This window comes from Macaca nemestrina, chromosome 9 (assembly GCF_043159975.1).
Source record: "Macaca nemestrina isolate mMacNem1 chromosome 9, mMacNem.hap1, whole genome shotgun sequence".
NCBI lineage: Eukaryota > Metazoa > Chordata > Mammalia > Primates > Cercopithecidae > Macaca > Macaca nemestrina.
In genome coordinates, this window is record NC_092133.1 from 80,220,462 (window position 1) to 80,326,771 (window position 106,310).

Below are 106,310 nucleotides of genomic sequence, written 5' to 3' on the forward strand. Positions count from 1 at the left end.
CTGGTTTTAAGGCAAGCTTGGAAGAGGTCTTTGGGATAGGTTAAATGTGCCTATGTGATATGCTTTGGCTGTGTCCGCACCCAAATCTCATCTTGAATTGTAACTCCCACAATTCCCATGTGTTGTGGGAGGAACCCAGTGGGAGGTGATTGAAATCATGGGGGTGGGTCTTTCTCATGCTCTTCCTCATGATAGCAAATAAGTCTCACAAGAACTGATGGTTTTATAAAGAGGAGTTTCCCTGCACAAGCTCTCCTTTCTTGTCTGCCACCATGTAAGATGTGCCTTTCACCTTCCACCATAACTGTGAGGCCTCCTTAGCCACATGGAACTGTGACTCCATTAAACCTCTTTTCTTTTGTAAATTTCTCAGTCTCAGGTATGTCTTTTTTTTTTTTTTTTTTTTTTCCTTGAGATGGAGTTTTGCTCTTGTTGCCCAGGCTGGAGTGCGGTGGTGCAATCTCAGCTCACTGCAACTTCCACCTCCTGAGTTGAAGCAGTTCTTCTGCCTCAGCCTCCTGAATAGCCAGGATTAGCCTGGCTAATTTTGTATTTATAGTAGAGACAGGGTTTCACCTTGTTGGTCAGGCTGGTCTCAAACTCCTGACCTCAGGTGGTCCACCTGCCTCAGCCTCCCAAAGTGCTGGGATTACAGGCATGAGCCACCGTGCATGGCCAGTCTCAGGTATGTCTTTATCAGCACCATGGAAATGGACTAATACACTATGCCTGCATTAAGCCTGCTACACAACTAAGTCATATGCGATTGAATCAGGTGTGTTCAGCCCCTACCAGAGGTATGGAGTCATCCCTGCACCCTGAAGCTACCTACCATTCTAAGGTAGGTCATGCAAGAGCAACAAGGGATTATGGTACACAAACATGTGTAGAGGGAGATATGCTTGTCAAGATAAAAAAACCAAGGCCATGGTTATAGGAGTGAAAAGTGAAAATTCAGGTGACTATGAATCTTCAAGCAATTTTGTGCATCTTGAAAGCCTTGCCTCTGTCAATAGAAAGTCAAATGTTATTGTTGGTTTTGAACATGTTTTGCAGAGCAGAAAACGCAAAAGTAAGATTACCTAAGAGAAAATCTGTGCCCTGGAACCTGATAGGCTTCCAATTGCACTGCAGCTCATAGGCCAGACCGGCCGGAGTCAGGATGATTTAACTCCTGCAGTGCCTCTGGGCTGGGCCTGAGTGCTTCCAGAGGAAGTCTACTCAGAGATTCAGCTGGAGGAAAAGGAAGGGAGAGGAGGTGTGGAAATGCATTTGAGGTGAAGCTTTAGTTTTCATATATTTAACCACAAATTTCCCCTCCACGGGCAGGAGAAAGAACCCCATCTGCTTCCATAATGGATATATCAATACCAATCACTGCTCATTGGTGAGCGCCATGGTTACTTTAACTGCTCCCGGACCCCACCGCTTTCTCTTTTTTTGTTGGGAGTAGTAGGAGGAATAGGGTGTCACTTGGTCACTCATGCTGGAATACAATGGTGGGATCATGGTTCACTGCAGCCTCGACCTCCTGGGTTTAAGCGATTCTCCCACTTCAGCTTCTCAAATAGCTGGGACTACAGGCCTGTGCCACCATGCCTGGCTAATTTTTTGTTTTCTTTGAAGAGATGGGGTTTTGTCATGTTGCCCAGGCTCATTCTGATCTCCTGGGCTCAAGCAATTCTCCTACCTTGGCCTCTCAAAGTGCTGAGATTACAGGAATGAGCCACTGTGCCTGGCCTGACCTCACCGCTTTCCCCAAAATTCCTCACTGAGATGACCCTATGAAACCTTGAAAGGAATGTTGGCTTCTGAATATGCCTTAGAGACCACTTTATTCAGTGGTTGCCAATTTTTTACAGGAGAGTAACAGAATTTAGAAAAATTGATTGCTACTGCATATTTATTTCTTGTTAGGGCACTGGTAGGTAATGATGCCTATCCAATAATGTTAGCTTAAGAAGTGTTGATCTAATCCAACCCCCTCACCATAGAAGAAACATCTGAGTTCCGCTCTGAGGGAGAGGTTTACCTGAAGGTCTCCAGGATAGCCGATAAGAGGCAGAGGCAAGATGGGGATGGAGGGCCTCTTGTTCTTTGGTTTCAGTGTGGCTTCCACCACACTAAATGCATCAGTGTGCTGACTTTCTAAATTGTTTACGTATTGTAATTGCTTTAATTGTTCTCTTCCCTTTATCTCTTTTGATAACACCAAAGATTATGGGTCTTATTCCGTCCAAGCTGACCTCACTTGAGATGCTGTTATCCTAGAAGGGAAATGGAAGTAGCTAGCCGCTCCCTTTTTAGTTGTTGATACTTCCAGATGTTTTCAGTGATGAACGTTTTTTCAAGAGAAAGTCTTAAAACAGGGCATAGTATCTTCCTCTCCATCAGGAAAATGCCAACAGCTCACAGAATCTTTCTTAGCCTCTCTGACATTTACTAAAGAACACTGCTGATCATTCACATGGTTTGGATATGATGAGGGGCCTCACACACTATGTAGTACCATGTTTCCCAAAATGGGTGGCACTTATCAGTGGTACGTGAGATGATATTAAATAGTATAAAGATCATAACTTTTATTTTAACAGGTGTAAGTAGGTATTTATTTAAATGTAATAGAATGATAAAAGTATAATGAGCACAACAAACCCAGGATATTTTATTGCTTAGAATGGAGCTAAGTAAAAATGCAAGTTGAGGTAAAGAAAAATATTCGATAAATAATAGTATAAGTGGCACCGAGATTTGGAAAAAATTATAACAGTGATGCCTAATATCACACACAACTGTAGTTTGGGAAACACTTCTCAAAGGCCACATGTAACACGTGCAAATTGAGCAGTTGTAACACTCCACAACACTGGAGAGCACCACGGAACCCCCTGTTAGTTTCCAAGCGTAAATGAGTTTTTCATTTCCAGCCCTCATTTCTGTGAAGTTGGGGGAGACTTAACCTTGGCCCTTCCCAAACAGTAAGCCTGAGCCAGCAGTTTCCCAGGTGGCTTCAAGATTCTCTTCTCAGTCTCCGTGCAGGACCAGCTGTGGCCTTCATGCTGCTGCCCTCCCCCCGCAGAGTCCCCTTCAGTTGTGGGCTGCAGGTCAGAGGAGTGGGGAGTGGGCTTCCTTGTGGCCTCCGGTGTTGCTCTGAGGGGGATATCTACACTCCCTTATTCAGTCCTGTCTGCTGCAGGTGTCACCACTCAGTCCTGCCTGCCTTGTGACTCAGGTGCTGCCCAGTCTAATCTTCCAGAGCCGGTGATCGTGTACGGGTGCAGCTGCTTCCCTGCCTACCTCCAGTCAGTGTATACACATACACAATCACACCTCCAGTGAGTGTTCACACACATGGACACACACATGTGCACACTCCCTCACACCTCTGGTAGAAGTTTTTTTGCTTTGGATCTTTTCCAGGATAATTCACTTTGCTGGACCACGCGTGGCTCTGGGCATGTCTTTGCCCTCCTAGCCAGCTGCACCTGTTGACTGTCTTTCTCCTCTCCTCATGTCTTGTGGGTACCAGATGCATCCGTGGGGGCTCCTGCTCAGCACAAATCCCTCTACTCACACAGTCTCCCCTAATGAGTGTGCGGGGTGGAGGCAGCAGAGGCTCACTTTCACACTCCCCACAGATTTTCTGTCTCTCCATCCTCTTCCCTTCCTTCTACCCTGGCTCCTCATTCTTGGTGACCTCTCCAGTCTCATGGAGATCAATGACAAACAGGACAGAAATGGTCTCTGCCTCATTGATTGAGCTTACATTTCAGTCGGGATTAGAAATATGAAAGGAGAATAGACACATAATAAATACAAATAGCTGGACATGGTGGCATGTACCTTCAGTCTCAGCTACTCAGGAAACTAGGGCAGGAGAATCACTTGAGCCTAGGAGTTCAAGTCCAGCCTGGGCAACATAGCAAGACCCCATCTCAAATAAATAAGTGAATGAAGAAAACAAAGGTTTTATGAAAGAAGGGTGAGAAGCTAAGATAAATAATTCTGTGATGAGCATCTCTTGCCTCAAGTTTTGTTCAATCTCCAGATTATTTCAGATTATAGATTCTTAAAAGTAGAATTGTCAGAAAAAAAGATGTGATCATTTTCTGGCTTCTGGATACATATTTTCAGATTCTTAAAGTGAAGATAATCTAGAGAAATATGGGATGCTTTGGGGGTATGCCCCTAATATTTTGAGATTGGAATTAAAGAAGGAAATAATCACTTATATATAAGTACATATTAAAGACAACATTATATATCACAAACCAGTCAGGAGACAGAATCCAGAGAGTAATTTGAACAGGGAAAGTTTAATATAAAGAATTATTAACTATATAAGTTGATTCACTGTATTTTCTTATTTTCTGTATTCTTGATGCTCCAGCACTTGTAGCCTTGATCCTGGAAGGACTGCCCCTCCCAGGGCTAGCTAATTCCTAGAGATGGCCAGTGACTCCTCTGTGAGGATACCGTTGACATACAAACCACCAATCCAGAGCTGCATTGCCAACCATCTCCTCAATCAACCAAGCCAATATTACCCATGGCCTAAAAATCACCCTAGAGGCCAGGTGCGGTGGCTCATGCCTGTAATCCCAGCATTTTGGGAGGCCGAGGCAGGTGGAACCCATGTCCCCTCCACAGGCCCTGGTGGACCAGTAAGAGTTCAAGCTAAGTAGGTACCATTCTAAGCACTGTACAGTTATTGGCTAACTTCACACATAGGACAATGCTGTGAGAAAACAGTATGGTCACCACCATTTTACGATGGAGAAACACTGAGACAGAGAGAGAATAAGCAACTTGCCTAAAATCACAGGGATTCTCAGCAGTGGAGCTGATATGTAAACCCAAGCAGCCTGCCTCCCATACCGGCTTGCTCACTCTCATGGCATGGAAAGGTGTCCACCTGCTGAGCTCTTGACCTGCTTTCACTGATTGTAGCACAAAACCACAAGCAAGATCCAACTGCAAAGAACTGTGACTCAGTTCTGGTAAAATCCCTCCTCCTACCCATGAAAGGCAGGCCAGAGAGTCATAGCCAGGAAAAGGATATATGTAAGACCAAGAGAAATGCGGGTAAGGGTGTGGGATAGCCTGTGAGCACTGGCCCTGAGGGGGTTCCTCAGGCAGGAGGGACACCTGCCTGCGCCTGCTTACGCCCACTGAGGCTGCCTGCCCTGTGAAACTGAGGCCAAGCAAGGTGTGCATCTCTACTAGGGTATTCCAAATAGAAACATCCTATGTGACAATGACTTTTTCCCTGTATAGTATTTATTACTAACTCTGAATCATTTTCTTATATGATTTGCCAGTAAACTCTGAAATGTCTTATTTTCTGATGGAGACACTGTTTTCTCTCCCTCTCTCCCTCACACACACCAGTTAAACTAGGTAATTCCTAGTGCCTGCCCACGCCTTCCTGCAAGTGCTTCCTCCACCTAGAACTGCACTTAAACTACTGTAACTGTGTGTCAGTGTCCTCTCTAGTATTGAAAGTCATGCTCAAATGCTACCTACCCAGCCAGGTGTGGTGGCTCACACCTGTGCTGGCTCACCTCAGCACTTTGGGAGGCTGAAGTGGGACCAGCACTTGAGGCCAGAATTGGAGACCAGCCTCTCCAATATGGCTAAACTCCATCTGTACTAAAAATAGAAAACATTTAGCCAGGAGCGGTGGCGCATGCCTGTAATCCCTGATACTCAGGTGGCCGAGACGCGAGAATTGCTTGAACCAGGAGGCGGAGGTTGCAGTGAGCTGAGATTGCACCACTGCACTCCAGCCTGGGCAACAGAGTGAGACTCTGTCTCAAAAAAATAAATAAATAAATAAATAAGTGCCACCTACCTTAGAAAGCTTCCTTAATGTCTCCAGGAAAAGTAACCATAATCTTTCCCCACTGTAAACTAAGAGCTTTCTACTTTCGCTCCTTTCTGATTCCTTTATCTTGCATCTCACTTTCCTGTTCCCCTTGAGGATGGAGTGCCTTGCATTGCCTTCCACTTCCATAGTGGATAGATCAATAATCAATACTAATCAAAAGATATTTGTTAAGTTTACTTTGATACATTTCATCCCCAGTGATGGCTGATGTTAGAAATTAGATTGTGATTATCATTCATGATGTCTGCTGACCGGAGGAAGATTAAAAAGAATCAAGACAGTAGAAAGTGCAAATGGTGATGAATATTTGATTCAAAACAGGCAAAAAAAAAAAAAATTATGCACCCCACTTCTTATACAAGGAAACATTGTAAATTTACATCAAGCAAGGATCCTACCGGGGAGAAGTAAGATCCTGAAGTTATCTTCACCTTACTACTGCAAATTCTGTAGTCCACAACCTTAATTCTTCTTCTGGTATAATATGTAGACATTCATTGCTCAAATTTTTAAAATATCTCAGCAGGGCAAATTATTATTTTAATATTCTTTCTCTAACCCTGCCACCCTCAAGTGATATTGGTGAATGCTTTAAAATATGTAAAGATATTCAATGTCTCAATTGTCCTCTGGGAATTTTAACTGTTGTTTTCATGTACATTAATAATTTTTCGGTGTAATTTTTCCCAAGAGAATGTATCAAAAGAAAGTATGCATAGATTTACATATGTAATGGCTAATAAACCTCCCAAGAAGAAAATAGACTTCCATCCAGGTGGAAACAATATCACTTTAAATCAAAGCTTCACGATTATCAAAGTATTTTTACAAAGTTAGAGAAGAATGCTAGGCTACAAATCCAAAGCAATCAGAAAATATCAATGGCAGTTTTGACAAGCGGCTACTCACTTGACAGTTGTGAACACACTGCAGTCTCTATGATGCCCTATCTGCCATTTTGTGTGCCCAGAATGTGTATACCCTCCTTATTTGAAAGCAATGCCAAGAGAGTTGGGTGATATCCCCCTATGTCCCATCATGAATGCCAAAGCAGCAGACATTTCCTCTCCCAATTCCCTGGCTACTTAGGTGTAAGCATGTGATGATGAACCTTGAAGAAGTAATAAAAAGGCCTGGAGAGAGACAAAAATTATTAGGATTCACTAATGTCTAGAGTCCCACAAAAATTTATAGGAAAGACAGCATCTCAAGTTGAGATAACAGTACCATGCATGTTTTTTTAAGTCCCTATCTGGTAGAAAAAAATGTAGGCTGGGCACAGTGGCTCACAGCACTTTGGGAGGCCAAGGCAGGAGGATCACTTGAGGCTAGGAATTCGAGACCAGCCTACACAATACAGGGAAACCTTGACTCCATTTTTAAAAATAAATGTAAAAAATATATATATATATGTGTGTGTGTGTGTGTGTGTGTGTGTGTGTGTATATATATATATAAAATATCTACAAGCAACTTAATGTGATATCTGAGATTGCTTCAAAATAACTCCAGCAAAAAAAAATTAATGTTTCAGTGGGGGATAAATTAAATAAGATTGGCAGAATTCTAACAAGGAATCTGAGAATGGATATGATCTGGTTTGGATGTTTGTCCCTCCAAATCTCATGTTGAAATGTGATTCTCATTATTGCAGGAGGGGGCTTAACAGAAGGGGTTTGGGTTATGGGGGTGGACCCTCATGAATGGTTTGGTGCTCCCCCAACAATAATGAGTGAGTTCTCGCCCTATTAGTTACCTTGAGACCTGCTTGTTAAAAAGGGCCTGGTACCTCCTCCTCACTCTCTTGCTCCCTTTCTCGTCATGTGACATTCCAGCTCCCCTTCCCCTCCACCGAGACTGAAAGCTTCCTCTCCAACATGGCTAAACTCCATCTGTACTAAAAATAGAAAACATTTAGCCAGGAGTGGTGGCGCATGCCTGTAATCCCTGATACTCAGGCGGCCAAGACGCGAGAATTGCTTGAACCAGGAGGCGGAGGTTGCAGTGAGCTGAGATTGCACCACTGCACTCCAGCCTGGGCAACAGCCTGCTCACCAGAAGCTGAGCAGATGTGGGTACCGTGCTTGTACAGCCTGTAGAACCATGAGTCAAATAAACTTCTTTTCCTTAGAAATTACCCAGTCTTGGGTATTCTTTTATAGCAATGCAGAATGGACTAACACAGGATACATGGAGTTTCATTTTATTCTGCTTTTGTATATGTTTAAACATTTTCATAAGAAGCTAAAACTCTTAACAGTTCAAGAGGGCCAGGCACAGTGGCTCGTGCCTGTAATACCAGCAATTTGTGAAGCCGAGGTTGGCAGATCACTTGAAGTCAGGAGTTTGAGACCAGCCTGGGCAATATGGTGAAACCCCGTCTCTTCTAAAAATACAAAAATCAGCGGGGCATGGTGGTGCCCACCTGTAGTTCCCATTACTTGGGAGACTGAGGCAGGAGGATGGCTTGGGCCCAGGAGGCAGAGGTTGTAGTGAGCCAAGAGCATGCTATTGCACTAAAGCCTGGGTGACAGGAGTGAGGGAGTGAAACCCTGTCTCAAAAAAAAAAAAAAAAAAAAATGCCAAGAGCACAGCAGTGAGCGACCCACGGCAGTGGTATGTTTGGAGGCAGTGGTGCCCCTGGGAGTACTGGAGAAGGAAGCAACTTCTGCCTGCATCTGCCCATGGCTGTACCCAGTTTCCCCTCAGTTGTTGCCCATTTTCTGAGCTGGATTTTCTAGTCTTTACAGAGATTCAGTGAAGTACCCATTATCCTTACATTTTTGTTTTCTAAGTTCCTATAATTTGCAACCAAGAAACTGAATGGCAAAACCTAAGCAAAATAAAATCTCTAGAAGACTTCCAGGTTGTCTCCTCTGCTGAGTGTAACTAGTCAACATAAAACTGGGCCAAATAGTACCAAAAGCAATCTACAGATTCAAAGCAATCCCTATCAAAATACCAATGTCATTGTTCACATATATTTTTTGTTTTTTAAATCCTAAAATTTGTATGGAACCAAAAAGAGCCCAAATAGCCAAGGTAATCCTAGGCAAAAAGAACAAAACTGGGGGCATCACACTACCTGACTTAAAATATACTATAAGGCTATAGTAACTAGAACGGCATGGTATTGGTATAAAAATAGACACATAGACCAATGGAACAGAATAGAGAACTCTGAAACACATCCACATATTTACAGCCAAATGATATTCAACAAAGCTGTCAAGAACATCTGTCAAGAATGTGTCAGTGGGGAGATGACACACTCTTCAATAAATGGTTCTGGGAAAACTGAATAACCATATGCAGCATAAAACTGGACTGGTATCTCTCACCATATACAAAAATCAACTCAAGATGGATTAAAGACTTAAACATAAGACCTGAAACTGCTAGAAGAAAGCATAGGGAAACTTCTCAGGACATTGGTCTAGGCAAAGATTGTATGGCTAAGACCTCAAAAGCATGGCAACAAAGACAAAAATCAACAAATGGGACTATATTAAACCACAAGCTCCTGTACAGCAAATGAAACAATCCATGAAAAGACAACTTGTTAAATGGGAAAAAAAAATATTTGCAAACTACTCATCTGAGAGGAAACTAATAGCCAGAATATACAAGGCACTCAAACAATAGTAATTTTTTTTAAAATCCCAATAAAAACGGGAGGAGGACATGAATAGACATTTCTCAAAAGACATACAAATGGCCAACAGGTATATGAAAAAACGCTCAACATAACTAATCATCAGGGAAATGCAAATCAGAACCACAATGAGATATCATCTTATCCCAGTTAGAATGACTATTATTAAAAAGACAAAAATAACACATGTTGACAAAGATGTGGGGAAAAGGAGCTCATATTCTATTAGCGGGAATGTAGATTAGTACAACCTCCATAGAAAACAGTAAGATTTCTCAAAAAAACTAAAAATAGAACTATCATATGATCCTGCAATCCCATGGCTGGGTATTTATCCAAAGAAAAAGAAATATATTAAAGGGATACCTGCAGTCCCATGGCTATTGCAGCACTATTCACAATAGCAAATGAATGGAATCAACCTAAGTGTCCATCAACAGATGAATGGATAAAGAAAATGTGGTATGTATACACAGTGGAATGCTCTTCATCCATAAAAAAGAATGAAATAACATCATTTGCAAAATGACTGGAGGTCATTATGTTAAGTGAAACCAGGCACAGAAAGACAAATACCCCATGTTCTCAGTCATATGTGAGAGCTAAAAAATGTTGAGGTAAAGAGTGGAATTGTAGACACCAAATGCTGGGAAGTGTGCGTGGATGGGAAGAGGGGATGAAGAGAGGTTGGTTAATGGGTATAAGAACACAGTTACATAGAAGGAATAAGTTATAATGTTTGACAACAGAGTTAGGTGACCACAGTTAACAGTAATGTATTGTATATTTCAAAATAGCTAGAAAAGAGGTCTTGAAATGTACACAACACAGAAATGATAAATACTCAGGTGATGTATATTACCCAAATATTCTGACTTGATCCTTACACATTCTATGCATGTAACATAATATCACATGTACCCCATAAATATGTACAAATAAAATGTATCAAAAAATAAAAATAAATAAATGCTTTTAAATTTAAAATACTGGGACAGGTTTGGCCAATAAGTTTTAGAAGTACGCTGTTCTCCCCTCCTAAGCCGCTGCCTTTGGTACTTAATTCACACGAATTACCTTCTTGTTATTCCTGTTTATGGCCTCAGAATTTCTCAAACCGCTCTCCAGGCAGTGACTGCCTAACACAGCTGACCAGAAGCTTAAAAGATATTTGCCATTCCCAGCCTAGGCAAAGCAAAACAAACAGGAAAATCTGCTACCACCCCTAAAAGATAATGTTAGGGTTTTTTTCTGTGTGTTTGTTCATTCGTTTGTTTGTTTGTTTGTTTTGAGACAGAGTCTCACTGTCGCCCAGGCTGGAGTGCAGTGGCACAGTCTCGGCTCACTGCAACCTCTGCTTCCCAGATTCAAGCAATTCTCCTTCCTCAGCCTCTTGCCACCATGCTTGGCTAAGTTTTATATTTTTAGAAGAGAAAAGGTTTCGGCCGGGCGCGGTGGCTCACGCCTGTAATCCCAGCACTTTGGGAGGCCAAGATGGGCGGATCACGAGGTCAGGAGATCGAGACCATCCTGGCTAACACGGTGAAAACCCGTCTCTACTAAAAAATACAAAAACCTAGCCGGGCGAGGTGGCGGGCGTCTGTAGTCCCAGCTACTCGGGAGGCTGAGGCAGGAGAATGGCGTAAACCCAGGAGGCGGAGCTTGCAGTGAGCTGAGATCCGGCCACTGCACTCCAGTCTGGGCAACAAAGCGAGATTCTGTCTCGACAAAAAAAAAAAAAAAAAAAGAAGACACGAGGTTTCACCATGTTGGCCAGGCTGGTCTTGAACTCCTGACCTCAAGTGATCCACCTTGGCCTCCCAAAGTGCTGGGATTACAGGCATGAGCCACCACACCCAGCCTAGATAATGTATTTTTAAGCTGATTATAAATGAGTTCATGATTATTGTGTCCGCCCTCTCCTCTCTCCAAGTTGTAAAGGTATAAATGACATACACATTGTATTTGGTATGAGTTAATATCAGGAACTCCTCAAAAGAAAACTTCACTGTAAGGGAATATTTCTGGACCTGAAGGCTTTAGAATCCCTCTTGTTCATTCTTATCTCTGTCAGCTAAGTTGTTTGCCACAACCACAAACCACCCCACACACACACACTCGTTTCATAGTGGAATTTTTTAAGTGCTGCCAAGAAATGAAGGCGATGTGAACCAGCATTTCCCAGCACTAGTGGAGCTGCTAAACACTATACTGCAAAGTATCGCTTCTAAAACTTTCTCACTGTAGGTGTATAGGAGAGTAAATAGGATCAAGGCTTACTTCCCCCACCAGATCACCCACACAGACGGTAGAGTTCAGAGAAGCTGCCACAATAGAAAATTCTTCATGATTTATTTCAAATTGATCAAAATGTTCCATCCTATTTTATAAAACTCATATTTGTTTAAATACAAAAACAGTTACTTTTCCTCAAAAATTGATATTTCAAGAAGAAACATTAGCTTCACCTTTGTCCCACTTGGCCCTGGGATCTCCACACCCCGATTGGAGAACAAAGGAGAAACAAACTGGGCTCAGGGTTCAGGTCTACTAGTAGAGCTGTTGACCTTGACAGTAACCTTGGATCTGTCAGTTCTGCTCGCTGCACCTCACTGGGATGTAACAGGATGGAATGAGGGGCTTTGTGGGACATTGTTTTCCTGGAACTAGCAACCAAAGTCCATGGCTAAGATCCAAAGAGAACAAGTGCCCTTGTTCAAAACTCACCAGCAGTAACCAATCCAAGGTTTGCTGAGAGGGGTCATTTCAGCTAGAACTGCACTTCCATAGTCACCAACACCCCCTCTCATATGCCCAGGAGAGGGAGGAAGAACAAGGTCTCCAAATGGGGAAAGGAGCAAAAGAATGTTTATGGTAAGAGACATACTTTTCCTTAGCCAACCTGGAAGAGAGGGAGGCCCCAGGAGAGTTCCCCACAAAGCCTGCAAGGTGAAGGAACCCACAAAGAGGAGATTTGCATCACTGACCTTGGTGTCTTCCTGAACACTGGGACTGCTAGTAGAATAAAAAGGCAGAAGAAGGTTCTGGGAATGGCCTCTACAGTCTGAACCCCAAGAGATACAGGGAGTAGACTTGGCCGTCTATCCACAAACCCCAGGTTTAGGCTATGGAGACTGGGTGAGCTTAGAGCTTTCAGGGATGTTGGATAAAACTGGAAGCCACAGACTTTAGGTTAGCTCAAGGGGCAGGAAAGTCAGACAAGCACCCTCCCAGAGGCACTGCTAGACATCAGTGAGCCTGTTGGACACTGCCCATCCCCTCTGAGTCAGAGAACAACAGGCAAAACCAATGGTGGTGACCAGTGTCAAGGTGAGAAATGAGCTCCAGTATTAGGGAAGCAAGCAGAGGAACAGGGTGGGAGAAAGACAAGTGAACGCCGTCTCTTCCCCACTTGCTCCTCCAGACCCCTTGAGCAGGGCTCTCAATCTTAGATCACATTAGAGTCACCTGGAGGCTTAAACCCCAGAATCTCTGGCAGGAGGGCCCAACTGTCAGGACTTCTAAAGCTCTGCAGATGTTACCAATATGCCCCCAAGACTAAGAGGAGGAAACTAGAACTGATCATGAGGCTGGAGTTTTCAAATGCATGGCAGTGAGTCACAAAACTGGAATGAGATTGTTTCACCACTAAAAGTGACTGGAAACATAACATTGGTTAGAAATCTGGAGACACTCTTAGCACAGACAAACTGTAGCCGTGTTTGGGAAAACAAAATGGTTTTATGTTTATATTCCCAAAGAGCCAGAAATCTTCAATTACATTAGTTATACATGAAATGGGGGTAAAAAACATCTAACTCATATGGTTATTTTGAGATGTAAGAGGTATGTGGAAGTTTCCTTAGGGCAGGGATTCTTTCTGTTTTGTTCAGTCCTAAAGTTCTTCCCTAGCACCTGGTGGGCTCTCAAAGGTACTGCTTGGATAATAGTCATGGGCAAGTACTAATCAAACATAAGCTTATGTTAGAGATGCTTCTACAGCCCTGCAAATTAGTCAGCTCTTCTTCATTCAAGTTCCCCAGAAGTGGAACCTGAGTCAAGGACATGGTGTTATGCCAGGCCCCTGCTAACTCCACTAGGAGCAGCACCAGGTTCGAGAGGCTGAGGAGAAAATCAAAAGCCAGCAAAAAGAGACACAGGGTTTATTGAGAGGAACTTACACACAGGGCAGCCCAGAGGCTGCAGGCTGGATGGGAGAGTGGCTGCTGCCTGTGGAAAGTGAGCAGTTTATACAGAATTTTCGCTTAACACTCTTCCCCCTAACAACCTCCACCTGGCAACACTCATGTAACCAAAAATGAAGGGCCTCAATCCCCTGTATGGTCCCCGTTCCTCAGGATGGGATGGGCCAGCAGCTCAGATGTTCCTCATAGATAAGGAATGAACGGCCGGGTTGGCCATGCTTGGAACTCCCAGCACACATTCAGCGTGTCTGCCATTCTCAGGATATACTTAAGCTATCCCTCTCAGATGCATCTACCATACACATGTGTCTACCATACACGTGGGTCAGGTGGTTTATTTGAGATGTGATCCCAGGAAGCCAGAGAGAGACAAAAGAGAGGAGTGAGATAGGGAAGGAGGGAGAACCAGTGGAGGGTGCTTGATTGAGCTGGTGACTCATGAGAGATTAGGTTCAGTCCTGTTAGGGGATCCAGGCAGAAATGCAGCTTAGAATCATTGGTCCAGGGGCTGGGCGTGGTGGCTGACTTCTATATTCCCAGCACTTTCAGAGGCTGAGGCAGGCAGATTGCTTGAGTCCAGGAGTTGAAGACCAGCCTGGGCAACATGAACATGAAGAAACTCTGTCTCTACAAAAATTGGCCAGGCGTGGTAGCACACACCTGTAGTCCCAGCTACTCAGGAGGGTGAGGTGGGAGGATCACTTGAGCCTGGGAGGTGGAGGTGAGCCAAAATTGTACCACAGCACTCCAGCCTGGATGACACTGCAAGACCCTGTCTCAAAAAAAAAAAAAAAAAAATCATTGGTCCAAGGCTGAGAGAGTGAGGGCTGGGGCTAGGGCCTTTATCCATGGACACCTGTCCCAGTGGTTGTTGATTACGGTGGAGGCCTCAACTCCCTGACACTTCCAGGCTAGAGCATATGGGCTGAGTGAGCTCCTTGCACATTGGATAAATACTTAAGGCAGAAAGAGCTGAGATCCATGAGTGCTTGTGGTGGGAGGTGGTCTGCCTGAAAGCTGCCACCACACTACAGCCAAAAGCAGAAGAGGACTGAGAGCATGTAGCAGGGGACACCAACAGCATCTGCTCTCTGAATAATCAAGCGTTAACAGGTGTTAACTATTTATGACGTTCCATGCATGCCTCAGGAGACAGGCATGATATCTAATCACAGAACAATTTTCTAATTTAAAAAGGGATTTGATTCTCTTCTCTGTCTAGACAGAAAATAAGCTAGGAAAATGACTCAGACCCTGGATGTTTAAACAGAACATTTTGTGTGCACCTTAAGTTAAGATACGTAGTCTCTAGTGTGGAAAGTCAGATTAATACACACTACTTTGCTTGGAAACTAATTAAATTTTTCTATCTGCCTCCTTGGCCTCTATCAATTAACTGTAATTTAAACTTTACCTGGATCTTTCCGTAGAGGAAATAAAATACACAACCAAAGTTCTGGAAAGCAAACACAGCATTCTTAGGGGGAAACTTGTAAGGTATCAGATAAAAGCTGAGAATATAGTAGTTTGGACTTCAACTGATTTCAGACTGTATAATTCAAGGAGAAGGCCTGGGAGGTACAAAAAAACTTAACAAATATGCTGACCCACATTATCTATTTCAAGGGCATGTTAAGGCCACTAATTTCCCAAAATAAAGAACATCAAGCAAAGAAACAGATTAAACCATGGGGCAAAGGAAACTCTCCTACATAATATTGCTCCCTAGGCTTTTTCTTGTATGGGTTCTAAATGCTTCTGCAGGCTAAACAAAGAGCTAGTAGAAGAAATGATCCAAATGAGAGAGGCACAAAACTGTCTTTGAAAGTGAATAGGACTTTGTCCAGCCCATTATAGCCTATGGGAGCTCATGTGGTGAGATTAGCAGAAATGACTCATTTTTCATTGGGTCATGCCCCTACAGGCCCTTTAAGTGTTTTTTGGAATCCCCAGGTATATCTCAGGTGTATTTATGAACATGTCAGCTTCATCTGAGTGCTGCTATTGTTTCTCTGTTCCCCGCCAGATGTTGCCAGGATGTGGCCCTCTCATACTACAACTGAAACCTGGAATCCCCAAGATGTCAACACTGCACAGGAGTCTCCCTCCCTTCATCTTATGCTCTGTTGCAGAAGTGTCAAAGTCATATGACTGATGCCCTCATGTCTTAGAGAAACAGCCTTACCAGGTTTTATCTGCTGCACACCTCTTCTCCAAGGGACACTCAATTATTGTATGAAATCCAAAGAGTAAAGAATTGGACACAGTCAAGGCAAAGTGGCTCATGCCTGTGTCCCAACACTTTGGGAGGCCAAGGCAGGAGGATCGCTTGAGGCCAAGAGTTCAAGATTAGCTTAGGCAATATAGTGAGACCCTGTTTCTACAGAAAAATTGGCCATGTGTGGTGGTGCACGCCCGTAGTCCCAACTACTCAGGAGGCTGAGGCAGAAGGCTCACTTGAGCCCAGGAATTTGAGGCTGCAGTGAGCTATGATCACACCACTGCACTCCAGCCTAGGTGACAGAGTGAGACTCTGCTCTGAAATAACAATAATAATAAAATTTTTAGAAATAAAATAACTTTTAGAAAGATTCAGACACAATGGAGTGGCAAACGCTTCAAAGCCCTCCCAGTCACATCCTCTTGGCTCTGGCTGATTGAAGACTTCTTTGTTGTCATCTTTCAGAAGGAAACTTCCTTTGGCTTTCTTTTTCAGGAGGCATCTTAGACCCTCCAGCTTTGCCCCAGTGGTCCTAAACCCCAGTCCAGAACCCCTTTTATGACGATAAATGTGGTTGTTTTATTTTCTTTTTCTTTTTTTTTTTTTTGGAGACGGAGTCTCGCTCTGTCGCCCAGGCTGGAGTGCAGTGGCCGGATCTCAGCTCACTGCAAGCTCCGCCTCCCGGGTCTACGCCATTCTCCTGCCTCAGCCTCCCGAGTAGCTGGGACTACAGGCGCCCGCCACCTCGCCCGGCTAGTTTTTTGTATTTTTTAGTAGAGACGGGGTTTCACTGTGTTAGCCAGGATGGTCTCGATCTCCTGACCTCGTGATCCGCCTGTCTCAGCCTCCCAAAGTGCTGGGATTACAGGCTTGAGCCACCGCGCCTGGCCTGTTTTATTTTCTTTACTCAATTTTCAATGCTTGTTCTTCTTAATGAGCATTTTCACTACCTAATTGCTTAATTAGATTACAATAAACTTAGAGGATCATGTTAAAATGAAGATTCTGCTTAAGTAGATCTGGGATGGTCCCATGATTCTGCCTTCTTTACAAGCCCACAGGAGATACAGATGCTTCTCGTCTTGAACTGACCCTTGGGAAGCAAAGTTTAAGGGATTTTCAGACAAATATGACATGATTCCGGTTTGACTAGGAAAATGAATGCATCCCTACAGAGGGAGCAGTAGCAGGGAGCATATGTCTGCGAATGAATACCTATTCTTGAAAATGCGCAGAATGTGGCCCATGACCGCACTCACGTAAGCACACCCTACAGCAGAGGTTTTCACACCTGAGTGTGCATCAGAATCACCTGGAAGGCTTATTAAACACAGATTGTGGGCCCCACCCCTAGAGCTTCCATTTTAGTAAGCCTGGGTTGGAGTCCAAGAATCTGCCTTTCTAACAAGTTCCCAGGTGATGCAAATGCTACTGGCCCATGGACCATCTTGAGAGCCACTGCTCTAGCAACACTGAAACCAGTAAAACCTCCACTATAAGAAATGACGGTGGCTGGGCCCGGTGGCTGTCTCACTGTGTTACCCAGGCTAGTCTCAAACTCCTGGGCTCTAATGATCCTACCACATCCGCCACCTAAGTAGCTAGGACTACAACTGCATGCCACCACACTCTGCTGTTCTTTCTTTTTTTGCCCTTCTTTTCCTTCTTTCCTTCTCTAATTTCAAGTATTTGATATGATTGAATTTTATCTTCCTAGTGTATCCATTATACTTCTTTAAAAATTTTCTAGCTCTGGCCAGGCGCAGTGGCTCACGCCTGTAATCCCAGCACTTTGGGAGGTTGAGGCGGGTGGATCACGAGGTCAGGAGATCGAGACCATCCTGGCTAACACGGTGAAACCCCGTCTCTACTAAAAATGCGAAAAAAAAAAAATTAGCCGGCGTGGCGGCGGGTGCCTGTAGTCCCAGCTACTTGGGAGGCTGAGGCAGGAGAATGGCGTGAACCCTGGAGGAGGAGCTTGCAGTGAGCTGAGATCACGCCACTGCACTCCAGCCTGGGCGATAGATTGAGACTCAGTCTCAAAAAAAAAAAAAAAATTTTCTAGCTCTAAAGTATATTGTATATACATTCTTAACTAATCTAAATCTATTCTCAAATAACATCATAACTCTTCACTTGAAGGGCAGGCACCTGATAACAAGCACCTGGTCCCAATTTCACTCCAGCCCCTTGTGACATTGCATTCATTCATTTTAATTATCTATATGCTAATCATCACCCAATACTTTGTTACTATTATTACTTCAAACAGTTCTCTTTTAGATCAATTAGGAATAAGAAAATAAATTATTTTATTTTACCTTTAGTTAGTCCTTTACCAACACTCTTCCATTCTTTATATAGATCCAAGTTTCTCACCTATATCATTTTCCTTCTGCCTGAAAACTTCTTGTAACATTTCTTGCAAGGAATATCTGGTGGTAAAATTTCTTTTCAGTTTTTATTGAACTGAGAAATTATTTCTCCTTCGTTTTAGAAGAATAATTTTACTGAATATAAAATTCTAGGGGCAGTGTGAAGAAGAGGCGAGAATGACCACTGGACCGACCAAAGCCTGCTGCACCCTGCCCCAGCGCCTACGTCCCACTGCCGTCTCCGCCGCTATGCCCAAGAGAAAGGCTGAAGGGGATGCTAAAGGAGATAAAGCCAAGGTGAAGGACAAACCACAGAGAAGATGCATGAGGTTGTCTGCCAAACCTGCTCCTCCAAAGCCAGAGCCCAAGCCCAAAAATGTCCCTGCAAAGAAGGTAGAGAAGTTACCCAAAGGGAAAAAGAGAGCCAGGTGTGGTGGCTTACGCCTGTAATTCCAGCACTTTGGGAGGCTGAGGCCAGTGGATCACTTGAAGTCAGGAGTTCAAGACCAGCCTGGCCAACATGATGAAACTCTACCTCTACTGAAAATACAGATTAGTAGGGCGCAGTGGCTTATGTCTGTAATCCCAGCTACTGAGAGGCTGAGGCAGGAGAATCGCTTGAACCTGGGAGGCAGAGGTTGCAGTTAGCCGAGATGGCACCACTGCACTCCAGCCTGGGTGACAGAGCAAGACTCTGTCTCAAATTTTAAGAAAAGAAAAAGAAAAAAGAAAAGAAAAGCTGATGCTGGTAAGGAGGGGAATAACCCAGTAGAAAATAGGGATGCCAAAACAGACTAGGCACAGAAAGCTGAAGGTGCTGGAGATGCCAAGTGAAGTGTGTGCATTTCTTATAACTGTGTCCTTCTGGTGACTGTACAGTTTGAAATACTATTTTTATCAAGTTTTATAAAAATGCAGAATTTTGTTTTACTTTTTTTTTAAGCTATGTTGTTAGCACACAGAACACTTCATTGTTGTTTTTGGGGGAAGAGGCATATGTCACTCATAGAATGTCTCCAAAGCTGGATTGATGTGGGGAAAACACCTTTCCCTTCTAGTTTTGAGAGACTTTCTCTTGGCTCCCAGGAGGAAGGATTCCCTGACTTTGACACACATGGCCATCCTGGCACAAAAGTCTTGTGGGAGGGAAAAACAAATTCATTTTTATATGCTCTTCTCCCTTTCCACCTTTCAGCATAGACTTAACTCCCTGAAGCTCAGATATCTGTTGGGACCTGAACCCCAACAATTGTTACCAGTGTTTTAGGCAATCTGGACTTCCCAGTGATACCAGTGAGATGGCACCCCACAAAAGAGCAATGGTTCCCTTTCTAGATTGTGGATCTTCAGATCACTTCTGACATTTTCATTTCACTTCCTGAAAGTCCGGGTTGGCTCATGAAAAGTTGTTAAACAACATGCTATATGTAACATGTCAACCCTCACTCTAAACTTCCCCGGTTCAAAGCATCAGATGAAGACTTCATTGGGTTTTATAGTGGTTTTTTGATGTTTGGTAGTCCATTGAATAAGGGAGTTTCAACGTTGTCATATACTGTTGACAACTGTCTGCCTGTGTCCTGCCTGAAATATCATGATTGTTTGTGGAAAGTATCTTTAATAAAGCTGGATACAGTCTGGCTTGGAAAAAAATAAAAATAAAATTCTAGGTTAGTGAGTTTTTTCAATCAACATTTCAAATATTTCATTCCATTCTCTTCTCACTTGCATGATTTCTAATTAGAAGTTTGATGGCTGGGTGCAGTGGCCTCATCTGTAATCCCAGCACTTTGGGAGGCTGAGGTGGGCCGATCATGAAGTCAGGAGCTCGAGACCAGCCTGGCCAACATAGTGAAACCCCATCTCTACTAAAAATACAAAAATTAGCCAGGCATGGTGGTGGGCGCCTGTAATCTCGGCTATTTAGGAGGCAGAGGCAGGAGAATCACTTGATTCTCTATATTAAGGCTTTTGATTAAAAAGAAAAAATAAGTGTATAAGGCGTTTCAAAACCAAAGATTCTCCAAGCAACTGAAGCATCTTCCTCAGAATTTCTATTGGGAAACAGGACTAGGAACATGACAACCCAGGAGGTTGGGTGTGGTATTTCTTCCCAGAACATCCACAACCTTCCTCTAGGAGAGCCTGATTTCATTCCTAGCTCTCTACCCCAAAGACAACTTTTTAACTATAATGATTACATTTGAAGAGATCTGGTTCCAGGCACAATGAGATATGGCTCCTGACACATTGAAATAATAAGACATCACTGTGTTCCCCTTTATTTCAAAGATGGAATATTTACAATAAATATATAGCCATAATCTAGGAAGTATCAGTGTTAGGCAAACATTCTTGAATTTGAAAATTGAGACCAGGCACAGTGGCTCACACCTGTAATTCCAACACTTTGGGAAACTGAGGCAGGAGGATCACCTGAGACCTTGAGATCAAGACCAGCCTGGGCAACATAGTGAGACCCCATCTCTCCAAATAAAACCTTTTAATTCGCTGGGCATTGTGGTGTTCACATGTAGTCCCAGCTACTCATAAGTCTGAGGCAGAAGAATAACTTCAGCCTCAGAGTTTGGGGGTGCAGTGAGCTATGACTGTTTCACTGCACCCTGGTCTGAGTGACAGAGCAAGGCCCTGTATCTAAAATAATAATAATAATAATAATAATAATAATATAATAATGATGTTTTAATTGGATGTCTTCACTCAGTTTCCCATAGCCTCAATATTAATATTATTATATCGAACATGTTCACTTCCTTGTCTGTGGGTACATTTTTCAAATCTGTAAATGATCCCATCATCCATGTCCCAAACTTATGTTAAAAGTGTCTTACTCAAATATTAAACAAGTCTAGAAACCAGAGAAATACAAATTAAAAGAAGAATGGTGTATTTTTTACCCACGCTACATTCACAAAATAAGAAACTCCAGCAGAGGAGAGGGCACAGTGGAGCAGGAGCCAGGTACCAGATGGCCTGGATTTGAATCAACTCCATAGCTGACCACTGTGTCACCTTAGGAAAGTCACTTGGCCACTCATCTCTACGCTTTGGTGTTCTCACTTGAAAATGGGAATAATAGTAGCACCTGTGAATGTTGTAAAGATGAAATGAAAGAATCCATGAAAAGCTTAGGACAGTATCCAGCAGAGAGTGAAAACTAAATAAGTTTTAATTTTTGCCAACTCCAGTGTTATTGTGCATATCTGAAATACTCCAATGTGTCAGTTCCATACATGCCCAGCCTGTAACCAATTCACACTTCAAAACTTTTGGCTGAAATTTCCTAGTACTTCACACCCCTTTTGGCTTCTCCATCCCCATTGTCTCTTTAATCTTTTAAGAGTCTATAAGACTTTTGACCCAGAGATCGAGGCCATCCTGGCCAACATGGTGAAACCCGTCTCTATTAAAAATACAAAAATTAGCCGGGCGTGGGGGCACGTGCCTGTAGTCGCAGCTACTCGGGAGGCTGAGGCAGGAGAATCGCTTGAACCCGGGAGGCTGAAGTTGTAGTGAGCCGAGATCGTGCCACTGCACTCCAGCCTGGTGACAGAGCAAGACTCCGTATCAAAAAAAAAAAAGAAAAAAAAAAGACTTTTGACCCATTTTATGACTTCCAATTTCCATTTGTTTCTCTATATGGAACTCCACCTCTGGCTTGGGTTTCACAACAGAATTTCATCTTCACTAAGTCTGGTTTTCAGCAAATCCCTGGAAAGAACTCACAGTGCCCTTCCACCTCTTCCCACATGAGTAGACCCATTCCACCGGACCCTGCTCTGGCTTTTTGGATTCCCCATCTATCACAGGGCACACACACCTCAAAACTGGGGTTCCCTGTGCATGAAGCCACAGGGATTCTTGGCCAATAGAGTAAAGTAAAAGCAAGTTTATTAAGAAAGTAAAGAAATAAAAGGGTGGCTACTCCACAGGCAGAGCAGCCTGAGGGCTGCTGGTTGGTTATTTTTATTGTTATTTCTTGATCATATGCTAAACAGGGGGTGGATTATTCATGAGTCTTCTAGGAAAGAAGTAGGGAATTCCCAGAACTGAGGGCTTATCTCCATTTCAAACCATAAAGGGTCACTTCTGGATGTTGCCATGGCACTTGTAAATCGTCATGGTGCTGGTCGGAATTTCCTTTAGTATGCTAATATATCATAATTCATGTAAAATGAGCAGTGAGGACAACAAGAGGTCACTTTTGTTGCCATGTTGATTTTGGCTGGCCTTTTTTTTTTTTTTGAGACAGGGTCTCGCTCTGTCTCCCAGGCTGGAGTGCAGTAGTGCAATCTTCGTTCACTGCAACCTCTGCCTCCTGGGTTCAAGCGATTCTCCCACCTCAGCCTCCCAAGTAGCTAGGACTATAGGCACATGCCACCAGGCCTGGCTAACTTTTGTATTTTTTGGTAGACAAAGGGTTTCACCATGTTGGCCAGGCTGGTCTTGAACTCCTGACCTCAAGCCATCTGCCCACCTCAGCCTCCCAAAGTACTGGGATTACAGGCATGAGCCACCATGTCTGGACTTGGCTGGCTTCTTTATCACCTACTGTTTTATCAGTGGGGTCTCTGTGACCCATATCTGGCGAGACCAGTCCCACCAAACTCCTAGCTCACATTCACGAAGCAAACCTTAATTGGTGACATCATAATCAGTAAACTCTTTAAAAGACAAAATAAGATATATATATATATAAATATATATAAAAGGAGCTTAAATGTTCATCCTCTATGACTCAGTAACCTTGCTTTCGAAATATATCTTAAGAATAACACGAAATACAGGTGAAAAAATGCAGCAGACATTTTTCAATATGGCTTTATTTATGATAGTGATGAATTAGAAGCAAACTAAATGTTCTACAGTGGAGGAGTCCTTAATTAACTAATGGCACATCCATTCCATGGAATATTATACAGTCATAAAAAGAACATTTATGAAGACTACATGGCAACTCAGAATAATACTCATGAGTCAGTGAAACAGCCAAGGATGCAACTGTATATTCCATACATTTGTAATTATGTAAAAATATGGATGCATATAGAAAGAAACCAGGAAATAAAAAGGATAGTAACTGTGTTAATGGGATTAGAAGTGGTTTTCTTTCCTGTTTTTTTTAACATTCTGTAATATTATTACATTGTTTTCACAGTAAAAAGATGTCCATTATAAATGTAAATAAACAGTTACAAGCCCAAATTCAGCCTCCAGAATCTCTTGTACTTTTAGCTCAAATGAATTATACTCCAGGCTTAATTTCTCATGCTCAAATGATGTTGTAGAGGCAAATATTTTTTTCTTTCCAGACAGAATAAAGGAAGTAATTTTGTTTACTAAGGAAAATATGACCTCCATATTGAATAATGTTATACAAAGATAACACTCTTGCTCCTGCATGAGCAGGGCATGTGTTTTGAATAGTTTTTCCCTCATGGGGATAGATTGGAGCTGAGCTATCTTCTCCTTTCACTTTGCTCTCTGTTCCGCTAATAATGAGGCATTTGTAAGGCTGGGGTCTCGGGGGCACTTGGGAGCCTGATCAAGCAAAGCAAATTGACCCATCTACTGAGCACACTGAGACCTTCTCCAAATGCTCAATCCAAACAAGCTAAATTGAGGTATAACGGCATTGAGATAAAACACTTGTAGGTGATTCTGTGCCAACCAGGTGAAGCGCATTCTTTGACAACATAATGACAAATTATGTAGAATACTACCAGACAACATTGTGCATGGTTTAATATAAAGCACTTAGATAAACAAGGGGAATTATCTAGGCTAATGATAAAGAATAAATACTGTACTTACTGCTATGGTTTGAATGTCCCCTCCAAAACTCATGTTGAAATTTAATTGCTATTGTGATTGTATAAAGAAGTGAGACCATTAAGAGCTGATTAGGCAATGTGGGTAGAGCCTTCACGAATGGATTAATAACTGGAGTATGTTTATCTCGAGAGTATGTTGATATCAAAGCCTCTTGCTCTCTAGCCCTTTTACAGCACCAAGCTGCATGCTGTCTGCATGATAGTGAGTTCTCACACGATCTGGTCTTTTAAAAGTGTGTCGCACTTCCCCCCTCACTCTTTCTTGCTCCCACTTTGCCATGTGACATGCAAGCTCCCGTTTCACCTTCCACCATGAGTAAAAGCTTCCTGAGGCCTCACCAAAAGACATGCTTCCTGTACAGCCTGCAGAACTGTGAGCCAATTTAACCTCTTTTTGTTATAAATTACCCAGTGTCAGGTATTCCTTCACAGTAACACAAGTACAGACTAACGTAAATCATAACTTCAATCTAATCATGAGAAAACTTCAGACAAACCCAAATTGAAGGACATGCTACAACATATCTGACCAGTACTTTTCAAACATTTCAAGGTGAAGAAAGCCATAAAAAGGCTGAAAAACTGTCACAGATTAGAGAATAGTAAGGAGACCTGACAACTAAATTCAATCTGCTATTCTGGATTGGATACTGCAAGAGAAAAAGAATCTTAGTGGAAAAACTGGTGAGGATCTGAATAAAGTCTGTAGTTTAGTTATTAGGTATTTAGGTATTATACCAATGTTAATTTCTTTGTTTTGTTCATTATAATGTGGTTATGTATAATGTTGAGATTAGAGGAAACTGGGTAGATAGTATATCAATAGGGATTCTATACATTTTTGCATCTCTAACGTAAGTCTAAGTCTAAAGTTATTTCAAATTAAGACATTTTTAAAAATTAGTGTCCCTAGTACCTATAGAATCAAATCCAATTTCCTTAGCGTAACATATAATATCTTCATGATCTGATCTACTTGTCCAATGCATCTTCTATCCCTTACTCACAACAATTGCAATGTTTTAGCTATGTTAAACTTCTTACCTTGTGTCTTAGTCTGTTTCTGCTGTTATAACAAAATACATTATATTGGGTGATTTATGAACAACAGGAATTTAGTACTCACAATTCTGGGGGCTGGGAAATCCAAGATCATGACACCAGCATACCCAGTGTCTGGTGAGGGCCAGATCTCTGCCTCAAAGATGGCACCTTGTTGCTGTGTCCTCGAAGGGTGAAAGGTGGAAAGCAGCTCCCTTCAACCTCTTTTGTAAGGGTACTAATCCCATTCATAAGGGCTGAGCCCTCATAACTTAATCACTTCCCAAAATGTGCCAGCTTTCAATACTATCACATTAGGTATTAGGTTCCAACATATTAATCTGGGGGGGGACACTAACATTCAGACCATAGAACCTTATATCACTTTTTTAATAAGCACACACACACACACACACACACACACACACACACAGCCCAAACACAATTGCCTAATTTTGTTATTAATAGACATATGATGATATGCTAATTGTCCTGATTTGATCATAACACATAGTATAATTTATAGAAATATAATGCTATCCCCCATAAGTGTGTACAATTATTATATGACAATTAGAAATAATAATTGGAAAAAGGAAAAGGAAAAAAAAAAAAAAGGATAAAGGGGCTGGGTGCAATGGCTCATGCCTGTAATCCCAGCACTTTGGGAGGCTGAGGCGGGTGGATCATCTGAAGTCAGGAGTTTGAGACCAACATGGTGAAACCCCATCTCTACTGAAAATACAAAAATTAGCTGGGCATGGTGGCAGGTGCCTGTAATCCCAGCTACTCAGGAGGCTGACGCACGAGGATCGCTTGAACACAGGAGGTGAAAGTTGCAGTGAGCCAAGATCACACCACTGCACTCCAGCCTGGGGGATAGAGCAAGACTCTGTCTCCAAAAAAATTAAAAATTAAAAAATGAAAGAAAGATTGCCCACCTCCCAAAAAAAAACCTTCAAAAAATAGACATAGGACTAAAATCCAAGTTTCCTGATTCTGAAATCGCTGGTCTTAATAGAATCAATATAATCCCTGTCCACTCATTGGGATCCCAAGTTATGACGTTTGACATGTCATAGCTAAGTCAAGGTAGTCAACTCAATTATACCATCAGCTTAACTGAATCTTTTAGCAGAAAATAACACCCTATAATGGTATATGTCACAAATGGAAATGAAGGACTCTGAGCTCATTCATCTCAAATGCAAATACTACGATCAAGTCCCATAAAGTCAAAGATGGGCACATTTACACACATTTACAAACTACATAGTTCTGCTTGCATTGGTCCCATTACAATCCTGTCTAAATCCTGAAGTAAAAATCAATACCATAGTGAAGAAATTACTTGTGCATATGAAAGAGGCTGGTCCAACTCCTTAATTGCAACAGGGATTTGATTCTTTTACTAGTAGTTAGGAAAGGTTGCATTAATATTCAGTAGTTAAAATGTGCCATTCTAAATTTTTCGTAATTTCCCATGAGAGAATAAAGTTTTTCAAAAATATTCCCAGTAGGTGAATGACTTTAATAACATGGCATCTGTGAAGATGGCAAATAAAATAACTCATAGACTTATAATTTGGCAAACAGTTGAAATAGCTTTTCTTTACAGACAAGTGTTAGCCTTGTTCATTTGAGATTGATTGAGATTGGTTATTGCACATAAGTATGTTGACAATTCTTTGAATTCTATTGAGTTTTGGGTTCCCAAGTTCTTTCCTGAAACTTGTATAAGCTAATACTTTAGAAGAGACAGCAGGAAAAAAAAAAAAAGAGAGAGAGAGTACAGACAGATGGACCCAGAGGTGACTGAAAGTTCTGAAATACAAGTAATGAATGTTAAGGGAAATTCTCTATTTCTCAGTCTCCTGAGCTCTCTCTCCTCTATTTCTTGCTTGTAGAAGTAAAGGGTGACCTCTATTTATTTATTTTTTAAGAAATAGCAAGTTGAAGTAGCAAAAAAGGAAACTTCTTACTCCAGCAAGGAAAAGAGCCACTAGAAGCCACAGGAACAGACAAGCAATCATAGCAAGACAGATCGGACTGCAATCCCATCGCAGGCTTTTCTTCACAGGGTGCTGGAGAGCACCATGGAGCACTCTGCAATTCACAGACAGGAACAGATTAGAAACTGCCAGGAGAGACAGAGTCACAGCAACTACACACCGACTAGTGATGAGCTCTCCTCAAGAAATTCTTATCACTCAGGTAAACAACCCTTTTCCTTGAAAGTGCCACATCTGAGGATTCTAACCTCTTGAAGTGGGAGCTACTTTTCTGTCTCCCAAAGTCGAGAGGAAGATTTGCAGATTTGGATGGGTGTGGCTGGCAGTTCCCAGGCAGGCAAACATTCAAACAAACAAACAAAACAGAAATTGTGGGAGATGGACCAGGAGAAGGTTTAGTTCTCAGCCCCTCTCTCAGGAAGAGCACAGGAGAGTACCTGAAAAACACAACTGCCCTGAAGGCAGTAAAATGAATTTATGGATACATGTTTGTTGGGGGAATATAAAGATAGTTAAATGAGAGAAAGAGAGATAAACAGGGATTAGCCTACATTAACAGAATAAGTTCTAGAAGTATATATCCATTGTATTAACAGTGCTTATCTCTGACCACTGAAATGATGGGTTGTTTTGTTTTGTTTTTGCTTCTGTAGCACATTTTTAATTCATACAAGTCTTTAGGATAATCTTGGTCACTCACCGGGAGCCCCAGCTATGGGCAGCATCCTTTCTAGGAAAAAGATTAAACCAAATGATGAGATGCTTCCTCTGGCCCTACAATTTTGTAACAAAAAAACCGAAGTGGGAACAACAACAACAAAAAATCCAGCAGGATCTGGGCACTGTCCTAAAAAGAAGAATAAACTTCTAGTGCATATTTCTATAGAAATACTGATTTTATTTGACAATTGTCACCCAAATATTTTCATATGGCCTTTATTATTTTAATTTTTTTTAATTTCTAAAATATGTTGTACTTTTTTTACAGACAGGGTCTCATTTTGTTGCCCAGGTCTCACTCTGTTGCCCACTACTGTTGCTACAGTAGTGTGATCTTGGCTCACTGTAACCTCAAACTCCTGGGCTCAAGAGATCCTCCGATGTCAGCCCCAAGTGACTGGGAATACAGACATGTGCCACCATGCTCAGCTATGTTAAACTTTCTTTTTTTAATGAGACTACAACAAAAAAATGAATTGCTTTACCATAAGGTAAATTGCTTTACCTTACATTAATGGCACTCCAAATAAGGAAGAAAAACTTAACCCAAAAATTCTCACCACTATCCCCACACATCTACAAAGGAACAAGCTGGTTTTTCTCCCAGTTTTTATGTTACAAATATTTGCTATGCTACATCTGAAATTAACTGAAGTCTACCCTTCAGTTGATTCAGTTCAGTCCTAAACTGTTATAAAACAACAATTGTATTAGCACTGCTTTACTGACCTCAAACTACATAAAATTATAATTAAATACCATGATCTCCTGCAGAAACTGCAAGATAAAGAATTGATTTCTGGCAAATTGATGCAGAGATCTGATTCATCCCATATTAGTTCATTCTCACACTGCTATGAAGAAATACCCAAGACTGGGTAATTTATAAAGGAAAGAGGCTTAATTGACTCACAGTTCCACATGGCTGGGGAGGCTTCAGGAAACTTACAATCATGGCAGAAGGGGAAGCAAACAAGTCTTTCTTCACAAGGTGGCAGGGGAGAGAAGTGCTGAGCAAAGGAGGAAAGCCTCTTATAAAACCATCAGATCATCAGATCACAAGGTCAGGAGTTCGAGGCCAGCCTGGCCGATATGGTGAAACCCTGTCTCTGCTAAAAATAAAAAATTAGCCAGGCCTAGTGGTGGGTGCCTGTAGTCCCAGCTACTCAGAAGGCTGAGGCAGAAGAATCGCTTGAACCCAGGAGGCGGAGATTGCAGTGAGCTGAGATCATGCCACTGCACTCCAGCCTGGGCAACAGAGCAAGACTCCACCTCAGAAAGAAAAAAAAAAAAAAAAACACAGGCCAGGCACGGTGGTTCACACCTGTAATCCCAGCACTTTGGGAGGCCGAGGTGGTGGGTCACCAGATATCAGGAGTTTGAGACCAGCCTGACCAACATGGAGAAAACCCATCTCTACTAATAACAAAAAATTAGCCAGGTGTGGTAGAGCATGCCTGTAATCCCAGCTACTCCAGGGGCTGAGGCAGAAGAATCCCTTGAAACTGGAAGGTGGAGGTTGCAGTGAGCTGAGATCACACCATTGCACTCCAGCCTGGGCAACAAGAGCAAAACTCCATCTCAAAAAACAAAACAAAACAAAAAAAACCCATCAGATCCCTCGAGAACTCACTCACTATCAGAACAGCATGGGGGTAACTGCCCCCATGATTCAATTACCTCCCTCCCACGACATGTGGGGATTATGGGAACCACAATTCAAGATGAAATTTGGGTGGCAACACAGACAAACTACATCACATCCCAAACAGTTTTTGTCATCAGCCCTTCAGAGCAAAAGCCCAGCTCTACTTCTCAGTGGCCCTGGCTCAGGGGCACTCACAACCTGGCAGGAGGAAGCAAATGCTGCTTCCCCACTATCTTAATAATGCAGATGTTGTGGTTAGTGTGCAAGCTGTATGGCTCCCATCTACTCTAAGCTTGGTAGTTCTGAAATATATGATGACTTCTTTCCTTGAAAATAGCCTCCAAGGAGGCTAGATATGTCAAGTGGATACTAATTAATCTGTTACCTTTGAACAAACTCCTTCCTTTTTCTGGAAGGGCCACACAAGAGAATGTTAAGATCTCTTTTAACTCCAACTATCACTGACCTCAACCTTAGAGCCTTTGCCCAGTATAAATCTTCAACCTTCAAATTTATATTCATTTATAAAGCAAGAACCAAGAATAAGTAGTAAATGGATAATGAATGAATGAACATAAGTGCTACTACATAAAGGGATTTGGATCTAAATATTATTCTACTTTCTCTCAAGTACAAGGCTCAAGAATCCCAACAAGCTAAATATTCAAGTGTTCTCAGAGAATCTGCTGAGCCAAGTCCATGGTGATATGAATGCTGTCTCCATGTGTTGCTGTTAAAATGCTTATTATAAAGGCTGAAACAGAGAAAATTTTCTTATTAAATAGATATGATAATATAAATAGCTGCAATAGATAAGCCCCTCACACCCTGTACAACATACCAAGAGAGGCATCTAGAATGTATAGCAGGAGGCAAAGCCACGATGGCAGGCTCAGATTTCTTCCCCAGATCTAATTTTAAAAACTTCAGTGCAAGCTCACTCTAAGAAGAACTTGTATTAAGCACAGACTCATTTATTTTCTGCTGATGAACACAGCCATGTGAACAGCTGATAAAGTCATCTCTCTCTCTCTCTGCAAAAGGGTGCCAAGAATGTAGTTATGAGTTTCAGCTCCAAATTTTAAAACCACCCTATTTACTAATGCAATTATAGGTTTGTTGCCATTGCACTAGGCTAAATATATAGGTGACTTGATTCTATATTTGCTAATTGTCTTACTTAGCAGGCCTGGCAAGGAAATGCACTCCACCTATCAGAAAATATGTTCTGTGTAACAGCCACACAGGAAATGAATGCGATGGGAGGTGATATGAGTATTTCTGGAAAAGTGTCAAAAATCCTTAACAAAAAAAGTTGTCAGAATGAGCATGCTGATTGTGCGTTTTGAAATCTGGGTGAGCAAAGGCTGGCAGCAGAGTTTTCAGCTGCCTTCCGCTGAGGCTTTACAGGGAAAGCTGCCCCATGGCCCACTGACAATGTGCTGGGGCCATTTCCAAGGAATTTCTTATTGAATCTCTGTTTCACTCAATCTCAAAGCCTTAAAGAGAGTCACATAGGATAATTCTATTACAATTATTTAATGTAGCCTAATTCTTTATAATATTTTAATACTAATTCTATTATTATAATATTATGTTGTAATTCTTTAGCCCTGCAGCTTGTTTTTAAAGCCATTAAACCTATAAATAGGGCAAGATACACGATTTGAAGGGCTCAGCACAAAATGAAAATGTCTAAAAAAATTACAAATTTCAAGGCAGCAAAAACAGAGCATTAAATCAAGCACAGAGTTCTCCTAAGCAGAGGGCTCCAGGTGACTGCTCAGGTTGCATTCCCATGAAGACATGCCTCACCTCTAGAAATGTTATACACCTTTCCCCACAGTCAGTGCCACACTGTGTATACAGGCTGCACTTCTCTCCATGTATCCACTGCAATTTCTCTGATCAACTTCCTGCACATAGACAACGGGGTGTGTGTGTGTGTGTGTGTGTGAAGAATCCTGGGGAATATATTTTGAAAAGTAAAGCAGAGGCTGGGCACAGTGGCTCACGCCTGTAATCCCAACACTCTGGGAGGCCGAGGAGGGCAGATCACTTGAGGTCAGAAGTTCGAGACCAGCCTGGACAACATAGTGAAACCCCGTCTCTACTAAAAATACAAAAATTAGCGGGGCATGGTGGTGCGTGCCTGTAATCCCAGCTACTCGTGAGGCTGAGTCAGGAGAATTGCTTGAACCCAGGAGACAGAGGTTGCAGTGAGCCGAGATCATGCCATTGCACTCCAGCTTAGGGAATGAGAACAAAACTGCGTCTCAAAAAAAAAAAAAGGGAAAGAGAAGCAAAGAACACTGCCTCTGATTTACTCTGTGTCATTGAGCTCACTACCAGGTCTGTTTAGGCCTTGGACTCATGGTCCAAAGCACAAGATGCTCACCTTTTGTCTCTGTTGTAAATTATTTTTTAAACATAAAACATTGCCTTAAGCCTAATAATATTAAATGTTCAGACTCATAATACAAAACAGGAATATTGAACGGAGAACTGTCAGCATTTTACTTAGAGATATAATAAGGCTACAGGAGGGTTAGGCATGAAATATAGAATATGAACTGCTAGAATAGGCATACTTCCATTGATATTAATAATTAGCATTCAGCATTTAATCAGGAAAGATCGAGACATAATTTGTTTAAATTAATACTACAGCAAAATAGATTCAAAATCACTATAAATAATTTAAGGTTTTTCATTATTAATATTTTCTTTTCTTTAAAGCCTGAATTATCCAAAGATATTAAAAATGATCCCATGTTAATGGACCTGGTTTTAATGACCTATTCAAGTGCCGCATCTGCAGAACATTGCTTAGGGAAATTTTTGAAGAGTAAATAAATACAAAGAAGAAAAAGCTTAAGAGAAAGAATGAAAAGCAAATGGACATTCAATTATTTCTAGGCAAAGTTCATTTTTAGCCCAATTTGTGACTTTAACATGCACAGTTAGCGCCACTAAGAGAAAGAATGAAAAGCAAATGGATATTCAATTATTTCTAGGCAAAGTTCATTTTTAGCCCAATTTGTGACTTTAACATGCACAGTTAGCGCCACCTATAGAAACAATAAAAAATTCTGCTACTATGAATAGGCTTTTTCTGCAACAATTGAACTAGATCAAATGTCATGAAGAAATGAGTCAGCAGTATAGTAAAAAACAAAACAAAACAAAACAAAAAAACTCTGGTCTTTGTTCAATAAACAAAAGGAACGTACTCTAATGAGCCCCAGCACTGAGCCACAAAAGATTTATTGAAAATGGAAAACATAGTTTATTATTAAGGCCCCTTCTAAGTCTTATCCCAGACTATTTATTGTAAGAGAAAACCAAGAGAAACCAGCATAATAGCAATTTTACCAGAGAGGGAAAGACTACCGAGCCTTTTATTTTAACTAACGTACAACACTGCTTGTACTTTTCTTCTTTAACTTGTTTATTTATATTTCAAAACATTTTGGGGGTACTTACTTTCTGCCAGGTAATTTAAAATACTCCATCCTCCAGGAACATCTGACCTAATTGGAAAAAATAGTATCCCACATCAGAAGTATGAAGTGCCATAAGACTCACGGCATAGATGAAAGGTATGTTGTATAAAAGAGAGAGAAGGTACTTCTAGCAGGGCAGATCAGAGAAAGTTACATGGAGAAGTTGTACATGAGCTAGACCTAGAAGGAAGAATTTGATTGGGAAATGAAGAGATTGAGAGAGAAGGGAAAAGTGGGATGACAAAATCTGTGTATGAAGAACAGCAAACAGTTCAGAAAGCAAGTGCAGAAAGAGACATTTGGAAGATTACCCTGGAGTCAAAGCAATTAAATAGTAAGCACTTGCAGAGAGTTTGCCACAAGCCAGACACCATTCTGCACATGTACTATAGATTCCCCCGTGTCATCCTCAGAATAGCCATTAATCACCAGGTACAATATTTCATGTCTATGTTGTACAGATAAGAAACAGAAGCACTATGAAGTTAGGTAACTTGCCCAACATCACATGGCTAGTAAGGTTTGAGCCACACTCCTAGTCACCACCCACTCTTGTCTCTTGATAATACAGAGTTCGAACTTAATTTTCTCCAAGATGAAGAAAAGTGGAAGAGTTGCTCATTTTTTCAACATAAACAAATGCTTCTATGAAAAAGTAAATAAATATTCATAACATAAAAGATAAAGCAAAAATAAGGGGGCAAATACAGTTTCACTTCCCAGAGACAAACTGTCAATGTTTTATTCTGATTTATTCCAATATATTCTAAAACCATCTAAATACATTCTAAGTATTAAAGTAATGGATCTACACGGTAACAAGCTAAAGAATAAAAGAAAGTTTAGACCGGGCAGGGCACGGTGGCCCACGTCTGTAATCCCAGCACTTTGTGAGGCCAAGGCGGGCAGATCACTTGAGGTCAGGAGTTCGAGACCAGCCTGACCAACATGGTGAAACCCTCTCTCTACTAAAGATACACAATTAGCCAGGTGTGGTGGCACATGCCTGTAATACCAGCTACTCGGGAGGCTGAGGCAGGAGAATAGCTTGAACCCAGAAGGCAGAGGTTGCAGTGAGCCGAGATCCTGCCACTTCACTCCAGCCTGGGCAACAAGAGCGAAACTCTATCTCAAAAAAAAAAAAAAAAGAAAAGAAAAGAAGAAAAAGTTTACACTGGAAAGAAACACAGACTACCTCACCCTCCCTGCTTTCCCTCCCTCCCTTACCATGTCTCCCACCTTCCTTGACTCAGAGACAGCCTGCTTCTGATCTAACAATTGGTGGCAATATCTATTGAATGCACATTTTCTGTTCCCATTCCCCTAATGTTTGCAATTACAATACTGTTTTTAATTTTACTACTGGCTACCTTAATAGTTTTAAGTAATGTAGTAGTCCTCTACTTGTTCAACTTTAGTGGGTTCATTTTTCCCTTCACAAAATGAGAATATTGATGCTCATTCCCTCCCTCTCAACTCTCCTCCCTTGACCTTCTGCAACTTCACTTTCATTTCACAGTACTAAGGTTGTTAACGATTATATTCTCAGCTATAACTACAACCAAGCTTTCCATTCTTTCTACTTAGGTTGACTTTAAGAGCTAAAAACCAATAAGCAGAACTTACATTAATATGACTCTAAATATTTTTTTACTGCAAAGCCAAATATAATGCTAAGATTATATTTCCCTTTTTACAAGTTCAGTGCCAATTCGTGGGCCACAGAAGGGAGCGTGACCCCTGCATCAAGGTGAAATGGGTTATCTTACACTCTACCAATTGTGTTAAAATCATTGCATATTTCATTTTGCTTCAGTTTGGGTTACAGTGACTTGTGGTCTCACATGACTTTTAATTTGGGGGAGGTTTCAAATGGCCTTTTTTGATCCTCCTGTACTGTTATTTCCAGATAAACTGTGCTCCATGCTAAATCCATGACTCTTGCCTGGATTTCCCCTCACTGCCCTCTTAGATTGGATCCACTGTGCCCTCTTGCCCTCTTGGACTGGGTTCATCCTCTTTTTGGAATTCCTTCCTAATTTTTCTAGAGCATATCATCAAGGCACTTCCTAAGGATGATGCTAAAGATAAGCCACTTGATTCCATGAATGCCTGAAAATGTCCTAATCTATTCAGTTTTCCAAGAAGAAAACAGAAAGCACTGTAAGCGTTTAAACTTGGGGAGTTAAATGGAGCAAATTAGTTGCATAAATAATGGAAGAAATGAGAACCAAACAAGGGTGAAAGGCAACACAGGCATTACAGACAGTGGACATTCACAGCCTTCCTTAGGCCTGAGGGACAAAGCAGGTGGCAATATTAGCAGATCCCAGACATGGCCAGGTCACCTAGAAGAAACTAGAGCCACAAAGAAGACACAGACACTGTCAGATTCCACTAGAGGCATGGGGATAGGAGACTCATACCCTGATTTCTTCATTCCTCCTGTATTTCATTGATTGAACCTGACCAGAAGCCAGTAAAACAGAGGCCTAGGAAATGCAGCCCACATGACCAGTCCCCTGCAATGCAGAGCACAGGAAGGGGGAAGAATCATCCCAGAGAAAACAGGCTCTGAAAGGAAGAGTTTTTCTCCTCCTACTCACACACTCAACACAGAATGCTTCTGTGACCAGATGTGCGGAGGGTTTTCTTCCCACACCAAATGTCCAGCAGACACTGTAGGAGAGAAAACATATTTTTTTCTTTCTCTTTTAGATTCTTAGCTGAGACACTCTCCTGAAAGTATAGAAATCAGATTAACAAAAGAAAAACATGTAGAAGTGTATTAACACATGCTGTGCTCATCACACAGGAGAGGCCTCCGTTCAAGAGTATTTTTCTCACAAGGCAGTGGCTTGGGGCCAGGCTTGAATAGCATTTTAACAAATATACATAAATCTATATAGTGAATAGACATAGTAGACAGCAGTTCCAGTCTTTTAAAAAGCATTCAAATGTGGGCAAATAGTAAAACCTGTTCCCAGGTTCCCCTGGTGCCTGTGCCTCCTTCTCTGGGTTAATAAGCAAGTATTGTCTTCAGTAAGGAAAGATTTATCCACTGGGCAAATAGAGGATGGAACAGAGTGTTCCAATGCCTTTGCAGTGTCTTTAACTTAATAATACCCAATATTTGGGGGAGAAATGTTTTAGTTTCCTTCAGACCCATTTTGAAACGTTACTTTCAGAAAGTTTTACATATTAAAAATCTAAGTTGGTAGCTCTGGAGAGATTTGAGTTAGAGGTTTTGAGACAAGGGATTGGCAAATACGGAAAAAACATGGAACCAGAGAAAAGAACAAGTTTGGGTACATTGTCCCATACCCTATCGAAATAATCTTTTAGTCCTGAGAACAGTCAATTCAGTTGAAAAGCTGTGTCTCATTCCAGGAGGTGATGTTGTAGGTGGGTTTTCATCATATTAGTGTTTTTTGTTTTGTTTTGTTTTGTTTTTTTGAGACAGAGTCTAGCTCTGTAGCCCAGGCTGGAGTGCAGTGGCGGGATCTCAGCTCACTGCAAGCTCCACCTCCCGGGTTCACACCATTCTCCTGCCTCAGCCTCCCGAGTAGCTGGGACTACAGGCGCCCGCCACCTCGCCCAGCTAGTTTTTTGTATTTTTAGTAGAGACGGGGTTTCACCGTGTTAGCCAGGATGGTCTCGATCTCCTGACCTCGTGATCCACCCATCTCGGCCTCCCAAAGTGCTGGGATTACAGGCTTGAGCCACTGCACCCGGCCATCATCATATTAGTTTTCTATGTGGTATAGGCAAACAAGCATTTAGAAAGCTGTACTTCTATAGAAGCAAAAGAAAAACAAAGGTTAGTGTCTGAAGCAGTCTACAAACTAATCTGATTCTGGAGGGCACTCAGCTGAGAAGATTTTTAGATTTGTGTTCGGAGTATCTTGTTGGAATGGAAGTAAACAAAGGTAATCTGACAAATTTTCTTGGATTGTAGTTTGTATGAGATATTTTAGTGAACTTTCCGTCTAAGAATAAATTATTATGTCATTTCTCCGAAGTTTATATCAAGTTGTCTAACTTTAGCTTACATGGCTTTAGGAAAGACATATTTTAAATTTCTAGTGATTTTTAAGACAGAAGAGTGGGAAAAAAATTAGAAATGCTAGTTTAGAAAGTTGTAGCCAAATATTGGAGAAAACTGAAAGTTCAGGATTTAGTCTAGATAATTAAACTCAAAAATGACAGGGCTAAAATCTAATGACAGATGTACTGTAGTTTTCTTTTGCGTTACAATTTTTTTACAGTTACCCCCATTTTTACTAAATATATTTATAATAAGACTAATTTAATTGTAAAACAAGTTGTGGTCTTATTCTACTTGGCCTGATTATTTGTATAAAGTGGAGCAAGAGTAGTAGTTAGCTATACAGGCTCTTTTTAAATCTGTTTTCCTGAAGCTTATCATAAGGAATATCAGATTAGACGTTTAAAAGCCCCTCCAGGATAGGAAGCTACACCATGAATTCACCATTTGATTTTACCTGTAGTACCTAGGTTAATTGTTTTGAGGTCCCCAAAATATTCTGGGGCTCCTTGGCCTGTCAGAAAGTGACATTTTTACTCACCCCAAAGCTAGAAAGGGAATCTTGGAAACAAGGTCTTAGGACAGTTCTTCCAAGAGCTTGAATGGCTCTTTAAAGTTGGCCTTAATTCCTTAAAGCAGTATGGTTATACTTGAAAATACGACATCCCAGTCAAAACCTTGGTAATGTAACCTGTGTTTCCAATAGTTCTGCAATGAAAAAAGCAAACAGTTATTGAACTTATGCAAATAACTATATTGTCATAAAACAAAAATATTCACAGATAATTTCTAAATTCTGGAGAGATCAGGTACAAAGAAAGGTAAATATTCTAAGTTTGTTCAAAAAGTATAATTTACCCAAATTTATAACTTTTTAAAATAGTTATAAATAGCTTTAAAAAATAAAAATAAGTGTTCTTGACTTTGGAAAACAAACCATAAAAGGAATCAACAATGATTTACACTAAAAAGAAGTCCCTAAACAAAATCATTTTGGTCTTTTGTTGGTTAAGTCCCATGTAATTAACTCTTGTTTCGCTCCACAATGGGTTAGTAATCTTTATGAACCCATTAGTTTCTTTCTGAAAGTTTTTACCTCGTCTAATGATGTGATTTCTAAGTTTATTGAAAATTAACTTCAAGAGTACTTGCCATGATCCTTTCCTATGAATTTCCTTGAAGAAGCAGCAAATTTTAGAATGTAGCCAATTGTAAACTGCCTTTTGAGGAAAATAAAGTAAAACAATAATTGTAGATGAGAAAAGACTTAGAATAGCTATAAAGATGCAATTGACAAGGAAATTTGGTTAATTTTGTGGCATATAATTTAACTTAGCAATCAGAATTATAACTGATAACATATACCAAGACATATCAAAATTTTTTGTTTTAGAAAACTCATGTGTTTGGGAACACATATTAATAACACATTTATGCAAATATAACTCAAAGAGAGTTAAACATGATTTGTATTTGACAATGTCTCCTATACAATTTAACATACCAAATAATCCTAATATGTCTCTTTTGACTCCAAAGGGCTCTTTTTTTGAATGTTCAAAAGTTAGTTTGAGGTCAAAAAGATCTAATTTATACTTGGAAATTTGATTTTAGGAAGGCTGTCAAATATATCAGAAGTTTAAAACTCTTGATCAAAATAGGATTACAGGTTGCTGTGGCATAATAATCATTCATTTAGCCAAAGTGATAATTTAAAAATTTCAGGAAGTGAAAACCTTTACTCTTTGATAGAGACAAGACTCAATTTTTTAAACAAAAGATCTAATACAGACAGCATGTAGCAAACACTTCCCTCTTCTGTTTTTGCAGTTTACTCAAAAGGTGAACCTAAGTTTTTTATTATCTCTTATTAATATTATATATATATATAAACCTTGTTTAAAAGAAGAACCTAATTTTAGCTTTTTATCAGAGTATTATTAATATTAAACCTAATTTTAATAAAACCTTACAAACAAATTCATCTAGTCTTTTCTTTTTTTGGTGTTTTTATTCTTGAGATAAGATCTCACTCTGTTACCCAGGCTGGAGTGCAGTGGCACAATAAGGGCTCACTGCAGCCTCGACTTCCCCTCAAGAAATTCTGTCACCTCAACCTCCCAAATAGCTGGGACTACAAGCATGCACCACCATGCCTGGCTCGGTTTTTTCTTTCTTTTTTTTTTTTTTGAGACAGAGTCTCACTCTTGTCACCCAGGCAGGAGTGCAATGGTGCAATCTCGGCTCACTGCAACCTCTGCCTCCTGGGTTAAAGCAATTCCCCCTGCCTCAGCCTCCCGAGTAGCTGGGATTACAGGCGTCCACCAGCATGCCTGGCTAATTTTTGTATTTTTAGTAGAGACAGGGTTTCACCATGTTGGTCAGGCTGGTCTCGAACTCCTGACCTCAGGTGATCCACCCACCTTGGCCTCCCAAAGTGCTGGGATTACAGGTGTGAGCCACTGCGCCCCACCTCGTTTTTTTGTTTTTGATAGAGACGGGGTTTTGCCATGTTGCCCAGGCTGTTGTCAAACTCCTGGGTTCAGTCTGCCCACATTGGCCTCCCAAAGTGTTGAGATTACAGGCATGAGCCACCACACCCAACCCATCCAATTTTAATTAACATTGACCAGACAAGATAAGATATCTATAAACTTTTTATAATCTCTTACAAATTTTTGATTCTCTTTCTTTTTTTATATCCACGTAGTTTATTTATCTCATTTATATCTATTTTATTTAACGATTATGTTTAAAAATTCTTTTTTTTTTTTTTTTTTTTTGAGACGGAGTCTCCCTCTGTCACCCAGGCTGGAGTGCAGTGGCCAGATCTCAGCTCACTGCAAGCTCCGCCTCCCGGGTTCCCGCCATTCTCCTGCCTCAGCCTCCCGAGTAGCTGGGACCACAGGCGCCGCCACCTCGCCCGGCTAATTTTTTGTGTTTTTAGTAGAGACGGGGTTTCGCCGTGTTAGCCAGGATGGTCTCAATCTCCTGACCTCGTGATCCGCCCGTCTCGGCCTCCCAAAGTGCTGGGATTACAGGCTTGAGCCACCGCGCCCGGCCAAAAATTCTTATAAGACATTACACAAATCTAGCTATCATCTCAAGTTAAATTTTTCATTAACCATTTGCATATGACTGTATGTTAGGCAAGTATTATAAAAGCAAGAACTTTAAAAGTCAAATACATGTATGTTTTGCTGTTACCCAGAAGACATAATTATCCTTATTAACCCCAACAATACTAATCTCATCTTATTTACCAAATGATTTACCTAAGTCATACGAACTTAAAAAATATTTGGTTTTGTTTGTTTGTTTCTGGTGGGGTTTTTTTGGTTTTTGTTGGGTTTTTTTTTTCTTTTCTTTTTTGAGAAAGAGTCTTGCTCTGTAGTACAGGCTGCAGTGCAGTGGCGCGATCTCAACTCACTGCAACCTCTGCCTCCCGAGTTCAAGCGATTCTCGTGCCTCAGCCTCCCCAGTAGCTAGGACTATAGGCACGTACCGCCACACCTGGCTAATTTTTGTATTTTTCATAGAGACAGGATTTCGCCATGTTGGCCAGGCTGGTCTCAAACTCCTGACCTTGTGATCCACCTGCCTCAGCCTCCCAAAGTGCTGGGATTAGAGGCATGAGCCACCGTGCCCAGCCAAACTTAAAAAATATCCAGGCCTATTTATTTAATTTATAATACTCATTGTATTAGGGTTCTCTAGAGGGACAGAACTAACAGAAGACTTCATCTATAGATACACACATATATATGTATGTATATGTTATGTCTACATGTATGTATATGTCTATACATATATTTGTATATTGTCTATATGGTACCAAATTAAGATAAATGTGTGCGGCCGGGCGCGGTGGCTCAAGCCTGTAATCCCAGCACTTTGGGAGGCCGAGACGGGCGGATCACGAGGCCAGGAGATCCAGACCATCCTGGCTAACACGGTGAAACCCCGTCTCTACTAAAAAATACAAAAAACTAGCCGGGCGCAGTGGCAGGCACCTGTAGTCCCAACTACTCGGGAGGCTGAGGCAGGAGAATGGCGTGAACCCGGGAGGCGGAGCTTGCAGTGAGCTGAGATCCGGCCACTGCACTCCAGCCTGGGCGGCAGAGCGAGACTCCGTCTCAAAAAAAAAAAAGATAAATGTGTGCTTATCAATTAAAATAAGCCAGGATATTTTTTTTTAAGTTCGACCGAGCATGGTGGCTCATGCCTGTAATCACAGCACTTGGGGAGGCCAAGGCGCGCAGATCACTTGAGGTCAGCAGTTATATAAAGGGAGTGTTTATTAAGGAGAATTGACTGACATGATCACAAGGTAAAGTCCCACAATAGGCCGTCTGCAAGTTGAGGAGCAAGGAACCCAGTGGTGGATCAGTCCAAGTCTCAAAGCCTCAAAAGTAGGGAAGTCCATAGTGCAGCCTTCAGTATATGGCCAAAGGCTGGAGAGCCCTTGGCAAACCACTGGTGTAAGTCCAAGAGTCCAAAAGCTGAAGAACTTGGAGTCTGATGTTTGAGGGCAGGAAGCATCCAGCACCGGAGAAAGATGAAGGCCAGAAGACTCAGCAAGTCTAGTCCTTCCATGTTCTTCTGCCTGCATTATCCTAGCCATGCTGGCAGCTGACTAGACGGTGCCCACCCAGATCGAGAGTGGGTCTGCCTTTCCGAGTCCGCTGACTCAAATGTTAATCTTCTTTGGCAACATCCTCACAGACACACCAGGAACAGTACTTTCCATCCTTCAGTCCAATCAAATTGATGCTCAATATTAACCGTCACACATATGTGTGTATCTAAAAGCCAACGAGATCAAGGAGTTCAACATAAAAGACAGTGGAGCTTTAGACCTAAGAGAAACCTGTCCTTTCACAACTCTTGGGATTCCATGAGGAAAAACAGAAGTTCTCCTAAAAAAGAAGAGTCTGTGGAGCTCTTTCTGTTTTCTCAAGAGGTACCAGGGCTTTTAGAAATCTTCTTTAGGTCACCTCATGTGGCACGGAGGGTGGCAAGAGGAAAGAGGGACAGACAGAAGTAAATGGAAGAACAAGTCTTTGAGGCAAAAATTATGTTAAGAGGAGAAACAGACAGCGGAAGCACATATGATTGGCAAAGGTTTAAGAAGAAAGGAAGTTAGTCTACCGAGAAGCCTTTCTAGAGAGAGAACAGAGGCCTTAAGAATATATATGTATGCGTATATAGTCTAAGTATCAGCTTTTAATAAAGTAAACTTTTAACTATAGAGTTCCTTAAAAAGTCTTTTTATCAGATTTTAACTGGGCAAAGAGCAAACATTCCTGTTTCTTGGCTTTTCCTTTCTTAAATTAACTCTTGTTTTAAATCAGATCTCAGAAGGACTGCTGCTTAGCTAATGCCCTGGATGTTAACATTTCAAAGACATGGTAAGATTTACAACTCCAAGGAACTGAGGGGGCTTTCTTTAAAAAAGAAAAAAAAAAAAATACTTTTAGATACAAAAGCCTAAATTCCCAAAGGTATACCTAATTTAATTGTGACTTAAAACCAGTAAGCTTTTTATGACTGACAACCAGACACAACAATTATGTCCCCAAACAGGGTGGAAAAATGCAATCTCTTTCAGGATCTGAAGTTTTTCCAAAGATGGCCTAAGAAAGTAAAGACCCTCATTATTAGCAAGACAATGAAGGTTGAGACAATTAAGACAAATTCCCAAGAGCCAGCACATTTAGACAGACATTTCGGTCCCCCAGCTGGACTCTCAGTTGGCTGCCTGACAGAAGCCCAGGAACTTATGCTGGCAGAGTGTCAGAAACTAGAGAATAAATTTGCTGGTTGCAAAGCCACACTTCTCAAGAAATAAAATAAGACAAAAGAAAAATTTTATTATGATTTTCCTCCTTATGACAAACCACACAAAGAGACAGAGACAAGGAAAACAAAGACCATAGTTAGAAAACTAAAAATCCCGATTACCAAGTGGGCAAATCCACAAGAGTCACAAATTTGAAGAACTAATTATATATATACACATATGTGAGTGTGTGTGTGTACACATATATATACATATATGTGTGTGTGTGTGTGTGTATATATATATATATATATATATATTTTTTTTTTTGGGGGGTCAATCTCGACCTGGAAAGGAAAGGATGAGAAAGAAACCTTACCGTTTTCTGCTGGTATCTGCCAGTTCTCCCAGGATTCTATCATGGAGTGAGTGGAGTTGTTCCTGGACAAACAAGGTTTGGCTACTTGTTCTCCTGGTCTAGTAACAAGAAGCGAACAGACTGAGTAAGAAGGGAGTTTATTTCTGCAACTGGTTACAGAGAGAAGATCAGGGAAACTCACCAGGCCAACTCAAAGTTACAGGTTTTGCTCCAATACTTACGTACATTTTAAGTTCTATGCCAACGTGTGGGAGTGCACTACAAGCAGGAGTGTTTCATTCAATCTGCATCTAATCTTTAACTAGCGTCTGTGGTCTGGAAAGTTTTTTGTTGTTAGATATGAGTTCTAAATTTATTTTCAAAGAATCAATATGTTACTATGTTCAATTCTTTACCTTCTACTTTTAAACTTAACTTCCTCATAAAGCAAACTTTTTCAATTACCTGCTCCACCCTGACTCATTCCGATTACCTGCTCCACCCTGACTCATTCCGATTACCTGCTCCATCCTGACTGATTCCGATTACCTGCTCCATCCTGACTGATTCCGATTACCTGCTCTGTCATAACCACTTTTCCCGCCAAACCACTCACCCCATCGCTCTCTTTAAATTAGCCAATCGGAATTAGTTTAGCCTGTGTGGCCTAACCCTAGCCAGCAGGGGAACAACACAGCAGCAGGGGCCACATGCATCTGTTGGAACCGAACTGTCGATTCCCCCCCGGGCAGGGGTCGCCGCGAAGGATCACCGACACGAGATTCACAGCAGAGAGTTATTTATTACTAGCGCGCTAGGGTCCCAAGCTCTAAGTTGGCCCTGGGACCCCGAGTGCTTGTTACAGGTTGTTTATATAGGCAAACACAAGTTCAAACACAGCTTAGGGCACGAAATTCAAACAAAGCTTTAGGCGCGTGGTAATTGGGTCTGTCTATGGCCTGAGCAAGGTATCTTGTTCTGATTGGTTGGGGCGGGACCTTAGGAGGTTCTTTCCTGGAATTGCTGATTCCGGGAACATCGGGGACATTGAGTCAGGGTGGGACCCCATGAGGTTATCAGGGTGGGACCTCATGAGGCTATCAGGGTGGGACCTCATGAGGCTATCAGGGTGGGGCCCCATGAGGTTATCAGGGTGGGACCCCATGAGGCTATTTCCCGGAATTGTCTTTCTGTTTGGGTTCTGGGAACATCGGGGGGCTATCCGTGGCCATCTGGGGTTTAAGTTTCATGATGGCCAAGCTTTCTAAATTTTATGAGGCTTAGGAATTATGAGGCCTAGTTTCACATCAAGGATAAGAACCCCTTCCCCTCCCTTGTCCAAGTGTGCGTTCACCATTGTTCCATCTGTAAGGGTGCACCCTTCTATAGAAGTATCTTGCCTCGCTGAGAATTAAAAAGAAAATTTTACATTCAATTGCTATTTCTTTTGCAGCACCGAAACTTTATATATAACATTCTAGAGCTTTGGAAAGTGTCTTAGTCTTAAGTGGGCTATGGTACAAGGTGTACGTGTAAGAATGCTTTTATCATTCAATCAGACTTTAGGGTCTGAGAAAACCCAGATGGGGTCTTAATGTGTTTGTTTTTTCATTCCAGCCCCTCATACTCAGACACCAGTTTCTCCAGTTCTTTAATGTTTAACTTATGCAGTCATCAGAATTATAGTAAAGGGTTAGTGGTAACTGGCTGCTCTGGTTGCTAACAGAAATCTGGCCTGCTACAGAGTGTCTCTGTTTCTCCCGGCTGGATTGCCAAATTGTAGGGGAGAAAACATTTTTTTTTTCTTTCCCTTTTTAGGTTCTTAGTTGAGACACTCTCCTGAAAACAAAAGTCAGATTAACAAAAGAAAAACAAGCAGAGGTTTATTAACCTCAGCTGTTAAAGAACCATAAATCCTGCATGGTGACAAGACAAAAAAGGGAGCAGTTCCAGTCTTTTAAAAGAAAGGAAAATGTGGGAAGATAGTAAAATGTGTTCCCGATTCCTCTAGTACCTGCTGGTGCCTTCTCTGGGCTGATAAGCAAGTGTTGTCCCTAGTAAGGAAAGATCCATGTCCTGCCATCAGGCAGATAGATGCTGATGCAGTGTTTTCCTTTAACTTAACAATTCTCAATATTTGGGGAGGAAATATTTTGCTTTCTTTCAATACCAACTGAGTGTCCTATAATTCAATTCAATTATGATACTATCTCCCTGGAGACAGATACTTCTGACTGACGAGCTATAAATTGGGCTTCCCACAACCCTCTCTCCGTGGGTTTGATAACTTAATAGGTGACTCACAGAACTCAGGGAAACACTTAACTGTTAAAGTTTTGGTGCCGCAAAAGAAATAGCACTCGAATATAAAATTTTATTTTAATTCTCAGAAAGAGAAGGTACTTCTATAGAAGGGTGCGCCCTTACAGATGGAGCAATGGTGAACACACACTTGGACAAGGGAGGGGAAAGGGTTCTTATCCCTGACACACATGGGCCCCGCTGCTGTGTCATTCCCCTATTGGCTAGGGTTAGGCCGCACAGGCTAAGCTAACTTAAAGAGAGTGACGGGCAAGAGTGGTTTGGCGGCAAAAATGGTTATGACAGAGCAGGTAATCAGAATGAGTCAGGGTGGAGCAGGTAATCGGAATGAGTCAGGGTGGAGCAGGTAATCGGAATGAGTCAGGGTGGAGCAGGTAATCTGAATGAGTCAGGGTGGAGCAGGTAATCGGAATGAGTCAGGGTGGAGCAGGTAATCGGAATGAGTCAGGGTGGAGCAGGTAATGGGAATGAGTCAGGGTGGAGCAAGTAATGGGAATGAGTCAGGGTGGAGCAGGTAATCGGAATGAGTCAGGGTGGAGCAGGTAATGGGAATGAGTCAGGGTGGAGCAGGTAATCGGAATGAGTCAGGGTGGAGCAGGTAATCGGAATGAGTCAGGGTGGAGCAGGTAATCGGAATGAGTCAGGGTGGAGCAGGTAATCGGAATGAGTCAGGGTGGAGCAGGTAATCGGAATGAGTCAAGGTGGAGCAGGTAATCGAAAAAGGTTGCTTTATGAGGAAGTTAAGTTTAAAAGTAGAAGATAAAGAATTGAAAATACTGACATATTGATTCTTTGAAAATAAATTTGGAACTCATATCTAACAATCCCTCCTCTTGCATTTCCTTACAGCTTTCTTTTCAAACTTTTTAAACATATCTTGGCTTAGTTGTTTTGCTTGATTTTTCAAAAGAAGCAGCTTCTCTGGATCAGGTGATGGATAGTTAAGGAAGGTTTTAGTAAGTGCCATTTTTATGAGCCTCTGCATTGACCCATGGATGCATGGTATGACATAGCACCTGACAAGATAAGTACACCCATTAAGGCTGTGAGGGAAGTAAGAATTGAGGCTATTACTCCTTTCCATTTACTGAAACACTTTTTCAGCCATCCTGTAAAGGGGTCATTTACCTCTGAGTTGCTGGCTAACTCATTGGAGAGAGCAGTCAGACCTTGCAATGCCTTTGTTATACTTCCATTAGGGGTGATGTTGTTTGGGAAGAAGGTGCAACATTGAGTTTTAATCATGATGCTAACTCCTCCTCTTTCTGCTAATAGCATGTCTAAAGCTATCCTATTTTCCCAAGCCATCTGGCTAGTAGCCCTTAATTGTTCAGCTATTCCTTTAACAGCAACTTTAGTGTAGTTAATAAATCACTGTTGGTTGTAGTAGATGTAGTTTATCCAATCTACATTTTTATTAATTGTCACCTACCAAAATATTGACTCAAATCCTGCAGCTATTTGATTTAGGGCTTTAAATTGATCTGGTATTCTCCTTGGGACTCTAATTGTGTCTAAATAGACGTGAGAGTTGGCAGACCCATAAGGGGCTTCTCTAGCTTTATGATGTCTTATTTTTCCTTCCTCTGGTTGATGAAATGCCAGGGTGAAAGGGATAGCCAATTGGACTAAAGCAGAAGTGCCACTCCAGTTATTTGGCAGAGTGTCCAGTAAAGGTCCACCACAATACCACCACACATCCACTCGGGGATGAGCAAGGGCTGACTGATTGATAAGCTCTTGAAAATTCTTAAGCTCACTGCATCCCTTCAGGTCTCCAAAAAATGCAAAGTTTCCTCCTTGACATGAGAGACATGAAGTGAACTTAGTGTTGGGAGACAGAAGCTGGATGGCCCTTGGGGGCTCACCTGCAGGGTGCTGGACTTCAGGATATAGCAGAGAGAGAGAGCTTGGCACGACTTGTTACTCCAGGCTGTAGGATCCTGGAAAAGAGCTACCATGCAGCCCATACCTGGTCGACTGGAGGACCACCCTAGTGGAAAGGGGACAATCTGGGCCTCTGGCCTGCCATGCACACAAGCATAACAATTGCTTTTGTTTAACGTGCGGATGGAATATTTTACCCATTCCAACCAGGCATTTCCATCTTGGTATCCTGTCTCAACTGCCAAAGTTTGTTTTAAGTCTTTAACTTTTATGACAGCTATCTTGGTCTTGTTGTTAGATGGATGAGGAGCAATTGTTCTGTTGTGAGAGGTTTTAGAAGAAGGCTTAGAGGAAGGTGCAGGTGGTGGGAGGTCAAAGAAACGAATCTAATAGGGTTTGTCCCTGAAACCTCAGCCCCTATACCATAAAACTGGCTTAAAAAAGGGAACCGGCTTAGAAAAGGGGAAGAACTTTGAGGGTTTGAGATAATAACCTGTATAGAATTGTGCTGGTTTAGCTGACAGTTAGGGGGAAGGGCTGTCCCTCTAGTAAAATGAATGTATGCTTTTAGGAAATTACAAAAACTGGTTGGGACAGTCCATTCTTGTTCTTTAGTGGTCCACAGAATGTTGGACCAACTATGGCATGAAAGTTCTACATCGGGGGGGGCAAGACTTCTGGTTGGCACTGGGGTCTTCATCGAAATCTCCCCAGATTAAATGGTCCTAGTTTACTAATGCCCAGTCTGAGGAAAGTCAGGAGGGACAGAAGTACTTTTCTGAAGTAGAGAGCTGTCTTTGACTTGGTAAGTCCCCACAGCGTATAACAAGGCAAGCATTGAATGCAATAGTTTGAGGCAAAATTGACTTTGTTATGTTAATAACTAGATGGTCAGCAATAGAGTGAGGAAAGAAGAAAGAGTAATAGAATAGATGGAAGAGAGTTAAACTTTTCTTAGCTTTAGTTTGGTAGGGTTTTCCCCTGGGACTATGGCCCACGACTCTGGAGGGGGCAGCGCTTTCTTGACTCAGGTGTGATGAGTCTATCACCTTTTCACTGTATGAACAGCAGTTGCAGTGATTAGCAGCACAAGGTAAGGTCCTTCCCAGGATAGCTCAAGTTTTCCTTCTTTCCACCCTTTGATGAGAACGTGATCTTCAGGCTGGTGCTGGTTTACTGGAAATTCCAGGGGTGGTACCTGCACTAAAAGACTTTCAGTTTTGAGGGAAAGGAAAGTGGAAGATAAACCAAGTATATGATTTCTAAGAAATCGACCTTTTGTTTTAAATGTGGGGACATGAGCAGTGGACTTTCTAGTCCTTGGTGCCTTCTTACTGAGAAATTTCCTTTAGCACCTATTTTTATCAGTTTTTAGACTAAAAAAAGCCAAACACCATTTTGTATTTGACAATGATTCCTGTATGATTTTTATACCAGATAAGCTAAATTTCACCTTTATATTAGTGTGTTATTAATGTTAAAGTCAATTGTAATAAAACCTTATAGACATATTTATCTGATTTTAATGTCTGGCCATAAGGTAAGATTTTTATAGACTCTTTTCAACCTTTTATGTTTGTGTTAAAGAGCAGGTTAGTGCTTTAAGAAAAACCTGTTGTGCTTTTATTTTACTGTCCAGTTCACAGAAAAATTGGATGATACCTCTTTAACTTTAGCCAATATGTTTATACACAGAACTTCCTTTACAATTAACATTTCAAAACTAGCTTAAACTGTTAAAACAAATTTTTTTCTAACCTTTTAACGTAGGTAAAAATCCACATTCTTATGCCTCCTTATAATCCTTTTACCAAAGGTATATTTTACTTTCCTTATACACCTTGGACATAAACTTTTTTCAATAGTTTTACGTTCAGGAGACTGAATTACTTTTAAGTTATACAACATTTCTTGCATAAATTCCCTTTTATAATATTTTTTTCACAACTTTTACAGACAATTCTTCGACATGCCTCAACTTTCTGACTTGTTGCAAACATTCCTTTTTTTAAACAACCAGCTAATTTATTTTTAGGACAAGAATTTACCATATAACATTCCTTTTTACATATTTTCTACCCCCCTCCCGCCGCCTTTTTTTTTTTATTCTCAAAGATGATAACCATTCTTTTCCAAAGCAAACTTTCTTCATTTCTGTGGACTAGACTATTTAAGGCCACAAGATCAGAAGTTAGGATAATACATGTTACACTGTTAACTTTTAGCAAATTTTACTTTTGTTGAAAACCTTGTAAGTTTGGGATTTCAATTATTCTTTGAAAGGGCAGGTCCTTACCTCCAACAAAGAGCATAGCCTAGTTCTTCTTGAAACACTGGACTTTTATCATTAATATATTGGATTAGAAACTGACACATTACATTCTCATTTGAACTAAACTTTGGTCAAAACATTGAGGGTTTGAGGATGGGTCCCTGAGTCCAAATAAAACAGCAATATTTTATCATTTGATGCTTTTTCCTATATGTTTAGTCCTTTCATTATCCTTCCAGTGTTTTAGCATAAGACATAGTTCAGTCCATATTAACTTAGAATTGGTATAGATGGCTCCTTCCTGATTCTGTAAGTACTTTAAGGTTTGGATGAGTGCAAACAGGTCCATGTTTGAGCAGATCAATTATTAGGCAATTTTCCTAACTCTGCTTCTACAAGAATTTCCTTATCACTTACTGAATACCCATTGTGTCTTTTTCCCTCAGTCACCTGTGAGGAACCATCAGAAACTCCCTGAAGGGAGTTTCTCCTAGGTTTGGTTAGACCTTTGTATGGTAATTAATGAAGATTTAGATCCCCTGTTAGGAAACCTGCTGGGTTAAGGGAATTATCAGTGGTTAATGTTAAATCTTCTTTTTCTAACAAAATAGTCCCATACTTTAAGATTTTGGGGTTAGTAAACTACCTTTTCGCCTTTTTTTTTTTTTTTTTTTTTTTTTCCTTAGGATAGTTCTGAACTGGTGAGCAAGGGTGTGCTCACAATGAGGTTTCCTCTAAAAGTTATTTTTCTACTTTCTTCTGCTAGGAAAGCAGTTGCCACTACAGATTGAATGAATTTGGGCCATCTGCGGGTTGCTGGGTTAAGGATTTTTGATAGGAAGGCTGTGGGTTGTCAGTGGCCTCAGTGCTTTCAGGCTATGCCCTTGCTTACACTGACAACAAGGTGGTATTGGAGTGTTATAGCATCGTGGAGAAGACCTTCAATTATCAATTGTAGGTTTTAAATTTACCCAGGCTTTTAAAGGAATAGGATACATTGTTTTCTCTTTACTACTTCTCTTTCTGTCTTCCTTTCTCTCTTTGACTTTCTGTCTCTCTCTCTCTTTGACTCCCTGTTTGTCTGTCTCTTCCTCTCTCTGCCTTTTTCCCTCTTTCTCTCTTTTCTCCCTCTCTCTCTCTCTTCCAACCCCCCCCCCATTTTCTCTCTCTTTGTTCTAGGATTCTTTAACCCTGCTCCCCCATACTTTTTAGGGGGCCTGTAGACAAGGACCTTGGTCCTCCAGATGGAGGCTGGGGTCCTTTAAAAGAGAGTTCTGACCCTTTATAGTTTCTGGCTCCCTGGAAACTCTGTCTAGAAGTACCTGGGTTTGGAGCCATCTGTTGGAAGGTGGAAAGCATAAGTTTTGCCTTTTCTTTCTGTTTTTCTTCATCCCTTTTCACTTTCTGAGCTTCCTTGAGAAGCTCACTTAGAGGAAGGTCTTCCCAATTGTCTATCTTTTGTAACCGTTTTGAAATATCTGGCCAACTTTTAGTGACAAATTGGAGTTTCAACATTCCTTGCCCAAGGAAATCATCCAAATTGAGGCCTGCATATTGCCTCATTTGCTCCCTCAGTGTGTCTAGGAATCTCATAGGCCCTTCATCCTTTTCCTGTTGTATATCAAATGCTTTAGAAAGATTTCAGGTTCAGGGTACTGATTCCCGAAATCCTTTTATTATTATTTCCCTTAGGTCCTGCATATTTTCCCAATGATCTGCATTGTCATTGTCCCGCTGGGGGTCTCAGGAGGGGAATTTGTGGTCCGTAGTAGGAATGTTTTTACCGGGAGGGTGCTCCCATTCCCAAACTACCATAACAGCCCTATGAATCATACTCCTTTCTTCCCCCTGAAAAGAGGATGCCTAAGATGGACATTAACATGACCCAAGTGTATAACAGAGGTCCTAAGAATTGGTCAGTTTGGTCTGCCACTCTGTAAGGGTTATCTAGTAGCAGTTTAAGCTCCTTTTTTAAAATTCCAGACTTCTGAACTGGTTAAGGGAGCATTTACAAAGCCAATGGCCCTCGCTTCTTGTAGTACCTCTTTCAAAGGGAAGAGGGTCGGGGCTAACCTCTTAGATATGGAGGGAAATGGGAAATTCTGAATGTCTTTTTTACATTGTTCTACCTCACGCTGGAGTCCTTTTAGAGAGGGTCTTTAGGTTGGGAGGGGGACAGGCTGGTGGGACAGTAATTCCCAAAAGTCAGGGTTATAATTCCCCCTCTACTTGGAGGGGGAATTTGGAATGGGATCTGTGGCAGCAGTGGTTGTCTGAGGGGAAAGATTGGGGATACTGAGTGTCTATAGGCATGAGAGCTGGCTCCTCTGACTTTTCATTTTGAGATGCCAGATTGGGTTCTTCCCAATTTGTTTTTAAGGGGAAAAGGAGGGCAGGTCCTTGCCTCCAACAAAGAGCATAGCCTAGTTCTTCTTGAAACACTGGACTTTTATCATTAATATATCAGATTAGAAACTGACACATTACATTCTCATTCGAACTAAACTTTGGCCAAAAGATTGAGGGTTTGAGGATGGGTCCCTGAGTTCAAATAAAACAGCAATATTTTATCATTTGTTGCTTTTTCCTATGTTTAGTCCTTTCATTATCCTTCCAGTGTTTTAGCATGAGACCTAGGAGGGTACCTGGGGTGATATCTGTGTTACCATCTTTATCCCCTTTTTTACCTGTCTTGCTTGGGGTATTTCCTATCTTGATGGTTTTGGGGTAAGGTCCAAGCTTCAATTTCCCTTACTGGAAATTTCTCACCTTTTGGGGTGAGGCTCAATTTTCCCCACTGGAAATCTCTTGCCTTTTGGGGTGAGGCTCAATTTCTCCCACTGGAAATTTTTTGCCTTTTGGGGTGAGGCTCAATTTCCCCACTGGAAATTTCTTCCTTTTCTACTACTGGAGGTTCGTGTGAGGTTCAATTCTCCCCAGTGGGGATGTCTCCCATCTTTTTAACCTCTAAGCCACCCCAACCAAGGAGTACTTCACCCTGCTCCATGCCTCCACCCACCCCGCGGCTTTCTTACCTTGGTCCAGACCAAGGAAATACTCTACCAGCTCCCATGGCTTCTCCTTCCTTGGTCGGTGCACAGAGTCATCGCCACAGTATGTGAGGATCCTTTAAGCTAGGTCACTAGCCAGTTGTTTGTTTTTTTTTTTCATGTGAGGTTATTCCTCGCACTGGGTAGGCCTTGATTTCTCACCCCTGAGGACACCACAAGGGGGCAGGGCATGCCTCCTCACGAGAGAGAACCAGAGACCTTCCCCAGAGGGGAATGTAATCACGGGGAAGCCCCCAAATTGTTATATATAAAGTTTCAGTGCCGCAAAATAAATAGCACTTGAATATAAAATTTTCTTTCAATTATCAGCAAGGCAAGGTACTTCTATAGAAGGGTGTGCCTTTACAGAGGGAGCAATGGCAAGGGCACACATGGACAAGCGAGGAGAAGGGGTTCTTATCCCTGATGCACGTGGCCCCTGCTGCTGTGCCATTCCCCTACTGGCTAGGGTTAGACCACACAGGCTAAACTAATTCCGACTGGCTAATTTAAAGAGAGTGAGAGGGTGAGTGGTTTGGTGGGAAATATGGTTATGACAGAGCAGGTAATCAGAATGAGTCGGGGTGGAGCAGGTAATCGGAATGAGTCAGGGTGGAGCAGGTAATCAGAACGAGTCAGGGTGGAGCAGGTAATCCGAACGAGTCGGGGTGGAGCAGGTAATCCGAACGAGTCGGGGTGGAGCAGGTAATCCGAACGAGTCGGGGTGGAGTAGGTAATCTAATCGGAATGAGTCGGGGTCGAGTAGGTAATCGAAAAAGGTTGCTGTATAAGGAAGTTAAAAGTAGAAGACAAAGAACTGAACATACTGACACATTCTTTGAAAAGAAATTTAGAACTCATATCCAACATAAGTTACATTTACTGGTCTGTTATAAAGGATACTATAAGGAATGCAGATGAAAAACCAGATGAAGAGATACATAGTGTGAGGTGTGGTGGGGCAAAGCTCTCACATCCTCCCTGGGTGTGCATCCTCCCTCACCAGCACCTCCAGTGTTCAGCAACCTCCATGTGTTCCACAAGGAAGCCCATTGAGTCTTGCTCAAGAGTTTTCATAGAGCTTGATCTCCACCCTCCCCCACTCCCACCTGCATCTCTGCCCTTTCCAGAGACTGGTAGGTAGAGCTGAAAGCTCTAACTCTCTAGTCCTCTTATCACTTGGTCTTTCCAGTGACTGGCCCTATCCTAATTAATCTCATTAGCATAAACTGAAGAGTCATCACAGGGGCCCACTCCAGGTGTTTTAGGAGCTCTATGACAGGAATGTGGGACAAAGACCAAATAGGTGTATTTCATATTATGCCACAGAGGCCAAAGACTGGCATGCCTACTTGTATTCTTGCTTGTTATATAATTTTAGGTTCTCGGCCGGGCACGGTGGCTCAAGCCTGTAATCCCAGCACTTTGGGAGGCCGAGACGGGCGGATCACGAGGTCAGGAGATCGAGACCATCCTGGCTAACACGGTGAAACCCCGTCTCTACTAAAAAATACAAAAAACTAGCCAGGCGAGGTGGCGGGCGCCTGTAGTCCCAGCTACTCGGGAGGCTGAGGCAGGAGAATGGCGTAAACCCAGGAGGCGGAGCTTGCAGTGAGCTGAGATCCGGCCACTGCACTCCAGCCTGGGTGACACAGCGAGACTCCGTCTCAAAAAATAAATAAAATAAAATAAAAAAGTATAATTTTAGGTTCTCAATTCTGTTCCTTGAAAGTTTTGAAGGCACTGCTCCACTGACTTTTAGCATCCTATGCTGTGGATAAGAAATCTGACACCAGTCTGATTCTTCTTCCATTTTAGGTTGCTTGTCTTTTCTCTTGCCCATCAAACTACCAGAGAAAACTGGAAATCCCAAGCTACCACTTCCAAGCAAGACATAATTCCCATCAACATCCATTCCTTCTCATTCCCCCTCTACCCACACACCCTATCACACTGCTTTGCCTCCAGAACAGAAACAAGCAGCTTGGAGCACCTCTAATTCCTGGGGTTCCCAGGAGGATGCACTTGATTACCATTTGGCCACTAAACCACTCATAACCATATCAGAGCCTCCTCAGAGTAGGTGTTTAATAAATATGTATTGAGTAAATCTGCTAGACACCCCTGATCCTCATGGGGACATGTTCAGACCCCCAATGGATGCCTGAAACTGTGGATAGTACCAAACTCTGTATACAGTATGTTTTTACCTATACATACATATCTATGATAAACTTTTCATAAATTAGAGACAGTAAGAGATTAACAACAATAACTATTAATAAAATAGATCAATTATAACAATATGCCAGCTTCACTACTCTTGTGCTTTGCGGCCATTATAAGGTAAAATAAGGGTTACTTGAACACAAACACTGAGATACTGTGACAGTCAATCTGATAACCTAGACAGTTACTAAGTGACTAATGGACGGGAGGCATTAACAGCATGAATACACTGGAAGGTTCACGTCTCAGGCAAGACAGAGTAAGACAGCTTGAGATCTCATCATGCTACCCAAAATGTACCCAGTTTGACACTCATGAATTGTTGCCAAATGCAGTGCCATGCACCTATAGTCCCAGCTACTTGAGAGGCTGAGGTGGGAAGATGACTTGAGGCCAACAGTTTGAGGCTGTAGTGTGCGATGATCACACCTGTGAATACTCCTGCACTCCAGCCTGAGCAAGCAGCAACACCCCATCTCTTAAAAAGAAAAATAAAAGTATAAAGTGTTGATTTCTGTAATTTTCCATGTAATATTTTTAGACTGTGGTTGACTTCAGGTAACTGTAACATTAGAAAGTGAATCCACAGATAAACAGGAACTACTATAAATGAAACTACAGTACTTGGAGCTAAAAGACCCTCTGGGCTCGTACCTCTCTCCCTTGTTTATCCAGATACAACCAGAAACCCAAACTCCCCAGGTTCTCTATTACCATAGTTCTATGGCTACCCTAATCTGATTAATTTTCCACCTTTCCCAAGTCTTTCACCATGACCCCTGGAACTCAACTGTAAAATTCCTTCGTCCTTCTGCAACCCGAGTAACGTTTCAGTGCAGGGGTCAGTCACTGCCTCCTTAGTTATGTCATCTATCACTCATGCCATCCCTATTACCATCCCTCTCCTTATCAATGATTCTATAGTAATACCTGCTATATTGCTGCTGTGACAAATTACGACACATTTATTGACTTAAAACAATGTAAAGGTATTATCTTACAGTTCTGGAGTCTAAAATGGTTTCAGCCAGGCCATGTTTCCTCTGGAGGTACTATCTTCTGAAGAAGAAGAATCCATGCAGTTCCCACACTTGTGCATCTCTGATCATGTGGCTCAGAACTGAAATGTCCAGATGACAGTGCTTCATTACAAGCCACTTGTAAATCTAAAGAAGTCTCGTGCTAAAATATGAAATTTTTTAACTAAAAAGATTTTCATTTTTTTGAAATTATCAGTGTGCTTGATGCTTAAAACTGACATATAAGGTAATATAAAATAAGTGCTTTCCACCCATAAGCATTTATGTACTAAAAAGACAAGCAAGGCAAGATGTAAAACACAGAAGATAAAAATGGAAATAGTGTTGGGGCTACTATTTGACAAGAACATTTTCAAACATGGCAGGTGAACTTCAACAGGGACTGATACAAAGTAATTCACTCCAAAAATAAATATATAATCTATATTTACAGAGTAATGAGTTCAGAACCATCTGTTATAAACCAGTAAGGAAGACATTATAAACTGCTAAAATGAGATACTAATCCAATATAATACAGAGGGTGGAAAAAGTGAGACATTAATAAAAGCAGATTACAAATAGAATATAAGAAGGTATCCCAGATATGGCTGGGCGCAGTGGCTCAAGCCTGTAATCCCAGCACTTTGGGAGGCCGAGACGGGCGGATCACGAGGTCAGGAGATCGAGACCATCCTGGCTAACACGGTGAAACCCCGTCTCTACTAAAAAAATACAAAAAACTAGCCGGGCGAGGTGGTGGGCGCCTGTAGTCCCAGCCACTCGGGAGGCTGAGGCAGGAGAATGGTGTAAACCCGGGAGGTGGAGCTTGCAGTGAGCTGAGGTCCGGCCACTGCACTCCAGCCTGGGTGACAGAGCAAGACTCTGTCTCCAAAAAAAAAAAAAAAAAAAAAAGGTATCCCAGATCACATAGTATCTATAATGTATAAAGATCTATTTCAGCCACCTCAAGAAAGATAATTGAATTCGTAAAAAGAAAAAACAGAGAGGGCGTAACTAAAAATCATGAAATGAAACTCTAGTTTAACTCTGAATACCAATAATAAAAGTAATAAATATTAGTGATTCTCATGCATCTACTGTATTTAGAAATCTAATCCATGTTACTTCATATAATCATCATAGGAATCCCAGGAGACACATGTTACAGTCTTCATCTTATAGATAATGCATTAGTCTGCTCAGGCTGCTGTAACAAAATACCACAGACTGGGTGATTTAGGCAGTATACATTTATTTTTCTCACAGTTCTGGAAGCTAGAAGGCCAAGATCAAGGTGCCAGCCACGTTGGTTCCTGGTGAAAGGTCTTTTCCTGTCTCATAGAAGACCAACTTCTTCTCACTGTGTCTTCACATGGCAGAGACAGAGATCTCTGGTTTCTCGACAGAGAGAGATCTCTGGTTTCTCTTCATCTTTTGATAAGGACACCAGTTCTATTGGATCAACCCCCATCCTTATGAGCTCCTTTAACCTTAATTCTATCCTTGGAGACTCCATCTCCAAATTCAGTCACATTGGGGGTTAAGGTTTCAATATATGAGTTTTCAGGGGGACACAATTCAGTCCACAACAGACGAGAAACTTGAGATCTACTTCTTCACCCTACCCTGGGCCCTGGGAGGCTGACCCCTGGGAACTGTATTATCCTAGCTCCTTCTGTGTTAGAATTGGGTTCTAACACCATTGGGTGTTATTGGGAGGATATTAGAGGGTAAGAGGTTGGGATATTTATCCCTCTGGTTCCCATCTTGCCATGCCATGGTTGAATGGTGGTTATGGCACCTGTTTGGTGATCCTTCTCCTATACCTCCAATCCTTGCCAGGATCCACTAACTATTCCCACCCGTTGTTCCTCTAGGACCAACGTGGTAATGGCTTCCCACTGCTGCTAATTCCAAGGTGCTTTACTATCCCTTGTTGTTTCTGTTATTCCAGCATACACATTTGTCCATAGTGACTTTGTTAGACATCCTTCAATTGTATCTTTTTGATGTACCATCTGTTTCCTACCAGATGCTAATAAAATAGGTGGTACCCAGGAGACAAACCCTCAAAAGAGGATTCTAAAATTGCTCACACATTTGATTAGAGGACAGATCACTTCTTTTGCAGACATGTGGTGCCATCATAATTACCCAAATTGTTACTGGCAGTGATGAGGGAGGAAGTGTAGGTCCAGATAAATTAATTGGGAGATAATTGTGGCATCTAGTTGCCAAGGCAAAAAGGTGGCACCTGTTTGGTAAGGCAGCAGAGGTCATGAGTACATGGCCAAGGAATACCAAATGACTTCAGGACCCAGGATCATAAACTGAGTGTTGCCTGATCCTCCAAATCAATAAGATTGAACATTCAAACATTATTCCTTTGTTAATGGAGATAGTATTTACAGGAACAGGCTCAAGCAGGTTTTGAGGACACAAATAACTGCTTGGGGAAATGCCTGGGACTCTCATGGTACCTTTTGTTGTTGCTTCGTCACCTTTTTCTCAACCAAAATCTATGATTTCATGGACTTTTTCTATGACCAGTTAACCTAAGAGCATAAGCATGGGCCTAACCTATAGTTGGGTCTGCATGTTACTCTATTACAGCCCTAACCCAGGGACAGCCTTGAAAGAGAGTGATGAAAATAAGTCTTCCCAATGGGTAGAGCTTAGGAGAAAAGACCATTTGAAAGTTCAATTTGCACTAAAGGAGATAGGAACTAAAATACTGGTCTACACTGACTCTTGGACAGTGGCTAAAAGATTGGCCAACTGGTAAGAATTTGACAAAAAGAAGATTGACATTAGGTGATCTGGGAGAGAGGTATAAAATGGACTTACAAGAACTGCCTCAGAACATGGACATATTTAAGTATCATGTATATGCCTACTAGAGGACTCTCTCAATAATCAGGTTGATGTGATGTCTTACTGTATCGGTGGTTTTCAAGATGGACTCCAGATTTAAAGATTCACTAGAAGGACTCACAAGACTCGGAAGCCATTATAGTCATGGGTATAGTTTATACAGCAAAAAAGATACAAAACAGGGCCGGGTGCTGTGGCTCACACCTGTAATCCCAGCACTTTGGAGGGCCAAGGCAGGTGGATCACAAGGTCAGTTCAAGACCATCCTGGCCAACATGGTGAAACCCCATCTCTACTAAAAATACAAAAATGAGCTGGGTGTGGTGGCACACACCTGTAATCTCAGCTACTCAGGAGGCTGAGGCAGGAGAATCACTTGAATCCAGGAGGCAGAAGTTGCAGTGAGCCGAGATTGTGCCATTGCACTCCAGCCTGGTGACAGAGTGAGATTCCATCTCAAAAAAAAAAAAAAAAAAAAAAATATATATAAAACAGGATCCATAAAGAAAAAATCCCTCCCTACATGGTTCACAGTTTGGGTTGGCTGCAAGAGAAACTTGGTAAGATTTAGGAGGCAGAAGGAAGGCTGAATAGATGATGCTCACCATTGATCATCATTGATCAAGGGCCATAAGGGAAAGACTCAGAGGTACCAGTGGTTTCCAAGTCATTCTTACCTGTTCTTGCTCCACATCCAGCTTACCTTCCTGTCGACCTTGATAGCACCAAGCCTTGTCAGTGACTTTTCTCTGATGCATTTTGGATCTTTACTTCCTCAGATCCTGCCACAATTACACAAGCTTTTATTTCTCTCATGTATTCCTTATTCCATAATATTAATAGTCCAAATTATCTGATTAAATCAAAGCTGATACAGGGATTGTGTTTCCTGACTTTCCAGTTCTTGACTTGAGTCTTTATGGTATCTAACTGTACTTCCTACCCTTTGAGTTTGAGATATTTCCCAGTAATAAATACTTTCTAATCCATTTCAGATTCTGGGCAATTCATATTTGAATTTGGTTTCAAATATGCTAGATAGAGATGTCCTCAGATATGTTAAATAGAGATGTCCTAATGTAGTTAGAAATATGATACTGGGGCCAGGCACGGTGGCTCATGCCTGAAATTCCAGCACTTTGGGAGGCCAAGGTGGGCGGATCACCTGGAGTTCAGAAGTTCGAGACCACCCTGATAAACATGGAGAAACCCCGTCTCTACCAAAAATACAAAAATTAGCTAGGCGTGGTGGCACATGCCTGTAACCCTCCCTACTTGGAAGGCTGAGGCAGGAGAATTGCTTGAACCCAAGAGGCACAGGTTGCGGTGAGCCTAGATCGCACCATTGCACTCTAACCTGGGCAACAACAGTGAAACTCCATCTCGAAAGGGAAGGGGAGGGGAGGGGAGTGGAGGTGAGGGGAGGAGAGGGGAGATGATACTGAAGCTCAAAGGATATAGTTATGGAATATTTATCAAGAGGTTGTAGGACCCAAAGGAAGATTCCTCCTTCATCCTCTGAAGTTTTCCTGAAAAATAAGATGACAAAAGGCAGATTAATAAAGAGAAAAGACATACAAGTCTATTAACATGCATGGGGAAATCACAGAGTGATAATCCCAACCCCACAATGGGGTACAAAAGATTATACATCATCTCCAGGTTACAGAAAGAATGGGGGCTCAGAGTATGGCCAAAAATAGATTATGGTGATAAGTCAGGTTAGAGTGGCAAGACAGGTTATGGAAGAGAGAGAAGAGGAGGGTTGGCTAGCAACAGCGATCCTGTTATGCAGATGTAACTTCACAGGTACTAGCCTTCAGAGAGAAAGACAGTAAATGTTTCTCTCAGACCTTTAAAGTGCTAGACTCTCAGTCTTTCCTAGATCAGACAAGGGAAGACCTTCGGAGAATGAGGGACTTTATCAATACAGACTTTTTCTACAAATGCTAATCCCTCCCACAAAAGATAGCTTTTTAGCTATTATTTTATTTCCAGCCTTTCTGAATAGTCATCTTGAACAATGTCAAGAAAATATATTTTGGAATGAAATATTTTCATTTCCTTCAGGATCACAAAATCACCTCAAATAACAACTCACTGATAGAATCATAGAGGGTGACACCAAAATTTTTTTGATGAGCCTGATATCAGAGTGAATCACAGAAGTCCTATATTCTAGGCCAATGCTCCTCAGCCTTTTATGATTGCTTCCCTAAGAATTCATTTCAGATATTTTTGCCTGATTCCCTCCCCTCTGACATCTTAATGTCGCAGCTATACTGGCACATGTGCTGTCTGCATATCCATGCATTATATATTAAAAGAGATTTTTTTTTTAATCCTTCAAGTACCAGTTTTTGCCTCCATCGCATGTTCTAGACCCAGATCCACCATTTACTTTGCTATGTTTTTGATATAGTTTGTATATTTGTCCCCACCCAAATCTTATGTTGAACTATAATCCCCGTTATTGGAGGAGGGACCTGGAAAGAAGTGACTGGATCATGGGAGTGAATTTCTTATGAATGGTTTAGCACTATCCCCTTGGTGCTGTCCTTGAAATAGTGAGTTCTCAGGAGATCTGGTCATTTAAAAGTGTGTGGCCCCTCCCCACCAACTCTCTGTCTCTTGCTCCTCCCTTTGCCATGTGATGTACCTGCCCCTCTTTGCCTTCTGCCATGACTGGAAGCTTCCTCAGACCTCCCCAGAAGCAGATGCCACTATGCTTCCTGTATAGGCTGCAGAACCATGAGCCAATTAAACCTCTTTCCTTATAAAATATTCAGCCTCAGGTATTTCTTTATAGCAGTGCAAGAACAGTCTAATACATTTTTCTTAACAAAAGCTACTATGATTTCTGAGTGTTGGTTTCCTCTTGGAAACCTGACCAGAAAGCATGGCACTATTCTCAATTTTCTGCCAATGTCTGTTCCTCCACAGATACTACCCCACTAATGATTTTGTCCTTTAGCCCACTTACAGCATTTAGTTGCACATATGTGAGGGGTATATATTGGAAAATTGTCAGTTAGGTGAATGCAAAATTGAGCTACATTTTTCTTTAAACTGCCATCGATGTCACTTTCAAGGCCCCAGTCAGTTTAGAGCAGACAGCCTATTTATTCCATTCAGCAAGCTCAGAACAGTCTGACAATTTATCTGTCAGTTTCAAGATTTATCACCATCAGTCACATTGGAGTTCAAAGTCCTTTCTCCTATCCTGGGCCCCACCTGGATTAGAAACATTTGCATTTAACAGGAGGGGAAAAGTGTAGGTTCTCTGTCCTTCCACTCTACCTCTTGGTCGTTGCATTGTCATGCAGCTGCTGTTCAGCAGAATCTACAGGGAGTAGGCCCCATGGCTTCATTGTCTTTCTGTGGCTGGCAGGATATAACTTTTGAAGTTGGCATGGTTTGATCTCTCACCCAAGCAGAGTCAAATGACTCTGCCTTGTCGTACACTAAATGGTCTGTTGGTGCCCAGCTGGGCATCTCACCCATGCGTATTTCTAGTGTCGCCTCACTACTGAGCAGCATCTCGAAGGGTGCAGACAAGCAGGTGCTTGCTCACAATCACATTCTTGTGTTTATCTAGGCCTTGGGGATTCCAAGGGAAAACAAGGCCAAGACCGGGAAGATCTTGTCCCTTTCCTACCTGCTCTGTTGTCTGCCACTTAGCAACCACATGAGAAGCAGGTGCCAGTTGATCCCTACATTCAGAAACATCTGCCACCTTCCAGGAAGAAGCACCTTCCCTTTGTTGGGAGACTCCATCAGGGAGGGCAGAGGTTAAAGCCCCAGCGAACTCCCTTTCCAACTCTGTTTCGCTCACACCACATCTTCTGATGGGAGAGCGTAGTAGGGCAAGATGACAGCATTTATTTTAACTGAAAGTAAATAAACTATTTTATCTTTTGTCCTTGGCTCTGAGTTTTCTCGACTATAACGCAGCACATCTCACTTAGCCAGCAAGTGGAGAATACGGAACTCATCAGCAGCCTGTAATAAAAACCGTGACATATATATGGTATTGGGATTCACGAATCATGTCTTTTCCTTTTTATTTACTTATTTATTTTTAAAGACAGCATCACCCTATGTTGCCCAGGCTGGCCTTAAGCTCCTGGGTTACCTCCCCCGTAACTCGGACTACATGCATATGCCACCATTCCTGGCTCGTCCTTTTCTCTCTCCTATGCTCTAAGACCTTAGAAGCAGAGAACTTAACAATTTAACACTTCAAACTAAGTTTTATGTATCTACTTCCCCTCACTTGTATCTCACCCTGTATCCTATTGCTAAATTAATGATATAATTATCCACCCAATTCAGAAGGCTTACTCAAGGAGTCTCCCTCATTCTTATCAGCTACATTTGATCAATCACTCAATCCTGCAAACTCCACTTCAGCAATATATCTCTGTCATAATCCCCTCTGTGTCTTTCTACTGGCTTAATTCCAGCCTTTATCGCCTTTTGGTTGAACAACTACAATAAATTCCTCATTAGTGTCCTGGTCCATGGAACCTCTCCCTTCCTACACTGCCACAAGAGCATATATTTTCCAACGATGTGACCAGATTCCTCCCCTGCTTCAAAATATTTGACCCCTGTGGAAACAAAAATATAAGCCCTTTACTTGAGAAAAGAAAATAGGAAATCAGACATTTTTATTCTAATATGGAGAAAATAACCTTTAATAGGAACCTTGAAGAAATCTTGAGTCATTGACTTCAAGATTTTTATTCCGGTACTGTGTTATAAATCCTTTCTCTCTGCTGATAACAAAAGTTCTAGAACAAAAGACTACCACTGAAGGAGCCAAACAGAAAACCTATTTGCTAGCTAATGAAATAGGGCATAGATGAAAAAAAATTAAATTGGTCATGCTTAATCTGTTCAGTTTCATAAGTGAGATTTCTCTAATGTTTTCCTGCCATTTTCAGTGCAAAGAGATAAGACTTGTGTTGCTGCCAGACTCTTTTATTATCCACATAGAAGGCAAGTCTTTATATTTGTCAAGGTTTACATGATTAGGAATCATAAATCACAATTAACTACTGCTTAAGAGATAAAGGTTCATGAATTTTGCATGCTGTTAATCACCTTATCACCCTTTCATGGTTTTAACCTGCTCTTTCTTCACGGTATTATCACATTATATTTTTTCTGTGTTCTGTCTCTACCAGAAAGTAAAGCCACAGAGCAAGGACTTTATTTTGTTAAAATGGTGGTTGCACACACGTGTTTGATTCATTTGTTGTTTTTTGGTTTTTGATTTTGATTTTTTGAGACTGAGTCTCCCTCTATCCCCAGGCTGGAGTGCCGCGGCGGAATCTGGGCTCACTGCAACCTCTGCCTCCCAGGTTCAAGTGATTCTCCTGCCTCAGCCTCCCAAGTAGCTGAGATTACAGGTGCCCATCATGCCCGGCAAACTTTGTATTTTTAGTAGAGATAGGGTTTGGCCAGGCTGGTCTTGAACTCCTAACCTCACATGATCCACCGGCTGTGGCCTCCCAAAGTACTGGGATTACAGGCTTGGGCCACCATGCCTGGCTGATTCATTTGTATATATTTCTAGAACACAGCTTGGTACAAAGATGAGCATTCAGTAAATATTTGTTGAAATAGAGAATGAATGAACTCCCATTCACAATAGCTTCAAAGAGAATAAAATACCTAGGTATCCAACTTACAAGGGATGTAAAGGACCTCTTCAAGGAGAATTACAAACCATTGCTCAGTGAAATAAAAGAGGAAACAAACAAATGGAAGAACATACCATGCTCATGGATAGGAAGAATCAATATCGTGAAAATGGCCATACTGCCCAAGGTAATTTATAGATTCAAGGACATCCGCATTAAGCTACCAATGACTTTCTTCATAGAATTGGAAAAAACTGCTCTAAAGTTCATATGGAACCAAAAAAGAGCCTGCATTGCCAAGACAATCCTAAGCCAAAAGAACAAAGCTGGAGGCACCACACTACCTAACTTCAAACTATACTACAAGGCTACAGTAACCAAAACAGCATGGTACTGGTACCAAAACACAGATGCAGACCAATGGAACAGAACAGAGCCCTCAGAAATAATACCACACATCTATAGTCATCTGATCTTTGACAAACCTGACAAAAACAAGAAATGGGGAAAGGATTCCCTATTTAATGAATTGTGCTGGGAAAACTGGCTAGCCATAAGTAGAAAGCTGAAACTGGATCCTTTCCTTACTCCTTATATGAAAATTAATTTAAGATGGATTAGAGACTTAAATGTTAGACTTAAAACCATGAAAACCTTAGAAGAAAACCTATACCATTCAGGATATAGGCATGGGCAAGGACTTCATGTCTAAAACGCCAAAAGCAATGGCAACAAAAGCCAAAATTGACAAATGGGATCTAATTAAACTAAAGAGCTTCTGCACAGCAAAAGAAACTACCATCAGAGTGAACAGGCAACCTACAGAATGGGAGAAAATTTTTACAATCTACCCATTTGACAAAGGGCTAATATCCAGAACCTACAAAGAAGTCAAACAAATTTACAAGAAAAAAACAAACAACCCTATCAAAAAGTGGGCAAAGGATATGAACAGACACTTCTCAAAAGAAGACATTCATACAGCCAACAGACACATGAAAAAATGCTCATCACTCGTCATTAGAGAAACACAAATCAAAACCACAATGAGATACCATCTCACACCAGTTAGAATGGCAATCATTAAAAAGTCAGGAAACAACAGGTGCTGGAGAGGATGTAGAGAAATAGGAACATTTTTACACTGTTGGTGGGACTGTAAACTAGTTCAACCATTGTGGAAAACAGTGTGGTGACTCCTCAAGGATCTAGAAGTCAAAATACCATTTGACCCAGCCATCCCATTACTGGGTATATACCCAAACAATTATAAATCATGCTGCTATAAAGACACATGCACATGTATGTTTATTGCGGCACTATTCACAATAGCAAAGACTCGGAATGAACCCAAATGTCCATCAGTGACAGACTGGATTAAGAAAATGTGGCACATATACACCATGGAATACTATGCAGCCATAAAAAAGGATGAGTTTGTGGGACACGGATGCAACTGGAAACCATCATTTTCAGCAAACTACGGCAAGAACAGAAAACCAAACACCGCATGTTCTCACTCACAGGTGGGAATTGAACAACGAGATCACTTGGACACAGAAAGGGGAACATCACACACAGGGGCCTATTGTGGGGAGAGGGGAGAGGGGAGGGATAGCATTAGGAGATATACCTAATGTAAATGACGAGTTAATCAGTGCAGCACACCAACATGGCACATGTATACATATGTAACAAACCTGCACCTTGTGCACATGTACCCTAGAACTTAAAGTATAATTTTTAAAAAATAAATAAAAATAAATAAAATCAAGAAAAAAAAAAGAAATAGAGAGTGAAAAAGAAAGTAACTCCCTTTCTTATTCCACAACTAGCGCTTCACCTATCAAATTACACGCAATGGAAACATCTTAGTCCTCAGAGCAACCCTGGGTGCCAGGCACAGGCAGCTGTCATCAGGCCTATTACACAGGTTTAGGGTGAAACTTGAAAGTGTACACGGGAAAGTAAAAAAGCAATGAAAAAACCATCTAGAAAAAAATCTTTTCTGGATTTCACGATCTAACCTTTTGCGTGAGCCCCCAGAAACCGGATGACTCCACTCAGAAGCAGTCACATTTGGAACCATATTTATCTCACAATAAATTAAGGGACAAAAAGTCCTTCAAACAGAAAGGAACGGAAAAAACGGAATAATTTTTTTTTTTTTTTTTTTTTGAGACGGAGTCTCGCTCTGTCGCCCAGGCTGGAGTGCAGTGGCCGGATCTCAGCTCACTGCAAGCTCCGCCTCCCGGGTTCACGCCATTCTCCTGCCTCAGCCTCCCGAGTAGCTGGGACTACAGGCGCCCACCACCTCGCCCGGCTAGTTTTTTGTATTTTTTTAGTAGAGACGGGGTTTCACCGTGTTAGCCAGGATGGTCTCGATCTCCCGACCTCGTGATCCGCCCGTCTCGGCCTCCCAAAGTGCTGGGATTACAGACGGAGTCTCGCTCTGTCACCCAGGCTGGAGTGCAGTGGCCGGATCTCAGCTCACTGCAAGCTCCACCTCCCAGGATTACGCCATTCTCCTGCCTCAGCCTCCAGAGTAGCTGGGACTGCAGGCGCCCGCCACCTCGCCCGGCTAGTTGTTTTTTTTTATATTTTTTAGTAGAGACGGGGTTTCACGGGGTTAGCCAGGATGGTCTCGATCTCCTGACCTCATGATCCGCCAAACGGAATAATTTTTAACTCTAACATTACTTTCTTTCAATTTTTACATAATTCTTATATCTGCGGCGAGTGAAAAAGCTAAAACAAAAGCAAAAGAGACCTCCGCTGCCCAGAACAAAGATGGCCCAGACGACTCCCATGCCCACACGCAAAATGGACGCTGATTATGACGTTCCCTGCAACAATCCTCAACTGGCCCCGCCCCACCAATTTGGAACCCCGCCTCCGTAACCCGGAACCCCTCCTCCCCCACTGTGCCCGCGTTTCCGACAGAGGCCTGCCAGTGATTGGCTAGTCGTACTATTTACCTCCTCTCGATGTTGCGTCATGCAGTGCGCTGGCGGAACTGTGAGCTTTCAGACCGTAAGGAGCGTGCTGGGAGCCCGGAAGGGAAACTACGCAGCGAAGGTGACCGGGGACCAAGGTAATGCTCCGGCTGGCTGGCGGGCGCCCGGGATCCCCGGTGCTCCTGACAGCCGCCCTCACGGGACCGCTGGGTGCGGAGGGAAGGGCTGGTAGCAGCGGTGCTGCTGGGTGCGTCAGGGCCGGCCTGCGCGTTGGGGTCGCAGTCCTGTGGGTGACCCAGTGGAGAGGGCGGCGGCCACAAGGTCCTGCTCAGGCGCGCAAGGGCTGTTCTAGTTGTGCTTCTGTCCCGGGGCAACAAGGTGCTGAGTCATCCTTGCGGCTAGGCCGTACAGCTGCTGCGCTGGTAGCGGCACCTGGGGCGCGGACAGAGGTGTTGTGGGTTGACGTGGAGGTTTGCTGCCAGGTTCTCATCCGAATCTAGCGGGCTGGGTGAACTTTCTCGGGGACCAGACACCCAAACTCATCCAATGCTCACGGAGGCATAAGCCCTTGGATTAGGGTCGGTAGTATTTTCCCCATTTTGTAGCAAAGACATCTGAGTCTTAGAGATCCACACCCCTCACAAGGTCAATTCTAACGTGTCAGAAGTGGGATTCCCACTCTGTGCTGTTAGGCCACATGGAGGTCACTCTGAGCTGGACCTCTTCGGCCCCACCCAGTGGACTGAGTACTGAGAAAGATACAGGACAGCCATAGGTTGAGATGATGTAATGGCACGAAAGTTCCAAAAGCGCTGGGTGTTTTCCCAAAGGCCAGGTGCCGAGTATTAAGATCCTTCAGTTCAGTTGCAGAGCTCGGAGGACGCTCGGGTATCTTAAAACAATAGTTCTTAGCTTTTGGAGTGTTCGTTAAAACACATATCCTTGGTCCTATTCCTAGAGCTAGAATCATTAGGAGCAAAGAAAGACGCAGGAGCCTACATTTTAAGATGCGTCCGGGTCACTTTCAAGCAGGTAGTCCGAGGGTCAACGCTGTAGTCTGAACACTGGGAATCGTTATGTTACAGATGGGGAAATGGACCCAGAAGAATATCACTTGCCTGAAATTCACTACAAATCATTGGCAGAGATGTGCTGGTAGCCCCAGTTGGTTTGCACTTGTCATTTCATTCTGACCTATCATAGTCACCTCACTGTAGCATTACAGAAACACTATCCGCTGACTTCTGGTTGACCACCCATCTAGTATAATGTGCCCTGGAGCTAAGATAATCCAGTTTTTAGCATGCTTTTCTTTTGAAGACACCATTGAGGGAGTCTAATGTAAGGGAAACCTAGTTGGTAACCGATTTTACTTTGAAAGACTAAATGTCCTTTACGCATTATAGTAGGACATATAGAATAGGTTAACTTAGAATATTTTTATATCTTATGTTGAAGGAAAGTATTATTTGGTATGATTAGCTGAAATTCATATAGTTGGCTTCTTTTAATATCTTTTAGCTTTGTAATGCAGAAGAGCTATTCATGTCTCTTTAGATGACACTATTTCTCTGACCAAACGTTATGTAGATTCTTTTCAATTTTCCCACTGGATACTGGTATGAATCTTAAGCCAAAACTACATTTGTAGAAGCCATCATAGACCCGGGTGTAATCACATCCAGTTAACAGCCATTCTGTGTTAACACGTAATTTTTGAAATCATCTATTTTATTATTGGTCAAACTGGGACTTAAACCTAATTTGTTCCTCCATCCTCAGCTGTGTTCTCTGGGATGGGTTTCTTGCATTACCAAGGGATGATTGGGCAAAGAATTCATCGCTGAAAATTAAAAAGGTGGCTGTATTTCCTTTTCTACTAAAAAATAGTTTGTTCCTTCTTGACTCTGACTCTCATATGTCCTTCTCTTTATTGGTTAGTGGATTGTTTTATGTTCTTTTTGTTGTTTTTGCCTTTTTTTTACTAGCATTTCAGATCTGCTTGGTAGACCTGGTGCACCACCACCATGTTGGCTGCAAGGCTTGTGTGTCTCCGGACACTACCTTCTAGGGTTTTCCACCCAACTTTCACCAAGGCCTCCCCTGTTGTGAAGAATTCCATCACGAAGAATCAATGGCTGTTAACACCCAGCAGGGTAAAGATAATCTGAATGTTTTTATATTGCTGCTTTTTCCATTTGTGCCCTTTCTTTTTGGCAGAGTGTGGCTGCTCTGCCTTTAGTGTGTTATACGTCAATTGGCCCTGATAATATCCCTGTCAGCTCTTTCTCCCCATTAGTTTGTATCATTCTGGTCCCTCCTTATCCCATATGAAAAAGAAAATGAATTTCTGTAACTTTGCTTTTGCTTACAGCTTCTGGAGTTTCTCATTTAGAAAATTTAGAGTACATTGTGAGGGATTGAGAGTTATGTGGTGTAACGGAGATCCTGGAGCACATAGTCAGAAGTTTAAGAACCCAGGGATATTACCAGTTGGCCAATAGCTTATTAATAAATTATTGAAGAAATTATCTTTTATTTAGATTGATAATATCTGTCAGATTAGATGAAGGGATGGCCTACCCCTCCACACCTGTGGGCGTTTCTCGTTAGGTGGAACGAGAGACTTGAGAAAAGAAATGACACAGAGACAAAGTAGAGAGAAAGTAAAAATGGGCCCAGGGGATCGGCACTCAGCATACAGAGGACCCACGCCGGCACTGGTCTCTGAGTTCCCTAGTATTTATTGATAATTATCTTTACCATCTTAAAGATAAGGGAGTGGTAGGATAATAGGATCATTGTAAGGAGAAAATCAGCAGTAAGACATGAATAAAGTTCTCTGTGACATGAATAAGTTTAAAGGAAACTGCTCTGCCTTGATATGCATATGCAAACATCTCCATAAACCTTTTAGCAGCATTGCACCAGCAAGTCCCACCTTTTGCCCTAAGGCGGTTTTCTCCTATCTCAGTAAACAGAGCATATAATCGGATTTTACACCAAGATGTTCCATTGCCCAAGGACGGGCAGGAGACAGATGCTTTTCTCTATCTCAACTGCCAACAACTGCCAAGAGGCCTTCTTTCCTCTTGTACTAGTCCTCCTCAGCACAGACCCTTCACGGGTGTCAGGCTGGGGGACGATCAGGTCTTTCCCTTCCCACGAGGCCGTATTTCAGACTATCACATGGGGAGAAACCTTGGACAATACCTAGCTTTCCTAGGCAGAGGTCCCTGCAACCTTTGGCAGTGTGCGTGTCCCTGGGTACTTGAGACTAAGAGAATGGTGATGACTTTTAACCAGCAAGCTGCCTTCAGGCACTTGTTTAACAAGGCACATCCTGCACAGCCCAAAATCCGTTAAACCTTGAGTCACCACAGCACATGTCTGTTGCAAGGACAAGGTTGGGGGTAGGGTCACAGATTAACAGCATCTCAAATGCAGAACAAAATGGAGTCTCTTATGTCTACTACTTTCTATATAGACATAGTAACAGTCTGATCTTTCTTTTTTCCCCCCATATTAGAAAGAAACCCATCTTTATAATAGATTTATGTTCTAGCATTCAAATTATAAGGTTTAAAGTGAGGTAATGAGGACAATATACAGAAGCTAGAAGGAGACTTTTTCTCTTTTAAATTAACTGTTCCGCTGTTGAAAAAGAGCCAAAATGGAGGTAGTAGTCTTTCTTCCTCTTGGCTTTGTGTTAAGGAAAGATGCCTTTCTTGAGTGCATATCCCAGATGACGAAATATAGCTAATAATGCTTATAGAATGCATTTCTTAAAAATGCTAATAGATTCTCATCTTGATATTTGGTTAGGATTTAAAATAAATAATTCTAGGTATGTAAATCTATAGCTTGTAAAAGAAACAGTTTTTCTGAAATTGAAACTAAGAAGAATATAATGAATTACTACCAAAGGTAGAGCCCAGGAAAGGTATACATTTACTTATTTAGTTTTACATTTAGTTTTTTAAGTTGGCTAATAAATTTTCATAGTGAAGTTACGTATATAGAAAGTACCAACTTTCTTTAACTAGAGTTTTCTAATGTAAAGAGATCTTGCATTTTATTTTACTGATGTCTATTTTCATGTGGGTGGTCCATGTCTTTGTTTGCATGTGTGTGTCAGGAATATGCCACCAAAACAAGAATTGGGATGCGGCGTGGGAGAACTGGTCAAGAACTCAAAGAGGCAGCATTTGAACCATCGATGGAAAAAATATTTAAAAGTAGGTGGCTGTCTTATTTTTTAACCTAGAATCTATGGATATGTTTTAAGAGGTCCATGAACAACTTTCTAAAAACATATGTGTATTTGTGTGTGTATTTGTGCATTTTCTGGGAAGACCACATCATTATTCTGAGATCTGACAATCCAGCAAAGTTTGGTACTTTGCACTGGATTCAGTGGTTATCAGTCATACTTATTCCAGTGGAAATTTTACTTTCCCTTTTTTTAAAGAAAAGGATTATTAGGCCGGGCGCGGTGGCTCAAGCCTGTAATCCCAGCACTTTGGGAGGCCGAGACGGGCGGATCACGAGGTCAGGAGATCGAGACCATCCTGGCTAACACGATGAAACCCCGTCTCTACTAAAAGATACAAAAAACTAGCCGGGCGAGGTGGCGGGCGCCTGTAGTCCCAGCTACTCTGGAGGCTGAGGCAGGAGAATGGCGTGAACCCAGGAGGCGGAGCTTGCAGTGAGCCGAGATCCGGCCACTGCACTCCAGCCTGGGCGGCAGAGCGAGACTCCGTCTCAAAAAAAAAAAAAAAAAAAAAAAAAGGATTATTAATATGCCATAGTCCAAAAGGTATAGTCTGTTGAGAAAGTTCATTTTAAGTGTGTAGAATCCTCATTCAAGCATATAATATTTGTATATGTTTCAGATTAGGAATAAATTGCCAACACATAGATGTTAGTAAAAGCCTAGCTGTCCAAGAAGAGTCCTTTAACTGACTGCTCACATAGGGCCTCAGGAGGCAGTACTTTAACGTATTGCCAGCTTGGTTCAGTTTGGATATCAGCTTCGCAAGTTCAGAAACTAGATTGTTAATCATCCTAAAGCTATTCAAAGAATACCACTGCTCCTTAATAATCTTACAAAATGTCTTTACAATGGGAGAGAGCCCTAATCAGTATCCTTCAGGTCATTTCTTTCTGATTTGACCCTAGAGACCAAATCATGCAAATTATGTAGTGACAGCCTGGTATAATATTCTTAGTAAACGGATTAGACTAAAAGAATAAGATGCACTTTATGAATACCTCTGTTGAGTTAGAGTTGATAAGTTAGTTGTCTGTCAGTACTCTAAAACAGGAGCCTCCTCTCATTTGATTCTGCTGCATAAACACTGATTATATTTTCTTTCTGTTTTTTCTTGATTTCCATGTAAAGCATCATTTGTGTTAATACCAGGCAGTGTGGTATGACTGTTAACATTTCCTTCTCATTTTTTACTTTCCATGAATGTCATGTGAATATACTTCAGCCTCTTATTAGTAAAATAGTGTGTGTCACAGAAGTAGCTCCACATCTACAGACATACTGCCCCCTCAAATATTGTTGGAGTGAGGTTGAAGATTCACCAAGTCTGATTCTTTCTTTTTGGTACTGATTTTTATACCTTTGTGTCAGGAGTGTTTTTTTCCTACTGGTTACCTAACATTGAGGCAGTTTCTGTGCCCCATATGCACTGATTATGGCTGTTATTAAATATGATACATTATTTGATTCCCTTCATAAGTATTTTAAAGGCTTTGTCCAGATGTGCCAGTACTAACCTGCATTTCCTTCTGTGTTCTGCAGTTGATCAGATGGGAAGATGGTTTGTTGCTGGAGGGGCTGCTGTTGGTCTTGGAGCATTGTGCTACTATGGGTTGGGACTGTCTAATGAGATTGGAGCTATTGAAAAGGCTGTGTAAGTAAATTGTTTTAAGTAAATTGTTCCTAAACAACTCCAACCTCAAAACAAAAATTCCGGTTTTCTTTTCATTCCTATCTTTAGTCACTTTGGAATGTTTTGTGTCCAGTCTTTGTGTATACACATAAATAAAGAATCTCTTCTTGCTTGTTTGACATTTATTTATTCAAATCTAAATAAAAATCTTTTAGCAAGGTTATATGTATTTAAGTAAGGAGAAAATACGTTGTTGTTTGGTTTTTTGTTTGTTTGTTTGTTTGTTTGTTTTGAGAAGGAGTCTCGCTCTGTCACCCAGGCTGGAGTGCAGTGGTGCGATCTCAGCTCACTGCAATTTCCGCCTCCCAGGTTCAGGCAATTCTCCTGCCGCAGGCTCCTGAGTAGCTGGGACTACAGGTGCCCGCCGCCACGCCCAGCTATTTTTTGTGTCTTTAGAGATGGGGTTTCACCATGTTGGCCAGGGTGGTCTCGATCTCCTGACCTCTGGTGATCCACCCACTTCGGCCTCCCAAAGTGCTGGGGTTACAGGTGTGAGCCACTGCACCCAGCCAAAAATATGTTGTTTTTTATATGTGCTTGTATGTTTTATCTCATTTAATCCTTATAGTAATTCCCAGGTATGCATAATTATCATGATTATTTCCATGATAAATGAAGTGAATAAAATTTAAAGTAGAAAATGATTTATCACGAGGTCGCCCACCTAATATATGACTCAACCAGAAATCAAATCTGTAATTTTATAAATTAATCATGTCATGTTTCTTACAGAATTTGGCCTCAGTATGTGAAGGATAGAATTCATTCCACCTATATGTACTTAGCAGGGAGTGTTGGTTTAACAGCTTTGTCTGCCATAGCAATAAGCAGAACGCCTGTTCTCATGAACTTCATGATGAGAGGCTCTTTGGTGGTAAGTCAGCTGTTTTTGTTTTCCTTTTTCATCTGAAGATCAAAAGATTAGATAAAATATATTGGAGGGAAGGGGGTATTAAATGGAAAGAACACTGGATTGAACAAGTTTTTGTTCAAATAATGTATGAATTACAGGTTGAGCATCCCTAATTTAAAATCCAGAAATGCTCCAAAATCTAAAACATTTGTGGTGCCAACATGATGCTCAAAGAAAATTGTAGCACTTCACATTTTGGGTTTTTGGATTAGGGATCCTGAACCCTAACAACAATGAAGTATAATGATAAATAGTCTGAAATCTGAAGTCTGAAACACTTCTGGTCCCAAGCATTTCTGATGAGGGATACTCAGCCTGTATTAGTGCAGCTGAGATAAAGTAGGAAGTTCATTCTGGGTAGGTCAGCTGTTATTCTTTATTAAACATGTATTCTAATAATACCGGAGGAGTTAGAAATAAAACTTACAGGGACAATGTTCTTGTCTAGCAGCAGATAGCAAACAGCCTCTAATTTATAGCAGTTTACTAAAAAAAAAAAAAAAAAGCAAATGCAAAATCATCTTAGAAGTCAGACGGAAATGCCCAGTACAAAAACCTAGGCATTTTCTGCAGTTAAGGGTAGAATAGTGTTGCTGCTACTATTCCTAAGATTCTTGACCTTATAGAAGATTTTTATATTTAATGAGTTTCTCTAGAGCCCTTGTTATTTTGCTAGATACGAGAATTTGAATATGTGTGCCCTATTCTGCTATTTGGTAGAAGAGATGAACTGGAATAAGTGGCACAGATATGCAGTAAGAAAGTGCAAAGTCAGTCGAGAGTTTCTGTCTTGAACAGTTAGGCAAGGTCCATGAAGGAGACGTTTATTTAATCAGGGTTGTTGAAGGCTAACATGTTTCGTTTATTTTAGAGTAGACAAGAGGGCCAAGTGTAGTGGCTCACACCTGTAATCCCAGCATTCTGGGAGGCTGAGGCAGGAAGATTGCTTGAGCCTAGGAATTTGAGACCAACCTGGGCAATGTAGTGAGACACTGTTGGTAATTTTTAAATAAATACAAAGTTTTAAAAATTTAAAAAAAAATTTAAGTAGACAAGGGCAGTCCAATTTTACCAGTTTAAGCGAAGAGGAGGTAGGAAAACCTAATTTTAGAGGTGACTTGCAATCCCATTAGAGGGAAGTTCAAGTGTTTGGGGTCTGGATGTTGAAGAAGATATGGTTAGAAAGGGTATGATTGTCAAGCTGAGGAGAGAACCTAAGCAGTCGGAGGCCATTGGAGATACTGGAACAACAAAAGCGTGATTTATATTTGAGTTTTTAGAACCAATGTGGAAGGGACGTGGAGCAGCTGTACCAGCTGTGCCTTTGTAAGATCTGAAACGAGGGATGATAAGAACCTGAACTAGAGCAGAGTGTGAGACTGGAGGGGAAGGAGAGTTGGGAGAGTTCATGTAACACTGATTCCCCACCTAGGGACCAAAATCCATAATATTTTCACTGTATTATACTTTACTAAAGGATAGCTGTTAACAGTAGCATAGCCATTTGGACATTTATGTATTTTTAGGATGATGCTTTTCACATAGATGCCATCAATCTCCCAGCCCAGAGGTTCACAAAGGCCGATAATGTTCTCACTGGGGATGTCAGTTTTAATCAAAAGCAAATAATTTAAAACAATACTTTTGTAATAAACATGGCAATATTTACCTAAAATTTTAGGCTCTAAAATGAGGCTTCAAAGAAGTTTTGTGTTTGGGCCATATCCCAGTCCCTTCTGGACAAAAGATTACCCTCTTCCACTGTTAGTAATACAGAAAATACTCGGGAAGGCCAAAGACAAGTGTTACAGAGATGAAGATGTAACCTTTTGGGTGTGACAGACATATATATACAAATACACACATAGACATGCAGATAATGTCAAAGTTTGTCCCAAGTGCTTCTGAGGAGAGGTATCTGATCTTGCTCCTGGGTAACCAGGGTACCTACTAGAAAAAGCTTTTGAGATGATGAGACAATACTTCAGTAAGTCGACCAGATATGGAAGGGAGGTATTCTTAGGCATGATGGACTGAATTAAGGAGGCTGAAACTTTGGGGCATGTTGGCAGCCCTGCCAGTTCAGTGTGGTTGGAATGAAGAGTTTGGAGTGAGACTAGATGATAAAAGATCTTTAACAAATTTTTTTTTTTTTTTTTTTTTTGAGACGGAGTCTCGCTCTGTCGCCCAGGCTGGAGTGCAGTGGCGCGATCTCGGCTCACTGCAAGCTCCGCCTCCCGGGTTCACACCATTCTCCTGCCTCAGCCTCCCGAGTAGCTGGGACTACAGGCGCCCACAACCGCGCCCAGCTAATTTTTTGTATTTTTAGTAGAGGCGGGGTTTCACCGTGGTCTCGATCTCCTGACCTTGTGATCCGCCCGCCTCGGCCTCCCAAAGTGCTGGGATTACAGGCGTGAGCCACCGCACCCGGCCACATCTTTAACAAATTTAATTGCAGTAAATATCCCAAAAGTGCTGCCCACAGAGTATGTGTGAAATAGTTTGTAGTAATTATTTCTCATTAGAAAATGGTGGAGTGGAGCTTGATAATGCTTTTCTTTTCTCTTTAATGTTTTTTAAAAATAGACTAGGTCTCTATGTTTGCCTAGGCTTGGCTCGAATTCCTGGGCTCAAGTGATCCTCTCACCTCAGCTTGACAAGTAACTGACACTACAGGCACATACCGCCGCACCCAGCTCAGTATGCTTTTTTGTGTTAAGATTTTCCCATTCTTGGCAAAACCAACTGTTTTGTTTACCTGTACTTTATATTAGAGGTTGAATATTTGATGTTCATGGGTGAGACAGATGATACAGGTGAGTGAGGAGGCCTGGTGTGTCACACAGGAGATTGTTGACATCTAGAGGTTACTGACATCTAGAGTAGCCTTCTCAACTAAAACCATTCACCATGGTTTTGTTTTTTTTTTTTTTTTTTTTTTTTTTTTACATAGTTTGCCAAACAAAACATCTGTGGCCTGATTCCAAGGGCTACAGGTTTGCAATCTCTGATTTAAATTTCTTGAAGATGAGCACTGTCTTTTTTCCATTACATATTAGTACATTTCTTGTCATACACAAGGAATATTTAAATATTATAACACTGGAAATCTAAGATAGGCAAAGAAAAGGAATGAGGACCAAATTAACCATAAACCTGGAAGGGTAGAAGTATAGAATCTTATTTCTCATTTTTCTTTTCCATGTGCTGTGATATCTACTTTCTATTTTTCAAGTCTTCATTTAGCAGATATGGAGTTCAAAGCTATGTGCTATATATATTTTCTTTTTTTAAATTAATTTGTAAGCTTGACTGATTTTAAAGAAATCCTATTTGTGCTATACAAAAATATATTTTTTAATTAAGAGTTAATTATCTTGGGATCCCTAACGGGTTTTTGTTTCACCTCTGCCCAACAAGAATAAAATTGTTAAAAGATGTGATACCAGTCCAAGCTTAAGACATGCATTTGAAGCTGTCTGCAAAACCTCATATATGGCAGTAGGGGGCACTCATGCTAACTTAGCCAAAACTGTGAAATAAACCCAGAGCTTTTAATGTGGCAGAAAAATAAAAGCTTTGATTTTTTTTTTTTTTTTTTTTTTTTTTTTGAGATGGAGTCTCTCTCTGTTGCCCAGGCTAGAGTGCAGTGGCACAATCTTGGCTCATTGTAACCTCCACCTCCCCGGTTCAAGTGATTTTCCTGCCTCAGCCTTCCAAGTAGCTGGGACTACAGGCATGCACCACTGCACCTGGCTACTTTTTGTATTTTTAGTAGAGACAGGATTTCACCTTGTTAGCCAGGCTGGTCTCGAACTCCTGACCTCAGGTGATCCATCCGCCCCAGCCTCCCAAAGTGCTGGGATTGCAGGCATGAGCCACCACACCTGACTTTAAGCTTTGATTTATTATCTTTAACATTTTTACAACTAATGTATTAGAAATAACTAATTGGACTTCAAACCTGTGGGTTTCTGCTTTGTTTTCATATAAGGATCAGTTTTTCTTAATAGTACTTGTCTTTCAGACAATTGGTGTGACCTTTGCAGCCATGATTGGAGCTGGAATGCTGGTACGATCAATACCATATGACCAGAGCCCAGGCCCAAAACATCTTGCCTGGTTGCTACATTCTGGTATGTTCTGTTTTAAATTGTTATGAGACAACCTTGACTACTACCTTTTTTTAGGTGGCTCTTCCCAATTGTAAATGACCTACATGGAATTTAAACCTCATGTTTAGAAAACACAATTTTCTTCAGTCATTACTGGCTGCCTTTTTGCCAGACCTTTGCTTCGAAAGGTTGATTTTGCTCCTAAGACCATGGACATCTTCAATACGAAACTTGGTGTCTTTTGACAGTCTAATATATGCAGAGATTGACTTCTGTGTGTTTTGTTCAATACCAGGAGGGCTTTATATCTAGTACGCATCATTTGAGAGTTGTTTTTGTCTGGTATATTTAGAAAAATTAAAAACTGAGGATAGAGAAAGTTGTGCTAACAATGTTGCTGCAAAATACAAAAAACTGAGAGGAGTCCTAATAGAAGTGTTCTGTGTAGAAATTTCACCCACTGTTTTGCCTAGAGCAAAAAGTATTTTTAAATTATTCATCATTATGAGATAGTATACCTTATTAACCATACAGCTTGATCTAAAAATGTTACTCTAGTCTGTGAGGTAAACTGCATTTAAGTAAAAGGTAACTTATTCTGCTTAACACTGAAATAATGCATTATCTAAGATTTTTTTCAGTTAAGGAGTTCCTTTACCTTGGTTAAATTATTGGTAAAATTTTTACTGTAATTTTTATGAAATTATTTATAAATATCTGACAACTAAAATTATTTATAAGCTATTAGCAATCCTTATTATGTAAAGCAACAGCAGTGTCTGTCTTAGAAGTTCCCACACTTTATCATCGTATGCTTTTCGCTTTTGATAGTAGTAGGATTGACCTTGAGTTACTTGTTTTAAGCTTCTTTATCTGAATTATATGAATGTTGTAGAAACTAGTGGTAAGATCAGATTCAAACAGCTGCATGGAATTCGATGGTTATTAAATAAGTAGTGTTTGCTTATGAGTGTGATTGATTAGGAATAGTGTTAATGTTGTGATACAGAATTTGAGTAGTCACCAGTTTGGGTTGTAGAATTTGGTGGGGGTAGTATCATCTAAAAGGCAGAACTTTTTGAATCATAGTGCTTAAACAGTAAGGTATAATATAAAGTGGCATGTTAGAAGTGATATTTTCCTTTTGCTTGTTATTTAGTAAATACTTAATGAGCACTTGCTCTTTCTCCAGGTGTGATGGGTGCAGTGGTGGCTCCTCTGACAATATTAGGGGGTCCTCTTCTCATCAGAGCTGCATGGTACACAGCTGGCATTGTGGGAGGCCTCTCCACTGTGGCCATGTGTGCCCCCAGTGAAAAGTTTCTGAACATGGGTGCACCCCTGGGAGTGGGCCTGGGTCTCGTCTTTGTGTCCTCACTGGGTAAGCTGCTATGTTTTAACACTTAATTCTTGGTGCATAGTTTCTTGTAACCTGAAATACTCCAATATCCTAATTGACCGAGTCATTTATTTTAAAAGTTTTTTTAAAGATTGATGCTAATTTGACTGGATTTTACTATTGGCATCATATAAAAATCATGGCAACATGGTCAACCATTATTACTGGCTTTACCAAATACATCTAAAATGGGAAAGTTGGTCTGGAGAACATGAATATTGTTCTGGTGCGATGCAAGAACCTTCCTGTGAAATGGGCAAGTGGCTCATTGGAGGAATGAGTATCATGGATTTTGAACTAATATAAATAAGATTAGACAGTACGTATACCCAGATGTCGTCTTACCTGCACAGTATACCAAGGAGATTTTTTTTAAGTAATATAAATCATAAACTCAGTTATTCGAAATCCTTTTTTAAAAAAATCTTAATTGTTTTTGCATTTTGATTTCAGGATATATGTTTCTTCCACCTACCACTGTGGCTGGTGCCACTCTTTACTCAGTGGCAATGTATGGTGGATTAGTTCTTTTCAGCATGTTCCTCTTGTATGATACCCAGAAAGTAATCAAGCGTGCAGAAGTGTCACCAGCGTATGGAGTTCAAAAATATGATCCCATTAACTCGTAAGTAATGCTTTTTACTTAACACTGTTTTCTCTGTCACATAAGGATGCTTGTGTGTATTTGATCTGTTTTGTTTTATGGCCGTATTAGTTTTCTAGGGATACTGTTAACAAAGTATCGCAAACTAGGTGGCTTAAAACAAAACTTGATTCTCTTGTAGTTCTGGAGGCCAGAAATCTAAACTCAAGGTGTTAGCAGGGTTGTACTTCTGAGGGCCCTGAGGGAAAATCTGTTCCCTGCCTCTCAGCTTCTTGTTACTGCTGGCAGTCCTTGACATTCCTTGGCTTGTAGATGGATCATTCAGTCTCTGCCTCCATCTTCACATCGTGCTCTACCTGTGTACCGGAGCTTAGGATTTCATCATATTTTGTTGTGGGGGCGGAGGAGGGTCACAGCTTAAACCACACCAATGGCTTTGTCAGATTTCCTATTTTTTGTTGCAGTTTGGTCTGTTCTGTTTAGTAAACTATCCAAAAAACCTCTGATTATATTGCAACTTAGTGCATTCTATTATCAGAATATTTTGTCTATTTTTGTGAGCCAGCCTCAGGGTACAATAAATAACGTGCTCTTATTGGTTAGTTAATTTTGTTAGTGTATTTTGCAGACTTTAAAACTGAAGAAATGTATTAGTCAAGTATTTATTGGAAAAGGTATATAATTGACTTGCAATTTTTAATAGAAAAGCCTATTTTATACTTCTAGAAATTAGAAACTCTTCAGTATAAAGATTCTAGTTTCAGAGATAGGCAACTTTAGTTGGCATTGTTATTATGGTTTTTTTTTTCTTTTTTCTTGGAGTCTACCAAAGTAGGTTATTTTTTTTAAACAATTTTCTTGAGTCAGTTTCATTGTGTCTCACATTTTTTTAAAAGTAATTTGATTGGCCGGGCGCGGTGGCTCAAGCCTGTAATCCCAGCACTTTGGGAGGCCGAGATGGGTGGATCACGAGGTCAGGAGATGGAGACCATCCTGGCTAACACGGTGAAACCCCATCTCTACTAAAAAATACAAAAAAAAACTAGCCGGGCGAGGTGGCGGGCGCCTGTAGTCCCAGCTACTCGGGAGGCTGAGGCAGGAGAATGGCGGGAACCCGGAAGGCAGAGCTGCAGTGAGCTGAGATCCGGCCACTGCACTCCAGCTTGGGCGACAGAGCGAGACTCCGTCTCAAAAAAAAAAAAAAAAAAAGGCCGGGCGCGGTGGCTCAAGCCTGTAATCCCAGCACTTTGGGAGGCCGAGACGGGCGGATCACGAGGTCAGGAGATCGAGACCATCCTGGGTAATACGGTGAAACCCCGTCTCTACTAAAAATACAAAAAACTAGCCGGGCGAGGTGGCGGGCGCCTGTGGTCCCAGCTACTCGGGAGGCTGAGGCAGGAGAATGGCGGGAACCCGGGAGGCGGAGCTTGCAGTGAGCTGAGGTCCGGCCACTGCACTCCAGCCCCGGGACAGAGCAAGACTCCGTCTCAAAAAAAAAAAAAAAAAAGTAATTTGATTTTCTTTATCTAAAAATAAAACTTAATGTAAAAAAGTTGCTATAAAGCTTACAGATCTGTGGAAGTTTTCTTTAGGGGGTGAAGTGGGTCTTTTATATTAAAAAATGCCAGACTTGTGTCTAACAGGTTTTAATAAAAGTGTTTCTTTGGTCTTGTTTTGATTATTTCATTGTCTGCCACCTAGTTTTCTTTGCAAGTTGATATATGCAGAGTGTCAGAGAACAAAATAATGATTTTTTTTAAACTGCTCTTTAACATTTAAAAGATGAGTCTGCCAAAAGGAAGACCTTAACTATTTTCTGGTCTAGGATTTCATTAGTTGGCAGTTAAACATCTTATTTTTAATTTCCATTTTATATCACTAAGACAAATAGTATTGCTTTTTTTCTTTTGTATATTAAGAATTCATCATCGCTATTAGAATTGCATCATATGTAATGGGCATAATTTTCTTTTCTAGGATGCTGAATATCTACATGGATACATTAAATATATTTATACGAGTTGCAACTATGCTAGCAACTGGAAGCAACAGAAAGAAATGAAGTGACTCAGCGTCTGGCTTCTCTGCTACATCAAACATCTTGCTTGTTTAATGGGGCAGATATGCATTAAATAGTTTGTACAAGCAGCTTTCATTGAAGTTTAGAAGATAAGAACATGTCATCATGTTTAAATGTTCCAGTAATGTGATGCCTCAGGTCTGCTTTTTTTTCTGGAGAATAAATGCAGTAATCGACTCCCAAATAAGCACACGCATTTTCAATTCTCATGTTTGAGTGATTTTAAAACGTAGTGAATGTATCATGAGAATGTAAATGTGTTTTCTGCTTTAAAATTTAGTAGGTTTGCTAAGTAGGTAAAATTTAGCAAACTTGTGTTTGCATAGTTTTTGGAGTGCAGAATATTGTAATTAATGTCATAAGTGATTTGGAGCTTTGGTAAAGGGACCAGAGAGAAGGAGTCACCTGCAGTCTTTTTTAAAAATACTTAGGTCTTATCACGTATGTGATTGATTAGTGAGGAGCCAGTAAGAAACACCTGGGTATTTGGAAACAAATGATCATTGTTACATTCATCTGCTGAACTTAACAAAACTGTTAATCCTGAAACAGACACAGATGATGCATTCCCCTGCTGTTGCTTCTCAGTGCTGTCTTTCCAATACAGATGTGGTCATGTTTGACTTGTTAGGAAAGTACAGAATGTTAATCATACAGAGAATCCTTGATGGAATTATATATGTGTGTTTTACTTTTGAATGTTACGAAAGGAAATAACTTTAAAACTATTCTCAAGAGAAAATATTCAAAGCATGAAGTATGTTGCTTTTTCCAGAATACAAATAGTATACTCATGATTGCTAAGTGTTTTTTATTTTTGCATATTTATTGAACTGTCTAATTGAATACAGCTTGCTTTTGTCATCTCTTCAAGCTTTGAAGCCTTTATAGAAAAGCCTGTTTGTGGCTTACACTTGAAATTATGAAAGCAGTTTTTCTCCTAAGACTTTTGGTTTCTTGCATTCCCTCTAAGACTAAGCACTAAAAAGCAAAGCACACAGAACTAATTCTGTCTTAATGAAATATATCAACCCAAAAGCTTAATGAGGGAAATTCTTCATTAGTTTCCCCTAGCAGAATTTTACTTCTCTTACACTGCTACACCATTACTTTCTTGAGACATTCGTAAGTTTTTTGATACAGAAGAGTTATTTTTGTCTTTAATGAAGGAAAAGAAGTCTGTATGATGACTGAGATGATTGCTATTTTTGACAAATATCTATTACAGTAATCCAGAAGTAATAATCATCTCCAAGTATGTAGGATGCTTATTTCTGAAACAAAGGTTTCAGCCAGGTGGTGATGGGTCTGATTTTTCCTAGTGAATCATATGCATGCCATTTGAATAGGGATTTGTTCAAGAAAGCAACTTAGTTTCTTGCCAGTGTAGTATAGTGCAATGTGATAAGTACATGATACTTGTAGCTAGACTACCTCTATTTGAATCCCAACTCATTTCTTATGTGACCTTGGGCAAATTACTTAACCTCTGTGTGCCCAGTTTCCTCTCCTGTAAAATGAATATATTGGAACCTGTCTTATAGGGTTACGGTTAAATGTGCAGGCACTTAGTAAGCATTACATAAGTCTTAGCTATTGATGCTCTTTTTTTTATTAGTAAAAATGTAAATGCCAATTTTCTATTTTTCTCCACCCCATCCTGATACCCATATCAGTATGATCTTAAAGTGCCTTGTTTTCTTTAAGTCACCTTTTAGAACCCAAAGTTTATGTCTTTTTTAAATTAATATCACTCACACACAAAATGATACAATTTCAGTGATGGTATCAGGCAGTTTATCTAGAAAACCAAGGGTTTTGGCCGGGCGCGGTGGCTCAAGCCTGTAATCCCAGCACTTTGGGAGGCTGAGACGGGCGGATCACGAGGTCAGGAGATCGAGACCATCCTGGCGAACACGGTGAAACCCCGTCTCTACTAAAAAAATACAAAAAAACTAGCCGGGCGAGGCGGCGGGCGCCTGTAGTCCCAGCTACTCGGGAGGCTGAGGCAGGAGAATGGCGTAAACCCAGGGGGCGGAGCTTGCAGTGAGCTGAGATCTGGCCACTGCACTCCAGCCCGGGCGACAGAGCCAGACTCCGTCTCAAAAAAAAAGAAAACCAAGGGTTTTTTACTGTTTTACTTTTTTTTTTTTTAGTAGAGGGGTTCAGTTTGGTCTCGAATTGGGCTCAAACAATCCACTCACCTTGGCCTTCCTAAGTGCTGGCTTTACTGGCTTGAGCCACTGCCCCCATCCTGGGTTGTTTGTTGTTGTTGTTAATGACATTATGTTATTGGACTTCTGACTTTGCTAAGCCAGTGAAGACTATGTAAAATAACATATAAAAGGTGGCCGGGTGCGGTGGCTCACGCCTGTAATCCCAGCACTTTGGGAGGCCAAGGCAGGTGGATCATGAGATCAAGAGATGGAGACCATCCTGGCCAACATGGTGAAACCCCGTCTCTACTAAAAATACAAAAATTAGCTGGGCGTGGTGGCGTGCGCCTATAGTCCAGGTATCAGGAGGCTGAGGCAGGAGAACCGCTTGAACTGAGGAGGCGGAGGTTGCTGTGAGCCAAGATGGTGCCACTGCTCTCCAGCATGGCAACAGAGCAAGACTCCGTCTCCAAAAAAATAAATAACATATAAGAGGTAAGCTGATATATAAAAAATGTGGTCATTTGTAAAATATACTAGTTGTAAAATGGCAATAGAAAAACAATCACTAGTTTCTTGGCTCTTGTTAACATACCACAGAGCAGTTTTGGTTTTTTTTTTCTCATTCACAGCAAAGAGTAATGACCTGCAAAGGGATAGGCTTTAGGTAAAAAAGGAAAATGTCCATTTTTCATTTTTTGACATCATCTGAAATACTAAAGGATAAATGAAACGTTTTAAAATAATCCCAAGATAAAGGCCCTTTGAGTTGTTGCTTAAAATGGTATCTACTGAACAGTCAGAAAACATGAATTTTTTATGTAACAGGTGCCATGCTAGCTGGGCCCAGGGGAGGCAATGATGAATAAAAGTAATTGCCTTCTAAAGCATATCAAATCTGTGTAAACACGGCCATAGGCCATTGGATGAGTGTCACAGAAAGGTAAGCAAAATGAAATGCAGACTGAATAATAAGTTTCTAAGATGACCCAGGAGGAAATTTTTGAGAGTAAGAGTAGGTAAAGCACATAGAAAAAGGTAGTATGGGCATTTTATAAAATGGATGATTGATGGAGGAGGGTTGCAGAGAGAGATGGACAAAGTGGAAAAAGATGGTAAGAAATGGAAATTGTCTTGAAGCTGGATTTCCACTTGCTGCGGGTGTGTGCTTTGCCTGACACGTTAAAACCTCCAGGCGTGGTGGCTCATGCCTGTGTAATCCCAATGCATTGGGAGGCTGAGGCAGGAGGATTGCTTGATCCCAGGAGTTCAAGACCAATCTGCACAACAAACCCATCTCTACAAGAAATTTTAAAATTAGCGGGATGCAGTGGCGCATGCCTGAAGTCCCAGCTACCGAGGAGGATTGCTTAAGCCTAGCAGTTCGAAGCTGTGGTGAGCTGCGATTGTGCCACTGCACTCCTGCTGGGCAAAAAAAAAAAACTAGGAAGACGGGTAGGCATGTTTCCCTTGAAATTGTATCTGGGTAGGATGTGTCCAGGTTAAAGGTACTGAAACTGAGTGATACCCAATTCTTGTATAATTCCATTGGGGTAGGATGGCCCAGCTACACTAGTAATAGCTGATGTTTGAATTGAACTCTTTGCCCAAAGTTTGATTTTTGCACAAGGTCATATGGCTGGGAAGAAGAATCAGACAAACTCCCTAACCAATTATGCCGGGAAGATGATAGATCTAAAACCGTGTTTGACACAGCCATATGAAAGAAAGCCAGCTTGTCTGTGAGTTAGCTGGAGGCCATTATCCTATTACAAACAACAAATTAACCCAGGAACAAAAAGCCAAATGCCTCCTGTTCTCACAAATGGGAGCTAAACATGGACATAAAGATGGCAGCAGTAGACACTGGGGATTCCTAGAGGAAGGAGTAGGGCAAGGGTTGAAAAATTATTGGACACTGTGCTCGGTATCCCGGTGATGAGATCATCGGTACTCCAAACCTCAGCATCACGCAATATACACAGGTAACAACCTGCAGAGGTATTCCATGAATCCAAAGTAAAAGTTGAAAAAGTAAAATTTTGTTTGAGAATCACAGAAGCACTATGTAAATTAAATAGGTTGAGGTTCTATTAAATTGTAAGTCACTTTTAAAATATTGGGAATCAATATTCTGAGTAAATTAAAGGAAATAGAACGTGAACATTTTAGTTTTTTGTGAAAAAAATTGACCTCAGTGAAGGATAATGGAAATCATCGTGCCTTCCTCACATCTATTTCTTAGGGTACAAAATAGTCCTTTGTTGTATTGCCCAGTCCACTCCGAGCTACAAATCAAACCCTTTTTTAAGGTCAATTTAATCAGTAACATGAAATCCTTCCTTAAATGCATTCCATTTTTAACTAGCACAAAATGGAAACGATTTTTCAGGAATAGATTAGAAAGCTACGACCTTGAGGACTTTGCGCCTTTAAAGTAAGATTCTTTTTGAAGTGGTTCAGGAAGATGGATGGTGAACATTCATTAACATTTGAGAACCGTGAAGAGAGTATTTTTGCCGGAGCAAAAATGAACCTAAATGGAAGACTGGTTGGGGAGGAGAATCATAAGGACCATTCTCGCCCGCATCTCATGGGCTGCTGCCCAGTTAGCATGAGGGGACGCCTTGCACAAGCTCTTCCCCTCAGCCTCAGCATCCTATTCCGCCTCGTTTGCAGCTTGCATCAGAGTCACCCAGTGCAATGTCAGTCTTCTTCCTCAGGGGACTTCCCTCAGCCTTCCACCTTCCATAGAGAGCTTGATGGATGATGAGGTTGTTGCAGCCTCACTGGATACAGATAGAAGTGCGGGGATCCCTGTGGCTACACTCAGATAAAATTAATGTGTTCTGGCAGGACCGAATGGACATTTTTCCTCACAACCGTATACACAAGTTTAGTAGTTTTTAAACCTTCAATTTATGCTTTCCACTGGGCAATTTTGTAAAAGCGGCATGATGACCCACAGGTGTGGTGTCAGTGGGCCATCATTCCTCCAAGTTAACCCTCCATATGGCTGACATGGATTTTCTCACCTATGTGTCCAGAGTGTTTACACAGTCAACAGAGAAAACAGGCCCATGGCCATCTCATTGGAGGAATGCTACAGGTTTATTTTATTTGCTTAGTAGTTGTATTATCTCATTTCTAAGATACAGCATTTTTTTGCATTTCACTTCTGAAGTGCATATTCTATTTCAGGATTTTTTTTTTTCAAAACTAGAATGTCTTAAAATCAGTGGCATTTTAAAATGGAAAAAATTCTTGGGTGGTTTTCTTTTTCCCATGATTTTCTAATACTTCACTGTCCTGTAAGAACAGGTATCTAAAGCATTGTCTTTTGATAAATGACCTCAGTAACTAATTATTACTTATGATTCAGAGAGGATCTTCTGAAGTACAAACAAGCTGACCCCACCCAGTTATGTACTTTTTTGAAGGTTTCTTTCTTTTTTTTTTTTTAATTATAAGCTTAAACAACAAAAATTTATTTTCTTACAGTTCTAGAGGCTTGAAATCCAAGTCCAAGGTGCCAGCATGTTCTGTATTTCGTGAAGGATCACTGTTTTTTTTTCTGAGACCGAAGTGCTGGCATTACAGGCGTGAGCCACCACACTCAGTCAAGGATCACTTTCTAGCTTGTAGATGGTAGCCTTCTTGCTGTGTCCTCACATAGTGGCATGGGGGGAGGAAGAGAGAAGGCCCAGTTATGTACTTTTAAGTATGCAGGTTGAACGGACTGAGGTCAGCAACACAGAATGACTCCCAAACAGGAATATAAATGGACGTTAAGAGAGGGCACGTTACTGGTTTGATGTGATCTGTTAGTGAGTAGAGTGAGGGATTTAATAGGTTCATTCCATTTGGTACACCTTGAGGGAATGAACTCTTGGCACCAGCTGTGGGGAAACACAAGGATGAATGGCTGGAAACCCATCATTCTAGAAGACAGCATTCAATGAGCAGTGGAAGTGGGCAGTTGCCAGGAGGGATCTAATTCTAGTGAGAGAAGGCAGTGCTGAAGGCAGAAGCCTTTACTGTGGGTGGGGAATGTTAATCATTAGAAGCCACTGTTTTAAGAGATTAAATCAACATTTATTAGACACTCTAAAGTAGTACAAGAGTAGTTAAATGATAAGAAATAGCAACACACTTCAGTGACTCAAGGTAATTATAAAATCATTATCCGGAAACTACAAAAGGTTTATTCAGACTAATTGCCACAGGAGTTCAGAGGAAGGAGGCAAATACAAGGAGTGCATATCAAGACATCTGAGTCCACACATGCCAGCTCAGAAAGGTTGGTACTTTGTGAAAAGAGGAATGTCTGGCTCAGCTCGCATGTGTAGCATCATGGGGAGTTCCTGACCTCCTTTGCAGAGAACCCAACCTTCTGTGCCTGCAAGACCTTGACAAAAATGTGGGTATTCTTGAAAAGCTATAAAATGTACTCCAGGACTCTGCTGTGTGACAATCAAATGACGCCACCCTTAACTACACTGTTTCTCAGAAGATGCAAGCATGATTGCCTTCCTCATTTAAATAGAACAGTTATTTAAAAAGAAGTTGGGGAAATTATGATATGACTTTCACTGTTGTTAATTCTGAGTGGCAGAAAAAAAATGGGCATTTGATAAGAAAATGGGGCTTTTGGTATCTTTTTAAGTATATTATAGCTGCCCTTAAGTAATTTTTTTTAAAGGCAAAGTACAAATGGAGAGAAAATGAAAATTATGGAAACACTTTACGAGGAGCTTTCCAGACCTTGGAACTAGTGGAAAGGCCCAGGAAAGCAGAGAGTCTCTCCACCCTGCGGAACTGAACCCAGGGCCTTCAGCGTCCTCCTAGCCTGGCTCCTTCTGTGAGGTTGAAGTTTACCCCCAGAGTACATGGCCCTGGCTGCACCTCCCACATCCCTGCCCTTTCCTGGGGGTGCTAGGTGTGGGGGTGAAAATGCTGAGGCAAGGTGACACATGTCTGCTGGGAAGCCTGCTGTCAAATTGCAAAGTGCAGAACAGACGCCGACAAACAGGATCCATTCCAGGCCTACCTGCAGTTTTCCAGCTCTAAGCACTGGCAAAAGAGGAAAGCTTTGGCGCTGCTAATTCTCCTTTCTACACAACCTCCCTCCCTCCTGCCCGAGTTCCTCCTGCACTTGCTCTATTTGTCCTCTCACCTTTCTCTGTCAAAATCTGCACTTGGATATGGGCTTAGGATCAGTCCTTTGGACCTAAATTTCAGTGTGTGTGCTTCCTTTGCCTCAAATTGTGGCAAGAAAAATAGTCGTTCCCCATTAAAGCAGTATCAGCTATCCTTGAGCACAAGTGGGAGGTGGGGTACTTTTTGGAGGTGGGGTATTTTTTGGAGACAGATTGCTGTTGAAAAAGGAAGGAAGATCAGCAGTCCCACCACTGGCTATATATTCTAGGGGAATGAAATCAGTATCTCAAAGAGATATCTGTATTTATCACATATATACATATAAACTATATTTATCACAACACTATTCATGATAGCCAAGATATGGAATCAAGCTAACTGTCCATTAACAGATGGATAAGGAAAATGTGCTATATATACACAATGGAATGCCACTCAAAAAAATGCCTTTAAAAAGAATGAAATTCTGTTACTAGCAACAAGGATGAACCTGGAGGACTTTATGTTAAGAGAAATAAGCCAGGTACAGAAAGACAATGCACGTTTTCATTTCCATATGGGATCTAAAACTCATAGAAGCGGAGAGTAGAATGGTGGTTACCAAGGGCTGGTGGGTGGCAGGGAATGAGGAGATGTTATAAATGATGTGTATTTAAGGTGATGGATATGGTAATTAGTTTGATTCCATGATTCCACACTGTGTACATATAACATCACTGTGTCTGCCATAATAATACATTATTATAATTTATCAAAAAATTATTTTAAAAATAAACTTCATTATCATATTATAAATTAAATAATGAGAATTCTGCAGAAACTGGAAATCTAAGCCAGTGGTTACAAGGTTAACCAAAAAGATCCAGAAGTTAAAAAAAAAAAATCCTGGGAAAAAGTATTACATTTTGGATCAGTGTTAAGTTCAATTTCACTAGAATTTCAAGGTCAGAATGGCCTTGTTAATTGAGTGTTCTAAAGTCTTTTTTCCGTAGTCAGGTACGATGGCATGTTCTTATAGTTCCAGCTGCCTGGGAAGCTAAGGTGGGAGGATCACTTGAGCCCAAGAGTTTGCTGATGAAAAGAGTTCAACTCTGTAAAATATTTGAAGAGATTTATTCTAAGCCAAATATGCATGACCATGACCCATGACAGAACTCAGGAGATTGTGAGAACATGTGCTCAAGGTGGTTGGACTATAGCTTGGTTTTGTACATTTTAGGGAGACATAAGACTTCAATGAATGCAGGTAAGATGTATATTGGTTCAGTACAGAAAGGTGGGACAACTCGAAGGGCGGGGGGCTTCCAGGTCTTAGGTGGATTCAAAGATTTTCTGAATAGCAATTTGGTTGAAAGTTTATCTAAAGATCTAGAATCAATTGAAGGGATTGTGTGGGTTAAGATAAGAGGTTGTGGAGACCAAGGTTCTTCTTATGCAGATGAAGCCTCCAGGTAGCAGGCTTCAGAGAGAATAGATTATAAATGCTTCTTATCAGACTGGGTACTAGACTCTTAGTTAATTTTCTCCTGGATCAGGAAAAAGACCTGGAAAAGGATGAAAATCAATTCTATGGAATGTTGATTTTCCCCTCAAGAGACAGATTTGCAGGGCCATTTCAGAATATGTCAAAGAAATACATTTTGGGGGTAAAATACGTATTTTTTTCAGGGCCTGCTAGCTGTCATATTGCTACAAAGAGTCTTTTGTCAGTCTTCAGGTCTCTATTTTAATGTTAACTGTGCCTGAATTCCAAAGGGAGGACGGGTAACGAGGCCTGTCTTCCCACCCATTCCCATCATGCCTGAACTAGTGTTTCAGGTTTACTTTAGAATGCCCTTGGCCCAGAAGAGGAGTCCACTCCATTGGTTGGGGGTGGGGCTTAGAATTTACTTTTGGTTTACAAGTTTGAGGCTGCAGGGCACTGTTATTGCACCTGTGAATAGGCACAGTACTGCAGCATGAGCAACATAGTAAGAGGAGACCCTGTCTCAAAAAAGTAAAAGCCTTTTATCCTTAACTATTGTAATACTCAATTATAATAAACATGGGGGGGTAAGAAAAATTGAGAAAGGAAGGGAAAGCTATGTACCCCACTTCTGAAAATTGGCCACCTAAAATAATAAAAAATTATGTTCATATTGCGTGGCACGTTTAACATTACACTCTCATCCAGTGAATCTGTTCCTCTACAGCTGCATCTACTATTTTACATTCAAAATAACAAAGGCACAGAGAAGTTGAGCAACTTGTGCTGGTCACACAGCTAAAACATAGGATAGCGCTGGTTAGAGCATGGATCGTGTGGCTGTGGAGCCTGTGCTTTTTAAGCAAGTGTGGGGGAGGTAGAAAGACACCAAATACAAGGGTCCTGAGTCCCCCACTTTAGGCTGAAACTTGGACTGGGTATGAAGGGTTGGGGGCAAAAGACAGAAACTCCAGAGAGAGAGAGAGAGAGCAAGGCCAAACATGAAGGGGGTATGCCCATCAAGGGCCCAGGGTCTGGTTTCACACATGCTTCAACACCAACCTAGAGTGGCCATCGGAGAATGAAAGACATTGCCTTCTAGTGTCATCTTTGTGGCATAGTGGACATCATGACATTTCAGCACATTCCCTGTGGAGGAGCCTGCAGTCCTGCTAGCTGCTGCCATAGTGAGGCAGGGTAGCCCTACCACCAATGCTGTCGTGGACAGATCAACCCAGGGTACAGGGAGACGTGAAACTGTAGCAGGACGAGTGGCAGACAAAACTCCTCAGACACCAAGTTAAAGGAGGAAGGGGTTTTTTTGACCAGGGGCATCAGCAAGACTCTTGTCTCAAGAGCCAAGCTCCCCGAGTGAGTAATTCCTGTCCCTTTTAAGGGCTCACAACTCTAAGGGGGTGTGTGTGAGAGGGTCATGATTGATTGAGCAAGCAGGGGTTACATGACTTGGGGGTGCACGCATCTTTAATTAGATGGGAACAAAACAAGATAGGGATTTTCACAGTGCATTTCTATACAATGTCTGTAATCTATAGATAACATAACTGATTAGGTCAGGGGTGCGGCACTGGGCTGTCTGCCTGTGGATTTCATTTCTGCCTTTTAGTTTTTACTTCTTCTTTCTTTGGAGGCAGAAATTCGGCATAAGACAATATGAGGGGTGGTCTCCTCCCTTATTCCCCCCTTTTGAGACTCTCACTCATTTTATTAGTGGGAGTTCCCACTTTCATTTTCACTACCCATGTCTTCTTGCAAGACAGATCCATAGTGATTCATATAGTACACTTGTGCTGAAGCATTTTGGTGAACTAAGGTAGCGATCAAGCTTTTTATCATTCGAAGAAGTACAGGTAGCAAACAAGGGAGCAGTAAGTAAGTTCCTATTACTATTATAACTCTTATTATAAGAGTTTTAAATCCTCCTACCGCTGGGAACCATTTTCTAACCATAGCCATAGGATCAAATCTATGTCACACTTGCATGGGCACATGTGCCAGTTTTGTCATATCTCTAACCATGTCTTCAACTACTTGCCCTTGATTATCTATGTGTAGGCACCAGTTAGTAAGGTTAAATTTCCTACAGACCCCTCCTTCAGCTCCTAGCAAGTAGTCGAGAGCTAATCTATTTTGATAGATAGCACTTCTCATCTGAGTTTCTTGCCAGGCCAGAATAGTCAAGGCTCTGCCGGTTTTATTAGTGATTATTTTTAAGACAGCTTGTAACTGTATGATTCGGTTGATCATGTAAATGGGGGTCCGGTATCCCCAAGAGTCATCTTGTGCCTAAGTAGCAGGTCTATAATATTGTATGATTCTCTCAGGGAGCCATTTATCATTTTTTCAATTTCTTATAGCTGTGCTTCTCTTTTCGCAGGAAGCATAGACAAGAAAGTCCAGGAGTTCATCTGTTTTTATGGGCAGTAGGAAGAAAGATGGTTTAATAATGCCAATGACACAACTACCTGCCCACTGGTCAGGTAATTTGGTGTAAGCTCAATGTCCACATATCCAATATAATCCAGTGGGGCTGTCTAGTCCCACTGGGACTCTGGGTGGGTCCACACAGTTTGCAACTTTGGGAATTTACTGAATGGATTTCTCTCTGTGTGATTTGAACTCCACCAAGTGATTGTTTTTGTGGTACCATTATATAGTTTCTGTCTCAGACAACTAAGTCCTCCTACGGGGTGAGTGAATTCTTTCCCTTCTCTAGCTATGCGATGTTGTCCAATAATTGAGACTTTTAGGACCTAGAAATCATTAGGATGATTCTTTTGAGCTGGGAATTCATCAGAAACTGGGTCTGTAGGTACTAATTCTCGGGCTTCCTATGGCCATTGATCTCTTATTACAGTTCCTCCACATACATAACATGAAGTGACATTGAGAGACTCGGCTACATGCTCGGCTAATTGCAAAAACAAATTTCTTGTTTTTCCTGGAATTTCTGGTACTGGCACTTTTAGTTTATCATAGAAGGTTTGAAATACTGGCTCAGGACAGCATTTATAAACTTTTTCTCAAACCACAATATTTATCTGAAGATCCAGTCTAGCTCCATCAATTTTTAGGGTTACATGTTCCCTTTTTTCCCAGCAAGGATCAAGGGGATTGGTTATTACTAGCTCTAAAGGGTCACACTGTCCCTTAATACAGGAAGGACCATTTTTTCCTTTCTGAAGATGGACTGGATCCTTTTCATTTTGTTTCTTTTTTTTTTTTTTTCAATCCAAGTGGCCTAAATGACACAAGACCAGTATTTACATTTATTTCCACACAGTCCTAGTTTATGACAGATGTACTTATTTTCTGCCATATAGCCTCTTTTCTTTTTTTTTTTTTTTTTTTTTTTTTGAGACGGAGTCTTGCTCTGTCACCCAGGCTGGAGTGCAGTGGCCGGATCTCAGCTCACTGCAAGCTCCTCCTCTCGGGTTCACGCCATTCTCCTGCCTCAGCCTCCCGAGTAGCTGGGACTACAGGCACCCGCCACTTCGCCCGGCTAGTTTTTTGTATTTTTTAGTAGAGACGGGGTTTCACCGTGTTAGCCAGGATGGTCTCGATCTCCTGACCTCGTGATCCGCCCGTCTCGGCCTCCCAAAGTGCTGGGATTACAGGCTTGAGCCACCGCGCCCGGCCAATATAGCCTCTTTTCTAATTAAGAGAACTACACCTTATTCCTAACTTATTACTATTAATGACAGCACAGGCATCAAATTTCAAGGTGACTTGTTTGGGAACCCTTTTTTTTTTTTTCTGTTTTGGCTAACACTTTACTCGTATCATTTATGAGCCCCTTCCAGTCTTCAGTTCTTAATCTTATTTTAAAAACTGTGGTCATGGGAGGCTCAGATGGGTCATAACACACATCAGGTTGGTCATTTCCTGGGCTACATACCTTGTATAGAATAACATTATACAAATTAGTTCTTTTTAGAGTTCCAGTACACTTATAACAACCATAAAATAATAGGACCATGGCAACCTTTTGTCCTACCTCAGTGACTTGATGTATACACTGGGAACAGCCCTCAGTCCGAGGAAGGTCAATTGAAGTCCCTACTGTACAAGTCCAAATTTTAAGGAAAATGAGTTCCACAATGAGTTTCCTCAAGCTTCGGCCATGTGTGGACCAGTCAGCTTCCGGGTGTGACTGCAGCAGGGCTTGTCGTCTTCTTCGGAGTCACTTTACAGGGCTTGGGGAAGCTGCTCTCATCCATGTGTTGCTCACAGTTTACTGATGTTTAAGGGTGGTCTCAGAGGTTGGGCCCACTTGAATAAACTGAGTCCAATGCCTCTACACAGTTATGTTCAACTGGGCTCTCTAATACTGGGAGCAAGGTGGTGGGGTTTAGGGTGTTGCAAACTTCAATGGTTATGTGGGGATTTTCGCATAGCAAGCTTTGGTACTTGGTTAATCTAGCATTTGTTAATCAATGATGTCCTTTGGCATTTATTAAAGTTACCACAGCATGGGGGCCTTTATATGCAGGTTTACCTAAGGGTTAGTTTATCTGCTTCTTGTGCTAACAGGGCCATTGCTGCTAGGGCCCTTAGACCTGGGGGCCAGCCTTTGGAAACCCTGTCTAGTTGTTTTGAGAGATAGGCCAATGGCCTTTGCCAGGGCCCCACAGTCTGAGTTAAAACTCCAACTGCCATTATTTTCTCTTTCTGACACATAGAGTGTAAAGAGTTTTGTCAGGACAGGTAGCCTCAGGGCTGGGACCAATGTGAATTTTTCTTTTAATTCATGAAAACCTCATTGCTGTTGGTTGTAATAGATGTAGTTTATCTAATCTACATTTTTATTAACTGTCACCCACCAAAATATTGACTTAAATCTTGCAGCTATTTGATTTCCAGTTTTAAATTGATCTGGTATTCCTCGTGAGACTCCACTTGCGTCTAAATAGACATGAGAGTCGAAAGACCCATAAGGGGCTTCTCTCGCTTTTTGATGTCTTATTTTTTTTCCTTCTGGGTGATGAAATGCCAGGGTGAAAGGGATAGCCAATTGGACTAAAGTACAACTGCCACTCCAGTTATTCAGCAGAGTGTCCAGCAAAGGTCCACCACAATACCACCACACATCTGCTCAGAGATGAACAAGGGCTGACTGATTGATAAACTCTTGAAAATTTTTAAGCTCACTGCATCCTTTCAGGTCTCCAAGGAACGCTGTTGCCTCCTTGTCGTGAGAGACATGAAGTGAACTTAGCGTTGGGAGACAGAGGCTGGATGGCCCTCGGGGGCTGACCCACAGGGTGCTGGACTTTGGGATATAGCAGAGAGAGCTTGGCATGACTTGTTACTCCAGGCTGTAGAATTCTGGAAAAAAGCTACCATGCAGCCCACATCTGGTCGACTGGAGGACCACTTTAGTGGAAAGGGGACAATCTGGGCCTCTGACCTGCCATGTGCACAAGCATAACAATTGCTTTTATTTAACATGCAGATGGAATATTTGATCCATTTTAACCAGGCATTTGCATCTTGGTATCCTGTCTTAATTGCTAAAGTTTGTTTTAAGTCTTTAACTTCTATGATCCTATAGTAAAATGAATGTATGATTTTAGGAAATTACAAAAACCAGTTGGGGCAGTCCATCTTTGCTCTTCAGCGGTCCGCAGAACGTTGGACCAACTGTGGCATGAAAGCTGTACATCGGGGGCAAGACTCCCTGTTGGCACTGGGGTCTTTATCAAAATCTCCCTGGAATAAATGGTCCTAGTTTACTAATGCCCAGTCTGAGGACAGTCAGGAGGGACAAGAAGTACTTTTCTGAAGTAGAAAGCTGTCTTTGACTTGGCAAGTCCCCACAGGGTATAACAAGGCAAGCATTAAATGCAATAGTTTGAGGCAAAATTGAGTTGGTTATGTTAACTAGATGGCCAGCAATAGAATGAGGAAAGAAGAAAGAGTAATAGAATAGATGAAAAGAGTTAAATTTTTCTTAGCTTTAGTTTGGTAGGGTTTTCCCCTGGAACTATGGCCCACGACTCTGGAGGGGGTGGCACTTTCTTGACTCAGGTGTGATGAGTCCATCCTTTTTTGCTGTATGAACAGCAGTCTTGTTGGTTAGCAGCACAAGGTAGGGTCCTTCCCAGGCTGGGTCGAGTTTTTCTTCTTTCCATCCTTTAATGAGAACGTGATCTTCAGGCTGGTGCTGGTTTACTGGAAATCCTAGGGGTGGTACATGTGCTAAAAGACTCTTAGTTTTTTTTTGTTTTTGTTTTTTTTTGTTTGTTTTTTGTTTTTGTTTTTGTTTTGCGAGAAAGGAAAGTGGAAGATAAACCACGTATATAATTTTTAAGAAATGGACCTTTTGCTTTAAATGTGGGGACCTTGGCAGTGGACTTTATAGTCCTTACTGCCTTTTTACTGAGAAATTTCCTTTAGCACCTATTTTTATTAGTTTTTAAACCAAAGAAAGCCAAATACCATTTTATATTTAACAATGTTTCTCATATGATTTTTATACCAGATAAGCTAAATTTTATCTTTATATTAGTGTGTTATTAATGTTAAACCTAATTTTAATAAAACCTTGTAGACATATTTATCTAATTTTTTTTTTTTTTTTTGAGACGGAGTCTCGCTCTGTCACCCAAGCTGGAGTGCAGTGGCCGGATCTCAGCTCACTGCAAGCTCCACCTCCCGGGTTCACGCCATTCTCCTGCCTCAGCCTCCCAAGTAGCTGGGACTACAGGCGTCCACCACCTCGCCCGGCTAGTTTTTTTGTATTTTTTTAGTAGAGACAGGGTTTCACCGTGTTAGCCAGGATGGTCTCGATCTCCTGACCTTGTGATCCACCCGTCTCGGCCTCCCAAAGTGCTGGGATTACAGGCTTGAGCCACCGTGCCCGGCTATTTATCTAATTTTTAATGTTTGACCATAAGGTAAGATTTTATAGACTCTTTTTAACCTTTTATAATTTTTACTAAAGAGCAGGTTGGTGTTTTAAGAAAAACCTGTTATGCTTTTACTTTAATGTCCAGTTCACAGAAAAACTGGATGATACTTCTTTAACTTTAGCTAATATGTTTACACACAGAATTTTCTTTGCAATTAACATTTTAAAACTTGCTTAAACCTTCAAAACAATAATTTTTTTAAAAAATTTTTTAATGTAGGTAAAAATGTACATTCTTATGCCTCCTTATAATCCTTTTACCAAAGGTATATTTTACTTTTCTTATACACCTTGCACATAAACTGTTTGTTTTTTTTTTTTTTTTTTTGAGACGGAGTCTCACGCTGTTGCCCAGGCTGGAGTGCAGTGGCGCGATCTCGGCTCACTGCAAGCTCCGCCTCCTGGGTTCACGCCATTCTCCTGCCTCAGCCTCCTGAGTAGCTGGGACTACAGGCGCCCGCCACCGCGCCCGGCTAATTTTTTGTATTTTTAGTAGAGACGGGGTTTCACTGTGGTCTCAATCTCCTGACCTTGTGATCCGCCCACCTCGGCCTCCCAAAGTGCTGGGATTACAGGCTTGAGCCACCGCGCCCGGCCAACTGTTTGTTTTTTTCAATAGTTTTACATTCAGGAGGCCTAGTTACTTTTAAATTATACAACATTTTTTGCATAAGTTCTTTTTTTAACACACTTTTTTTATAACCTTTTTTTTTTCTTTCACAACTTTTACAGGCAATTTTTCAACATGCCTTAACTTTCTGACTTATTACAAACGTTTCTTTCTTTAAACAACCAGTTAATTTATTTTAGGACAAGAATTTACCATATAACACTCTTTTTATATAAATTCGCCCCCTCCCCACCTTTCGTTTTTCAAAGATAATAACCATTCTTTTCCAAAGCAAACCTTTTTTTATGTCTGTGGACTAGACTGTCTAAGGCCACAAGAATAGAAATTACTATAATACATGTTATACTGTTAACTTTTAGCAAACTTTACTTTTGTTGAAAACCTTGTAAGTTTGGGATTTTAATTATCTTTTGCTATTAATAAGACCTTGTTTTGTCCAAATTAGAATTGGTATGATGGCTTTTAAAGGAATAGGGTACACTTTTTTTTTTTCTTAACTACTTGTATATCTCTCTCTTTCTTTCTTTCTCTCTTTGACTTTGTCTCTCTCTCTTTGACTTTCCTTTTGCCTCTGTCTCTTCCTCTCTCTCTCTCTGCCTCTCTCTTTCTTTCTCTCTCTCTCCTTGACTCCCTCTTTGTCTGTCTCTTCCTCTCTGTCTCTTTCTCTCTCTCTTTGCCTCTTTTCCTCTCTGTCTCTTTCCTTTCTCTCTCTCTGCTGGTTTTTCCTTGCCTCAGCCAGCCGCTTATGCTATTGTTCTCTCAACCGCTGTGTGTTGGGGGCGGGAGGTCTAAAACCAGCTGTAACCAAGTGTCTATGTATAGGAACTGGTCTGGGTTCCCTGGCTTACATGTTACCTTGTGCCATACCTTTGAAACAAGGGACCTGTCCAGGCTTCCTTCTAAGGGCCAACCTACTTCTAATGCTGGCCAGTCTATCTTACACAAAAGTTTTAAGTTTCACTGGTGTCATAGTACTCCATAGTCTCCCTTAAATTCTTTTTTGAAATTTTTCAACATAGTTCCTAGCAGGGTGGGCTTATTTGTGCCTGACCTATGCTTCTTCAAGACAAAACACCATGCTCACACCACAAAACAAAAAGCGGGTAAAAAGGGCACACACACACTTTTGCAGTTTGCACCAAACCAAAATCAAAACCAAAATCAGAGTATCCAAAAATCCAAGCCAGGTCAAAACTAAAACCAAAATATCAACCAATCCAAGTCAAGTCAAAAACAAAAACCAAAGTGCCAATACAGGCACACCGTGGGTGATCAGGCCACGCTTCCACTCAAATGGAGTTGCCAAGTTCCCAAGACCAATCTTGTCAAGCAATTCAAACCAAGTCAAAACCAAAACCAAAGTGCCGATAAAGGCACGCTGTGGGTGATCAGGCACGCTTCCACTCAAATGGAGTGGGCAAGTTCCCAAGACCAGTCCTGTCAAGCAATTCAAACCAAATCAAAACCAAAACCAAACCAAAGTGCCAATAAAGGCACGCCGTGGGTGATCAGGCCACGCTTCCACTCAAACGGAGTGGGCAAGTTTCAAAGACTAGTCTTACCAAGTTTTAGATGTCCAGATTCCAAGCGCCTGTTCCTTCCCAGTGTTCAGCCACTGCGTTGATCCTTCATGGGGGCCTGCCACACACTGCTCTGGTGAGGTGTCCCACCAGGGCAAATGCCTACCCAGGAGTGCTCTCAGGATCTGTGTTGCTTGGGCTAGTCGGAGTCCCCCACAGGGATGTTCCACAGGGCAGGCTTAAGCCGCCTACGTAGCTGCCTCAACCATCCGCCATTCACCTCGCTTCCCAGTCAGGGAACCAAGAAATGTAGCAGGACGAGCCACAGACAAAACTCCTCAGACACCGAGTTAAAGAAGGAAGGGGTGTATTCAGCCAGGGGCATCGGCAAGACTCCTGTCTCAAGAGCCAAGCTCCCCGAGTGAGTAATTCCTGTCCCTTTTAAGGACTCACAACTCTAAGGGGGTATATGTGAGAGGGTCGTGATTGATTGAGCAAGCAGGGGGTAGGTGACTGGAGGCTGCATGCACCCATAATTAGATTGGAACAAAACAAGGTAGGGATTTTCACAGTGCATTTCTATACAATGTCTGTAATCTATAGATAACATAACTGATTAGGTCAGGGGTCGATCTTTAACTACCAGGCCCAGGGTATGGTGCTGGGCTGTCTGCCTGTGGATTTCATTTCTGCCTTTTAGTTTTTACTTCTTCTTTCTTTGGAGGCAGAAATATCATCATATGAGGGGCGGTCTCCTCCCTTAAAACAAGGTAAACCCCAAATAAAATTGTAAGCCCCTCAACTGACTGATGGACTCCCTTCCTCTTGGCCAAGGGAATTCCAAAGTAAACCTGAATAAACTAGTTCAGGCCATGATGATAAGAGGAAGTCAGACATGCCTCATTATACTCTCCTCCTTTGTAATTCAGGCACAACTAAACAGTATTAACATTAAAACAGAGATCTTAAGACTAATAAAACAGACTTTTTATAGCAATAAGATACCAAATTCCAGCCTGACTCTAGTGTAGTATCACATGACAGGTAGCAAGCCCTGAAGGAAATTGAAATATTTTACCCCAACATATACTTCTTTGATGTATTTTGAAATGGTCCTGCAAAGCTGTCTCTTGTGGGGAAAATCTGCATTCTATAGAGAATCCCACACCCTTTCCATCCTATCCACAGGCAGGCAACCTGGTGCCGCACCCTGGGCCTGGTAGTTAAAGATCAACCCCTGACCTAATCAGTTATGTTATCTATAGATTACAGACATTGTATAGAAATGCACTGTGAAAATCCCTATCTTGTTTTCTTCCCATCTAATTACCGGTGCATGTAGTCTCCAGTCACGTACCCCCTGCTTGCTCAATCAATCACGACCCTCTCACATGCACCCCCTTAGAGTTGTGAGCCCTTAAAAGGGACAGGAATTACTCACTTGGAGAGCTTGGCTCTTGAGATAAGAGTCTTGCTAATGCCCCCAGCCGAATAAACCCCTTCCTTCTTTAACTTGGTGTCTGATGAGTTTTGTTTGCTGCTCATCCTGCTACATTTCCAAGTCTTTTCCCTGATCCAGGAGAGAATTAACTAAGAGTCTGGTGCCTTTTTAGGTCTGACAAGATCTCCGAAGCCAGCTACCTGGAGACTTCATCTGCATAGTAAGAACCTTGGTCTCCACAACCTCGTATCTTAACCCAGACATTCCTTTCGATTGATCCCAGGTCTCCACCTATGACCTGGAACCACCACTCCTTTGAACTGTCCCATCTTTCTGTACATAACTACTACTGGAAAGGGGTCCTAATCCAGACTCCAAGAGAGGGTTCTTGGACATCGTGCAAGAAAGAATTCCAGGTGAGTCCACAGAGTAAAGTGAAAGCAAGTTTATTAAGAAAATAAAGGAATAAAGAATGGCTACTCCATAGGCAGAACAGCAGCATGGGCTACTCAACAGTATACATATAGTGATTTCTTGATTGTATGCTAAACAAGGATTGGATTTTTCATGAGTTTTCCAGGGATGGGCAATCCCCGGAACTGAGAGTTCCTCCCATTTTTAGGCCTCATAGGGTAACTTCCTGACATTGCCATGGCTTTTGTAAACTGTCATGGCACTGGTGGAAGTGCCTTTGACAAGCTAATACATTATAATTAGCATATAATGAGCCTTGAGAACGACCAGAGGTCATTTTCTTGTCATCTTAGTTTTGCTGGAATGTAGCCGACTTCTTCACTGCATCCTGTTTTATCAGCAAGATCTTTGTGACCTGTACCTGTGCTGATCTAGCATCTCATCCTGTGACTAAGAATGCCTAACCTCCTGGGAATGCAGTCCAGTAGGTCTCAATCTTATTTTACCCAGCCCCTATTTAAGATAGAGTTGCTCTGGTTCAAATGCCTCTGATAGAACAATAGGCATCTTACATGTATCAACTGTTGTCTTAAGTCTCCCTAAGGGAGGAGACCACCCCTCATATTGTCTTATGCCCAATTTCTGCCTCCAAAGAAAGAAGAAGTAAAAACTAAAAGGCAGAAATGAAATCCACAAGCAGACAGCCCGGTGCCACACCCTGGGCCTGGTAGTTAAAGATAGACCCCTGACTTAATTGGTTATTTGCATAAAAAAGCACTGTGAAGATCCCTGTCCTGTTCTGTTTCTAATTACTGGTGTATGCATCCCCCAGTCAACGTACCCTCTGCTTGCTCAATTGATCAGGACCCTCTCATGTGGACCCCCTTATAGTTGTGAGCCATTAAAAGGGACAGGAATTGCTCACCCAGGGAGCTCGGCTCTTGAGACAGGAGTCTTGCCGATGCTCCCAGCCGAATAAACCCCTTCTTTCTTTAACTCAGTGTCTGAGAGGTATTGTCTGCCACTCTTCCTGCTACATCCATAAAATGTATAAAACCAAGCTGTAGCCCAACTTCCCTGGGCACATGTTCTCAGGATTTCCTGGGGCTGTGTCATGTGCTGTTGGTCACTCATATTTGGCTCAGAATAAATCTCTTCAAATATACAGAGTTTGACTCTTTTTGTTGATTAACAGTGGGAAAATTCACAGCACCCACAAGAGCCAAGTGTATCCTCAAAAGGATCGGGGGTTGAGGGAACAGATACCGGACAGACATACCAGCCTTGACTTCAGCAGCAGGATGCCCGGAGGCAGTAGGCTGGAGACTTACAAGGAAGTTCAGACTAACTGTAAAAATGGAGGAAACTATTGGGTTTTCGTACAGGTTGTGACAGGTGTGTGTACACTGAACATCAGCGTTGTGAGTTATTCTCATTTGTGCACGAGCTCTCACAGAGCTCTGGAAAGAACCTTTGGAGTCAGACAGATCTGGTTCCAGTTGAAAAATTCCCACAACCTTTTTTATGGAGTGAAAGGAAGGTTCCCTTTCCCTGTTGAGTAAGGTAACAAGTAAATGCCTGTCTCCCTGAAGGGGGGAGATAATTAAATGAGGAGACAAACAAAGGATGGTGCCCAGGCCTGGTGCCTCCCTTCATTATAAGATGAGCTGCAGTTTTCTAAGTAAATAAGGTGGGAGAGTCATTTCTGATCAATGTTGGGGGTCTATAAAATGCTTTTGAAAGAAGAGCATGGTGACTGGGAGTGAAGTGTGTAACTCACGCCCAAAGTGGTTTGCCAGTAAAGGGTGGGGACGCTTCAGGCAATATCCTAACTGGTCTTAGAAATTACAAATTAAGCCGGGCGCGGTGGCTCAAGCCTGTAATCCCAGCACTTTGGGAGGCCGAGACGGGCGGATCACAAGGTCAGGAGATCGAAACCATCCTGGCTAACAAGGTGAAACCCCGTCTCTACTAAAAAATACAAAAAAATTAGCCAGGCGAGGTGGCGGGCGCCTGTAGTCCCAGCTACTCGGGAGGCTGAGGCAGGAGAATGGCCTGAACCCAGGAGGCGGAGCTTGCAGTGAGCTGAGATCCGGCCACTGTACTCCAGCCTGGGCGACACAGCGAGACTCTGTCTCAAAAAAAAAAAAAAAAAAGAAATTACAAATTAAATTGAAAAAAAAAAAAGGTCTTCCTTACAAATTCCCCAGTGTGTTACGTGTGTCTCTGGAGAACTTTTCTTCTCAGGAAGGCAGCTAAGTTTTCAAAACCACCTTTGGAAATCATCTAAACCTCAAATTTGAGTATTTTTTGTACCAAAACTGCATATGCTCAAAATTAACAGGTATTCCTGTTAAAATGCCTCTCATTTTCGCCTTTCTCAGCTCAACATGAGATTTTGAATTTTCTAAAGAGCCCGAGGTGTTTCTTCCTTTTTTAAAGCAAGAATTTGACAGCTCTCTTTGAAATGTTAAAAGCAGGTGAAAATCTGTGAACAGTGATTGTCGCTGGGGAGTGGAGTTGAGGCAGAACTTACACTTTATGCCCTGTGTTGTTTAAATTAATGTGGCATGGATTGCTTCCGTCATTTTTCTGTAAGTGTTTTAAAAGCAGGTAGAATTTGACATCTGAATCTTTTCTTCCTTCGAAATATATGGTCCCAGGAAAACCTGCAAAGCTGTGAATTGTATGTGTGACTAGTGAAGGCAGAGAGCCCCTGATATAAGAAATTCTTCCTGCTTTTAGCAGAAACTAGTGCTCGTAGTCTCTGTTCTTCAGTGAGAAGAAGGGCTGTGTTGAGAACCTAAAGTCTTTCTGACTCCATGGCTGAGTGGTTGAGGGATCTTGAGAAAATGACCAAAGACCTGGTTCGGTTGATCAGTGGATCCAGATGAATGTTTCTCTTCACTAACCTGAGAGTCTGCCCCTAATTCCTGTACCACTGCTAAGCGACTACAGTCAGCTTTAAGAGTTGGCCTAGTCCCTGAACTCTGCCAGCTAGCTTGTTCTTTTCACCTCTGATGATGGTTTACCAAAAGCAACAAGGAACTATTTCAACAAAAAACAGGTAACAGGTGAGTGCCAGCTGAAGGTGTGATGCTGCCCAGAGAACTCATGCCAACACCCTCAAATGAGCCCTGAGAAAAATAAAATCGTGGTGCTGATCCTGATATGGAACATAGACATAATTCTAACCTTAGGAAGCACCTTTAGGGAACGTTGCTGAGGTTATTAATGCGTAGCAGGCACTCCAAGTAAGAGCGGTGTCCCAGCTAGCAATGCAGCCTCAAGAGGAACCCCACCTCTTCCTCGCCCTCAAGCCTCTCCTGGGCTCCAGCTCTGCAATTGTCCCTGGTAGACAATTGCAGAGACTCCTGGGGTCTTCCTGTCCCCACCTTCTGCTGTGGCTGCTGTCTGCTTCACACAGATACCAGGACTCAGACCACAGCCTGCAAACAGAATCTCTCTGGGGCCAGGCAGGTAACTAACATAGCATGATGTATAGTTCAAAGAAACCAGTTTATTTGTGTGAATCAATTTTAGTTTTTGCAAATGCATAAAAGCATAAGGGCTACCCGTCAAAATGTCTCCTGCCATTGATTTGCCCACTGAGCAGCCTGAGCACGTGGTCTAAATTGTTTCTCTAATCTGTGACAAAAAGAGAAGGCCAGTGAGGTGCACCATTGGCCAGTATCTGGCAGTGGGCAATGTCTGAACTGGCTTCCAGGAACCAGGGAGATTCTGAAGTGTTGAACCAGGTACTGACATCTTCCCATATGTTCTTCAAGCTAGGAATCAACATCAGTTTTTTTGGTTAGGAGCTCATCCTTAGTCTGGGCGCTGTGACTCACACCTGTAATCCCAGCACTTTGGGAGGCCGAGGCAGGTGGATCACCTGAGGTCGGGAGTTCGAGACCAGCTTGACCAACATGGAG

The 106,310-nt window shown here is 41.5% G+C and overlaps 1 protein-coding gene and 1 long non-coding RNA gene across 2 annotated transcripts; one reads left to right on the forward strand and one right to left on the reverse strand.

The window, feature by feature from the left end:
* Positions 1-30,636: 30,636 nt before the first annotated feature.
* On the reverse strand, positions 30,637-67,492 carry LOC139356288 (uncharacterized). The gene is made up of 7 exons (XR_011607872.1): positions 67,394-67,492; positions 59,676-60,501; positions 56,078-56,196; positions 38,329-38,396; positions 37,718-37,884; positions 33,109-33,155; positions 30,637-30,656 (listed from the first exon to the last, which is right to left on the reverse strand). It is a non-coding gene; the product is annotated as an uncharacterized lncRNA (long non-coding RNA).
* Positions 67,493-67,578: 86 nt separating this feature from the next.
* On the forward strand, positions 67,579-83,454 carry LOC105496000 (growth hormone inducible transmembrane protein). The gene is made up of 9 exons (XM_011766026.2): positions 67,579-67,717; positions 69,569-69,736; positions 71,719-71,818; positions 73,396-73,507; positions 74,279-74,420; positions 78,487-78,595; positions 79,767-79,955; positions 80,427-80,598; positions 82,555-83,454. Exons 2-9 carry the CDS (start codon positions 69,608-69,610, stop codon positions 82,637-82,639), a joined length of 1,038 nt encoding a protein of 345 aa, XP_011764328.2. The 5' UTR covers positions 67,579-67,717; positions 69,569-69,607; the 3' UTR covers positions 82,640-83,454.
* Positions 83,455-106,310: the final 22,856 nt, after the last annotated feature.

Excerpts from the sequence above, each read along its gene's own strand:
- LOC105496000 (XM_011766026.2), top strand. The coding sequence starts at position 69,608 with ATGTTGGCTGCAAGGCTTGTGTGTCTCCGGACACTACCTTCTAGGGTT. Across the intron at positions 73,508-74,278 it reads GGAGCTATTGAAAAGGCTGT|AATTTGGCCTCAGTATGTGA; the intron begins GTAAGTAAATTG and ends TGTTTCTTACAG. Across the intron at positions 79,956-80,426 it reads CGTCTTTGTGTCCTCACTGG|GATATATGTTTCTTCCACCT; the intron begins GTAAGCTGCTAT and ends TTTTGATTTCAG.